We start from the raw sequence: 144,179 nt of genomic DNA, 5'->3' as shown, positions 1-144,179 counted from the left end.
ATTAGAGTACATATCAGCTTCACCAGCGCAGCACCCAAATAGTGGCCACTCAGCAACAACTTTCCTTCAAAACAGGGCCAGATGTTCAGATTCATTCTTTTTTATCAAATTACTTCTGTTTCTGTTAGTTTTAAGTAATAATAGAATGTCGTGTCACTCAGGAATTTATTGTAATATTTTGTAATTTTGTTTAAATACTTCAGCCTGTCGAAGTATTGAGGGTTGCACCCTTGAACCAGTTATCACACAAATTTGTACTAAGTTGGAGCATTTTTTATTAAATAAAAGATTATGGATTTACTTCTTATGGCTTGTCTCTCAGCAAGTTGTTTTCACCATGCTTTTTGTTATGTATTCTTCATATAATTCAATTCTTTTACAATTATCCAATTAAAAATTTAATTGAATCTTAGTTTCATTTTGAATCCACTGTGAAGTTGCATTTAAATCAGAGATTAATTTGCAAGACTATCTGTTATTGTAAATTCCTCTTTGAAATTAAATTTCGTTAGATTTCTGTAATAGTTTGATTATATTTTGTTGATCTAGGAAACATTGTTTTCTTGATTTCTACCTATAAATGGTTAAATATTCAGTCTGAATATTAAATCAATTATACTTCTCTATATTCTACTTATCCATCCCATTTAAATCAAAATAACCATATGTATTAAAGAACAACCTTCTTTTTTATTAAGGATCTTTCTAAGTTTAAAGCACCTATTTTTAAACAGTTCACTGGTCATCCAAACCATTAAAATCAACAAAACATTTTAGATGCTTTGGCATAGCCAATTGAATTTAGGTTATCTCAAAGGACAACAAGTAAATAGGAAAAAAAAATTCAAAGATTTAAGAACACTCATAATATGTAAAAACATAGATCATGATTGTTTAACTGTGAACTATTTTTCGGATTTCCGATTTGTTAAAGGAATTTCTTTAACTTGGCCTAGATGTAATCTTTCATAGGAGTGACTATAATTTCCTATTTGACATGTTGATTGAATATCTCCATCTAAATTTTCCTAGGTTCTTCGTGCAACTGTGAAACTAATGCAGATTAACATTAACAAAAGTAATTAGCCATTTGCTAATTTCCTCTGTATTAAATTTAATTACATTGTCGAATTATGTTGCCTTTCACTATTTCATCTTATCCAATATAGCCATCAACATGTCTCTCAGTATTAATCCATAGTCACATGTGATGTATGGACCATCTAGATCCTACACAATCTGTACGACCTTGACATAGGCATAAACTCTTTGATTCCTTATGTTTTCACATTTTGAAATAATGTTCTCCAGTCTTCTGATTCTTTAAGAGAATGCAACTTTGATTTGCTTCATCTGATTAGCAATTGACAATTCCTTCTTCTTCTTTTTCTGTAGATCGAAAAGTAAATCAAGCCTCCGGATAAAAGCACGTAAGTCATTGTTTATGAAATATGTGTCTCCTTTGAGATTACGTTCAATGCACTTGAAAAATGACTTAGTCATTTGTACTAAATGTTGCAAATCGAAATATGCTTGTGATGCATCTTCAATAATTTGTAATATTTTTCATATATTACTGATAATATATGTTTTCACTGCATTAAGGAGATTGATAGGTTTATAAAATCTATGTGACAAGGGTAAAAATTGCCAACAATGGTGTTCGTATTGAAAATCGAGTCATCAACAAAGGACCCCGAACTTAGAGCATCTTCTAGCTCTTTTATTCTTGTTTTCAGTATCAGGTTTTCTACTTTCCATCAACTAACAAACTATGCACGTATGTCACTGGTAGCTTGATGCAATTTCATGAGCCATGTGGTTCCAACTAAAGAGAGTAAACATGCATTTATTATTGATAAATAGCCTTTTTGTTATGAACCTTTACTTTTTCAATCCTCAATTTTTTACTGCCCCTGTCATACTTTTCATTTTACAATGTGACAAGACGGTCATCAAAAGTAGTAATTTTTTTAGTGATTTGCTACATTGTTTTCTGTTTTTTTGCTAAACAAACACTAACCCAGTTAGGTGGCACAACACTATCAACTTCCACATTTATAGCTTCTACAACACTTTGTGTTTTGACAAGACTTCTATATTTCGCTAATTCCGCTATATACGCTCTTCCTGGAGTGAGTCTCTGATGAAGTTCTTTGTCATTTCCACAACTTGATAACCCATTGTGAACCATTTTTGTACTTGCAACATATTTTCTCTTTTTTTGACTTAAGGATGAACTTGCATCAATATCGGTCGTTGAAGGTACAAATTTCTCTACAAATGTATCAATGCTTAGTGACCCTTTAGCAATTTCTTCAGCATCTATGACTAGCCCTTGTTGTTTTGTTGATGCATTTTGACTTTCCTCACTTTGCTCTCTAACTCATGGAAACAAGTTCCTACACCAAATTTTTTCCAGGTGTGGGCTAAATAACCCCTCCTTATCAAAGGCTTTAATGGATTCAGCTTCACTTAAGTTAAAAGAATGTAAAGTCTCTGCAAGCTCTGCAACATGAGCCACATTCTTCACTATGATTTCTCCAACAGTAAATGACAAAGAAATAAATTGTATTTTCTTTTTTCTTTCAAATATAACCAGCTAGTCACAATATTTCCTATAGACTTCAACAACAAAATACCTATCTATAACAAATTTTTGTAGCAACAACGACTTACCTTCAAATCCATAAATTTGAATTAGTGTATTAATTTCTCTTTCTTCATGCATACCTTTGCCCCATAAGAAAACTTGCACTTGTGCAAATATTCGATGAGGATCTTGTCCAATTATCATGCAATTGACTTGCTTTACAAAGACATTTTGATTTAGGAAAAACTTTAAAGAAGCATTATGCTTCCACAATATATGATATCATAACTGCATTAGTTCTTGATTCACATTGAATTTAGGATTATACGACAATTCATGAAAGACATGGTTGGAAACAAAAGCTATTACTGATACGCCATCATCAAGAACCTATTAATCTTAGATAAATTGAATAACTAAAAATAGAATTAATTATAAATGTTATCAGCCCAGTGGAATATACAATATTTTTTGTATGTGTGATAAAGCATATAGAGGATGCATTTTAGAACATTTGTTGTAGTTTCTCGACCCATCATGCAAGAACATAGCCAATAAAAGTCCCTAAACAACTATTTAAATAAATAAATATTTAGAATAGAAAGATCAGAAGGAACTTGACAATTTGGCGAAATGAATTCTCCAACAATGTTAGCCTTTCCTACCTTTGAATTCAAGAAACTATTTTCTTCTGACAATTTTAAGTGCATATTAGGTTTTAGTATCTTGAATATTCATTTCAATGCCTTGAGATTCATAAGAATATTTTTGTTGGTAGCATAATTATTCATATTCTTCAATCAAAATTGTTTGCACACAAATAAATAATTTCCCTAAAATGAAAAACTTCTGGAACACATGCAACATTCGCCAATCCACTAGTCCAAAGCTTGTTGTTATTCTTCTCTTCCATTGACAGATTCAAATACTTGTCATACACAGTTGACCAGTGAAATTTCTCATCGATACGAGAAAATGAGTTAATCATATAAGTTGTTAGTGCCTAGATTTACCTCAGGCTGAAAAGGTAGGATCTAGGGCCAACATCAAACCACGCTCAACCTTGTAGCTAGCCCTACGAGGACAGGAGAGGGCTCTCTCCAGGTCAACCTCAGCAAATTATGATCGATGAGGGCTTGAGATGACTGAAATATATTCTGATCTTAGGCTAGGTATATGTGGAAGAGAGTTTGATTTGATAAAATGATGATTTGTTGGCTCAGAGGGAAAGGCACATTTTGGGGTGCGGGGATTGAGGATCAGTTCTGTAGAGATCTCAATGGGGCAAGGTAGGCAATTGTTTTGGCACTTAAATTTGAGTGAGATGGAAGGAGTAGATAGGTGAGGTGTTGAAGAGGGCAAGAGCAATCATGAATCCTCCCCAAACAGTTGAAAACATCAAATAATTAAAGCAAACTTCAAGTAGAGCATTGCACTTTCAATGGATTCTACTTACAGTCTTGTTTGTTTAGTTCAGAAGAAATAAGATAGATAATGGCATGCAATCAAATAAACAAATTCACAATTACAAAGAGAAGCACTGTACCAAGACACATTTCCACATGAATCCCAAAGAGTGTTGCAAATCCTGGTCTCAATTCCTTAGCCAAAATGAAAATATGAATGTACAATGAAGATCAATGTCTTCTCAAGAGTCCAAAATTCTACCAAAATCCAACCCCTACACTATGAAATTCATAAAATATATACATTTTCTCATCCTTGTACTAAGGGATTGAGCTCAACCATTTTCTTCAAAATAGAATTAGTTACATTAAACTTGGGCCAAATTTCTGAAAATAGGTGTTGAAGATGAACTCGTATCTCTTAAACCATAGCACCTGTTACAAAAATGAAAGAGGGTTTTGTAGGTAAGTTCATTTTGGAGAAAAATGTCTCTCAAATTTTGGAAATTTGTTTCCAGTAGCTCGCAATCTGTTCCACAAAATCATCTCTAAAACAGAAAATCATTAAAAATTTAAATCTGTGAAAATGAGCTGTAAAGATCTAGTCACATATCCCAATCCATGACACCTGTGAATAAACTGAAAGATTTTTTTGTTATATGGCTCGTGCTTAACAAAAACCTCTTTTTTCTACAAAATTACTTTCCATCTATTGTAAAATGGCCCCGCACTAAAATGACTAAAACAGTAAAAAATATGAAAAATTTGCTTTGTTTTAATGTAGGCTCCAAATATCACCATATATCTCCCACATAGTAGCACCTGTGCATAAACTGAAGGAGGTTTTTGTTATTTAGTATGTGATGAACAAAAACCTCTTTCACTTTTGAAAAATTCCTTACCATTATTTCAGAAACTGATTTTGTACTAAACTTGTCATTGTGTGCAGCAACTGACCTCAAAACATGCATAACCAAGAATCACTCATTCATTTCTTCTAATCCAGGAACCGGTTACGGGAGTGTGATATACCATTGGAAATATTTTTTCGAGCTTCTTCTGATGGACACACTTGTGACATGTTTTGTGCTGAACATCATGTGCAAAACATCTAACAAAACCAGACATAGTAAGAGCTCATGTTGATCCCTGGTGACAGGCTACGAAGACTGGAACTAACATAAGTGTAAATAGCTTCTCTGTTTCCTGTATTAGTCATTTCCATTTTGTACCTAAAAACACTCTCTTAATCAATAATGTTTTCAATGTTGATTAACTGCACAATTTTTCGGTTCGCTATATAATCACCAACTATTACTACTGCAAGTGTGAAATAAACTATTATTATTGCAAGTATGAAATATGTTATACATGACATTTTCAAAAATTAGAAATTAAATATACCAAATCTAATGTCTAAAAAAACTATTGCAAATAAATCTCGAAATTCCAAAACCATCTATTCCATTTATTATGTACCCTGTTTCTGCCTTAGTATGAATTCTTTGTGGTGATGATAATTAGCTTAGAATTTGTCGATAATAACTCTCAGTCCAAAAGACGTCTCCAATTATATCTACTATGAAGTGATTTGATCACTTGGTTGGTCCCCACTACTATGTTGTTATTGACTTTGATTTACAAATAACCTAACTTGCGATTTGAAAATGTTCAAAGATGCATGCAACTTTGGTCAATCATTGCAAATTTCTTCGCTCTCTTATTTGTTAACCATATCTCGTCTTTGTTCGCAAATACATAATCTATTATCGATTTGTTCAAGGCAAGTTATCCCTAAATAAAGTTTAGTTCAAAAATTAATCACATTTAAAAATAATTCATGAATGTATAGAAAAAGTGTCATGTCAGATGGAAGTATGCAAAGAAAATGTTTGAAAACAATGAATATGTATGAAGGAAGGAAGATGCAAAAAAGACAGTAGCTCTTTTGCATATTCCGCACAACACTTGTGCACATTTTTCATCTTCTGCACTTGTGCAACCATAAATTATCTTAAGTTATGATAATACAATTAACAAATTTAAGTTATCAAATATTGAAAAAAAGAAGAAAGAAAAACAAATGCCTAAAGATTTAAGAATACTTATCCCTCAAAAGTATATACGATTCCTACAATCTACAATCCTTATTGCCTTGTAACAGTTAAATTAATTACTTTTCCATTTTGGACTCTACAAGAGAAAGAACAAACAAATGTACCATTTCAGCCTATAGAAAATAGGTAAGATATACAAAAACCTATTGTATTACATTTATAATTGCCAACAAAGTTTATTGCTTCAAAACATATTGCATAGCTTATGCAGGGTTAGAATCACATAAAGTGTAGCCAAACATGAAATACATCATCACCACTCCAATCTAAATATGAAATATGAAGATTACACTATTGAACAAGAAAATTTGTCCAAATGTGATCAATAATTGTCTTATTCTTGGAAATAAAATTTCTCGTTACTTCTTGTAATTGTTAGAAGCACATGTACTCTAATAATTGTTTAATTTGTTTGCTATTTAAATTGATTTCAATATTGAACTTTCTAGTAAGTATAAAAATGTAATCACTACACATGAAGTGTTCCTTTGCTATTGCTATTGCTATTGCTTCAATGATTATTGAAACAGATACAAGTGGCATAACATATACATTTATTATGCATATTTGGTATTGGAAGTATACTTCTGACAAAACAAGTTTGATTATGTTATTGCAAATGTTTTTTGTTGATATGATTTATATGTTTTCTTGTATGCAAGTAAGTACTCCATGAAGACAATTTGATATGTTGAAATTGAATTTGCAAAATTCATTATTTGATGGTGGAAAGTTTAGATGTGTTTCCTAGATACAAAGAATCATAACATTCATTAGATCTTCATTGCACACAATGTCATTGACATGAGCATGTAGACTTCGTGTATTCAAAGTTGCAATCATTAAAGTATTTGCATTTTCTATTGGCTTGTGTATGTATTCTGATTTCCATGACGCTTCAGTTCTTAAGTGTTTTGTTTCTTCTAATATTTTCTTATTCACACAAAAGTTCTTTTGTGTTAGTTTTTGAAGAAGATACAATGATTCCATGGTTCTAACATGTGACAATGTTGTGTAAACTAGTCCATGTGTCGATATACCACTCAGATCAAATGCAAGTCCATTCAACGTTAAACCCTATGATTGATGAATTGTTTTAACACAAGCTAATTGTATTAGAATTGTTTTTGCACTATAGTTTTAAAGCTTTTTTTATGACATGTCAATGGTTTCGCAACACATAATATTGAAGTCTAATTTGATAAAATGTTTTCATCATATAGTTCATGGTACTTATTTCTTTGTAGTTTACCAATCTCTAGATTTACAAAATTCATCTGTAATACATCAACACTTTTCATAATTTTTTCCTATCTTTTGCATATTCCATCTGCGCCATTAACAAGGCCATTATTTGTATTATAGTTTATTGGATATAGCTCAATGAGAATATTGCATTTGATAAGGATTCTTGATGGTAATATCATTGTTTTTGCATATGCTACATAGCATATTTTCTTACTGTCATATTTGTCAATCACATCAAGAAGTATTAGCTCTTCCTTTACATGTAACACCATTTTCTGGTTATGCTTATTTACATCCTTGTTCTTATAAAACAAATATGGAAATAATGGATCTAGTGGAGCAACTATCTAACACTTATCATTTATATATTATATGTCTTCATTAAATTGTTGATTCACTCACATTTAGTTAAGGATTTCAACGAATTTGTTGTCCTTTTGACTCATTGTGGTATGTAATTCATTACATTTTACTTTTTCCTTCCATAAATTGTATGTTGTTTTTTCCTTTGCTAAAATTAGTTGCTCAAAAATTAGAGAATTGTTTATCGGTTACACTTGGAACGGGTCACCTAAAAATATTACGTCAATATTTCCAAAATAATTCAATGCAATATGCTTTATTTCTCGTAAACATTTGTCAACTTAGTATAATAATTTTTCACCTATCAAGGATGCCTTATCAATAAGCATAACACGAAGTTGTTCACAATGTTTTGTCAACATGTATAACATTTCACCTTTAAGCGAAAGATATTTTGATTTGTTAAATGGTAAATGAAATGCAAAATGCAACGTTATACCGCATTGAATGTTGCCTTCCCTGTATATGCTATTATGATTCCTTTCAGCTGAGTTGGTTCACATTCCAATATGTTGTTGTACATGCAAATTAGATATTGGAATAATGTTGTAAAAACAAATGTTTTTTCAACGCTCATACCACTTGTTACAAGTACATACAAGGGCCAACTTGGGTTCTTTTTTTTCTCTGTCGGTATTTATTTCACTATTTTTGCTTGTTCTGGATTGAGAATTCTCATGATTTTATATAATTATGTTTCTTCTAGTATATGTGGTTGTTTTACAACTTGATAAGGTCTCTCAACTATTGATTTTTCATTTCTAGCCTTTTGCAAATATTGAAAATATGATTCAATATCATATTCTTGATAACGTTTTTCGTTATCTATTTCTTCATATGTAGGTATATTTCTTTCAAACAATTCACTCTCTTTGTTTTCAAGCTTAGTTGTTATGTTGTCAATATTAGTCCATGCTGTCATTATTTTATTCATGGACTTTCGTTCATTGCATTTTATTATTTCTTTAATAATAATTATGCATTTTTCCAAGTCGAATATTGTTCTTTAAAATTGTTCTCATCAATACGATATGGGACATATAACATTAATCATTCTCTGTAATAGTATCAAAATCAATATGTTTATTATAATTTACATATCTTATAATGTATGATCTCTCAACACCTCCTCTTTTCTTTCCTTGTAGTCTATAACACCATGCAAATTCCATTGAGCATACATGTTCAATGTTTTCTGGTCGTTGTACATAATGGCCGATAATTGAAAAACATTTTATGTTTTCTGAATCATTTGGTTCATGCTCCTTCTCTTTTGATCTTTTTAGTAAAAACGTTTAATCATCTATTGTTGAACTATTAATAAATATACATTTTCTTGAACTAGTATTCAGTGGCAATGATGACACTATATACAACTTCTTGTGTTGATATTTGTTGGAAGTTCAATAAAGCTCTTGTAAGTCTTGCAATTGTTTCTATGATATCACCATCAGTTTTTTTGACATTCATTTCATATACATTTAAACATCGATGTCACTACTTTATCTAGATTTTTCATATTTGAGCTATAATAAGTAGTTGTAGTGTATGAGTCAAGTACAAATTGAGCATCAATACTTCCATCTTAGATTAATGGAATATGTTGAGCAAATATATTAGTCCATGTTTATTGGATCTCTTTTCAATAGAATTGTTCTTCATTTAAGAGAACATTGAATTGCATGGATATAATCAGATTCGCTTATACCTAAATTTTTAAGAAAGCTATCAAATGTATATCTCTCATCATGTTCCATATTTTTAATGCATCAAATATCGTTCTTTCATTAGCTTTTTTTTTTGCATTGTAAAATTCCATAGGCTCAGGTATTTGCATCTTTCGCATTGGTGGAGTTGGAAAATTTAACCTACAATGAATTTTTTTTCCTTTAATACAAGTTTTGCTATGACGATGATGTTGAATAGTTTCCAGATTTGTTGGTAGTTTACTTGAATCACAACACAAATGCTTGTTAACAAACTTTCAATTTCAATGTTTGTACTTGTTCCATAGCTAGGAGTATTTTTTATCCATAGAAATCCATGTTCATGTTGGCTTCCTCAATTTTGGAATTATGTTACAAAGAAATAGTTAACAACATCACCAAAGTACTTGGACTCGTAAAATTAATTGGCGTAGAACACTCATTCTGCTTCTATAACATTGTACATCGATAACAGGGTCATTTCTAATCAAGGTATGAATATCATCTTCCTCTACTTCATTTTCAGTTGACAGTTCTTCTCTCGATGTATTTGTTGCAAAGCATTTAGTAAAGGCTCCTAGATTTGTTCATCGCTACTAAACGAGACAAAAAAAGTCTGTCAATCCAACTGTCGGATCATTGCATATAAGTCCTTACGTGTTAGGCCCCTATACTACTAGTGTAACCCATTATTGTTATTAGTACAACCGACTTATTATATTGATGTACCCATGTATTGCCCATATTGTTACTATTATGCCCCATATAAGCCCACTATTGTTATTATTGTGCCCTTACATTATTATTGGTATGTCAGCTCTGATTATGTTATGACCCCTTAGACTCCTATATATAAAAAGGAGGTATTTTCATTTGTATCATCAAAGAATTGTTCATTTATGTAATGTAAAGGAGGTTTCCCCCTCGAAGAGGCTGAATTCTAAGGCGTTGATCTATATTTTCTATCTTTTCTTGAGCTAGTTTCATAACATTTGGAATCAGAGCTTGGATTCTAGGGTTTCGCTGCTCCAAATAGGTCATCGTGGCATTTTCACTATAACTTTTTTGTGCGACGTTTCAGAAGCTAAAAAAAAAAACCCATATGAGAAGATATCACGCTGAACCTCAGGTCCGAATTTTCAAGATTTTCGTGCTATATTTGCGGAGCTATGGTTTGAGGAAGTTGGTCTTTTGCAAACTCCTGAATTACATTCCAAATAGGTGACCTGGGGAAAATCGTCATAACTTTCTCTCTTAGCATCGGATTTAAATTTCGTAAGAAGTTATAGAAATAGGACAGACTGTAGTTTCTTGTAGATATGTTTCGGAGCCAAAGGTTGAAACAGTGACTCGTGGCATGTCGTACAAGTTCGCTCTACTAAATTAGTCTATAATCAAGTCCCTGTGGGAGATTTCGCATAACTCTTCCTTGGAGAATCCAATTTGGGTCAGACTAGTGGCATTGGAAAGAGGACACAAAGGGATACTACAGGTCGTAATTTCAGAAGTTTGCAGAAGTTTGAATTCTAAGGCGTTGATCTATGCAGTTTAATGCAAATGAATCATTATTTATGATTGCATTGCAGACATTTTGTGCAATTATGCATCGTAAACAAGATACATCATATTTATTCTCCGTCAATTGAACTATTGCTTCAAAACAAATTTCACCAAAATACTCATGATTTCCTCTATTTTCATCTCTCAAACATATGTCCCCTCATGATTTCCTCTAATTGCATCCAACTATGTTCTATTTTTCTGTATCTTGTTATACTTGTTTTTTAGGGTGGTTCACGAACACTGAGTAGTCGCTACATCCATGTGAAAATCCAGGTAGATCAACCCGATGGGATCTACCTGTCAGTCAAACTAGCCAGACCTAACACCAAGGGCATCGAGGAGATTTGACCCTGTGACCTCCCGATAGGTGAGGTACTTAGCAACAGGAACTCAACCAACTAAGCTATCCCTTGGGGATTCTGTATCTTGTTATATTCATTATATGATCACCATCAGTTCTTATTAAATATTTTTTCTTGCAAATAAGTGGTTTAAATGTTCGACAATTGGATTTTCTGAATTCAAGGACTTGTGATCCATATCTTATGTGTTCAACTCTAATGTGATTATCTCCAAAATATTTTTGAACACAATTGGATTTTCATCATGAAACAACATGTCATGACTTTCTTTTGCATATTTATTTGAATTAAAATGCAAATAGATTTTCATTGTTATCTTTTACCAAAGTCTTATCAGGATTTTTAGCTAATTTGATAACCAATGTATACAAAATATTCCCTCCCATAGTCCTTGTTTTTCACAATCATAGAAGTTGAAGTTGATTTTGTCATCCTTTTGAAGTAAACATTTGGGCTATTTATACCATGCATCTATATCAATGTATCTATGTGTTGAATAAAGTGTAACTAGGTTCGGTCTTCATAAATGTACTTTTTATATTTGTATTTATTCAAGAAAAGAAATATAATTTTTGTTATATTTATCAATGAGTTTCTTTCTCATTGAAATAGGTATAGCGCATGTCAAAGCGTTATAAGTGAGTCAAAGAGTCAAAAGAAAATGTTGAAGACCCTTAAGGGCATGTTACACCATGTATATATTTGTATAAGAGTCAAAGAATATCCCTCTAAGAAAAAACTAGTCCTCTCCATGCAACGACATCACGAAAAGGAGAAAAAATGATGAAGAAAAATCAAGTCGTCCTACTATCCTTAAGTCAGTCTAAGGGAGGGGAAATCCTCTATATATAGAGGTTGTCCACTCGTCCAACAACAAGGGAACTCACCTCTGAAATCAGCGAGCAAGAGAACTCAAGAAAAGAGTGAAAGAAGCCAAGTATAAGGAGCCTCTAGTGCAATGAAGAAGCAGAAGAAAAGACCAAAGTTTAAGGGGTTGTTCTAAGGGTCAAACGCAACCACACTTGTGAGAAAAAGAGGCCTCTCTATGTTCATAACAACAACAACATATCAATCCCATATCTCTCATTGTTTGGCCTAGTAACATAGGCCTATAAGGGCTCCCACTAGAGTGAAGAAGAGGCTCTCCCATGCGAAGATAGAAGGAGTCAAATATTCAAGGAAACCACCCACACGTGCAAGAAAATAGGGTTGTTGTGCTATCACATAAGCCAACAACTACACATCAAGAAGAAACTCGGTTGGTCAAGAGAAGGAAGGTGTATCCATAGGTGAAGGATCTCACTAAGTATAAAACATAAGTATCTCTTCTAGATCTCACATAAACAAGCCCTTTCTCCAGTCGAAGAAGGAAGAAGGAGTATGAAGTGCAAGGGAATGAAGTGCCGGAAGAAGGGAGACGAAGTGCCGGGAAACAAAGTGTATGAAGAAGGAAGGACTTGATATGTGCTTGGAGGATATTCTTGTCAAGGTTCTAGGCTTTGGCATTAATCAATAAGAAGCTTCATGTAGTGCCCCGTTCTAGTTGACTGATAGTGATATGACATTAACATTTATTTAGCCCTAAGGCCCACACATTATTCTTTGAGGACCTCAGGTTGAGGATCCAGGCGCATGGCTCTATTATTAGTGGTTGTGATGTTTATGTACGTTCTCCATTGATATTATGATGAAGATAGCATTAATGGTTATGTATGTTATCTATTGGTATTATGGTGACTGTAGCATTAATGGTTATGTATGTTCTCTATTGATATTATGATGATTTTATTGGAGATTACAATGATATCTATAAAATAATAACTCACAGGGCTTTGGATGACACTAAATGGGTGCACTATTAAGGCACTCCTTGCGATAGGTCACTGGTTCAAATCCCTCGTGGGTGCTTACCTACCAAAAAAAAATTATCTATAAAATAATATTATATCTTTGTTTTTATCCTTTTAAAGTCATTGCAATTATGTGAACAATTGAGTCTTGTAAAGAAGATAAATAATTTCATTGTATTGAGGAATGATATCCATATTAGATGAAAAGGTAAATGATCACAAATTAACACAATAAAAATTATGATGTGTGAGATATACATAAAATTTTAAAATATTTTCAATTTCTATATAAAAATAATAATTTATTTAATTTGTGAATATTAAAAAGCCAAAATGTAATTAATCATTTAATTTGAAATGTGAACTTTCCCTTCAAATTTAATGCCTATAAAATTCCTCAACTTTAAAAACCCAATCTAGCAAGTGTTAAGGGATTGAGGCAATGGTGGCCTTTGCATCGAATATTTGCTTGACTATTGTAACTCTGATTATTTTCATTGTCTCACAACATATTTTTGTTGGGTTATACATTATAGAGGAGAGAGACTCTTCACAAGCTGAAGAAGTTTGAGGATAACCAAGAACCCATAACATAAAGGGGATTGGTAACATTTATCTTTTCTCTTCACTGGTGTTATTATTAAATTATTCTTTACATATCTGGTTTCCATTGGATAATTGGAGTTATTACTCTTTCTTTTGTTTAACTATGATCATAGCATAGATCAAAATTTTGGCAGGTTTTGTTTCTATCAATAGCTGCAGATCTACAATGTTTAGCAGCCATTTCTATTCTTGAGATTGTTTGCCATTCACAATCTTAAGTGGGTTCTTTTCGTACATCATTGAGAAGAAAACATTACAACAAACCTTGCACTAGTTTCTACAACAATTAGAACTAGTTTAACTGAATATAACTTAATTAGATTGCTACAAATTAACAGTCAATCATGCTTAACTGAACTCAAGATCATCCAACTCGAATTAACATAAATTTGTTAATACAACTACATGAAGTTGGCTTCTCTCTCTTTTTCACTAGTTCTCTAAATACAAAAACATATTCGATCAAGTGTAATGTTTAAGTGTGTTTACTTTGGAATATCTTTTCTAGAATATTGATTTACTTATTAATAATTATCAGGTTAATGGTATGGATTTATCATGGAATATTTTCAATAATTGTTAAGAGATATGGTTGAGATTTATGTCAAAAGAAGTTATGCCTTTTTGGCCTTTTTAATTAAATTAAAAAGAATATAATGTCTACAATTGTAATTGAACTCTCATTTCTTATTATTATAGCTACCATAGACATGGAGTTAGGCATTCCATTTTTCTTTTGACCTGTATTACTTTGGTTTTGACAAAAAAAAAATGGAGCTTCTCCGTAGTTTAACATACTATGGATTGAATTTTATTAGTATTTAAAATTATTGGTTTACATCTTACTCTGTAATGATTGTTAATGTAGTTTTTGGACAACACAATGCCACAATGTCATGCTGCCATAATTTTTGGATGCAATTGCAATATTTATGCCATGATTTTTAGATACTTTTATTATTTCACATTGTTAAGCTTTATAGGAAACCACCAAAAATTAAAATCTTTGAAAATAGCTCATATAAATAACATATTTACCATTAATAGCTCATATAAATAAAGTTGTTACTGCTACTATTATTTATGTTTTCTTCAATGCTTTAGACATAAAAATGTAAATGTGCAAACTTAATTAGATAATTTTCCTTAATATCAATAAAAACCATTAAATTTTTATTAATAATAAATTAAAATGGTTATCAATTCAAATAACTAATATCTAACTAAAAAAAAAAACTCTATTTTTGTAATTTATATTTTTTTTAAAGTAATATATTCAGCCTATCTTTACAATATATCTCCCATGAACAACTTTTTGAACAAAAATATTATCACTACAATAAGACATTATTATTGTTGTTCACCATTATTTATGTTTTCTTCAACACTTTAGACACAAAAATATAAATGTGCAAATTTAATTATATAATTTTACTTAATATCAATAAAACCATTAAAAAATTATTAATAATAAATTAAAATGGTTATCCATTCAAATAACAAATATCTAACTAAATAAAGCAACTCTATTTTTGTAATTTATATTTTTTTAAAGTAATATATTCAGCCTATCTTTACTATATATTTGGCAAGAACAACTTTCTTAACAAAAATATTATCACTACAATAAGACATTATTATTGTTGTTCACCATTATTTATGTTTTCTTCAACCCTTTAGACATAAAAATGTAAATGTGCAAACTTAATTATATAAATTTACTTAATATTAATAAAAACCATTAAAAATTTATCAATAATAAATTAAAATGGTTATCAATTCAAATAACAAATATCTAACTAAATAAAACAACCCTATTTTTGTAATTTATATTTTTTAAAGCAATATATTCAGCTTATCTTTACAATATATCTCACAAGAACAACTTTCTTAACAAAAATATTATCACTTTACATTATTATTGATGTTCACTATCCTTACTATATATTTGGCAAGAACAACTTTCTTAACAAAAATATTATCACTACAATAAGACATTATAATTGTTGTTCACCATTATTTATGTTTTCTTCAACCCTTTAGACATAAAAATGTAAATATGCAAACTTAATTATATAAATTTACTTAATATTAATAAAAACCATTAAAAATTTATCAATAATAAATTAAAATGGTTATCAATTCAAATAACAAATATCTAACTAAATAAAACAACCCTATTTTTGTAATTTATATTTTTTAAAGCAATATATTCAGCTTATCTTTACAATATATCTCACAAGAACAACTTTCTTAACAAAAATATTATCACTTTACATTATTATTGATGTTCACTGTTATTTGTGTTTTCTTCAAAGCTTTAAACATAAAAAAGTAAATGTGCAAACTTAATTATATAATTTTACTCAATATCAATAAAAATCATTAAAAAATTATTATTAATAAATTAAAATGGTTATCAATTCAAATAACAAATATCTAACTAAATAAAGCAACTCTGTTTTTGTAATTTATATTCTTTTAAAGTAATATATTGAACATATTTTTACAATATATATGGCAAGAACAACTTTCTTAACAAAAATATTATCACTACAATATGACATTATTATTGTCGTTAGGTAGGATTATATTCTCCACCTAAATTAACTAAATTCTAAACCTTAACATTAACTTGAATTCAATATTTTTACTTTAATTTAATTCTATTTAGATTCAGTTATAAGTAACACATTTTATTATTATGTTGTTATTGTTTCATATTCTCTTATTATATATATATATATATATATATATATATATATATATATATATATGCACGCTTAACTTATATATTATTTTTTATTTTTATTTATAATAATAATAATAATAGTTTTATATATATATATATATATAATTGGGCAATGATGTATTATGAGATAAGTTTTGATACTTATTATGAATTGATTTGATATGTATTAATATTTATTGATTATTTAATTAATATAACTATATTAATTTGTATGTATGCATGCAATATCAACAAGTCTAATATGTAATATTGCTATAATGAAAGTATAGTGGTATGTATATATAAATATTTGCATAGTTTTTATATAGTTTATAGTTGATTAAATTCATATTAAGTCCAAGTTGATATGCAATGAATGAATTTTGTTAAAATTATAGAAATATAAAAAGTTTATAGTTATTAATATTTTATTAAGTGAGGGTTTTAACATATTTTGAAAACTCTCAGATATTTTGAAATTGCCTTGCAACATGAAAATAAATGTAATTAAGAATCCTTTTAAAATTAGAAAATTTGAAATGAGAAGGCAATAAACTGATATAAAAAGAAAGCAAAAAACTTATGAATAATGAAAAATCCAAACAAAATTCTTTTTTTAGCTGAAATTTCTAATTTTATCAATATTTTTTTCTAATCTTATAAATAATTTTTTTGCATAAAAAATAGTAAGAACTATCCACATGATGTTTTGTTATAAACAATTATTTTGAAGAAAATTTTTATATCTCATGTTCAATTTAAAACCACAAAAATAATTTTCAACCAAAAAAATAAAAAAATTATATTATATTTAAAAAAATTAAAAATTAATTTTTAATTTTCAAAATATTTTTAAAACTTTTTAAATTTCATTAAATTTATTTAAAAATTTCAAAACTAATTAAAAATCAAAATTTTTGACCTAACGATAAAAGTAAAGGTTATGCAAGTCACTCATATTTGCCATACATATATATATATATATATGAGATCAGCGTCATAAAAGTTTCTTCCAATATTAAAATTTCACGAGAATAAACCGTCAACCATTATGATGATGCAGGAACGCTTGTGACCATGCAACGAATTGCGACTCTTTCCCGCGAATGGTCAATCAACAACGGACGTTGCGCTTATGCAAGGCAAGGAATACCAAACTTATCCGCGACAATGAATACTAAATCAACCAGTGACGTTGTGCTCAGCCAAGAAATTTTCACATTTTTTTCAGAGAGAAAAATCTGTATAGTATTATATTGAGACAATATAAAAAGTACATATGAGATAAAGCAAGAGCTAAATACACTAGCATTTTTGTGAATATATGGAAAACAAGATCTTATAGATATAGGGCTATCATCATGAAGATCAGAAACATGGATATAGCAAATAGTCTGACAAAATGCAAGGAACTATTTCAGATGTAGAAAAAACTAAAAGCCAAAAAGAGAAAAACTGTGTAACGTATCTGGAGCAAAAAAGATCAGATCATAATCCCGGGATGAAGAAATCATGAATTAAGCATGTTATCAACAAGGACCAATCACCAGGCTCAAGAGATAGAGCATCCTTAGACAGACCGCCTGATCATTAAGGGAGCAGGGTATGTGCTTGATAGATGGCTGAACTAAATTGTTCCACAAATGCATAATCCGATTTATCCATCCAGAAAGATGAGGATAATTGATATGGCATGCACCCCTGACATGGTCAATCATGACTTTCGAGTCCCCAAAAATAGAAATGTTGTGAATCTCCATAAACATGCAGAAAGCAAGCAGTCCAGCTAAAGCCCTTGCTTCAGCCAGGCTGATTGTACCTCTCCCCCGTTCCAAGATAAAAAATATTGCAACTTTTCATCCATGATTATATGAACCCCACATCCACATATATTGAGCTGTACCACCCCATCAAAGAAAGCCGCACGCAGAGTGTTGAGAGGGACACTCTGGTCAATATTTCTTTGCACATCCTTCTTGGGTTCCTTGACAGGTAGCATACTGTGAGTGGCTAAAATATGTTGCAAAGAAGACATCAGAGGCTCTTTAGACCCCTGGAAGATCTTGGCATTCCGCCATTTCCATAAACACCATATGACGATGATAAATAGAAAACGCCATGATACTTTTTGAGCATTCCACCATTGGAAAGCATCCTATACTGTAACAAAAACATTGTGAAAAAAACCAAATAACAGAGACAATTCGTACCAAATCTGTAAGAAAAAGCCTCATTGAAAAAACAAATGAAAATTGGTTTCCTCTGCAGCCTCACAATGGGAACATCTACTCAGACCATGCCAACACCTCTCCACAAGTTATCCCATGTCAACTTATTCACAAAAACAATCCATCAACCACACACGTTGTGCTCGGGCAAGAAATTTTCACAATTATTCACGAGAATAATCAATCAACCACGGAAGTCGTTCTCGGCCAAAAAAATTTCACACTTATTCACGAGAATAATAAATGAACCAAAGACGTTGTGTTCAGGGCAAGAAATTCCACACTCATCCGCAAGAACTGTCATTCAACCACAGACGTTGTGGTTATGCAAGGAATTTCCACACTTATTCACGAGAATAATCAATCAACCACAGACATTGTGCTCGAGCAAGAGATTTCCACACTCATTCACGAGAATAATCAATCAACCACAGACTTTGTGTTCAGGGCCCAGGCAAAAAATTCCACACTCATCCACAAGAACTGTCAATCAACCACAGACATTGTGGTCATGCAAAGAATTTCCACACTTATCCACGATTGAATATTCAATCAACCAGAGACGTTGTGGTCAGGCAAGCGATTTCCACACTTATTCACGAGAATAATCAATCAACCACACACGTTGTGTTGCAACCCTTATCCCGATTGCAGGTTATCAGAACCTGCTTACATGGCAGCTCTGGCCCACTCTGCATTAATTACTAAAAAACTATGCGACCCCCCATTTTCTGATGACCATCAACATAAATATCTTTAAAACATCTGACAATAACCATCACATGGTCATCCATGGACCATTCGTGGTTAATTTTCTGTTTAAGACTCAGTCCCCCGCCGGGTAATGTGAAATTTAAATTCTGAATTTTGAACTCTACCTAGCCACCCTCGCGAATACCCAAAGCCCTTGAGAGACCGTTCTTTTTGCATATCGGTTTTTTCAATTTTATTTTAAAATTTGGTGGGATTTTTTCCGATGGTAATTGTGAGTTTTGTAAATTACATAATCTTAATCTTTTAGGGATTCTTGAGGGCCATAATTTATTTATGTATTTTAAAATATATTTTAAATAGTGAAAACTAATTATTTTGGAAAACAATTTATTACTAAATTTTATATATATATATATATAATATGGTGAACAGTTTTTTTATTATTTCCATATATTTTTAAATAAATTTTATTTAAAATTTGGTATAATTTAACTATTTGAAATAATATTGATATGATTAATGATGTGTATTCAAAAATATCTAAATTAGTTCTACGAGTTATCTTTATGTACATATTCTCATATTCGGAAACCCCTAAAGCCATTATGGGAAAAAATAAGACACACACAAATATCTTTATTTTAGGGGGAGCTAAATAACAATAAAAATGTGTCCTTATCACTTTAGAAAAATTATGCTATCCTAACCACCTCGGTGGTTTGGGACTGAGAGACCCTAAAATCCTCAATTAATCACTAGGAGCCAAAACTCGCTGGTGGTGGTTTAAAAACCCATCAGCGTTATGAAGTAATGTATGGAAGAAAAAATACATGGCAAGAACAAATGATAGTTTGATAATTTGGATAGGGGGGTGGAATTAAGGGATTTCATCTATAGAATTCATCGTGGAAATCAAAACATAAACTTATTCCTCTTTTGGGAGGATTCTTAGTAGCAATGGGCCCAAATTGGAAAAAGGAGAGGTAAATGAGTTAAAAACTTGTTTGATATTGTAAGGTATAGTACTAGTCTACTAGTATTGGGCACAACCTCAATCTCAACAACAATGGAGGCAGTGGCAGAAGTGCATGCATTGGCCAGTGCACATAAGATGAGAAACACAAATAGTCATCACACATGAAACATAAAGTAGAATAATTAAAATGGGAAAGATATCCTTCGATAGGGAAAATGTCCTAAATGATATTTTAGCTTAAAGGAGCCTTGTAGATTAATAGCTAGCATAGAAGGAAACCCTAGTAAAAGTAAATGGAAAAGGCTATGGGACTCCAAATTCTAGCCAAAGGTGACCCTCTTCCTCTAACTTTCATGCAAAACAAAATCTTAACTTGGGAAAATCTTCAAAAATGGGTTTTCAAAGTCTATCTAGATGTAGCCTCTGCTGGGAAAACATAGAAACCACTGAGCATCTACTTAACAATTATAGATTTGCATTAGAAATATGGGATCACTTGGCCATAATTTTTAGACAATCAGAATTGGAACGAAACCAATATTCATTCAACACTTGATGTAATGGAATTTCCGACCTTTTAAAAGTACTATAGTGAACTGAACATGGAAATTTTCCTGAGATTTATAACATGGGAATTATGTAAGGAAAGGAATAGAAGAATCTTCAAATATTAGTCATTAAATGTGGACACTATTAGAGCTCCATAATGGGAAGGTAAGCGAAACAATCCTCATAATCTCAAGTGGTCTACACAAGATTGGGAATGTAATTCCAAGGAATCACGCATTCTCAAACTTTTGGTGCTCAACCAATATTTTACAAATTTTCAAGCAACACAACCCTAGCCCATTCCCTGAAATCCTAACAAATAGCTACCACCTTCTCCTAGTTTCTTAAAGTTAAAATTTGATAGAGCCTCTAGGGGTAATCCCGGCCTTGCTAGTTTCAGAGGGGTATTTAGAAATTATCATGGGTAAATTACTCACATTTATATGGGAATTCTAGGAATGAAACTAATAATGTGGCTAAACTTTCATCCTTGGAGCAAGTCCTAATAATATCCAAGCATCTTAATTATCAAAAATTGATAACATAAGGGGATTATAAAACTATTGTCCTAATGATAAATAAACTACAAAATGGATCTAGCCCCCCAAGTTCTCTAATAGATGGAGACTAATGGTAGGCTTAACAAGAATCAAAGTATTAAAAGTAATAGTATCCCTTGTACTATCACATATATGAAGACTAGGAAATAAGTTGGCCAATAAACTAGCTAACAAAGGTCTACAATACAAGTAGATATGTTGGGAAAAAAATATCCATCCTCTTCTTGATGTGCTAAGAACCATGTGCAAAGAAATTGTAGAAATGGACAAAGCTCCCTAGGGTGGGTGCACATCTGGTGAGACGACCTCCTCGCATTGAGATGAAACCCATCTATTTAATATGGGTGGTAGGCTTCCCATAAAATGTGATATGGATGGCTTAGCATAAAAATATGCTTGTTTGGTATTTTGTTTAGTTTGTGGGAGGGCGTTGTGATGATAGCCTTCATTGCATGGGAGTCTAGTGAAGGGAAATTTGTTTTGAATTCTAAATGCAAGAGCAATCGAGTATTAATTATTGTGATTAACAAGAAGGAAATAAAATATCATAACACAGGATGGAGTAATGGAAATTGAGGAGGGAGGGTTGAAGCTCTCGGTATAGTTTATTGAGTTCCATGCTACTATTTCTCATGGGCACTCCTAGCCTTTTATAGTCCTACTATTGTCAAATATTATAGGTTTGGAAAAGAGGAAATTAGAAGTCAATCCTATAATAGAATTGTCATTTCATGCAAGATTGATGATAGTTTGCAATTGGAAAATAATCAATCTAGAGTGCACTACCTCTTGTTCGTTGCAAAAATTAGATAAGGATTCTCAGGTTTGTTGCAATTGTAATTTATGTTCTGCACAACCATTTAGTTGTAGACATTTTTCTATCAAAGTTTTGCAGGGATTGTGGATTAATCATCTTTTGGATATTTATCCTCTCTCAGGAACTTCTAATTCAAGGAGGTGTTTTTTTATGACTTAATTTGAGCTTTTTCAGCCTCCATTTCACCCCCTACCTCTAATGTTTCTCTTTGTTGGGAGTGCCTTGGTCATTGTTAAGCTGGGTTGAGATAGTGTGGTTTGGATCTACTAGAAGGCATGGATTATAGGAACATTTATTATTATTGTCCCTATAACACTTATCAGACTATGTAAGGGTGGAAACACCTATTTCATTATTATCTTAGCACATGTAACTTTTATTCCCCGCAACAAATATTGATCTTATTTATGCACACCACTTTGGCCATGGTCCTCATTTTTCATGGCAGTCTCAAAATACACAATTATTTCACAATCCAAGAGGCAATTTTTTTCATTATCCAAGGTGAGAAATAGGCCTATTACACTCTTCGTGGAATTACAAATTAACTCCAAGTTAGAGCATCCAAAATTCCCTACTCAAAATTCATTTTCTAATTGATTTTAATCCCTTGGGAGGGGTTCATGGGGGCTTCACTAGAGGAGCAATACCATACCATGTGCATTCATATTGGGGGGTATATATTGAGGAATGAATGAAATAATATATTGAGCATATATTAGGGGGTAAAGTGTTTTTATATTGGGAGGTATAAAAAATTGGGATCAAAGTTAGTGCAAAAGTATAAAAGGGTATAGAAAATGTTAATGAAAAAATGAAGATCTACAATATCTAGTGAAAGTAGAGGTTTTTTAAATTGGGAAGGCGCATTGGGTTTGTATTGGTAGGGAGTTAAATAATGTGATTTTTAGAGGTATTTTCTAATACATATCCAAATTAGGAGTATTTTTTAGTATGCCATGAATGCATGTGATATGACAGAAGTTCATAGAGTGAAGCCCCCGTGGAGGGGTTAACTTCTCCTTGGGGAAGTAATGGGGTTAAATGTGGAAATTTTGTACCTTCTACAAGTGAAAAAATGGTCAAATCAGTTCAATAAAGCATCTATGGAACATTCTCAATCCAAGAAGAAGGGAAAGAAAACCCTAATAAATTAAATGAAGTAAATTCAAATGAAAGCCAAGCAAATTAAAGGAGTTTTCTACTTAATATTTGAATGTTGAGCCTCCTCTACAAAACATCGAGCAAGATAAGGAGAACATTGGATCTTTATTAACCTTGGAAGAAGGAGGATATATATATATATATATATATATATATATATATATATATATATATATATATATATATATATATCTTGTGGTGTGCTTCAATTAGCAATACCGAAACATTAGGCTCTTACTGGTCTATCAATCAGTTTGTATAGGGTAGGGGAAAAAATGTAATGATGAATTTTAATGTAATGACTTAGTCTTCAAGTATGTTGTGGATAACAAGTTAATACTTCTTAATGCTTCTTAGCATAAACTAAGTATTTAAAGGAAGATAGTTGTCAAAAGCCTCATCTATGAATATAAGAGCTTCCTCTCCTCCCAAATTGTTGTAATTGTTGGGATCATTGTGCCATAATGAAATATTTCCACGAATCTTTGGTGGAAAATTTTAAGTATCTTTTTCTTGGTTATTCTTCATAATATTAAGATAATATTGTGATAATTCAATATTTCTAGAAGACTATTAATATCAATCCATTTTAAGGGAAACATTGTCACTTGGAGGGAGACATCTAGGATAAATGTCTCACCTCTCCTTTGTTGGTGTGAGGTAAGCATTAAATTACCTTATTTAGTCATAACCTCGAGGTTCCTCAACAAGGGTTTTGATTTTATTCCATTCCATAATTAATCATGTGGTTGAATGCTTCTCCTCGGAGGGATCCATTCTAGTAGGTCTTGGTTTCACAAATTGTCTTGATTAGATAACATATTAATTTAACCTCTTAGGGTACCATCCTCTTGTCCTAATCCACAAGCACTAGATAACCAACTTAAGAGGGGCATTCATATTGACCCCATTAAGCCTCAATGGAGATGAGCCATTAACCCTAAAGCCAAAAACCAACCACTTTTAAAAAAAAAAATCAATTTCTTGTCTTTTTATTTATTTATGTTATTAAAAAATCCATAAAAATAGAAAACTAAAAAAATAGAAATCCCTTTGTGGATAAAGATCCTATTGGGTTCTTTATCCACAAGTCACTTTTGTGTGCCAATTCTTCCAAAACCCACTATCTTAGGGTTTGGAGTACCTCTCAAGGTACAAATATCTACACTTCCTCTTAGCGAGGGAGGTACCTCCAACACTAGGAAGTCTCCATCAACTTCATCACTGACACCACTAGCCCATATGGCATCCATCATTGCAATATACTCTGTAGAATTAACCTTGTAATATCGATATTTCCTTTGCATCATCTCATCTTAACCTGAAAACCTCAACACTTCCATAGGGTTACTCCCTTTAAAGCTAGACTCCCTCTAAGTCTACACGGTCTCCAATGACTTAATCTACTACTGACCTCATGTACTAGAAGGCCAGTCTAAGTTGTGGTAGAACATGTTCCATCATCAACCCAACTCAGTCCTAGTAACACTTGTCCACCTGGATCAAACACCACCTGTGCACACACTCCACTCTCAAATATGAAACATCACGATCTAATGAAGAAACTAGCCTACCAATCTCCATTCCATCACATGAAGCAATCTCGATTAAACAAATATAATCCATGTCAAATAAATCCTCAAGCTTTCCCAAAAATCCATGGAAAGTCAGAGGAAGTTCATGATCAACCACCTACACTACAAAAAACTGTTTTTCACCAGGTTTTCCACTAATCCACCAAAACTCCCAGTTAATCTCATTTCCAAGCTATTCGAGACCATATCTCCATGACTTCATTTGAACCCTTTGCTCCATGCTTCAGATAATCTAGCTCCCTTTGAGCTGCTTCACTATGCACACTCTAATTCACTAGCCCTTCAAAGTCGCTATGATACTATGTTGTTTTTACGTGATACTAGAGTCTAGTACATAATCTTAAGTCACTAATGTTGCCTATCCAAGTATCACAAAAAAGCTACTTTGCGTAGTAGAATAATATACTTTTAAATTTGGCAAACACTTTAGATTTCTTCCTCACAAAATAAATTTACGTATTTCTTGAGAAGTCATCTATAAATGAGACATAACACATATAGTTTCCTAGTGATTGAACCAACACATTTTTGAACACATCATTATGAACCCACTACAATATTTATTTTTTTGCCATACTGCTAGAGGATAATATTACCTAATTATGTTTCTTGTATAGGAAATGCTCATATAAATCAAAATATAGAAAGTAATTATACATACATTTTACCATACCTTTACCATGTAGTGCTTGAAGGCCCTTCTTTCTGTTATGTCCCAGTTTTTTATTCCATAGCATAGTCTTATTTCTAAATATTATAGGGTTTTTTCCTTCTTTAGTTCCATTATGAGGAACAAAGGGATTGTTGCACCCATCACTAATAGTCCTTCTCAATATCTTACATAGAGTTCAAAGCTTAACTCCTTTTGGTAATACCATTGCTCCTTGAACTATTATATACATTTCCTTTTAAAACATTGTTTTTACCCCTGCATCACTCATCTTGATTATTAAAATCAAATATATGGTCAATACTGTGATGCGTAGAACACCAGAGAGTGTTTTAATCCTTCCATCCATGAGATTCAATGTGAATTTTCCTCGTCTTATTGTTTTGGTTGTCGATAAATATCATAGGAAAATGTCATTTCCATCGTACCTTTCATACACACAAACCACTCATTGTGACGAGTCATATGAGAAGATTCAATTGAGTTAACCAACCATGCCTCAAGATCTACATGTGTGCATGAAAAAAGGCAAGTACACATCCCCTACATCATCTAAAGGTTTTTTCTACATCTCCAACATACCTTTACAAATTTTCTTGGAGATTATATCTTCCTCTAGATTTAGATCTCTTACTTGAGGAATTCTTTTTGTTTCTATACTAACAAATCCCTACTGAATACTTAAGAAAAATTGATTAGAAAATATACCAAAAAAATAAAAATTAAAATAATGATTATTAATTTTTTTGTTGTTAGCTTAATCCAACGAGACTTTGAGCCTTTAATCTAATAATTTATATAATGCTTTTGAATAGAATGATCACTAATTAAGCTACACCATGTGAGCTATACTATAAAATAGTTAAATTACGGCAATATTTTATATTTAAATATAATTATATATATTATTCATAAATATTAAATGATCACATCTATATGATAATTAGGTTGTTTAATATATATCATTCATTATAATAAATTGATTTTAAAAAAAAATATATTTTAACATAGTTTTAATAAAGTTAAGAATATTTTTAACTAAAAATTATTAATAATTAGATTTTTTTATTAATTATATTTTATGATAATTTAAGAAATATTTAATAAAATTTAGTAAAAATTAAAAATTAATTTAAAAGTAAACAAAAAAAATGTCCACGGGTTTTGGATAAATGGTGATGATTGTGTTGTTAGGTTACTCCTACATTTTGAAGACAATGATTCAATTCCTTGCTCTATTCGAATGTTATTCTTGGATATGACCATGATATAGCCTCACCACTACCAAACTTTCAAAAAAAAATTAAACAATATAATACAATTTATTTTTTTGTAATAATACAAGCCTTCAAGAAGAAATTTCCGATGTTGAATGTGACATTTCACATGAGAAAAAATGCATTACTAACTCCAAGGTGCTTGCTAAAGTAGCAGGACAAGTTCCAAACATAGGCCACTCTTGGGGCCAGCTCAATCATTATCGTTGTTCTTTACTAACACCTCATGTTGTTCGGCTATGTGTTGGTGGATAAGAACACTTCGAGATAAGAGATGCTTCTTTAATTGAATGAATTATAGGTGTTAGTGCATCGATGGACCAAAGACTAGAGAAAAATGAAGGTTTCCTTGACTTGCCCCCTGCTCTAGATTGTTCTCCAAGAGACAATAAGGATCCTATCCATCTGGAAGCCTCAGGGTCTAGAAAGTATTGAATTTTAACTATGTTTTGTGGTTATTTACTATCAAGTCCTAGTTACTTTGCTTTTTGGCTTGAGTATAACCTAGAGGCTACTTATTTCAGACAAAGTTGTTGGGTTTTTGGTACACTATTACTAAAAAATTTGTGTGGCTCTTAAAGAAAAAGAAATTTTATGCCTCTCCTAGTTTCCCTAGTGGAAGTTCAAGACAAATTTCTATTTATTATAGTTATTAGAAATAATGAAAAAACTTGTAATTAGAAAAAAAATAATTACAAATAAGAAATAAATTACAATAAATTTTATTATGACCTACATGTTTAATTCTTTGGGTGTTCAACCTTTAGTTGACATCTATCCATTTTATTTCACGGAGACACGCATTCAATAGGTTAGTATGAGAAAGATGTATAATTTCTTTTGTGCTCAACCTTGAGATACATCAGTACCTCAACCATAAATATTTCTAGATTATGAACTCCTCACCACAATTTTTTTTCCTTTGGAGTATTTCTAGTTTATTTCACTAAAATTGGATTTTAGTTAAACTCGAGTTTGTGTGTGTATAGGGTTCAAATTTGAATTCATCATTACCCTCTAAGAACCCTTTAGCCTCTGATAGAGGGGCATACAATTTTTCCCATATAAATGAAATTAAAATATAATGTTGCTTATCAAATTTGCAAATAAAACCATTTAATTTACTTTATAATATGTTTTACCCGTTATATATATATATGAGAACAAACACTTGAAACAAAGTAACCTATCAAATTCTTTAAACACTTTCGAATGATAACAAAGTGCCCACTATCAAAATAAATAGGCATAAATAAAACACGCTGGTGATATTCATAAATGCAAGAAAGCTAAGAACGTAGTAAATAATGCAAGAAAACTAAGAAAGTAGTAAATGCAATGGAAGAGTGGGACGTAAGACAATTTGCATTTTTGAATCCAAACACTAACAACTTAGGGTGTTGATTGGAATTGAAATTGCTTTTATCTACGAATAACAAAATATTTCACCACAACCAAAGTTTTGATCTTCAATTCCCATTACTAAGACACAACCATAATAAATTATCAAGACATGGAGAAAATTTGCTAGAATTCATTTTTCTAATTGTTTATATATATATATATATATATATAACGGGTAAAACATATTATAAAGTAAATTAAATTTGCAAATTTAATAAGCAACATTATATTTTAATTTCATTTATATGGGAAAAATTGTATACCACAGAGGATAAAGGATTCTTAGAGAGTAATGATGAATTCAAATTTGAACCCTATACACACACAAACTCGAGTTAACTCAAATCTAATTTTAGTGAAATAAACTAGAAATACTCCAAAGGAAAAAAAAATTGTTGCCCGACACTGTGGCCCACACGGCTCGAATCGAGAAATACTTTGAGCTCGCCTCCTTTCGCCACAGCGAGCTGAGCTCCTGATGCATTGCTATACTCCATGAGATGAAACTGATTAACCATTCCCGAATTTGAAATTAAAATATCTAAAATTTGGGCGGGCGTTTTCAAAATTCAAATGACTATCGCATTAATGCAGGGCCTGCAGCTAGCGAGTCGCGTCAATATTTTCCGGTGGAAGCTGGAGTCCTTTCCCGGCCAGAGGGCTATCCCGTTACATACCCATGCATGCATGGTGAATTTGCTAAGCGATTGCTGGCCGACTTGAGGTCCCATCATAGTACTCTTAAACAGCGTTGAATACCCAATAGCATAGAAAATATTGCTCGCCAGAAATTAAGGGTTATTTTCCAATTAATATGGATGTAATAAGTACAATATGTCCTTTAGATGAGTTGTACACGCAATAGAAAGTAGAATGATAGGTTGGGAATTGACGCGATAGCTTTAACGTGAGCAGTTGAGATGCAGCAATGAGATTAGAATAGCAAAGTTTGAGAGTTAGGCCGTAGGCTCTTGAATGATTGAGACAGCCTGAGCCGTTGGATGAATGAGACGCGGATAGTCTCAAGTCGTCGTCGCAACGCGTAGATAAACGTGGCCGGACGTCGCGTTATTGACCGATCCTCGGGGTCATGGTCGTGGACATGGAGTATATAATCTAAGAATATGATTAAATTGTTTTTAATGAATTATTGACTTTTTAATTGCATTTATGAGACTTCGCACTTTCACCAACTTAATTTTATTCTTATTATTTTTTTACATTGTTTTTTTATAATTTTTTTAATTTTTTGAACCATTTAATGTGGTGGAAAAATTAGTTAGTCAGAATGTTTAAATGGCAAAGATGCATCTATTATAGAGTTAGCCATTACTAAATAGCTGTTATGAATTGGCTTTTAAAAAATAATTGAATAAATTTATTATTATTTTGCTATGTTTTATTTTAATTTATTAATATTTTTAATTAAAATAATATTGAATTCAAAATTAGTTAGATTAATTTAATAATATAATAAGAATTGAATATTTGTAAATATATAATTAAAAATAAGTTTAATATGGTTAGATGGTCAAAGACCAGGTAAACCCTAAAGACGTGAAAGGGGTGTACTCCATCCCATGTTCTGGTGGGATTCCCTACATTGGGGAATCCCATATTGGGGAAACTGGTCGCTTCATTAACCAAAGAATCCAAGAACATGCAGCACACATTAAACACAACTGCTCTCGTTACTCGGCTTTAGGTGAACATGCAGTGAAATCCAATCACCATGGTCATTGCCAAGATTAATCACTTCCATCATAGGAAGCTTCGAGAAGTCATTGAAATTGAAAAATGTAAGCCTCAAGAAGCCATTGAAATTGAAAAATGTTTTATTAATATTAACAGGAATGATGGTTGGAAGTTAAGTAGAAAATTGAAAAATGTAAGCTTTGAGAAGCCATTGAAATTGAAAAATGTTCTATTAATCTTAATAGGGACAATGCTTGGAAGTTAAGTAGAAGTTGGATCCAACCCTCTTCTCATAATTTTTTTTTTTTAAATTAATAATTGATTATTTTCATTTTTATATTGCAATTTATATCCTCTTTGACCTACCTATTAAAATATTATTCAATCTTTTTATATAATAATATTTAAATATAATTGTTGAATATTATTCATTTTTAATAATAACCATATTAAACTTATTTTAATTATATATTCCATTCTTATTATATTGTTGAATTAATCTAACTAATTTTGAATTCATTATTATTTTAATTAAAAATATTAATGATTTAAAATAAAACATAACAAAATAATAATAATTTTATTCAACTATTTTTAACGGGCTGCTAACTCTGGAACAGATGCATCCTTGAGATTTAAACATTATGATTTGCTGATTTTTTCACCTTTGTGCTCATCATGAACCACAAACTCATGATGTGATTAATCCAAAATAATTTATCAAAATTAGTAGGGATCACAAAAGTCTAAAATCAAGCATTGTTTCTCTTGTTATTTCCATATTGCTTTTCTTGTTATGAATTTTGAATAAGAAACTTGTTGTTTGGTGAAGTCTTGTTTTTTTAAAGTTTGTTGAGATTGTTAACTTTTAAGTTGTTATTAAATTAAGGATGAATATTTTTACTGCACATTTTTTGATAAAATGTTATTATGTTTCTACCATCCTTTTGCTGCAAAAAATATCCAAGTTTTTTTTTTTTCAATTTTCTTTAGAGACCATTTATTTGCTAGTTTCACATCTTAGATAATGGGAACTAGTTGTGCAATTAAAATATTAGTTTTTCCTTTGGTTGAAGATGTCAAATACTCTTTAGCATCATGCTTCCATATGAGGTGAAATTCCTTAATATCATATGTTTTTCTACTTACTTGCTTTATCCACATTCTAAATTTTTTAAAGTCACATAGATCTATATTGATCCATATTTTCAATCTTCTTTAAATAACTTAATCATTAAAATCTCAATTAAAAACATACCAATCTCAATTAAAAATTTATCATATAAAACCATTAATTTAACCTCAACTTAAAAAAAATATCATAATCATGTGGGAACATTGATTTGACCTCAACTAAAAAAGAATATCATATAAGACATTAAGATGGATGCTTTTAGTACCTTTTGTGATTATATGGATGATTATAGGACTTTAACACTACTAGTGATTAGATGGTTGTTTTTGAATTCTAACCATTTGTGGCTTGCAAAGTCATTTTAGGACTCTTATTAAAACATGTGGACTTGGTGACTTGGGCTACATGGATTGTTATTGTCATGTATTGACTAACAAATATAGTTGATATTTAAAATAGATCTATATTAATTTATATTTTGAATATTCTTTAAATAACTTAATCATTGAAATCTCAATTAAAAACATACCAACCTGGATTAAAAAATCTCATATAAAACCATTAATTTAACCTCAACTTAAAAAATATAAAAATATATCGTAACCATATGGGAACATTGATTTGACATAAACTCAAAAAGAATATCATATAAGACATTAAGATATATCATATAAGACATTAAGATCTACATTTTGTGATTGTATGGATAATTTTAGAACTTTAAAACTTCTAGATGGATCTCTTTTGAATTTTCACCATTTGTGAATTGCAAAGTCATTTGAAGACTCTAAAATTACTTGTCATTAGATAGATGGCTTCTTGAATTTTTGCCATTTCTGATTTGAAAAGTCTTTTTTAATTATTAAAATATGTGGGCTCGGTGACTCTAGGCTATAAGTTTAGTGCATGGGTTGTCATTTCCAAAGTTGACTAGCAAATAAGGTTGAATTTTGGATTCACTCTTTAATGACCTTGGGTTGAGGAGGAGCTCAACTTAGCAGAATACAAATTTTTCTCTTTTCTGAATGCAGATGGAAAAAGAAAAGAACGTTCATGCAGTCGGGGCAATGGCCGCGAGGATGAGCCTGTTACTTGTTCTCTGTGTGGCTGTCCATATGCCTCTCTCAGTGGCTGAGCCGTACACTAATATGGTTTCGTATAGTTGTGGAAATCACAGCGAATATAGAAATGGTAGCGCCTTCCAACATAATCTAAACAAGGTTATGAAAAGACTTGTGAAGAGTGCTTATTACAGCGCATACAACACTTCCAGGTTTGGTGACGAGGGTTCCAATAGTGCTGTTTATGGTCTTGTCCAGTGCTTAGCAATTCTAGAGCACCATGAGTGTCATCGGTGCGCATCTACGGCGAAGACCAGGCTTGTTCAGATATGCAACGGCACTTCCGGAGACATTCGACTAAACGGCTGCCGCTTAGGTTACGACGAAAATCCGGTGGATTTTGCCTCTGTGGTTTGGTCTCAATGTCAAAATAACAAATATAGAAATGGTACGTAATCAAATTTGTTAAATACTTCCTTTAGAAAAAGATTCGGATGCCGAGTTTTACTTGGTAATCTTAAAAAACACTTCAAAAACCCCAACAAATTTAATTTTTAACTCTGTGTATTACAATTTTTAAAACCCTTATTTTTACGATTTTTTCATGTTATTTTTAATATGTCAGAATTGATTGGGATACAGATCTCGTATCTATCTATTTAGAAATGTCCTATCTATCTTATTCTATTTACAGATTTCCTATCTATCTATCTATTTACATATGTCCTATCTGTTGATCTAGAGCTCCTGCTCGTACAATTATGATTTTGAAAAGCGTGACCGGAGCTAATCGTGAATCTAATCGTTCATAAAATGAAATGAACTGACTGGAGCTAATCGTGGATAATTGATAAAATGAAATGGAGTCATCTATGGAGTTCAAGGAATTGAATTGTCTGATTGTTAAAAGTGACCGGAATCAAGGTAAAAAAATTTAAAAAAATCTTGTAAATGAAATGTTTGAATCGTGTTTTTTATGGTGGAATGGATTCAGCACCATCAAAAACATCTAGAGCACTTAAAATTATGAATTTTGGATTCAGCACCATGAAAAAAACATGTACAGCACTTAAAATTATGAAAATGGATTCACCACCATCAAAAACATACTTAAAATTATGAATTTTAGATTCAGAACCATGAAAAACATTTATAACACCTAAAATTATGAATTTTGATAGCTTTACTTAGATTTACAAAAATGGCTAGCAATTATTTTTCAAAATATAACTTAAATTTCCATAACTTTCAAAGCAAAAAACAATTTTTAGACTAATTCAAATTAAATAAATATACATGTTTTTAGGGATGGGTCTCCAATGGAAGTTCTTACTTAAGAAGGTGAGGGATTGTCGATCGACCGCACACAGAGGGACTGAGTCACTCGACCCTGGCAATGTGCCCTACATGCAACCGCTAAGCATGCATTATTTTATTATATTTTAAATAAATTTACATTTAGTTTTATTTATATATTTATTTAAATAAAATAATATATGTATAAAAATATAAATAATTGAAATAAAATTAAAAAATGTAAAAAAATATAGGATGGATGGGTGTTTCTTTATCATTTGTTATGAGTGGTGAGCATTACGAAATGTTTCAATAACAAATACTTTCTGCAGATAGTCGTTTGTTAGTCATGTCTTTTCATATTCTTTGGCTTTTCTAGGTTGGGGTTGTTGGTCAACTCATGTCATATCCTTTTCTCATCTTATTAGTGGTTTCAAGTGCAACTTAGTTTGCGAGGTTGTTGTAAAAATTAACTTGGATTGGTGTTGTAACATAAGGTGTTGCAACACAGGAACTGTACTGGATCCACTCGAAAAATGTTGCAGCATGGTTTCCGAGTCGGTGTTGTGACATGGTTGCCTGCAGGAATTACAACACTGTACAATTTCATCCATGGGAGGTTTTGCAACAACACATTGGTTCTATCCATAGTAGGCATTGTAACAACAAAGTTGTTCCCTTTTATCCCACGACAATCCGAAGGAGTGTTTCATTAGAAGTAACAAAAATAAATATTAAGAACCTGCAAATCACACAGACAAGTTTCAACATATGTTATCTCATTTTCTTTTCTTCTAACACATTACGTGCGCACTAGATTTCACATGATATGCATCTAATTGTGCCCTAAATATTTTCATAAATCTCATTTTCTTTTCTTCTAACACATTACGTGCGCACTAGATTTCACATGATATGCATCTAATTGTGCCCTAAATATTTTCATAAATGGGCTTTTATTATATATCTTTTTCTTAAAAGAGAATTTTTAAGAATGAAACATCCGACGTAAATATTTTCATAAATGGGCTTTTATTATATCTCTTTTTCTTAAAAGAGAATTTTTAAGAATGAAACATCCGACGGGGATTTTCCCCTTATGGGAAATTTTTGAGTCATTATCAGACCATCCTTTATTCAGCCATCTTAAAAACGCTTCCTTGGATAATGGCTTGTGATACAGTTGAAGCTCGTGCCCATTTTCCATCAATGGAGTTCTTTTTTCATCAATGGTACAAAGCTTGATGGCGTATTGTTATATGTAGTAATGATCTCATATGGCCCTAGCCAACATGGATGAAAGTTTCCTTTAAAGACTTTGGATCTTAAATCAAATAATAAGGCCCAATATTCGACTTTGGATCTCATCTTCTTTATGAGCTTGTCATGCCACCGATTCCTTTGTTGCTGAATAATAGTTGTCTAATGTTGAGTAGACTCTACAAAGTTTATCTAGCTCATTGATTTGGAGAAGTATTTGTTTTCTTTAAAGACTTTGGATCTTAAATCAAATAATAAGGCCCAATATTCGACTTTGGATCTCATCTTCTTTATGAGCTTGTCATGCCACCGATTCCTTTGTTGCTGAATAATAGTTGTCTAATGTTGAGTAGACTCTACAAAGTTTATCTAGCTCATTGATTTGGAGAAGTATTTGTTTTCTTTAAAGACTTTGGATCTTAAATCAAATAATAAGGCCCAATATTCGACTTTGGATCTCATCTTCTTTATGAGCTTGTCATGCCACCGATTCCTTTGTTGCTGAATAATAGTTGTCTAATGTTGAGTAGACTCTACAAAGTTTATCTAGCTCATTGATTTGGAGAAGTATTTGTTGTTGCACCTTAGATAGATTCATGCCCAGTTCCATTATTGTCCTCAAGGTTTGTACTTTTGTCTCTATTGGTAAAAGAACTCTTTCTCCATATAGTACCTCCTATAGAGTGTAGGTAGCGGTTTTTCACTGTGTAGTTTGGTAGGTCCAAAATGCGCTAGTTAGTCTATTTGCCCAATCTTTGAGGTGGAGTTATATAGTTTTTGAAATGATGGTCTAAGTTATCTTATTTTCCCCTCCTACTTGCCCATTAACCTAGGGATGATATGGTGTGGTTAACATGTGTTTAATATTATATTCCTCTATGATGTCCTTAATTAGTGTTGAAGCGAATTGTGTCCCTCCATTAGTGACAATCTCTCATGATACACCAAATATGACCAAGATTTCTCCATGCATGAAGTTTTCTACTACTTGTTCTGTTGTGGTTGAGAGTGCCTTTGCTTCCATCTACTTTCTAACATAATTAGTGTAGCGAAAGGGATAGGATATTTTCCGGGATGGAGGGTTGATAGGTTTGAAAATCAAAAACCCACTTTTCAAAGGGTTCTAGCTGCATTTCATTTGACTCAATTGGCTTTCTCGTGTGTTGGCAATTGTCACATATTTTTATTCGCTGGGTGGCATCTCAAAAAATGGAGGGCCAGTTGTACGCTTGATGGAGTACCTTATAGTCAATGCTCTCATCTACAAAATGGCATTCACAAGGCCCATTATGACAAGCCTTTAATATGCCATGGATCTCATTCTCTCTTACACATCACTAGATAACTAGATAGGGCCCATGTAAAAGATACATCAATAGCCAACTTTAATTAATGATATTTTTCATTCCTTTAGAGATAGATGAGGCAGAAGCTTCCTTGTGACCAAATAGTTAGCAATATCTGCAAACCATGGTGAGTTAATAGATACTACAAAAACATGTTCATTAAGAAAAAGTCTTCAACAAGTGGCTCATTTTTATTTATGGTAAGCCTTGAAAGAAAGTTCGCCACCACATTATATTTTCTCGGATTCTTGCAATAGTAATAACCATCTGGTTACCGTACCATTATTAATTGATTTGTTCATTAGATATTTAGTGTTAACATGGTCAATATGTAAAATCACGTGACTGGATATTGATTTGTTCATTAGATATTTAGTGTTAACATGGTCAATATGTAAAATCACGTGATATCCAGTCATATAATACCATTAGTTGACGATATCTTTTCTAGTTAACACCAATTGAAGTTTGTCAATTGAACCAATTAAAAGTATAAGGTTTATCTTTTTTGCTACCCTAGTGGCTTGATGGTCCCAAAACTTTCTCCCTACTGTTCCGTGAATGAATTTGTTAGTTCACGGAGGTTATTCCCATTTTTGTTAGTTACAGACTGTAAACCGAACTGGATTAAATTAAGGCAGGTGTATCATGTAGCCTAATGGTCGGTAGTCCGTTAATGAGAATGTATATTAACGGAATCCTAATCACAGGAGCCCATTTGTTGACAGATCTAGAAGTAAAGATGTCCAAAAATTCTTTAAGCTATGTTTTTATGAAAAGCAAAAATTCAAATGTTAGCAAGGTCGAACACGTGGACCCATTTAAAATGGAGTATGATGTGGCATGAAAGACAAATTAAGATGATGTGATAAATTAAATCATCCAGAGGCATGCTAATGTGGCAACTCTTATTTCCACCTCTATAGCAAAGTTAATGCTGTCTGACATGCAGGCTGAATAGGAGTTGCCTTGCATTTATATTTCCCTCAAAATTGACTTTGGCATCTTATTTCCACCTCTATAGCAAAGTTAATGCTGTCTGACATGCAGGCTGAATAGGAGTTGCCTTGCATTTATATTTCCCGCTGAATAGGAGTTGCCTTGCATTTATATTTCCCTCAAAATTGACTTTGGCATGTTAATGCAAGGCAACTCCTATTCCCCTTGCATGTCAGAAAGCATTAACTTTGTTATAGAGGTGGAAATAGGAGTTGCCTGCTAATGTGGCAAGAAGATGATGTGGTGACTATGGCGCAGGGATAATGTGGTATTGATTCTAAATAGTACACAACTATTAATTCATGGTCATCTAGCTCGGGAGATTGGAATCCTATCTTCTCTTTTAAAGGAGAAAGAAAATTCTGACCGTTAATTTTTGGGTTCTTTGACAGGTAGCGCCTTCCAGCAAAATCTAAACAAGCTACTGGAATCACTGGTGGGGGACGCTCATGTCAGGGAATTCAGTGGCAGCGGTGTTGAGGGGAAAGACAACAATATCGTTCATGGGGTTGTCCAGTGCCAAGGTGATTTAGAACCCACCGCTTGCAAACGGTGCGCATTGACGGCGAAAGCAAAACTTGTTGAAGGATGCCACAGAACTTCTGGATTCATTCAGCTAGGCGGCTGCAACTTAAGCTACAACTACAACGATATATCAAGTAAATTGGTAAAAGGTCCTGTCCAGGATTCCACTCCCCCTCCCTCGCGAGGAGAAAGTCCTACTCCCGGTCCCTCGCCAGGAGAAAGTCCTGGATTGCCAGGTACCTTCTTTCATATAGTTTACGATGATAAGGAGTATATAACGATTTCATTTTCGTGAACCAAAACAGAGCCAATTTATAGAGATTTCTTGTGCAAATTCGCAGGAGGAAAAAATAGGAGCGGTCAGTCGCCGTCGTTGCGGCCGCAGCTGAAAAAGGGCCCTGCAGTATCCAGTGTTTTCATTCACATATTTTGCAATGATTAGGAATATATTTGTTTTGTAAAGATTTTATTTTGGTGAAATAAAACACTATTTACTGAGATGTCATACGTTTGCAGAAGGCAAGGTTCTTGAGATAACTCTGGGCGCAATAGCTGCTGTGATTGTATTAATTGCAATCATAGGCACTTGGATGTGGCATTTCTCCTCTGGCCAGATTTCTGGAAAGAAAGGTCAAGAAATTGTTATTAAATATTTCAGTATTAAGAATTTAAGATGCGGCTGAATCGTGTGTCTTGTGAATTGTTCACCTGTTTCTTTACGAATGAATAAATAGATGCCTCGTGATATTATTTTTTCACAGAAGGTATCTTAGCCGGAACTGAAATCAATCCGGAGCTCATTTTCAAGTACGATATTTTGAGAGAAGCTACTTCCAATTTTAGATTAGAGAATCGACTTGGGGAAGGAACTTTTGGATGTGTCTATAAGGTGAGTCTTTTTTAAATTTATTCTGATAATTTATCATTTTATTCCCTTAAAGTACCTAATTTATTTTTTTATTCTATTAATTATCCGATTATAAAGGGAGAAATCATAGATAATAAAATTGATTTTGAGTACATTATTGAACAGGGGGTTCTACCAGACCGCCGAAAGGTCGCAGTTAAACGACTCAAACAAATTTCAAGTCAGCAAAATTCAAGTAAATGGGACGCTGAGTTTCTCAATGAAGCAAGTCTAATCAGTCATGCCCAGCACAAGAATGTAGTGAAATTGCTTGGTTGCTCCGTTAAAAGCTCAGAGAGACTACTTGTTTACGAATACTTTCAAATCGGCAGTCTTCAGAATCTCTTATTTGGTTTCTTCTCGTCCTTGAGAGACTTAATGTTGATAACGTTTGGTTTATTCTGAGGCATTCGTTACAATTACCAGAAAACGCCATTTACTTGAGTGGAAAGAGAATCATAAAATCATTATGTAGCGTCTTAATGTTTTTACTGTATCTGAAGCATTGATTACATTGATTGCAGGTACAAGAAAAAGTCATTTGCTTGACTGGAAAGAGAGGTGTCAAATCATTGTTGGAATCGCGCAAGGGTTGCAATATCTTCACGAGTTATGTTCGCAAGGGATCATTCACAGAGACATCAAAGCAAGCAACATTTTACTAGATGATGAATACAGACCTAAGATAGCAGACTTTGGTTTAGCAAAACTCTTTGCGGAAGGTCAGAGCCGCTTAAACACTGGAGCTAAAGGGACTCCGTAAGTATTCTATCTGACATTGTCCCTTGAGGTCCCCAACATCATTTAATAAATTACAGTATAACATGAACTAATTACAATTAATTCATCTGAATTTCGCTCATATCATTCTGTGACGGTTAAAATTATATGGAGGTTTGCTTACATATAGCATTGGGCAGTGGCTACATAGCCCCGGAGTACGCTTCACTCGGACAGCTGACAAACAAAGCGGATGTATATAGCTTTGGAGTGCTTCTACTTGAGATTATCAGCGGAAGGAAGAATTCTTACGACATAGAGCCTCTCATTCAAACAGTATGGTTTCTTTGAATCTCATCTTTGGAGTGTAAATTTTCTAAGATTTCCGTACTATTATGATCCCTTAATGCTAACTAAAGTTTTATGTTTTGTTGATGTTGGCCAATCACCAGACATGGAAATTGTATGAAGCACAGAGAGCTTTAGAAGTTATGGATCCTACATTGGAAGGCCGTTATTCGTGCGAGGAAGGGATTCGAGTGATTAAAATTGGTCTTTTGTGTACACAGGACGCTGCATCGATGCGACCTTTAATGTCCGATGTCGTCATGTGGATGCTAACAAAAGATGGGGACCTTTGTTGAAAATATAATTTCAACGCAGCCGTACTGCGCTCTCCAAAACCGCCAGACTGAAAACCACAAAACCGCCCAGAGCTCATCGCACCGCCATCCATGAAAAGTGGTTTCCGTATTGTTGAGCTCCGATGCGTTTTGGTGCAGGCACGTGGCTCTCGCCTGACGTAGGCAACTTTGACCCATCGGGAGGTAAAGCTCAGCAGTTAAGTGCCTTCCGATATCCTCTCCATCGTCCGATCCGGTTGTGTGTTCTCCACCGTCGATCTCCGAAGTTGCAGCCCGTCCGCGTCAAGTCAATTTAATTTTGCGTGGAGTGGAAGACTATGGTTTGACCGCCGTGTAAGAAAAATCATGGCTTTTAATGCTGTTCGTATTGTTTGGTGGAGGCCTGTTTTAAATGGTTATGGGCATACGTCCCATTTATATTTTTTATATATGCATTTACGTAAGTTTAGGTGTAGGCCATTTAATATGGTTATGGGCCACGTTAGTTTTTTTTATTATGTTTTCATATATGGCTATGTGTGTAGTAGTTTTTAGTGTAGAGTGGCTACGGGAGCATATAGTGTTGTGCGTGTTTCTTTTGGGAGAGGTGTATTGTGGCTGCGCACAATTTTTATGTAATTGTATTATGTTGTGGCTGCGCTCGGTGGAGAAAATTTTTGTTAACGCACAGCAGTGCGAGATATGAATGAGGTGTGTATTCACAGCAGTGAAAAATGATGATGGTGCGGTAAAAGAAAAAGAAGAACCAGAGGATGTATGGACAGCAGTGCGAGAAAATATAGGAAGAACAGAGTTGTAATGTTTTTGTGATGTATTGCAAAACAGAGAAATAGCAAAAACCATGTGTGGTTTTGTACGGAAGTGTATAAGGAAAATGGTGGAGCGCATTTGTATGCATATGTAAATTTTATTTTACAGCAGTAAAGTGTTTTTCACTGCAGTGAATGTAAAAGGGGATTTACAGCAGTAAACCCAGCTCAGTAATTTCTCAGGGTGAAAACAGAGTTTTTGTTTAATATTGTTTTTGGTGAATTCCTCTCAGCAAAGAGGATGAATGTTTGTATGAGGCTTCATATTTTAAGCAATAGAAATGTTTTTATGCTGTGTAATGGACTGTTGTGAGTCATTTGGTTTTATTAGCTTCGCTGTGCAAAGGTCCTGGAAGAAATGAAACAGGGCATTGGCTCTGTGGTATTTGCTTGAATGGTTTTTGGTATTTTCCCACTGAAAAATTACCAACAGTGGTATCAGAGCTAGTCCAGGCTCTTTGAAGACTCAAAGAAGCTGAAGGAAGGTGTGGTTGCAGCAGTCAAACCTCTCCAGCAGTGTGAAGACTCAGCCAAAGTGATTCAGGTATTTTTCAAGTTTTTGAGTTATTGTTGAAGGAACAGTCAGTGATTTAAGAGAGAACACAGTCAAGTATTTAAAAGCCTAGATAAGAATGGCAAGGTCAAAGAAGAAAGCCTCCAAGCCTGCTAAAAATGTGTCTCCCTTCTCTACTAAACTAGAAGGCAATCTGTTTGAAAGCATTGTATTTGAGGTTCCAAAGTTTGATGGAAACTTTGATGTATGGGAAATAATGATGAGGGCTTTCCTAATGTCTGAGGGGATTGAAGTCTGGGAGTCAGTGATTGATGACAACAAGATGGATAAAGAATCCATGGAGTATGATGCACAAGCAACAAAACTAATCTTGGATGGACTCCCTGATTCAGTGAAGAGGAATCTAGGAAAATACACATCAGCAAAGGATATTTGGGACAGACTGCATGACCTTCATGCAAAGGGAGCACTGACCATGACAATGAGTCAAGAAGAACCCATCATAGAAGCTGAGAATGAAAAGCTTGACCTCATCAAGCTTCAAGTAAAGGAAAGGGATGAAGAGCTTGCCAAGCTCAAGAAGGAGCTTGATCAATGCAAGAGGAAACATCATGAAGAAGTCATATCCATGACAAATCAGCTGAACAAAGCAAAGAAGCAAGCAGATGTCTTGACAAGTGAACTTGAACAAAGACACAAGAGAGTGAATAAGCTTGTGGAAGAGATTGGACAGTACAAGGTAGAGGTCTCCTCCCTTAAGTCCGAACTACAAGAAGCCAAGAAGCAGGCACAAGGAGCTGAAAAGAAAATGGAGAGCAGTCAAGCAGAAATCTCCAAAATGAAGACTGATATTATCTCCTTCAAAGTAGTAGCAGCTGAAGCTACTCGTAGCAAAGAAGAAACTGAGGAACAACTTGCAAAGAAGAACAATGTATGTGAACAGTTGGAAGAAGAGATTGTCCTCCTCAGGAAGAAGGTTGAAGGGATGAACAAGATCATGAAGAGCTCTCAAGCTCTGGATGACATGCTCAGCTATCACAGATCTCCATTTGATAAATCAGGACTTGGGTATGTAGGTGAATCCTCAAACAAGGATGAGGATGCTTTAAGCAAAGGAGATGTGAAGAAGCCAGAAAGAGATGGTGATGCTCCTAGTTCCAGCAAAGGCAAGGAGAAAAATGAAGGCTGCAATAGAAGAAATCCAGCTCCAAGAAGAAATGTAGCTGATGTCAAAGAGGCAAGAGGCAATGGTGATCATCAAAGGATCTCAAGGCAGCAAGGCTTCAGAAGTACATCAAGGAAACCTCCATCTCCCAGGTGCCAAAGTTCATTTTTTGGTTATTGTTATGCTTGCTCAAACTTTGGTCATATGGCAAAAGACTGTAGAGTATTTCATGGAGATAAATGTTGTGGTCTTCGACAACCTCCAAGAAACAATTTTAGAAGAAACCATGAAATGTCATTCATGAAAAATGTAGAATGTTTCAAGTGTCATAACATTGGGCATATGGCACGAGATTGTAACTTGACATGGGCTCTTACACAAGCTAGACCCATTCAAAAGAAGAAAGTTACACAAGTATGGAGAAGGAAGGTAATACAATTTGAAAACCCCTTGAACTCCCCAGTGGATCTAAATTTGTTTTGAGAAGAGTCTGCCAAAAGAAGACAAGCATACACTAAAGGGGAGCTTGAATTTTTTTTTGTTTGCTGAACTGTATTAACAGTCATTTGTTGATGGAGGATGTATTGCAGCGCAACAGTTGCAAATGAAATCTTTGTTAATCCCTCCAAAAGGTAATATGCAGCAGTGATGAAATCAGCAATGTTTTTGCTTTGTGTTTATGCAATATGCACAGAAATGCATAAAGAAGAAAAGATGGCAGCGCTGAAATGTAAAGAGCAGCAGCGAGATAAGAGAAAAATGCAAAGCATGGAAACCCTCACAGCAGTGGGAAGACAGAACATAAAACAGCAGTTTGGAATTTTTTTTTGGAGCACATGGATTAGAATGAACAGCAGTTTAATTTTTTTTATGCAATGCAGCATGCAAAGAAATGCATAAAGAAAAACAGAGACAGCAGATTGTTAATGCACATGGGTGAATGAGAATGTATGTGGCAGCAGAAAATCGAAAGGAACTGCACAACAGTGCATTGTGTAATTAAAAAAATGAAACTGAAGATTGTGTGAAGCAAGGATGTAAAAAGTAACAGCCCGTGTTATTTTTTTGAGGAGAATGAAGTGCCAAGAGTATGGGCACACAGCAGTATGATGAAATAAAAGGCAGCGACAGTGCAAATTGCAGAGGAAATGCAGCAGCAAGAGGTTATGGACAGCAGCATGATGGCAAGAAGGAGAAGCACACAGCAATGCAAATGTGAAAAATGCAGCAGCAAGAAGTTTTGAACAGCAGCACATGCAAAAGAAATTTTCCTTACAGCAGTAAAGGTAAATGTAATGAATTTGTCGTTCATTTGAATTGAAATGCAATATATGCAACAGCAGTGAGTGTGTTGGTTGCATCTGAAATGCAAGTGAGACACAGCAGAAGTATGATTGTAATGAGTAAAGGGGAGCACGCAGCAGCGTGAAGAAAAGTTTTCTCATTGTGAAGAAGGGAAGCACGCATAAGTGCGCAAGTAAAGAATTCTCACACAACAGTGTGAATGTGAGAAAGGGAAGGCACAACAATGCAGAGTTTGCAAAGAAATGTAAGTGAAGTGCAGCAACACAACAGCAAGTGTAGACACAGCAGTGTGGAGTAGACACAGTAAAGAAGATGGCACAACAGTGCAGCAGAGAATATGCATCAGCATAAGAGAACATTGTAATGAGTTTGCACACACAGCAGTGCAATGATTGTTTGTTTTGGAACTGCATTTGAAGCAGTCATTTGGTCAATCCCTCTATCAAGAGGATGATGCTTTTCAGCATAGTCATTGGTGAATCCCTCCGTGAGAGGAAGATGCTCTTTAGCATAGTTTGGTAAATCCCTCTGTCATGAGGAAGGTGCTCTTCAGCACATTGTTATGGTGAATCCCTCTGTCATGAGGAAGGTGCTCTTAAGCACAGTTTCAGGTTAATCCCTCTATTAAGAGGAAGACAACTTTGTTGTTTGTGGAACTGCATCAGAAGCAGTTGGTGAATCCCTCGATGTGAGGAAGTGCTTGGGTAAGATTGAAAGCACAGCAGTTGAAATTAAAGGGGAGTGTTGAAAATATAATTTCAACGCAGCCGTACTGCGCTCTCCAAAACCGCCAGACTGAAAACCACAAAACCGCCCAGAGCTCATCGCACCGCCATCCATGAAAAGTGGTTTCCGTATTGTTGAGCTCCGATGCGTTTTGGTGCAGGCACGTGGCTCTCGCCTGACGTAGGCAACTTTGACCCATCGGGAGGTAAAGCTCAGCAGTTAAGTGCCTTCCGATATCCTCTCCATCGTCCGATCCGGTTGTGTGTTCTCCACCGTCGATCTCCGAAGTTGCAGCCCGTCCGCGTCAAGTCAATTTAATTTTGCGTGGAGTGGAAGACTATGGTTTGACCGCCGTGTAAGAAAAATCATGGCTTTTAATGCTGTTCGTATTGTTTGGTGGAGGCCTGTTTTAAATGGTTATGGGCATACGTCCCATTTATATTTTTTATATATGCATTTACGTAAGTTTAGGTGTAGGCCATTTAATATGGTTATGGGCCACGTTAGTTTTTTTTATTATGTTTTCATATATGGCTATGTGTGTAGTAGTTTTTAGTGTAGAGTGGCTACGGGAGCATATAGTGTTGTGCGTGTTTCTTTTGGGAGAGGTGTATTGTGGCTGCGCACAATTTTTATGTAATTGTATTATGTTGTGGCTGCGCTCGGTGGAGCAAATTTTTGTTAACGCACAGCAGTGCGAGATATGAATGAGGTGTGTATTCACAGCAGTGAAAAATGATGATGGTGCGGTAAAAGAAAAAGAAGAACCAGAGGATGTATGGACAGCAGTGCGAGAAAATATAGGAAGAACAGAGTTGTAATGTTTTTGTGATGTATTGCAAAACAGAGAAATAGCAAAAACCATGTGTGGTTTTGTACAGAAGTGTATAAGGAAAATGGTGGAGCGCATTTGTATGCATATGTAAATTTTATTTTACAGCAGTAAAGTGTTTTTCACTGCAGTGAATGTAAAAGGGGATTTACAGCAGTAAACCCAGCTCAGTAATTTCTCAGGGTGAAAACAGAGTTTTTGTTTAATATTGTTTTTGGTGAATTCCTCTCAGCAAAGAGGATGAATGTTTGTATGAGGCTTCATATTTTAAGCAATAGAAATGTTTTTATGCTGTGTAATGGACTGTTGTGAGTCATTTGGTTTTATTAGCTTCACTGTGCAAAGGTCCTGGAAGAAATGAAACAGGGCATTGGCTCTGTGGTATTTGCTTGAATGGTTTTTGGTATTTTCCCACTGAAAAATTACCAACAACCTTCCGTCGCCCAAAAGGCCTCGTTTCATAGATGGGGAGAGTGAAGGCGAACCTGATCTGCCACGTCCCGATGTCCATTCTGCAGCTGCTGACCCTTCATCTAGTATTCTGGAGGGCAGGTGAATATCAGCCACTACTCCTGGGGCTTTCTCGTCCTCGTATCTGTTTGTCCAGCGGTGTCTTCTAGAACAGTCTTGACTGAGGCAACTGGGGGTTATGCATGTCTATTGATTGGAAGAAACTGAGGTGCCGGAAGCATCTCACGTTATCTGGAACGTTTTTTAATTTTCCAAACTTATTTGACGTTGAATAAATACTCTGCGACGTCAAAAGCGACGGGTAATTTTTTAAATGATGGGCAGACATTAAGTTACCCGACATACGTTTTTGATTGGTTAAATTATAAGGTCATAGACAGAGTAGGTGAATGGACACTATCTCAAATTTGCAGAATCGTTTGCAAAAATGATTTCATAATTATGATTGGTATTTTTTTCTTGGTTGGGGATATTTTTTCCACTTTTAGAAGATGAATGTAACAGACTTGGTAGGAAAGATAAATGCAAAAGAATCAATTCGACTACTTATATAAATTCTACCATTTTAAACTAGAGAAATAATGATACTAATATATTTTAGTAAATTATTATGTGGAAATATTAAGAAACATATAATTATTATGCGGAAATATTAAGAAACATATTTATACAGACTTCTTTTTTTTTAATTGAAATTGACTATTTTAATATTTTTGCTGATTAATTTTTTTGAGTAGATAGTTTAAATTGAAAGATGAGTGTATTTTTATTTTTTTTATTGAAATTGATTATTTTAATTTTTTTGCTAATTAATTTTGTTGATCAGAAAGTCTAAATTGAAAGATACCAATATATTCTTTTTCTTACTACTCCATCAATAAATGAAATTAAAAATGATAACTTTCTTACCCATCTAAATCATTTGTTTAAACCATATTTAAATTATTTTTTTGCAAATCAAGAATAAAAAAACACACACTTACTTGACTAATCACGACATTTTCCCATATTAACAATGCTATCTATCTTCAAACTTAAAAGGTTGATCTCATTCAACCTTTATTTATGATTTTCGGGGCTCCGGATTCGTTAATTTTAGGGTTTTTGGTTTTGGTTTCATTGATATTATTTTTATTTTGGCGTGGTTTCATATGGCAAGAGATTTCTAGAAGATATTCATGCCTACGCCCATGAAAGCAAAGACTGATCCTGGCAATGAAGAGCTGGAGAGATCGGAGAAAGAGAAAGTAAAAATTTATCAGAAAGCCGAAAGTCATGCCATGATTAAATTACGTTTGGGATTGGAATTTTTTTGGTCTTCAGACCACGGGTTTAATTCATGCCTACGCCCTTGGAAACAAAGAGTAATCCTTACAGGAAAGAGCCGGAGAGACTGGAGAAAGAGAAAGCATAAATTGATCAGAAAGTGGAGATTCATGCCATGATTTAATTACGTTTGGGGTTGGGGTTTTTTGGCCTTCAAACAACGGGTTTAATGAAGCTAACATTATGGGAACTATCATGGGATGTGATGGAGCCCATATGCTTCCTTCTTACCTCAATTTACTTCATGTCTGTATATATGTTTTTCGTGAACACATTCAGAAATCTTTCATTCGAGAAGCTCGTCAACATTTTCTTCGGTGCTAGGTAGAGAAGACGGATGACGAAGAGGAATTTCAACATAGAACGCTTTAGAGAACTTCGGAGGTTATCCAAGCTTGGGTTGAAGTCCTGTTATTGTCGCAGGCGTGTATGTAGCTATGATGATCTCTAAGACCTGTGTAATTTTCTCAGCATTTTGATGCTAACACAAGAACAAGATCTTAAATGCATCAAGATCCATGACATGTGTGCCAAAATGGTGTATTTATAAATATATTCATTATACTTTATATAACGACAAGTTCGTTGTTTGCTGAATCATGATTCAAATACTTGTATTCCTTAATTATAGTTTTAAATATATTCCTTAAAAAAACTTTATTCTAGGATAAGTTAATATCATTCCTTTTGACTCCATAATTATGTTTTTCCCGAACGCATTTTGTCTTTCATATCTGTTTTAAAACACCCCTGTCTAGTTGGTCTTCCAGAATATATCTTAAAACTAATAACGATGGCTAATAAATCTCTTTGATGTTTCAATATCTCATCACTAACTACTTAACTTTGTTTTTAACTTGTAAATAGTTTTTAGATATCTAAAAAACAATAACGATCGCTAACAAAACTTTCTGATGTTCCAATGTCTCATCACTAACCACTTAACTATGGTTTTAATGTGCCTATAGTTTTTAAGTATGAAGAAAGGAATGTTAATTGATTTAAGATGGATTCGAAAATAAATTGATGTTTTTATTGGGATCGGGGAATTTAAATATGTGATTTTTTATTTTTTTCTTAAAAAGTAGTTTTTATTTTGAATTTTCAAATCTTTTTGCTAGAAATACTGAGAGGGGGTGAATCAATATTCTTTTCATTGTTATTTTTACTAGTTAGATCACTTATAATTAGAACACAAAATGAACAATAATAATAAATACTTTTATTAATCTTTTCTTTAAAATAAATTCAATACAATAATGTGTAGGGCTCAAATCCTAGATGAAGACACCAATCGTGAATCTCCTAGGCTCTAACCTGTAGTTTTCCAAACACTGACTTCGACTTCCTGAGGCTCCAACCTTGTCACATTGAGGCACCAACCTATAGGGATCTAACCCTATATTTGGTACAGGATCCAACCTAGTTTCTTGAGGATTCTTATCCTCTAGGGCTCCAACCCTATCTTCGAAGGCAACAACCTTGCCTCTATGAGGCTCCAACCTCTATGGCTCCAACCCTCAGCTTCAATTCGTCAAGATGTGTTTGATTATTCTTCACATATCCCAATATCTTATTCAAAGATCCCTATCAATCTCTTCAGCAATGCCCCCTCCAAATCACTTCATTAATGACAACCTTGTCTTCTTATTGGTGTTAGCACTGCTATTCATGTCACCCAAATAATTTCTCCAAGTCTACCTCATGATGGCTTCAATGCACCATGGTCTCCAATAATGTCTCCAAGATCAGATTCAAGATGTCTTCAATAATGCCTCAAGGAGTCTTTAATAAATTTCCCAAAAACAATCGAAGATAATGAAGGCTTCTCCAAGGAATGCTCAAGAATGCTTCACAAGTCAATAATTCTTCACTAGTCTTCAAAAATGAACAAGTCTTCACAAGGTTTCCAAACTAGACTTCAACAAGTCTGCTAGATGCCCAAGATAGTTTCCAAAGAAATCTCTAAATTCAAAACTCCAAGTACGAGGACTACTGCAAACTCTTTGTCAAGGTTTCATCAAGATGTCCCACATTTTCTTCAAATGCTAGTCCAGAATGTGCTTCGGCAAGTATGCTCTAAAGTATCAATCTTTAATAGTTGTGCTTCAATGTTGTCTTCGGGATATTTAATTCTTCAATGGTCCTCCAATAATATATCTTCCACACAACTGCTTTATAAGATTGCACCAAACTTTCATCATGTCCATTATCCAAAATATTTGATTTCTTCATTGCCCAAGGCTTCAAATAATCCACTGTTCAAAGCTCTAAGTATTTCACTTCAAAGTCTACTTCAAATAATGACTATAATCTACTTCAAAGAAGACAAATGAACTTCTTCAAAAATGTCATCAAGTTGCTTTAAATGTGATTATAAGATTGCATTAAAAATTGAGTCACAAACTAATTTCTAACATTACTGGATTACCCTAGAACAAATTACAGAGAATATGACAGGTTTGAGCCCTCCACAGGTGACTCTTCACTGAAGGTCGAAATTTTGACTGTTCATACACAGATCCGAGCTGTAATGGACCTCTTCTAGAGGTTTTTGCGCTATATTCTGAGCTCCACGGTCACCATATATGCTTGTTTACAGTTCCAAGCTCCTACAATCAACGATCTGAGCTGTAATGATGACTTAATCACTGAAATATCCCAAACATAATTCTTCTTTATCTCCTTGGCCTACTTTTTGTTTCTATGCTCTTTCTTTGAAATGATCATCGAATTGATGGCTATAATGATGAGTTCAGACATATATTTATAGTAATTCTTCTTTACGAAAAGACTTGTCTATTGGGTGGAGGGCCGACATGAAGGAAATAAGCATAGGTCGGCTAGGTAAGAGAACATGATACATTATCTTAAAAAATCATTTTATTTTAGACTAATGGGAGTTAGAGGCTGAGTGAGGGCTCATTAGAAAGGTAAAATTGACCTCTACATTCTGGAGAATGAGCCATTGTAAAATGATGTTTTCAAGATGTAAAAAAATAATTTTGTTTATGACTATTTGAATTTTTAGTGCAGATCTTGGGGATTTTTAGGATACTCCATGTATAAGGATAGTGGGACAGAATGAGGGTTAGCATATCTTCATCAGGGCTTTAAGTGAGATCTCCAACCATCATAGAAGTGTTTCATATAATGGTCTCCAACTGTCATGTAACCATCATGTTTCCATTGTAATGTCTCCAACCATCATCCATGTCATCATTTTCTCTCCAAGTGTGGTCATCAATCCATGTCATCAAGTGTAATGAGCTCATATTTTTATCAATGAATTTATCCATGGTAGCCTTTAGAAATTTCTTATTTGGACAATGTTAGGGAACCTTCCATATAGACATAGGCCTTAGGATTAGGACATATAGCAATCATTATTATCATGAGGCTTTGGGGTTTCTTCATCAAGAACAAGGATGTCATATAGCTGGGGTTTCATTAGGGAAAGGATTTAAGGGAATCATAAGCATATTCAACAATGATAGAATATCATATTGTTATTATTATGCATGCATGTTCCTATGAGGATTTCTGGGGCTTCAATGTTCATTATTAAATCATGCATCATGTTGATGTTTAGGTTAGGGAAACATCTTTAGGACATGTATGACAAGAATGTTTTCCATTAAAAACAATGTCGTATTGACATCAATCATAATCTTGAACAACAATCTCCCCCTTTGTCATTGATGGCAATATTCTTTCCCTTTCAACATTTTCTCCCCCTTTGACATCAATGGAAAATGGGGTGCCCAAGTACCCCCCCCCATCAAGATGCTTCATTTCCTCATTAATGATATTTCTCTAGGATAGATATGTTTCTCCCACTGTCATGGTGCTCTTGCTTCAATGAAATCCCTCCCCCTAAGCCTTTGCATGCCTTCATGGAAATGGATGAGGTAGATGATCAACCAACTCCCCCTGCCTGCATAAACTCCTCTATCTTATGAAAGATCTATTCCAAAGAGATGATCTATCAAGATTGTCCATATATGACTCATCAAGGATTTCATAGGGATATTCACAGATAGATTCTGAAATAATAGTCAAGAATGATAAGATCCCCATAACAGTATGCATGATCTTCTTCTTGGTAGAATTTCATCATTAAAACTTGGAAAATCATATCTGCCAAAGATGTACTCATCAGATAAACAACATGAGTGGATGTCTTGAGTGTTCAAGAGACTTTTGGATTCAATTTTCTTCCTTCTCCATTCTTGTGTAACTTTCTTTTCTTGCTTGGTAGACATGTTTTTAGCTTGTTTGGGGACCCGAGTCAAGTTACAATCATCAGCCATATGTCCAATGTTATGACAATTGAAGAATTCCATATTTTCATGAATGAGGAATCATGGATTATTCTTGCATAGTTGCTTCTAGGGCGCTAATGTAGACCATTATATTTGTCCTTGTGGTATACCCTATAATCCTTTGCCATATGCCCAAAATTTGTACAAGAATAGCAATAACCAAAAAATATACTTTGATACCTAGAGAATGGAGATTGCCTTGATGTACTTCTGAAGTCATTCTATCTTGGCATGCTTTCATGATATCCATTGCCTCTTGCATTCTTGATATTATCTTCTTGTAGTAGGGTTTCTTCCAATGCCATCTTGACCCTTCTCTTTTCCTTTACTATAACTTAGGGCATCAATATTTATGCCAGGCTTCTCCACATCCTTATTGTTTGAAGCATTAGGGTTTGCATCATTCTTGTTTGAGGTTTCACCTACATAGCTAAGACCTAATTTATCAGTAGGAGATATTTAATGACTTAGGATGTTGTCTAGGGTTTGAGAGCTCTTTAGGCTCTTGTTCAGATGATCAAATTACTTTTTAAGGATATCAATTTCTTATTTCATTTTGTTTCACTCTTCATCCTTCTTTGATAGATTGATCTCCATTTATTCCTTCATCTTGGTTGCTTCACATGATTGGGCCTTAAGTGAGGGGATTTCTGATCTTAATTTGGTGATGTCATCATCCTTTTTTTCTAGTTGGAATGTCATGGTGTTTCTTTCCTTTTCTCCTTCATCATCTTGTCCTTCTGTGAGAGGCAAGGCTTCCATCACCTTCTAAACTCCTTGTGCTTGTTTCTTTGCTTCTTCTAGTTGAAGTCTAAGGGAGAAGACCTCTTCCTTGTATTGACCAATTTCCATTTCAAGTTTTTTCAAGTCCTTGTGTATTTTTTCAAGGTATCTTAACAAGTGTATTCCTTTTTCTTTGCTTTATCCAATTGATTTTTCATGGATATGACTTCTTCATGATGTCTTTTCTTGTTTTGATGACAATCCTCCATTAGCTTGGTGAGTTCCTTATATTTTTCTTGTACCTGAAGCTTAAATAGGTCAACTTGCTTCCTTGTCTTCTCAAGGATATGGTCACCATCTTGTAATTGCTTCTTAAGCTCTTCATTTTCCTTTTTCAAACTGCTAATCTCTTCTAGAGAAGCTAGAAGCTTCACCATGATATCTCTTTATTTTCTTCATCTTCTAGGTCTTCCTTGGACTTGATGTCTTCATTCTTATTTTCAGCTTCCTTAATGGGTTATGGATTTCCTTCTTGTTTTCCATCATCTTCTTGACTATCAGTCATGTTCAATGCTCATTTTGAGTGAAGATCGTGAATCTTGTCCCACATACCTTTTGTTGATGAACATTTCTTCACTTTGGTATTTATAGCATCCGGTAGCCCATTCAAGATTTCCTTCATCACTTTTGTATTAGATAACATGGATTTTACTTCCATCATGCTTTTTAGTAATCACTGATTCCCTGACTTCAATGCCTTGAGACATTAAGAAATTCCTCATTCTGATCTTCCATATATCAAAGTTTCCATTGAACAATGGAACTTTCCCAATTTGATTATGATCCAGGTGGATATTGGTGGTCACCCACCTATTCCACATGGACCCTCACCATTTTTTTCTTTCAGTTATTTAGTTTCCTTAATTGTAGCAAATTTACTATTTTTGGCAGTTTTTCGGGTCCTAAACTTCTAGAGCCGTTTTCAGGCCCTAAATGATGTTTTTTTGGCAATATTACTCTAAGATATTTCCTTGAAATCATGTCTTCAATTGTATTCCTCGTAAAGATATTTTCATCGAGGTATCATGCACATCAAACAGAGATAATATAACCAAGTTATGACCCTGGGAAGTTGGCTGCCCAACTAACCCCAATGGGTCCCATAAACTCTTGGTGTTACATCTCCTCAAGTTAGGGTTTTGGTTGTTTAGGGTTTTCTCTTATTATTAAATAATAACAAGGCTCTTGAGCCTCATTGTAACTCAATTCCGAGGCATGTAGGTGCCACATCTCTTCTCAAAGATAAGCTACCGTCGCCCGAGTTAGTCTCATTTCCATTCTCTATGTAAGCATATTTCATTCTTTGATATTAATGAAAGATAGTGTTATTTCTACTTCATCTCTATATTTATGGTTACATATGTAATTTGTTGCGTTCTTGTCTAAATTTAGATTAGTGGTATGAAAGCAGTATGCTCTTTCTCTATTTTTCTTTCCATGTCCCCAATTAGGTTGGGATATAAAGAGATAAGGATCGAACTGGTCGAACCTTTATAAGACCAGCGTCAGAAATCACGACGGCCTCCCATGGGGTAAGAAAAGAAAGATGAGGGAGTAGGATATCCTATTAAAATATTGCTCGAGGAGGCCCCTAAGAAGCAAAGGAATGAAATGATGGATAACTTTTCCCAGATCCTTCAACAGTTGCCCACTGACAGCGCACCCACATCAAACAGCCACTCTGGAGGTTCCACACCTTTTAAGGTACAAGTAAACTTTGACATTTCCATATTTGAGGGCCAAATAGATGTAGACGTAGTAGATAAATGGTTGAATCTACTAGAAGGATTTTTTTGTTCATGATTTTTCGAGCCGAGAAAAGATTACTTTTGTTCTTCTCAAAGTTTCCCCCCATGTCAAGGACTAGTGGGAAACCTATTGTGAGGAGAAGGATGAAAGTATGACCTCACTATTTTCAGCCACTCCCACTTGGAATTCATTTGGGACGTGATTAAGGAGCAGTACTACCCCGTTGGGAGCTACGAGGACGAATACAGAAATTGGACCATGCTACGACAGGGAAGGGACCATGATGTGCCAAAGTTTACCAATGTTTTTCATACCCCTTTCATGACATTGGATATCAAGAATTTTGAGAAACATTTGGTACTCAAGTAACGCGAGTGCCTACATAGATACATCAAGGACGAGATAGAGTTCCTGGACATCTCCTCGCTTGACACGACGTACCAATACACTGTCAAAATCGAGCAAAAGTTTAAAAGGAAAAAGCCTTGGATCTGAGAATCTGAAGCAAGGGAAAGGTGCCCCAAACAGCAGAACAAAGTAAAAAGCCAAGGCAGGATGGCCTAGGACAACTTGCGAAGGCCACAAGCAAAGGACAACACTGCGAAGCCGAAGAAGTACACGAGGAAGTGGTGTGAGTTCCATAAGAGCTCCAGTGTGAGTGAAAGGGTGAGACTACTATCAGTTGTGACTATAGTTGTGCATGAGATTTTCACATGCATTGATGGAGATTTCCAATGAGGCTTGTGTAGTATAACACAAGGGAAATACGAGTTTGGAACAACCATTCTCATCTATTCTCATGCAGGATTGCACAGTGGAGGCAGGAAAACAGCGGAGGAGATTTGAACCTGTGATTGGAGCAGATCTGAGCTAGTTTATGTGTAATAGGTGGAGATAGTACTGAGTACTTGTGAGGAGTATTGTACTATGTATTGTTACATGTTCTCAATCAATATAATATACAGATAGCAGGGGGTTTCCAACTATATGCTTTTCCCATGATATACTGTGTTGATATGTGTGATTGATGCTTCATTGTGCGCATGCGAATGTTTCTAATTCCACAAAATTGATGATCAATAGTAGATGAGGTTATGTATTATGAATGCATTCCGCAAATAGTGTATAATCAGGATAATCTCTGTGAATAAGTGTCATATTATTCAAAATTTCTACATGGTATCAGAGCTGTGTTGATCATCAGATCTATTATTCAGAAAGTGTTTACATTTTATTTCTTCAGGCAGAGTCTGTAATCGGGCCAGGTAGCCTCTGGATTCATCCTTCTTTTGGAAGGTGAGATATCCAGTGAATGCCCATACAGTCAATCTCTGTACGAGAAATAGCTTGTTCTCACGAATTTTAGATCAGAAGCGGTTGAGTTTTGAGCTGGTGGAATTCGAATTTGCAGCAGTGTTTCCTTGGTGTCGAAGTTGAAATGTCTTTCAACAAATTGCGATTGGAGTATGCCCTTGAAGGCAGCTTGAATTATATTGCATGGAAAGATAGGATGGAGGCGGTGTTAGATGACAATGGGTTGAAGGAGTTCGTAGATGCGGATGTCCCAAAGCCTACTGATGTTGCTCAAGTTGAGGCTTGGAAAAAGAAGACAGGAAAGTGTCGAAGGATTCTGTTGGAAGGTGTGAAGGATCACATTGTGTCCAGCCTGCATGGAAAGGCTTCCCCATACTTGATGTGGAAAGCGTTCACAGATTTATTCCAAAGAAAGAGCGACCAGAGGAAGTTGGTGCTCAAGGATAAACTTAGAAACATTAAGTGTGAGAATGGAGACAGTATGCCCAAGTATCTCACGAAGTTCACCCAATGTCGGGATGAGCTGGGAAGTGTGGGGGTGACTTTCGATGATGAGGACTTGGTGAGCTTGGCTCTCCTTGGTCTTTCGAAGAGTTGGCATTCCTATCAGGACTCTGTCAATCGTCAGGAGAAATTGCCAGGATGGGAGAGACTTTGGTCGGATATTGTGCAAGAGGAGATCAGGCGGAATACCAGGGACGGATCTTCATCAAAGGCATCTGATGAAGAAAATTGTGCTTTGGCTGTCAAAGAAAAGAAGGGGAAGGAGAAGGTTTCTCTTTTTGAATCCAATTCTTCCAATGATGGGAATAAGGTTGACAAATCGAAAGTGCGATGCTTTCGTTGTCATGAGGTGGGCCATTATGCTGCAAATTTTCCACGGAGGAAATCCAAGAAGGGATCCGGGGAAGGATTTAAAGGTGAGGCACTTGCTTCATAGTTTGAGTTGGACTTCACACTCTTTGCATGCATGGTTTCATCCATGGTGGGAAGTGGCTGGTTTCTTGACAGTGGAGCTTCTTTCCACATGACCGGTGACAAGAGTTTCTTCAGTACTTTGGAGGAGAAAGATCTCCAGATACTCATAGCGATGGGTAATGATGAGAAGTATAGTGTCTCAGGTGTAGGCACGTTATTTTTCAGAGGGAGCATGGAGCTCGCATTACCTTGACTGATGTCAAGTATGTACCAGGACTGAAGAGAAACTTGGTGTCGATCGCGATGCTGGAAGACAGAGGCTATGATGTAGTCTTCAGTAAGGGAAAGGTTTTCCTTAGACACATCATCACTAGACATGTTAAGTAGATTGGTTCACGGGTCAAGAACCTGTATGCTCTTGAGGTTCAAGATGCATGTGAAGCCTTGAGCAGCGAGGCAACTGATGGATACTTGGTGGTTGAGAGGGAGAGTATATTACCTCTCAACATGCAGAGCCAAATAAGTCTCAAACGATTGTGGAGGAGCCACGATTGGTGCAGCAGCTTCAGGAGGTTGTGGAGCAGCCACAACAAGGGAAGCTAAGAGGAGATTGAGTAGAGAAATCTACTAATGCAGAGACCTCCAGTAGGGGGAAAATTCGAGCCAGGTGGGCTGAGGGATCACATGCAGCCATACCTCTAGGTAGGAGGTGGGGCGATATAGAGTGATCGTCCCAAGGAGGAGGGGTAGGATCCTTGAGGTACCCAACCTCTTGGATGAGACCTTGCTATGAGAGCCCCAATGTGTAGTAGCAGGAACTGACTGATTGGGTAGAGACAGATGCGGATGGAGCGGCAGAGAGAGCGACAATGTAGGGAATCCCAGGACAGCGCATAGCTAGCAGGCTGCAGCAATGCGAGAGGCACAAGTGTTTTGCACAGTGCTAGGTGGCACAGAGAGGTGTGCAATGGTGCGAGATGCATGGAGATGTTGCAGTAGCGTAGATGTCAGAGAGGGAGCACTTGTCATCTGCAGGTAGAGCTTCAGCATCAAAGTATGTTCCTAGCCCAACAAAGTGGTCAGTTGAGAGTGTTTTTGTTCCAAGTGTTCTTGGAGCAAGTGGACCGGGCAAATGTGTTGCATGCAAAAATTCCAGAGTTGTAGGATAAGGGTTGTAGATAATCCATATCTTGTTGAGAGGGAGTGTTGAAAATGCAACAAGATGATGAAGCTTAGTGAAAAGAAGTCGCCTTCACTAAGTGGTCCCACTAGGTATTTTTGGTGCAAAGTCTATTTTTAGACTATGTCTATTTTTAGACATATGGATCATGGTCTATGAGTTGCAGGATGATATTTATGGATGATTGGTCATGTTGGTAAAAATATATGGACTTCTATTTTTAGACAACATCGGAGGTATTTCTAGACTAAATATGGAACAGTCGAATATTATTAGCCCTTAATAATATTTGGACTATAAACATTATCTTATCCTCTTGGAGCGCTTCAGTTTGAGCTACAAATGTGGCACATGCAGCTGACAGAAGGAAATACGCATTCATTATGGGTTACTTGAGCTATTGCATGTAGGACTTCAATTAGAACTCAGGTGATTGAGTTTGGTGGAGTTGGATGTGGAGTTGATGGAGTTGTGTTCAGTTTGACTTGGTTGAACTAGTTGTATTTAGTCTAACTAACAAATAAACTAATGATGAGTTGTGTGAATTAATTATTAATTAATTCACTAATTATTAACTCATAAAGCAACTAAAGAATACATGAGTTAACTCAGTGCATGGACAGTTCAGTGGAGACAAGTGTTAGAGGTGAGTGAAAGGGTGAGACTACCATTAGTTGTGACTATAGTTGTGCATGAGATTTTCACATGCATTGATGGAGATTACCAATGAGGCTTGCGTAGTATAACACAAGGGAAATACGAGTTTGGAACAACCAGTCTCATCTATTCTCATGCATGATTGTGCAGTGGAGGCAGGCAAACAGCGGAGGAGATTTGAACCTATGATTGGAGCATATCTAAGCTAGTTTGTGTGTAATAGGTGGAGATAGTACTGAGTACTTGAGAGGAGTATTGTACTATGTATTGTTACATGTTCTCAATCAATATAATATACAGATAGCAGGGGGTTTTTCGCTGTATGCTTTCCCCGTGATATACTGTGTTGATATGTGTGATTGATGCTTCATTGTACGCATGTGAGTGTTTCTAATTCTGCAAAATTGATGATCAATAGTAGAGGAGGTTATGTATTATGCATGCATTCTGCAAATAGTGTATAATCAGGATAATCTCTGTGAATAAGTGTCATATTATTCAAAATTTCTACAAGAACCCAACAAGGGGAATGAAAAAGGGAAGCATATTATTGATGCAAAGCCCAATGTTATTGTTGCCACCACAAAGATCTAGAAGGAGGAACCTGAAGATCCAGAGGAGGAGTGTCTCTTCCACTCCCAGATGTGGGTAAAGGGTTCCCGGTTACAATTCATTGTCGACAGAGGGAGCCAAAAGAACCTCATTGTAGCAGAGGTCATGAAGCAGTTGAGCTTATCGGCCACAACACACCCACAACTGTACACCATCAGGTGGCTTTACCAAGGACGGGATCTGCATGTGAGCCAACAATGTCACCTTCCATACAACATCAAGCCCTTCAAGGATGAGGTATTATGTGACGTTGCTCCCCTTGATGTTTGTGATGTATTATTAGGCCAACTATACTTATGGAAGTGACATGTTGTGTATGAGTCAAGGCCTCGCGCTGTTATTGTTACATTGGGAAATAAGGTCTACAGGATAATGTAGGTAGCACCGCCTACTGCCATCTCTCTGGTTATTGCAAAGCAATGCAGTAAGATCATTTCAAAAACCGGGAAATTTGTTTTCCTGATGATACACCCTCAACGAAAGAAGAAGACAGTGGCCAAGACCTCCAGACAGGGCTCCTTCACACAACAACAACAATGGACAAGGTCATGGAGGAGTACGAGGACATATTCACCTCCCTTGCAGGGGTGCCTCTACACTATCAGGTCAAGAACTCCATAAATCTAATCCTAGGTGTGTTGTTACCCAATGGACCAATCTATCGGCACTCCATTCTGGAGAACGATGAAATCAAGAGACAAATTCAGGAGCTGCTGCAAAAAGGTCACATTCGTCCGAGTTCATCACCATGTGGGAGCCTGATCATGTTGGTACAGAAGAAGGATGGGACTTGGAGAATGTGTATTGACTATCGGGCGCTAAACAAGATCATTTTCCGGAATAGGTACCCGATCCCACGGATTGATAAACTTTTGGACCAACTTAAGGGGGGGGGATATTTCAGCAAGATCGACTTGAAGTCTCGATATCATCAGGTACTAATTGAATCCTCTGATGTGTAGAAGACTGCCTTGAAAGCCAAGGAGGGCCTTTTCGAATGGTTGGTTATGCCTTTCAAGTTGACGAATGCTCCTCCAACCTTCATGAAGCTTATGGATGCCATATTGCTTCCCAACATTTCAAATACTCCACTGTTCAAAGCTCTAAGTACTTCACTTCAAAACCTACTTCAAATAATGACTATAATATGCTCCAAAGGATGTGACTCAATGGACTACTTCAAAAAATGTCATCAAGCTGCTTTAAATGTGATTATAAGACTACCTAAAAAATTGAGTCACAAGTTTGTTTCTAACATTAATGGATTACCCTAGACCGAATCACATAAAATAGGATAGATTTGAGCCCTCCATAGGTATCTATTCACATTATCTTAAAAAATCAATTTCTCTTAGAATAATGGGAGCTAGAGGTTGAGTGAGGGCTCAGTAGAAAGGTAAAAATGTCTTCTACATTCTGGAGAGGGAGTCAATGTGAAAGGATGTCTTCAAGATGTCAAAAACTAATTTTCTTTATGAGTATTTGAAATTTTAGTACAAACCTTGGGGATTATTAGGATTCTCCATGTATAAGGATATTGGGACAGAATGAGGGTTAGGGTATTTTCATTAGGGCTTTAAATGATGTCTCCAACCATCATACAATAGAATAGACGAAGATACAAAGAGTTACTTGTGCTATTGCTATGCAATTCATACACCTGTAAAAGTTAGGATCAAAATTTTAAATGTGTCGTAAGAAATTATCCCTTCGACGACGATTGATAGTAAGTCGGACCTATTCTTACACGACTTTAAAATAGATCGTGTATATCCTATTATTAATTTGTTAGGTTGGGGCATCTAAGAAAAACAGGTCAAGACAGAGTGCCTTACAATCATTAAACAAGAGTTAGAAACGGAGCCCTTACCATCATCATAACACAATGCAAATTTTTTTATTTTTTTTAGGTTAAGAACTTTGAGGAATGTGAATATTTACTATTACAATTATATTTAATCGACCATACGTAATGTTTCATTATTATTTAAACAATATCATGAATACTTAATAAATGGTAGGGTTAAATTCTAACATAACGTTAGGTTTCATCATTTGGGTGTAAGATTAAATTACAATGCTGATAAATCATAATCGTCTCACCATATATCACTTCGCTAAATTGTTGATGACAGGTTAACATGTATACAAAATAAACATAATTGTTATCAACACTGCGCAGTGTATGCAGTACTTAGGGTTAACACTTTCATTATACCGGTGTATTGAACGTCTCGTTTAACAATAGAGTCTCATTATTATATCTATATAATATTAAAACGGTAGAATTTCATTATTATATATCTAGGTTTATAATGAATAAAGAGTAGGTAAAATTATGATTAATTTATTTTAATGCAATCATTATTTTATTAAATTATTCAACTTTCATTATTATATAAAATAATTTTAAATATATTAAGATTATTTTTTATATTATATTACTTTATATGGTTGTATTAATGTATTTTATTAATTAAAATGTTAATTTAAAAAACTAAAATCAATATGTTAATATTAATTTTTAATTAATTTATTAATATTAATACATTAATTAAAAAATTAATATATGATTAAAAAAATTTAATACATAATTATTATAGTCAACCACATTAATCAAGGATAGAGAGATATGGCGATATCCAGACTCGAACGATTCTATGTTTACCATATTTAACAACAATCAACTTTATGATTTTATTTGCTCAAATTCTTACTGAGTCAATAAATCGTTAGTCAATTAATTAATGACATTAATAATATTAATTAAAATGTTTAATGCCTTTAATTAAAACATTTGACAATATAATAATTAAAGCATTTATTTAAAAATGTTTAAATAAATATATTAATAATAATATTCATTTATTAACATTAATGCATTCATATATTAAGTGAAGCATTAACACATAATTAAAAAAATTACCTAATGTAGAATTATTATAGTCAACCACATTAGTCAAACATAGCCAAATATGACCACATTATTTAGTCAAGCCTATATTTACCGTATTTGATAATAATCAACCTTATTTGCTCCAAGCAGTCCACACTTAATGTAACATTAATTAATTAAAACATTAATTAACATTAACATTAATTAATTAATTAAAATATTCATTTTAATAAATATATTAATATTAATTAATCATCATATTTTTTTTGTAAGCTTGGCAAGACTACATCTTCATCATGTCCAACATATCACCCTCATTGGGGCGGAGAATCGAACCAATGACTTCACATCATGGAGTGTCTTAACAGAGCACCTTATCACCATCTATCAAGGACCCCATGGACAGTATTAATTAATCATCATATTAAATTATTAACTTATTAATATTAATACATCGATATATTAATTACAACATTAATAAATAATTATGAAAATTAATTTATGCATAATTATTGTAGCCAACACAATATTCAAACATTAGGAAATATGAACACCTTGAAACTTGATCAACCCTATGTTTGCAGTATTTGACAATAGTCATCCTTGTCCATTGAAAGCCGTCATAACTTAATGTAACATTAATTAATTAATTTATTAAAACATTAGAACTTTAATTAATTAAAACATTTGACAATATATTAATTAAAAATGATATTAATTAATTAATTAAGTGTCATTAATACATTAGTATATTAATTAAAGTATTAATAAACAATTTTAAAAAATTACTTAATGCATAATTATTATTATCTACCACATTAGTCAAACATAGCTAAATATGACCGCATTCACACTTGGTCAACCCTATGTTTACCATATTTGATAATAGTCATATTCAATTATAGTCAACCATGGTTGACAATGAATGACACCAAAGCCATTCATTTTCAACCTTAATAAATAATGGTCAACAATGGTCATCCTTGGTCAATAATAATAATAATATTGTGATGTTGGAATTGTACAAAAATGTTTCTAACGTCATAGTGCAACACTACAAAATGTGTTCAACCACTCTTCATAATATGAGTTAACTCAGTGCATGGACAGTTCAGTGGAGACAAGTGTCAGAGGTGAGTGAAAGGGTGAGACTACTATCAATTGTGACTATAGTTGTGCATGAGATTTGCACATGCATTGATGGAGATTACCAATGAGGCTTGCGTAGTATAACACAAGGGAAATACGAGTTTGGAACAACGAGTCTCATCTATTCTCATGCAGGATTGCGCAGTGGAGGCAGGCAAACAGCGGAGGAGATTTGAACCTATGATTGGAGCAGATCTAAGCTAGTTTGTGTGTAATAGGTGGAGATAATACTGAGTACTTGAGAGGAGTATTGTACTATGTATTGTTACATGTTCTCAATCAATATAATATACAAATAGCAGGGGGTTTTTAGCTGTATGCTTTCCCCGTGATATACTGTGTTGATATGTGTGATTGATACTTCATTGTACGCATGTGAACGTTTCTAATTCCGCAAAATTGATGATCAATAGTAGAGGAGGTTATGTATTATGCATGCATTCTGCAAATAGTGTATAATCAGGATAATCTCTGTGAATAAGTGTCATATTATTCAAAATTTCTACAAGAACCCAACAAGGGGAATGAAAAAGGGAAGCATATTATTGATGAAAAGCCCAATGTAATTGTTGCCACCACAAAGATCTAGAAGGAGGAACCTGAAGATCCAGAGGAGGAGTGTCTCTTCCACTCCCAGATGTGGGTAAAGGGTTCCCGGTTACAATTCATTGTCGACAGAGGGAGCCAAAAGAACCTCATTGTAGCAGAGGTCATGAAGCAGTTGAGCTTATCGGCCACAACACACCCACAACTGTACTCCATCAGGTGGCTTTACCAAGGACGGGACCTGCATGTGAGCCAATAATGTCACCTTCCATACAACATCAAGCCCTTCAAGGATGAGGTATTATGTGACGTTGCTCCCCTTGATGTTTGTGATGTATTATTAGGCCAACTATACTTATGGAAGTGACATGTTGTGTATGAGTCAAGGCCTCGCGCTGTTATTGTTACATTGGGAAATAAGGTCTACAGGATAATGTAGGTAGCACCGCCTACTGCCATCTCTCTGGTTATTGCAAAACAATGCAGTAAGATCATTTCAAAAACCGGGAAATTTGTTTTCCTGATGATACACCCTCAATGAAAGAAGAAGACAGTGGCCAAGACCTCCAGACAGGGCTCCTTCACACAACAACAGATGGACAAGGTCATGGAGGAGTACGAGGACATATTCACCTCCCTTGCAGGGGTGCCTCTACACTATCAGGTCAAGCACTCCATCGATCTAATCCTAGGTGTGTCGTTACCCAATGGACCAATCTATCGGCACTCCATTATGGAGGACGATGAAATCAAGAGACAAATTCAGGAGCTGCTGCAGAAAGGTCACATTTTTCCGAGTTCATCACCATGTGGGAGCCTGATCGTGTTGGTACAGAAGAAGGATGGGACTTGGAGAATGTGTATTGACTATCGGGTGCTAAACAAGATCATTTTCCGGAATAGGTACCCGATCCCACGGATTGATGAACTTTTGGACCAACTTAAGGGGGGGGGATATTTCAGCAAGATCGACTTGAAGTCTCGATATCATCAGGTACTAATTGAATCCTCTGATGTGTAGAAGACTGCCTTGAAAGCCAAGGAGGGCCTTTTCGAATGGTTGGTTATGCCTTTCAAGTTGACGAATGCTCCTCCAACCTTCATGAAGCTTATGTATGCCATCTTGCAGCCATTCACCAACTCATTTGTAGTGGTATACTTAGATGACATATTGATCTTTAGCCAGAGTTGGGAAGAGCACCTCCACCACATCCGATAGGTTCTCCAAACACTTCGGTAACACAAGATATGTGCCAATTTGGAGAAATGAACTTTTGGAATGACCTAGGTGTAGAATTTTCTGTGAATTCTCTACAAATAGACCTCTGAGATCTATGTAGAAAATCTGACTGTAGATTAACTTGATAATGCAATATACCAAAGCAAAATACTATAATCTTCTTCTACTATCAAACTTGCGGAAGTTTAAAGATCGAGCCGAATCAAAGTTGAACACATATAACCATAAGAAGAGGAATCAATGCACATGAAACACAGAAAATGCTCAGGGGAAAGCCTCAGCTAAAAACCCTACTATCTGTATTATCATAGAAGGTGGAAATACATCAGAATTACACAAAGCCTTAGCTCTCATAGCTAGCCAGCTCTAAGTACAATCCTCCTAAATGCTCATAGGCAATCAAGACTTCTCCTAAGCCTTCTCCTATACCCTCCAAGCCTCCTATTTCCTTGCGCAGTTTCTTTTGGTGATCCTCCTGTTACCAAGTGTAACACTGATCACTCACACTGATCTCACACCTTGTAAAACTGCGCAATCCTCAAGGAACCTTACCTTGACTACATGCTTTGGTTTCCTTTATAGGCAAACACATGCAACTGATAGTAAACTGTCCTTGACATTTAACTTAACTGGGTCTTTCTCATAATAGGCATGCATGAGTTTTTGATGAGAGAATCTTCAGTTAACTAAATAGCACTAGTTTCATTCATGCGTGCATCAACTGACTGATAACTCTCTATTAGTTACTCAAATAGTTTGGAACTAATTTAACTGGACTTAACTCAGTGAACTGAGTTAACTAATTACAACTCAAATATAACTCAACCATATCTCCTTGATTTAAGGAATAACTCAATATTATCTCCTTAATCAAAGGAATAAATCTTGCATGACTTCAAAAAGACTTATAACTTGAATTTCTCCAACTAATTAATCTAAACTGAATTAATTAATTTTTTCCAAGTTGTTGTTAAGACTAAATTCGAAATTCACAATTTAATTCGAGGACAAACTAAATTGGAATATTCTGGATTCTATTTTTATCCTTTCTTGTTTCTATTTTCAACACTCCCTCTCAACAAGAAAGGAATTCAACTCGATCCCGACCCTGAACCTTTGGAATGTTCTACATGCAAAACTTCTCTCTAGTGTTGTTGCTCCAGCAACTCCAGAACAAAAAAACATCCAACCTGAATCAGAATGATGCCTCTGTCATCAAAGTCTTTGACTACTATTGCCTCTGTCGACTGAAAACTTTGTGCTTCGATTGACTCTACCTTTCTACACTATTGCCAATCCTTCTCTACGCTCTTCAGTATCTGACTTCTCTAGCCTCTGTCACTTTGATCTTTGACTGCATCAATCCCACTGATTCCTCCCACTACTATGTACTTTGGGCTCCCATACCAAGGTAAAATCCATGAGATAAAACCTCTCAATGGACCCTGCCCAATTTCATCCTTCTTGGGACTATCATTCCACATCGTCCCACCTCACACCTGGAGGTATGGCTACATGTGATCCCTCTACCCACCTGGCTCGAAATTTCCCCCTACTGGATGTCTCTGGATGACTGGATGCCTCCACTCAGTCTCCTCTCGACTTCTCTAGTTGTGGCTGCTCCATAACTTCCTGAAGCTACTTCACCAATTGTGGTTCCACCACAATTGTCTAAGACTTCTTCTAGGACTACATGTTGAGAGGTGATCTATTCTCCCTCTCAACCAACAAGTCTCTAACATTTTCCTTGCTCCTCAAGGCTTTGCATGCATCTTGAACCTCAAGAGCATACAAGTTCTTAACCCATGAACCGATCTGTTTCACCTATCTCGTGGTGATGTGTCTAAGGAAAACCTTTCCCTTACTAAAAAACACATCATAGCCACGGTCTTCCAATACCGCAACTGATATCAAGTTCTTCTTCAGTTTAGGCACATGCTTCACATCTGCCAAGGTGATAAGAGCTCCATGCTCTCTCTGAAAAGAAACTGTGCCCACTCCTAAATACCTTTCGTCGTCACCCATCTCTATGCGCATCTTCAGGTCTTTCTCCTCCAAGGCACTGAATAAACTTTTATCACTGGTCATGTGGAATGAGGCTCCACTGTCATGATACCAACCACAACCCATCATCGATGACACCATGCATGCGATGAGGGTAAAGTCCATTTCGAACTGAGAGGCTAATACCTCACCTTCCGATCCTTCTAAGGATCCCTTCTTGGAATTCTTCGATGGGAAATTAGTCGCATAATGTCCCATCCCATGACAATTAAAGCATCCCACTTTAGACTTGTCACCCTTCTTCCCTCCCTGAGAAGAACTTGATTCAGAATGGGACACCTTCCCCTTCCCTTTCCTTGCCTTACCTACTAAGGCCAAATTTTCTTCATCATCATCCTTGGATAAAGAACTATCTCGTGTGCTCCTCCTAATCTCCTCCTGCATGAGATCTGACCACAGACATTCCTAATCCGATCGCTTCTCCCTTCCATTCATAGAGTCCTGGTCGCTATTCCAACTCTTTGGAAGGCCAAGGAGATTGAGGCTCACCATATCATCATCGGCAACTATAGTTATTCCCACACTTCCAAGCTCATCTCTGTAGGTGGTGAGCTTGTTCAGATATGTCGAAATAGTATCACCCTTGTCCATCTCGATTCTTCAAAGCTTATCCTTGAGCGCCAATTTCCTCTGGTCGCTACTATTCTGGTAGAGGTCCTTGAATGTCTTCCACATTGAAAATGGAGTATGATTCCCATGGAGACTCAAGACAATATGGTCTCAAACTCCCTCAAGGATGATCTGTCTTGCCCTTTCCACCCACTTCTTCCACTTGGGTGGCAGACCTTTAGGTTCTTGAAATAGAATATCATACTCCAAAACAAATTTAACTAAATCAAATTTCTGTTTAGGATTACAACCTTCAAATGCATCAGATTTATCAGGATCCTTTGCCTTTACAACCATTAGTAAAAATTTCTTACTTCAATTCACAATTCTTTTCATCTGCCCTTAGTTTATGAGAGAGTAGTTACCTTTGAGTTTATGAGCCCTTACAGTATATTCTATTCCATCTTTAGTGAGTTGATACTTATTCTCAGCTCTATAGAAAATAGCCTTTCTATCATAAATGTATGGACTTCCTAAAACAATACCACATATATCCAATGGAACTATATCTAACTCAACCTCATCTACAAATGTTGATCCAATAGCAAACCTATGTTTACATTGTCTCGTTACTTGTAGCTTTGTTTTATCACACACCCAACCTAATGGATATGGCTTCTTATGAGGTTTTTCTTCTAATCCCAACTTCTTTACAATTGTTTCAGAAATCAAATAAAGTATCAATTTTATTGTGCTTGGAAATTACTCTAATATGAAATAACTCATTCCTTTTCTTCTCATTACTTTCATTATCAACAAATTGTAAAGAATTACTTGTGGATATGCTTAAGAATATTTACCTTTAATACCCGTGGCTGTAACTGTTGTTTCATCACCTGAGTCTAACCCCGATTCGTTCTGAATAGCAACAACATTCTTTTTCTCCTTTCCCCCAAGCTTCTTAGGTTTCAGTTCTAGATGCAAAGACCAACAGTGTGCCTCATCGTGTCCTTTTTCTTACAATGAGTGCATGAAGGTTTATCCTTCTTTACGGTGTTTTCTTTCCTCTCCTTCCATTTTAGTTTCTTCTTTTCTTTGTTCTTGTTTACAAAATATTTGGATGATTTCCCAACCTTTGGGTTTACATTCTTACCTCCAGCCTCTAGATGTGTTGCTTGAACTAATACATCATCTAAGCTAGTAGGATTAAGCATTAGTATAGTATGCTTTAAATAACTATGAAGGCCACCTATATATTTCAATGAAGTCTCAGGTGAGTCCAATGATATACCTAGAGTTAAAGCTCTTTTTCTAAATTCTTGAGTATAACTCTGTACACTCTGACCCTTCAATTGGCGAAGAGTTTGCCAAATCATCATTGCCTGCTGCATGTAATCCAAAGAATATAATTGTTTTTTGATGGTAAAAACAAATTCATTCCAAGTAGAAATGATTTTACCATATTTTTGAAGATCAGCTTGTGTCTTGCCTTCCCATCATACCAGTGTAGTTCCTCCAAGTCGAAGGCTTGCCAGCTAGATCTTCTTCCTTTCTGAATCAATGTTTGGTACCCTGCAATATACATCAATTTGCCTTATCCAATTATCTAGCTTCTCTGCATTAAGTTCTCCCTCATAAATTGGAAAATCAAACTTTACATCTAATTTGATTAAAGAGGTTTTCTTCTTCTTCTTCTTAGAAGAGCTAGTTTCATGCGAAGAGGATGATGATGATGATGATGATGATGGAGGAGATGGTGGAGGAGGCATCTCTTCTTTTCCTTTATCTTCTGGAGGAGAAAATAGAAAAGGTTCCCCTACTCCTTTGTCTAGTGTAGGCGTTGAAGTGCCTTCACCTCGACCCTTCTTGAACTCTAGATACATCTCTTCCACCATGGCTCGTATTGTCATAAACCTGTCTACAAAGTGAGATTCTGATCCCAGTGTAGCTTCTTCTGCCATTCTCCTCTGGGAAAAGACTCTTCCAATCTCTGGATTGGCCTCAACAAGTTCTCCTTCTCCTAGTTTGAGCCTTAATCTAGTTAGCATTCAAATTCCTTCACAAGCTTGTCTAACCTTAACAAAAACCAAAAGCTTTGATACCACTTGATCTGATAAATGATCTTAAACCAATGACAAAGGTATTACAGACTCATGTGTATGAATGCCTATATTACTTAGTGCAATGGATTGAAAAGATTGCAAATAATATAGACAATTAACAATTAGAAAACATAACAAAATCACATCAACACAGCCAAAATGATAAAGGAGTTCACCAGACTTCCTGGCTACGTCTCCTGGTCCAAGATTTCAGTGATGACCTCTATATTATGTCTTAAAATACAAGTTGTTACAAGTGTGAGCTCAACACTGAGTCTCAAAACAATAACGGTATTTAACACAGAGTTTACACTCGAAACTCTCGAGTCGAACTGAGTGACACGACCTCTAGACCCCCTAGATGGTTCCAAAACCTCTCTGGCTCTGCTTCATTCTCTCCTCACTCTGCCTATCAACTCTCCCTCTTTGGCTTTGTTAATCGTGTTTTATAACATGTTTTAGTTACCCCCCTTTTAAAGCGTGGAAACTGATTGTTTATAATAGAAACAATTTACCAACGAAAGGACTGGCGAGTGCGGGTGGACCCGACCGTCGGCGTTTCTCTGGCACCAATCCCGAAATGGATGAATCGGACGGTTGTCATGCCTCATCTGCCAGCAACCCTTTGAAATTCCACACCATTTGATCTTCCTTCAATCCGACGATTCGAATCCAACCTAATCATCCAACCAGCTCGTGCATTCTCCACCGTGATTTTTTAATCTAATGATTGACAAACATTTTGGGTGGCCTACTTGCACAGGGATTACCCACCCGAAAAGTGGTTTTCTCTCTCCTACACCATGCTATGTGCCAACCAGTGTATGGAATCGGGTGAAGCCTTCCAATACCACTTACCGCCTGAAGCCTGCCCGATATACTGTTTACCACGGAACTCAAATCCTTCATTGTTTTATTCATAAATCCGTCGGGTCCACTGCCTAATAAAGTTTTGTTGTAAAAAGAGTTTAACCTCATTAATTACATGTTTTCTTCCTTTAACCATGTTCCACATCTTTAATTACTTGATCCAATCTCCAACTGCCACCTCATCTGCTGCACTGACATCACCAGAAACTTGCGACTCTTTCTTGGGTTGCCACCTGTCCTACTGATGTACCCTCTGACTTTTGCCGAAGTTTGACTTGGCTCTTATTTTCTCTATTATAACATTTTTCCTTTGTTAACCATATTTGAAGACTTTTGACTTAGAGGTTTACACAAGATCCATTTTGGATCAAAACGATGTCAATGGATTGCTTCAAAATATGTCATTAAGATGTTTTAAATGTGATTATAAGACTACCACCAAAATTGAGTCACAATCTCCTTTCTAACATTATTGGATTACCCTAGACCGAATCACAAAAAATATGACAGGTTTGATCCCTCCACAGGTGACTGTTCACTCAAGGTCCGAGTTGTGGCTATTCATACAAATATTTGAGATGTAATGGACCTATTCTAGAGGTTTTTGAGCTATAGTCTAAGCTTTACAGTCACCATAGATTCTTGTTTACAGTTTCAAGCTCCTATAGTCAACGATCTGAGTTGTAATGATGACTTAATCACTGAAATTTCCCAAACATAATTCTTCTTGATCTCCTCAGCCTCCTTTCTATCTCTATTCTCCTTCTTTAAAATGATCACTGAATTGATGTCTGGAATGATGAGTTCAAACATATATTTGTAGTAATTTGTCTTTATAAAAATACCACTCCGTTGGGATGGAGGGCCGACATGAAGGAACTGACCATAGGTCGGCTAGGTAAGAGAATAGGATACATTGTCTTAAAAAATCAATTTCTCTTAGACTACTGAGATTTAGAGGCTGAGTAAGAGCTCATTAAAATGGTAAAAATGTCCTCTAGATTTTGGAGAAGGAGCCATTGTAAAATGATGTCTTCAAGATGTCAAAAAATAATTTTCTTTATGACTGTTTGAATTTTTAGTGCAAACTTTGGGGATTTTTAGGGTTGTCCATGTATCAGGATATTGGGACAAAATGAGGGTTAGGCTATATTCATTAGGGATTTAAGTGAGGTCTCCAACCATCATACAAGTGTTTCATATATGGTCTCCAACTGTCATGTAACGCTCATATCTCCAACTGTCATGTTTCCATTGTAATGTTTCCAACCTTCATCCATGTCATCATATGGTCTCCAAGTGTGGTCATCAATCCATGTCATCAAGTGTAATGAGCTCATATTTTATGAATGAATTTATCCATGGCAAACTTTAGGAATTTATTATTTGGACAATGTTAAGGCACCTTCTATATGGACATAGACCTTAGGATTAGGACATATAGCAATCATTATTATCATGAGTCTTTGGGGTTTATTCATCAAGAAAAAGGATGTCATATAGTTGGGGTTTCATTAGGGAAAGGATTTAAGGGCATTATAATCATCTTCAACAAGGCTAGAATATCATATTGTCATTATTATGCATGCATGTGCCTAGGAGGGTTTATAGGGCTTCAATGTTCATTATTAAATCATGCATCATGTTCATTCTTATGGAAAAAGTGATAATCATAGATGGATGAGGCTAGTATGGGGTTGATGGTCATGAAATCTCTCTGTACTATTGAAACTCCTGCACTGCATCAATCACTAACATTTATCCATAAATCATGTCAAACAAGAAAGGTTCAATTAACTAAAGAAAAAAAGAATTTTATTATCTAGTTGCCTATTTCATGCATGGGAAAACTTGAAAAACAATGTGAAACCTTTAGGAGATCTAGTGAAAGGATGAAGATATCAGAAATGGAAATTAAACCCTATTCTAAAAAATACTAAAATGTTGGCCTAAGTAACAGAAGACCCTAAATTCCATAAGAAATCAGAACTCTGTCTTTTTGGGGTTGCATAGGAGTTCTTTCCTCAAACCATGGTCCCTGAAGGGAGGAGTGAGGACAAAGCTACCTATTATCATCTTTTTGATACTCCTTTATCTTCCTGAGATAATGTTGAAGGAATTCACAAATGGAAGAAAACTAATTAAATCCACAACTAATTAAATCCAAAACTAATTAAATCCACAACTAATTAAATGCACAAATAATTAAATCCAAAACTAATTAAGTATTTCTCTCTTTTGTCCTCTCAAGTTTTAAACATGGTGAATTTACTCTTCAAAACCTGGAATTGATAGTTGAGAAACTCTTCACATGGTGTTCATATAATGTTCAAAATGGTTGTAAGTATTGAACCTTCTAAATTAGAAACAACACAATTACACTTAGAATTCTTGTGAATTACTCAAGATGTCAGATGGTTACACTTCTTTACTAAATTTCATAGATATAACATATAAGTGACAAGGGATTTTTCCCATAAATCTTATGGATAGATTTCAAGGATTGGTACCCTTACTATCCATAGCTTGGAGCATATAATTTCACGGGTCATTGGGTTTTAACAATGCAGTGAAATAGATTTTTTAAATGGGTAAATAAAGGAGAAGGATTGGACACCCTTCTTGAACAAATATAAACTAAAACCTAACTAGACTAATGAGGTATCAAGAAGCTAGTTAAAAAAATCCAAGGAAGGAGTTGCTTTTTCTAATTTAAAAATACATCACTTGTGAAGGTAGATACAATGAATATTTTTATATCCCGTTTGGTTGCTACAACATCTCAAAAAGAAAAGATTGTGAATATGTTATATTACTTGTTAAAAACCTCACAAGAATGGCTAAAATCATTCAGAGAAAACCAAAGAATGAGGGAAAAGCCTCTATCATCATGGTATTGTTAAGATGATAGTCTAATATGAATTGCAAAATCATGATGAGACTTGGGAACAATTTCTTCTAAAAAATGAGTTTGTAGAAGGGACTATTAGTTATTATAAGGCATTAATTGAAGAGGAAATTTATGAAATTTATCTGATAGCCCAAATAGGCACCACAAAAAGAAAATAAATAAATTGTCATATATCAAAGGAGAATAACCAAGGTCATGATTAAATAAATCACCAAATAGGTAAAAGAAAGAAGTTAGCAAGAGGAACAACCATTTTTTAAAATTGCTAAAAGGCATAGGACAAAATTTTCTACACCTATGACATTACCATTAGAAATGGGACAAGATCAACAGATCTTGTATGACTACGTTGAATCATTAGAGGCTAAGGAAGGGGAACCATCCACAACAAGGGAAAAAATTAAGAGCCATACAATAGAATAGAAACCTTTCACCACCAAAGAGAAAGAATCATCACTTGAAGAAGATTTGTTGTACATATCTTAAAGAGAACTTATCAAGAGGCCAAAGTAAAAACTCCCATGAAGATTTAGAGGCAAATATGAGGAAAAAGAAGAGGAAAATTAGAAGATTAAAGTGAGAGGTGGAGGGGTTTAAGGTTTTAGAAAGATACATTAAAACATAGAATGAATTTCTCTCCAATAAAAACATGAATATTATTAAGGAAATTGCTAGGCTTAAGGAATAGAATACGAGTTGCAAGAGAAAAATATTGTAACTTCAAAGCAAGCCTATCAATTGCATCAACAAAATAAAACATTAAAGGAAAAGAGTTAAAGTTTAAAGGTAAGGGTACTTACGAAAAGACAAAGGAAGTCAATCGAAAGAGAATCTATATCCAATGTCTATGTTCTCCAGAAGGCAGCAAGGGAAATTCAAAGATCCAAATAGTACAATTTGTATGCGTGAAGACATGTAACACCTGCTCCTTGGGGGAGATGTTGATCCTTATTTTTGTTGAAAAATGACCATCTATATAGGTGTCATTTCAGTCATAATAAATCCATTACCCATAAATTTTGTCATGCTTTGTCTTCATCTTGACCAATAAAACCACTAAAAATTTATTTTTATCATTTCATTTTTATTTTATATTTTTCATACATTTGAAAATTATTTTTACCACATTTTACGAGAAATAATGTGTTATGGAAATTCCTAATTCGTTGAGATATATCTGGGTGTTTTGGCTGAAATTGAAGACATGGATTTTGCTGCTAGGTTTCCTAAGATAGATGTTGCACTTCTAGATCTATGAAAAACCAACCACAAGGGTTCAATCAACGCATAATCAATGTGACCACTTAGTAGGGAGCAAATGCAAGTTTTGGGATATGTATTCATACAACTGCACACAATTGCGATTTGGCATGATCTCAGGACATCATTGAAGTTGAATTTGATCTAGAAGACTACTAATTTAAGAGATCAGTTGGGTGAATGAAGATTATCAAGAAGTTTGTTTTATTTTGTTTTGTAAAAATAGTTGTAGAGGTGAAGGCATGGGAGTGGTGTGAATATTTCCATTTATAGTTGAATTTTTTAGTTAAAGGCACTATACTTGCCTTCTTTTAATTAATATATGCAACAAATTTGAGTTTTTATAATATATATGTGTGTGTGTGTGTGTGCAATTTCATACATGGAGGACCCCTAGTTCTTTGAAATGCGCACCATTTCTTTCATTTACATATGGTGGTTTGTTATGATTTTCATTTATTAGTAAATGATTTTTTAATTTATTTTCTTTTCATGGTTATGTATGTACAAATTTTTCACTATTCCTATACCGCTTTATTTTCCTTTAAATAGAGTTGATATTTGATTTTGAAACCAAGTCTAAGCTTGCTTGATTGAGTAAATATTGAGGAATCAAATGAATATTTTTTCAAGTATTTAATCCACTTGATGGAGTAGGATAAAGAAACTACAACCAAAGTTGCTACTAGTAGAGACCCTAATGTATGGTTGATCAACCAATTAGACTTGAGTTAGTTGTACTCTTCAATTTTTAAAATAATTTTCATTTGAACAATGTCTTGTTAAAATTTCTTCTTTAGTCAATAATCTAGATAAGTGAAAAGAGAACTATTGTGTGGGTATTTCTCAAGGCATAACATTCCACAGCCTATTTTTTTTTCCTATGTAAATTTTTGCATCCTAGATTGAAGAGTATTAGTTCCATTCTGCCACTAAAGAATTTAGTTGATAAATTAGAATCTTTTGTTTGCTTTGCAAGCTAGAATTTTTGTTACTCCCACTCCATTAACTTAGTCAGTTTTAACATTTTCATGTTATGTTAGTTTGAATTTCATTTTCAAAATTGTTCTTTTTTTAAGTAATGATATCCCTAACATTAGATTTTATTTAGAATTTCCTACAAACAATTTTATTCTTTAACATTAAGTGACCACAAGGAAAATCTAAAGCTAATTCTTCACATATAGTGGTGTGCTTGTAAGTTTATGGACTCTCACGTTGATAAAATTATGTCCTAATTTATGCAAATAAATTAGGCCAACAATAACCCTTAAGAAATGTTGGAATGTGAGATAACCCTCAATAGATGTCACATTTCAAAATAACAATTGAGGAAGCTAACAATTCAACATAAGTCAACCATGATGAACATTGCAATGTGGAATTACCATACAAACCATCGTTAAACATAATCAATAATGATCAACCATGGCTAACCCTATCTAGCTATGGCAAACCAAAGTGAATCATAATCAACCTAGTCAGCCATGGTTAAACATGGTTGAATGTAGTCAACCATAATAATCATAATCAATAATGATCAACCATGGTTAACCTTATCTAGCTATGGCAAACCAAAGTGAATCATAATCAACCTAATCAACCATGGTTAAACATGGTCGAATGTAGTCAACCATAATAATCAAAAGTAAACAACAATGAACCCATAGTAAACTATAATCAACCATATTATACCAAACATAAACTAAATTCAACCATAAGCTTACCATTGTAACTGAAACATCATAACAAAATCAACCATATATTGGCCATAACAAACCAAACTTAACTTTAGCGAATTTTGGACAAGCATGTTCAACCATAGACAACCATGGTCAATCAAAGATAAACATACAAAAACATGGTTAACCATGTCATAGTCAACGACCGTTAATATGGTCACTCATGGTCAACCATGGTCAACCATAGTCAAACATGGAGAGCCAAAGTTAATCATAGGCAATGATAGTTTATATAGTTAACTAAAACTAAATTGAACCATGATCAACCATAGTCAAACATGATAAACCATAATGAAACATGGTCACCTATGGTCAATAATAGTAAAACATGGTCAAGCATAGTAAAATATAGAGAAACATAGTAATTGTAAATATAGTCAACCAAAGTAACGCTAAATTCAATTATAGTAAAAAATGGTTAACCATAGTAAACTATAATCAACCACATTAAAAAATAGTATACCATGGTTGACTTAAGTCAATCATAGTCAAACATTGTTCCACATGATATACCATGTGTAACAAAATTTAACTAACGGTAAAAATAATGAAACATGGTTAACCATAATCAACCATGAAAAATGGAAAGCAATAATCTATTGTTCTCAACCATACTAAAATATCTTAAGTCCTTCATTATTAATTATATTGATATAGTTTATTCACAAATCTACAAATCTTTCTTGTGCATATTATAACTGCATAATTGAAAATGATTGGTTAAGACGTGAGATTGAATCACAACAACTGCTTTTATTCACATCAATATCAAGATATCCCATTTGGGCTTAGAGGAATTACTCATCGAGATTTTTAACTTGTTCAAATTTTTGCCACAGAGGTTAACATGTCTTAAGAGAGTAGAATCAGGTTGGAGGGTGAATCAAACCCGCTAGTTTCCACAGAAGTTATTTTCCTTTCACTTTAATTATGTGATTGTTAATAATAGATATTACATTAATCGTCAAGTAAGGGTAGACCAAGTGTTTAAGATGGGTTGTTAACTCCTTCTCCACATTCGATTCCCCGAAATGACATGTTAAGCATGTTGTGAGTATGTTAGAAAAATAGGTGGCTAAAGGAATAAGTGGCCCTAGTGAGTTATTATGTTCGTAGTCAATATAGGATGTCCATGCTAAGTTAAATATTCCTAGTATATTTGTCTTATAGGCAAATCGGATATACTCTTGGTGGTATAGTGGCAACTCAAAGGTTTGATCCTAGGCCTAGCCTAAATTACTCTAACAACTACCAATCCACCATGATTTAGAAAATAAATAATAGATATTACATTGATTATTGAATCAATGAAAAGACAATGTCAACCCATAAAGCACTTCAATAAAGCACTTATTTCTTGTCAATTGAAATAATGTGGAGATAGTATTTTTTCTCACTTTGACATATTGATTGATTCACTTTTCTTAACTTTGATTAGGGGATGGATTTGAATCTTATAAGATTATGAAAAAAAATGATATTTTATAAAGTTACTTTAAAACATAAGAGTGTTTTTCTTTATCTATTTTAAGTTATGATTTTTCTAATAAAAATACAATGATATAATTTTTAATTAAATTTTGATTTTTAGATATTTAAAATATTTTTTTAATGTATAAATAAATTTAATATCTTACATAATTTTTTAACATTTAAATTATATAGATTTCATATTTAAATTTATAATTTTAATAATTATCTACAAATTTAAAAAAATATACTTCAAAAGTTAAAATTAGAAAAATTAATTATATCCATAAGCATCCCTATTTTAACCCTATTTCAACTTCTGGATGGAAGTTAGTTGATTTTAAATTTTTTTAATGGATAAATAGGCTTGAGTGTTGGCAGAATATAGTGCAATAACCCCATGGAGTGCCCAGATTAATCCAAGAACTGTATTATTTTCTTGCTCTCAATAGATAATTTTAGTTGAAACGCCAACATGGCTAACTTGATGGCCAAATACCTATCCCTGACACTGCTTTGACTGTTAAAAAATACCAAATACGTGTCCCCGCCACTGCTTCGACTATTAAAAAAAGATAATAAAACGACAACGGTGGGAAAATTCGTGGGTCGAGTGGTGCGCATGAAACGACTTTGGTTAATACAATTGAAACAACTTGATATCTGCGCATGCAATTGATGTGGCTTAATAATCTGGTTTTAGGTATGTGCCATTGTACAAGGATATGGATCGGATTCAATTTTTATTTCATATTTTCTTAATGACTCAATAAGCATAGTTATCAGTTATCACTGCACATTTATTGCTATAAATTTGGAGGATTATCACTGCACATTTATTGCTATAAATTTGGTGGATTCAAATACGTAATCTGATGTACAAAAAAAATTCTTATAATTTTTTTCAACTTAATTTTTTTTTTCTTGCGATATTTTGTTTTCAGGAGAGTATGATTTGGATTTCTGCCTATATAATAAGGGTTTTGTTCAACATTTGTCATTTCCTTTAGCTTGATTTTGAATGTTTTGTTTGGTTCGTTAATGTTATTATTTCTCTACTTAATTTTTCGTAAAATTGAAGATTCTTCAATATCATTTTTATGGATTAAGAAATTAAATTATTGAAAAAAAAGGGTTAATAATTTATTAATGAAATTAAATTTAAAATCTAATCTCTAAACTAAACATGCAATTCAATCATTATACAAAATATATTACCTCATAAATAATCAATTAAATGAATTACCAATAAAAAAAATCATGATAAATTTATTTAAACCAAAAAGATTAAGCCAACAATTCTATAATTTTATACCTATCATATTCTACAACCTAAATTTGTATCTACATGTCAAACCTATTCTCAAATGAAAAAGGCGGTTGTTCATATGCCAAATATCGAATCTAGATGAAATATTTTATAGGGATCAAAACCAATTACCTCCACATCCTCTTGTTATATTATTTATTTGTACGTATCTAAGGATCACATTGTTAAATAACTTAACCTATTCTCAAATGAAAAAATTGGTTCTGCATATGTCAAATACCAAATCTAGATGAAATATTTTATAGGGATCAAAACCAATTATCTCCACATCCTCTTGTTATATTATTTATTTGTATGTATTTAAGGGTCACATTGTTAAATAACTTAACCTATTCTCAAATGAAAAAGATGGTTATGCCTATGTCAAATACCAAATCTAGATCAAATATTTTATGGGAATCAAAACCAATTACCTCCACATCCTCTTGTTATATTATTTATTTATGTGTATCTAAGGGTTACATTGTTAAATAACTAACATATTCTCAAATGAAAAAGGCAGTTTTGCATAAGTCAAATACCAAATCTAGATGAAATATTTTATAGGGATCAAAATCAATTACTTCCACATCCTCTTTTATATTATTTATTTGTATGTATCTAAGGACCACATTGTTAAACAAGAGAGCCACTGCCGTGGCCGTAGTCCCTGCCGAGGTCTGCCACAACAACAATATAAATGCTCGAGAATAAGCAAGACAAGTAGAAAAGAAGCCTAGAAGCAGTAGTTTCAGAACAAGCCATCCGTTGTTTCACCTTTCTTAACTGTTTCTCAAAAGTAAGGATGCATTAGGACTACAACATTAGAAAAAACAACTTGAGAACCATCAATAATGACATAACCTAGAACTTAGTATGCTATCATTCCCCATTAGTTCCTGCCAAAAAAAGACTAATGAAAACAGAAAACAAGTTTCTTTCAGCGTAAATTCAGTTTTGTATTATTTCTAAATACAATAACTTAGATGTAGACTTCATGGAAACAATACAGACGCTCGACAAACACCCTGCATGTTTGTCGTTGGTGTCCTTTGGTGATTTCATCCATCACTGGGCTGACATTTGTCGATTGTATAAGCAGAAGAAAAATGGTAGTTTAAGGCTTAAGCTTGTCGTGACATTATTATTATACAATAAATATTATGTTCATCAGGCGCATTGCCAAACTTATGGTTTAAACATTATATGATTTATGCTTACTCGCTTTCTCTTATAGGATTTAAATATTTTACCTACGAAATAGAGATGGAACCAAATGTTTTTTTAAAAAGCGTAACCATCCGCAGGTCTGTTGTTCCTTGTGTTTTAGCTCTAATAGGGTTGGAAATGCGGAGGTAGAATCAATTAGTTATAGATACGTGACTGGATATTGATTGGTTCATTAGATATTTATTGTTAACATGGTCAATATGTAAAATCACGTGATATCCAGTCATATAATACCATTAGTTGACGATATCTTTTCTAGTTAACACCAATTGAAGTTTGTCAATTGAACCAATTAAAAGTATAAGGTTTATCTTTTTTGCTACCCTAGTGGCTTGATGGTCCCAAAACTTTCTCCCTACTGGTCCGTGAATGAATTTGTTAGTTCACGGAGGTTATTCCCATTTTTGTTAGTTACAGACTGTAAACCGAACTGGATTTTTGTTAGTTACGGACTTTAAACCGAACTGGATTAAATTAAGGCAGGTGTATCATGTAGCCTAATGGTCGGTGGTCCGTTAATGAGAATGTATATTAACGGAATCCTAATAACAGGAGCCCATTTGTTGACAGATCTAGAAGTAAAGATGTCCAAAAATTCTTTAAGCTATGTTTTTATGAAAAGCAAAAATTCAAATGTTAGCAAGGTAGAACACGTGGACCCATACAAAATGGAGTATGATGTGGCATGAAAGACAAATTAAGATGATGTGATAGATTAAATCATCAGAGAGGCATGCTAATGTGGCAAGAAGATGATGTGGTGACTATGGGGCAGGGATAATGTGGTATTGATTCTAAATAGTACACAACTATTAATTCATTGTCATCTAGCTCGGGAGATTGGAATCCTATCTTCTCTTTTAAAAGAGAAAGAAAATTCTGACCGTTAATTTTTGGGTTCTTTGACAGGTGGCGCCTTCCAGCAAAATCTAAACAAGTTACTGGAATCACTGGTGGGGGACGCTCATGTCAGGAAATTCAGTGGCAGCGGTGATGAGGGGAAAGACAGCAATACCGTTCATGGGGTTGTCCAGTGCCAAGGTGATTTAGAACCCGCCGCTTGCAAACGGTGCGCATTGACGGCGAAAGCAAAACTTGTTGAAGGATGCCACAGAACTTCTGGATTCATTCAGCTAGGCGGCTGCAACTTAAGCTACAACTACAACGATATATCAAGTAAATTGGTTAAAGGTCCTGTCCAGGATTCCACTCCCCCTCCCTCGCGAGGAGAAAGTCCTACTCCCGGTCCCTCGCCAGGAGAAAGTCCTGGATTGCCAGGTACCTTCTTTCATATAGTTTACGATGATGAGGAGTATATAACGATTTCATTTTCGTGAACTAAAACAGAGCCAATTTATAGAGATTTCTTGTGCAAATTCGCAGGAGGAAAAAATAGGAGCGGTCAGTCGCCGTCGTTGCGGCCGCAGCTGAAAAAGGGCCCTCCAGCATCCAGTATTTTCTTTCACATATCTTGCAATGATTAGGGTTATATTTGTTTTGTAAAGATTTCATTTTAGTGAATTAAAACACTATTTACTGAGATGTCATGAGAGCGTTTGCAGAAGGCAAGGTTCTTGGGATAACACTGGGCGTAATAGCTGCTGTGATTGTATTAATTGCAATCATAGGCACTTGGATGTGGCATTTCTCCTCTGGCCAGATTTCTGGAAAGAAAGGTCAAGAAATTGTTATTAAATATTTCAGTATTAAGAATTTAAGATGCGGCTGAATCGTGTGTCTTGTGAATTGTTCACCTGTTTCTTTACGAATGAATAAATAGATGCCTCGTGATATTATTTTTTCACAGAAGGTATCTTAGCCGGAACTGAAATCAATCCGGAGCTTCAGCTCACAGAAGCCGGAACTGAAATCAATCCGGAGCTTATTTTCAACCACCATATTTTCAACTACGATATTTTGAGAGAAGCTACTTCCGATTTTAATTCAGAGAATCTACTTGGGGAAGGAACTTTTGGATGTGTCTATAAGGTGAGTCTTTCTAATATTTTACTCTGATAATTTATCATTTTATTCCGTTAAAGTACCTAAATTATTTTTTTATTCTATTAATTATCCAAATATAAAGGGAGAAATCATAGATAATAAAATTGATTTTTGTTGAAATCTAATTTCAACTCCGTGCGTACCTCACCCAAAACCGCCAAAGCGAAACCAGAAACCTACTTAACTTTCTCGGACCGCCTACCAGCGAAAAGCAGTTTCCGTATACTTGGCTCCGATGGGATTTGGTGCAGACGCGTGTCATTGCCCTGACGTAACGCAACGTCATTTTCTCGGGGGTTAAAGTCCTGCTGCAAACTGCCCTCCGATATTCACCACCGCCGTCCGATCAGCCTGATCGTCCTCCGCCGTTGATCTCTGAAGCTACATACGGCCTGCGGCAAATCACTGGTTTGCGTGGCGTGTGAGGATTTCCGTTGACCGCCGTGGAGGAAACGCTGAGCCATTTAATGCATTTATGAAGGTTGGTGGAGGCCCGCCTTAAATAGTTATGGGCATTTACGAAGTTTTGGTGAGGCACTTTTTTAATATGGGTATGGGCACAAAATATATTGCTTTTATATTAGGTGTGTGCGTTGACCATTATGTATTACAATGAAAAGGTGTATAGTAGTGCGTAGAAATAAAACATGAAAATGTATTGTGATATGTTTTTTTGCGCACGATGTATGTGCGTGTTTTTATATGAGTTGGTCATTGTGAAATGAGAGCGCGCGAGAGCTGAAGTGTATGCTGTAGTTTTTATTGAGTGGTGCCTGCGAGCAAGTTATTTTTGGGCATGGTGGCTGTGCACAATGTGAGTGCATTTTTTTATATATGTAATGCCCATTAAAAACCAGAGGTGAGCGTGGTTTATATGTTTTATACATATATGTTGGCCATCGTGAAAGAGATGAGCGTGGATTGTTTTAAGTGTTGGCCATTGTAAAAATGATGGAGGCAGCGTAGTGCACAGCAGTGCGTAGTAAAGCAAAGAGGAGATGAATGCACAGCAGTGCTATCCGCAAAGATGAAAGGTGCAGCAGCGAAAGAGCAGGGAGAGCTCAGAATGAAGACTAGCATGTGAAGCAGGGGAAGATATTGCACAGCAGTGCATAGATCTTTTTATGTATTGGATTTGCATGGAAATGCAAAAGAAAAGAGTGCTCAAGCATTCTTGAAATTGTGAATGTAATTTACTACATATGTGTAAAATATTTTTACAGCAGTATGTGTAAAAATAGTTTTACAGCAGTAATGTAAAAATGGGTTTTACAGCAGTAAACCCAGCACAGTGAACTCTCAGGTGGAGAGAAAAGACAGAGTTTTTGTTTTTGCTGAATGCAAGTTTTTGGAAGATCCCTCTGAGTGAAAGAGGATGAATGTGTATCAGTGTTTTTGTTTTAATGAATTGAAATGATTTTATGACTGTGTAATACTCTGTTCTGAGTTATTTTTTTTGAAAGAGGTTCTCTCCAAATGATCCTGGAACAGTAAAAACAGAGCATTGCCTCTGTGGTATTTGCTTGAATGGTTTTTGGTATTTTCCCCATTGAAAAATACCCAATAGTGGTATCGGAGCTAGTCCAGGCTCTTTGATGGTGACAGAGCTGGTTCAGGCTCTTTAAAAGTGTCAAGGAAGCTGAAGGAAAGACTCTTGTTGCAGCAGTCAAACCTCTCCAGCAGTGTGAAGTTTCAGCCAAAGGGATTCAGGTATTTCTCAAGTTTTTGAGCTGCTGTTGAAGAAACTGAGTCATTTTAAAGAAACAGTCAGTGATTAAAAAAAACACAGTCAAATATTTAAAGCCTAGATAAGAATGGCAAGGTCAAAGAAGAAAGCCTCCAGGGCTGCTAAAAATGTGTCTCCCTCCTCTACTAAACTAGAAGCCAATCCATTAGAATACATTCTATTTCAAACCCCAAGGTTTGATGGAAAATTTGATGTATGGGAAATAATGATGAGGGCTTTCCTAATGTCTGAGGGGATTGAAGTCTGGGAGTCAGTGATTGATGACAGCAAGATGGATAAAGAATCCATGGAGTATGATGAACAAGCAGCAAAACTAATCTTGGATGGACTCCCTGATTCTGTGAAGAGGAATCTAGGAAAATATACATCAGCAAAGGATATATGGGACAGACTGCATGACCTTCATGCAAAGGGAGCACTGACCATGACAATGGGTCAAGATGAACCCATAATAGAAGCTGAGAATGAGAAGCTTGACCTTATCAAGGTTCAAGTAAAAGAAAGGGATGAAGAGCTTGCCAAGCTCAAGAAGGAGCTTGATCAATGCAAGAAGAAACATCATGAAGAAGTCATATCCATGACAAATCAGCTGAATAGTGCAAAGAAGCAGGCAGATGCCTTGACAAGTGAACTTGAACAAAGACATAAGAGAGTGAATAAACTTGTAGAAGAGATTGGACAGTACAAGGTAGAGGTCTCCTCCCTTAAGTCCGAACTACAAGAAGCCAGGAAGCAGGCACAAGGAGCTGAAAAGAAAATGAAGAGCAGTCAAGCAAAAGATAAAGAAATCTCCAAAATGAAGACAGATATTATCTCCTTCAAAATAGTAGCAGCTGAAGCTACTCGTAGCAAGGAAGAAACTGAGGGACAACTAGCAAAGAAAAATAATGTATGTGAAAAGTTATAAGAAGAGATTGTCCTCCTCAGGAAGAAGGTTGAAGGGATGAACAAGATCATGAAGAGCTCTCAAGCTCTGGATGACATGCTCAGCTATCACAGATCTCCATTTGATAAATCAGGACTTGGGTATGTAGGCGAACCCTCAAACAAGGATGAGGATGCTTTAAGCAAAGGAGATGTGAAGAAGCCAGAAAGAAGGTATGATGCTCCTAGTTCCAGCAAAGGCAAGGAGAAAAATGAAGGCAGCAATAGAAGAAATCCTGCTCCAAGAAGAGAACCAGCTTCAAGAAGAAATGTAGCTGATGGCAAAAAGGCAAGAGGCAATGGTGATCATCAAAAGATCTCAAGGCAGCAAGGCTTCAGAAGTACATCAAGGAAACCTCCATCTCCCAGGTACCAAAGTTCATTTTATGGTTATTGTTATGCTTGCTCAAACTTTGGTCACATGGCAAAAGACTGTAGAGCATTTCATAAAGATAGATGTTGTGGTCCCCGAAAATCTCCAAGAAACAATTTTAGAAGAAGTCATGAAAGGTTATTCATGAACAATGTTGAATGTTTCAAGTGTTATAACATTGGGCATATGGCACGAGACTGTAACTTGACATGGGCACCTATGCAAGCTAGACCCATGCAAAAGAAGAAAGTTACACAAGTATGGAGAAGAAAAGAAATACAGCCTGAAAGCCCCTTGAGCAACGCAACTGATCTAAGTCTCTTTTGAGAAGACTTCGCTGAAAGAAGACAAGCATACACTAAAGGGGAGCTTGTAATTTTTGTTGCTGAACTGTCTTAACAGTCATTCTTTAATGAAATTTTTTATAAAGGAAAGACATGAAATCAAATCTGCCATAAGAGCAGAGAAGAAAAAGGGGCAGCGCTCAAATATAAAGAACAGCAGCGCAATAAGAAAAGTATGCAAAGCATGGAGACCCTCACAGCAGTGGGAAGATAGAACATAAAACAGTAGTTTGGAAATTTTTTTTGGAGCACATGGATTAGAATGAACAGCAGTTTGAAATTTTTTTGTGGTGCACATGCATTGAAATGCATAGCAATGGAAGGTAGTTTCCTTTTATGTAGTATGAGAGAATATACTCACAGCAGAGTGAGTATAATACACAGCAGATTGAAATGTTTTGTATTGGGAATGAAAATGCAAAGCAGTGAGAAGAAAATGAGAAGAAGGCAAAACGCAGCAGAGCGTAAATGCCCAGTGGCTGAGAATGCAATGAAATTTTTCACACAATAGTGAAAAATGTAATGTTTTTTTTGTATGCAATGCAACATGCAAAGAAATGCATAAGGAAAAACAGGGACAGCAGATTTTTAATGCACATGGATGAATGAGAATGTGTGTGGCAGCAGAAAGCCAAAGGAATTGCACAATAGTGCATTGTGTAAAAAAAATGAAGACTAAGATTGTGTGAAGCAAGGGTGCATAAGCAAAGGCAGCAGCCTGTATTTTTTTGTGGAGAATGAAGTGCAAAGAGTATGGGCACACAGCAGTATGATAAAACAAAAGGCAGCCACAGTGCAAATTGCAGAGGCAACGCAGCAGCAAATAAAACCCAGGGATGACAGTCTATGGTTATGGGTATGGACAACAGTGAATATAAAAAAATGCAGCAGCAAGAAGTTTTGAATAGCAGCAATTGCAAAAGAAATTTTCCTTACAGCAGTAAAGGTAAATGTAATGAATTTGTTGTTCATTGAATTGAAATGCAACATATGCAACAGCAGTGAGTGTAAGAAATGTTTACACACAGCAGTGTAAATTTATAAGTTGGGACAGTGTAATTGTTCCAGAAAAGACAGAGTATTTTGTCTTTGAAAAGTGCACAAGCAGTGCAAGTGTAGACACAACAGTGTGGGATAGACACAGAAAGAAGATGGCACAACAGTGCAGCAGAGAATATGCAGCAGCATAAAAGAACATTGTAATGAGTTTGCACACACAACAGTGCAATGATTGTTTGTTTTGGAACTGCATTTGAGGCAGTCATTTGGTGAATCCCTCAGTCAAGAGGAAGGTGCTTTTCAGCACAGTGACATGGTAAATCCCTCTATCAAGAGGATGATGCTTTTCAGCATAGTCACAGGTGAATCCCTCTGTCATGAGGAAGGTGCTCTTAAGCACAGTTTCAGGTTAATCCCTCTATTAAGAGGAAGACAACTTTGTTGTGTGTGGAACTGCATCAGAAGCAGTTGGTGAATCCCTCTATGTGAGGAAGTGTTTGGGTAAGATTGAATGCCCAGCAGTTGAAATTAAAGGGGAGTGTTGAAATCTAATTTCAACTCCGTGCGTACCTCACCCAAAACCGCCAAAGCGAAACCAGAAACCTGCTTAACTTTCTCGGACCGCCTACCAGCGAAAAGCAGTTTCCGTATACTTGGCTCCGATGGGATTTGGTGCAGACGCGTGTCATTGCCCTGACGTAACGCAACGTCATTTTCTCGGGGGTTAAAGTCCTGCTGCAAACTGCCCTCCGATATTCACCACCGCCGTCCGATCAGCCTGATCGTCCTCCGCCGTTGATCTCTGAAGCTACATACGGCCTGCGGCAAATCACTGGTTTGCGTGGCGTGTGAGGATTTCCGTTGACCGCCGTGGAGGAAACGCTGAGCCATTTAATGCATTTATGAAGGTTGGTGGAGGCCCGCCTTAAATAGTTATGGGCATTTACGAAGTTTTGGTGAGGCACTTTTTTAATATGGGTATGGGCACAAAATATATTGCTTTTATATTAGGTGTGTGCGTTGACCATTATGTATTACAATGAAAAGGTGTATAGTAGTGCGTAGAAATAAAACATGAAAATGTATTGTGATATGTTTTTTTGCGCACGATGTATGTGCGTGTTTTTATATGAGTTGGTCATTGTGAAATGAGAGCGCGCGAGAGCTGAAGTGTATGCTGTAGTTTTTATTGAGTGGTGCCTGCGAGCAAGTTATTTTTGGGCATGGTGGCTGTGCACAATGTGAGTGCATTTTTTTATATATGTAATGCCCATTAAAAACCAGAGGTGAGCGTGGTTTATATGTTTTATACATATATGTTGGCCATCGTGAAAGAGATGAGCGTGGATTGTTTTAAGTGTTGGCCATTGTAAAAATGATGGAGGCAGCGTAGTGCACAGCAGTGCGTAGTAAAGCAAAGAGGAGATGAATGCACAGCAGTGCTATCCGCAAAGATGAAAGGTGCAGCAGCGAAAGAGCAGGGAGAGCTCAGAATGAAGACCAGCATGTGAAGCAGGGGAAGATATTGCACAGCAGTGCATAGATCTTTTTATGTATTGGATTTGCATGGAAATGCAAAAGAAAAGAGTGCTCAAGCATTCTTGAAATTGTGAATGTAATTTACTGCATATGTGTAAAATATTTTTACAGCAGTATGTGTAAAAATAGTTTTACAGCAGTAATGTAAAAATGGGTTTTACAGCAGTAAACCCAGCACAGTGAACTCTCAGGTGGAGAGAAAAGACAGAGTTTTTGTTTTTGCTGAATGCAAGTTTTTGGAAGATCCCTCTGAGTGAAAGAGGATGAATGTGTATCAGTGTTTTTGTTTTAATGAATTGAAATGATTTTATGACTGTGTAATACTCTGTTCTGAGTTATTTTTTTTGAAAGAGGTTCTCTGCAAATGATCCTGGAACAGTAAAAACAGAGCATTGCCTCTGTGGTATTTGCTTGAATGGTTTTTGGTATTTTCCCCATTGAAAAATACCCAATAATTTTGAGTACATTATTGAACAGGGGGTTCTACCAGACCGCCGAGAAGTTGCAGTTAAACGACTCAAACAAAATTCAAGTCAGCAAAATGCAAGTAAATTGGACGCTGAGTTTCTGAATGAAACAAATCTCATCAGTCGTGTTCAGCACAGGAATCTAGTGAAATTGCTTGGTTGCTCCGTTGAAAGCTCAGAAAGACTACTTGTTTACGAATACCTCCCAATCGGCAGTCTTGACAAGCTCTTATTTGGTCTCTTCTCGTCCTTGAGCGACTTTATGTTGATAGCGTTTGGTTTATTCTGAAGCATTCGTTACAATTACAACAAAAAGAGAGTCATAAAATCATTGTGTAGCGTGTTAATGTTTTTACTGTATCTGAAGCATTGATTACATTGATTGCAGGTACAGGAAAACGTCATTTAGAGAGGCGTAAAATCATTGTTGGAATCGCGCAAGGGTTGCAATATCTTCACGAGGAATGTTCGCAAGGGATCGTTCACAGAGACGTCAAAGCAAGCAATATTTTACTGGATGATAAACACACACCTAAGATAGCAGACTTTGGTTTAGCCAAACTCTTTGCTGAAGATCAGAGCCGCTTAATCACTAAAGCTGCAGGGACTTTGTAAGAATGCTCTCTATTGTTCTGTCTCTTGAAGTCCCCAACATCATTTAATAAATTACAGTATAACATGAAATAATTACAATTAATTCATCTGAATTTCGCTCATATCATTTTGTGACGGTTAAAATTATATGGAGGTTTGCTTACATATAGCATTGGGCAGTGGCTACATGGCCCCGGAGTACGCTTTATGCGGATAGCTGACAAACAAAGCGGATGTATATAGCTTTGGAGTGCTTCTACTTGAGATTATCAGCGGAAGGAAGAATCTTGACGACGGAGACGGAGAGTGTCTCCTTCAAAGAGTATGGTTTCTTTGAATCTCATCTTTGGAGTGTAAATTTTCTAAAATTTCTGTACTATTATGATCCCTTAATGCTAACTAAAGTTTTATGTTTTGTTGATGTTGGCCAATCACCAGACATGGAGATTGTATCAAGCACAGAAAGCTTTAGAAGTTATGGATCCTACATTGGAAGGCAGTTATTCGTGGGAGGAAGGGATTCGAGTGATTAAAATTGGTCTTTTGTGTACACAAGCAAAAGCAGCGTTGCGACCTTCAATGTCCGAGGTGGTGTGGATGCTAACAAATGATGGGGACCTTCCGTCGCCCAAAAGGCCTGGTTTCATAGATTGGGGCGAACCTAACCTGCCACGTCCGGATGTCCATTCTGCAGCTGCTGACCCTTCATCTAGCATTCTGGAGGGCAGGTGAATATCAGCCACTGCTCCTGGGGCTTTCTCGTCCTCGTATCTGTTTGTCCAGCGGTGTCTTCTACAACAATCTTGACGTTATGTGGAACGTTTTTTAATTTTTCAAACTTATTTGACGTTGAATAAATACTCTGCAACCTCAAAAGCGACGGGTAATTTTTTAAATGATGGGCAAACGTTAAGTTACCCAACATACGTTCTTGATTGGTGAAATTATAAGGTTATAGACAGAGTTGGTGAAGGTACACTATCTCAAATTTGCAGAATCATTTGCAAAAATTATTTCATAATTATGATTTGTATTTTTTTCCTCGTTGGGGATATTTTTTCCACCTTCAGAAGATGAATGTAACAGACTTGGTATGAAGGATAAATGCAGAAGAATCAATTTGACTAATTATATAAATTCTACCATTTTAAACTAGAGAAATAATGATATTAATATATTTTCGTAAATTATTATGTGGAAATATTAATAAACATATTTATACACACTTTTTTTATTATTGAAAATGACTATTTTAATATTTTTGCTGATTAATTTCTCTTGAGTAGATAGTTTAAATTGAAAGATTTGTAAACTATTTGTTTAAACCATATTTAAATTATTTTTTTACGACTCAGGATTAAAAAAGACACACACTCCTTGTTGCTGGTGTGTTTAACACTTACATGGGAGGCATACTATTTTATTAAATTATTCACATTGTCATGAGTTGAATTGTTATTACTTAAAAGAAAAATACACACACTTCTTGCTGCTGGTTTATTTAACACTTACATGCGCATTCCGACTTCTTTAGTAAAGTATCCACCTGGGCCAGCAAATTGATTGTAAATGTGAATGTATTTTGATGCAACACAACTATTGTGGATAATAAACACACTCATATTACCATTCATTAGCATCATGTTTTATATATAAAACATTAGGTATATCATACTATTTATTAATTAATATTTGAATTTTTATGTATTAGTTTATAATGTAGTTGATATAACAAAAATAGTTTACATTTTTAATTATAAAATACTCATTTAAAAAAATAGTAATTTTCAAGAAAAAAAATCAATTCATCAAGGTAGACATTACGTTTTTAAGTAAAAAGATAAAACATTTTGTTATTAATATTTATTAGGTCAATAGGCTTTCTTTGCTAATCAGTTCAACTCCAAATTTTGTCAACTCTTTTCATCTCAGCCTCGCATCTGTGCACAATATGCCCTCACATTTTTACGCTCACAATCACTATCTACAAATTCTGTAGACGCCTTTCGACAAAAACGTATAAAGGTTATTAGCCCCTTAGGTAAGAGATTGAGGGACTAAGAGATTCTTGAGTTCATCTGGTTGGAGGCTACCAAAGAAACAGTACATCATATTCACGACGACTACAATTCGTATGAGGAGCTGTCGCGATTTTGCATGGAGTTGATGGAGGGGTCTTCGGAGGAAGAAGTAAAAGGCATAGCGAACACTATCTATCTTCGAACTTAAAAGGTTGATCTAATTCAACCTTTATTTACGATTTTCGGGGCTCCGGATTCGTTAATTTTAGGGTTTTTGGATTCGTTAATTTTAGGGTTTTTGGTTTTGGTTTCACTGATATTATTTTTATTTTGGCATGGTTTCATATGGAAAGAGATTTCTAGAAGATATTCATGCCTAGGCCCATGAAAGCAAAGACTGATCCTCGCAATGAAGAGCTGGAGAGATCGGAGAAAGAGAAAGTAAAAATTGATCGGAAACCCGAAAGTCATGTCATAATTAAATTACGTTTGGGATTGGAATTTTTTGGTCTTCAGACAACGGGTTTAATTCATGCCTGCGCCCTTGGCAACAAAGAGTAATCCTTACAAGAAAGAGCCGAAGAGACTGGAGAAAGTGAAAGCATAAATTGATTGGAAAGTGGAGATTCATGCCATGATTTAATTACGTTTGGGGTTGGGGATTTTTGGCCTTCAAATAGTAGGTTTAATGACGCTGACATTATGGGAACTATTATGCGATGTGATGGATCCCGTATGCTTCTTTCTTACCTCAATTTACTTGATGCCTGGATATATGTTTTTCATGAACACATTCAGAAATCCTTCCTTCGAGATGTTCGTCAACATGTTCTTCGGTGCTAGGTAGAGAAGACTGATGAAGAAGAGGAATTTCGACATAGAACACTTTAGATAACTTTAGAGTTTATCGAGGCCTCGGTTGAAGTCCTCTTATTATCGCAGGCGTGTCTAGCTACGATGATCTCTAAGACCTGTGTAATTTTCTTAGCATTTTGATGCTGACACAAGAACAAGATCTTAAATGCATCAAGATCCATGACATGTGTGCCAAAAAGGCGTAGTTATAAATATATTCTTTCCAAGTTCGTTGTTTGCTGAATCATGATTCAAATACTTGTATTCCTTAACAATAGTTTTAAACATATTCCTTAAAAAATCTTTATTCTACTTAAGTCAATCTTGATTCTTTTGACTCCATAATTATGTTCTTCTGGATCACATTTTGTCTTTCATATCTATTTTAACACTCCCATGTCGAGTTGGTCTTCCATAAAATATCTAAAACTAATAACGGTGGCTAATAAATATCTTCGATGTTCCAATGTCTCATCACTAACTACTTAACTTTGGTTTTAAGTTGTGTATAGTTTTTAGATATCTGAAAAGCAATAACAATCACTAACAAATCTTTCTGACATTCCAATGTCTCATCACTAACCACTTAACTTTGGTTTTAATGTGCCTATAGTTTTTAACTATGAAGAAATGAATGTTTATTGATTTAGGATGGTTTACAAATAAATTGTTGTTTTTATTGGCATTGGGGAATTTATATATGTGATTTTTTTTTTTTTCCTAAATTGTAGTTTTTATTTTTTAACATTTTCAAATATTTTGTTGGAAATAATGAGAGGGGTGAATCAATATTCCTTTTCAATTTTTATTTTTACCAGTTAGATCACTTATAATTAGAACACAAAATGAACAATAAGAATAAATACTTTTATTAATCTCTTCTTTACAATAAATTCAATACAATAATTTATAGGGTTGCAGCCCTAGATGAAGACACCAATATCCAATCTCCCAGGCTCCAACTTGTAGTTTTCCAAGCACCAACTTGGACTTCCCAAGGCTCCAACCTTGTCATTTTGAGGCACCAACCTCTAGCACTCCAACCCTATCTTTGGTACAGACTCCAACCTGGTTTCTTGAGGATTCTTATCCTCTAAGGCTCCAACCCTATCTTCTAAGGCATCAACTTTGTCTCTATGAGGCTCCAACCTCTAGGGATCCAACCGTCAAGATGTGTTTGATTATTCTTCACTTCTCCCAATATCTTCTTCAAAGGTCCCTATTAATCTCTTCAGTAATGCCTCCTCCAAATCACTTCATTAATGACAACCTTGTCTTCTCAATAGGTGTCACCACTACTTTTCATGTCACCCAAGCAATTTCTCCAAAGTTACCTCATGATGGCTTCAATGCACCATGGTCTCCATTAACGTCTCCAAGATCAGCTTCAATATGTCTTCAATAATGCCTCAAGATGTCTTCAATAAATTTCCCAAGAACTATCCAAGATAATGAAGGCGTCTCCAAGGAATGCTCAAGAATGCTTTGCAAGTCAATAATTATTCACTAGTCTTCACAAATGAAAAAGTTTGTCAACAAGACTGCTAGAAGCTCAAGATAGTTTCCAAAGAAACCTTTAAATTCAAAGCTCCAAGTACAAGGACTACTGCAAATTCTATTTCAAGGCTTCATCAAGATGTCCCACAGTTTTCTTCAAATCCTAGTCCAGAGTGCGCTTCAACAAGTGTGCTCTAAAGTATTTGTCATGGATAGGTGTTATTCAATGTTTTCTTCAAGATCTTTAATTATTCAATGGTCCTCCAATAAGATATCTTCCGCACAAATACTTTATAAGATTGCACTAGGCTTTGACCTTGTCCACTGTCCAAAAACTTTGATTTCTTTGCTACCTAAGGATTCAAATACTCCACTGATCAAAGATCTAAATACTTCACTTCAGATTCAGCTTCGAATATTGACTACAATCTACTCCAAAGGATGTCAATGGGATGCTTCAAAAATGTCATCAAACTGCTTTAAATGTGATTATAAGACTGCCTCAAAAATTGAGTCACAATCTATTTTCTAACATTACTAGATTACCCTAGACCGAATCACAGAAAGTAGGATAGGTTTGAGCCCTCCACGGGTGATTGTTGACTCAATAGGGGAATTTTGAGGTCTAAAATGGGCCTCCTAAGAAAAATGTACAACCAAAATAAAATTTATAAGAACCAATATGATTCAACATGATGATGTCAACCATAGGGGATGATTCACCATTTTTGGAGTAAAAAAGTAAAAACACTATAAAATAATAAAATAATAAAAAAACTTTTTCAACTCGTATTTTCAACTTATCTCCCTAAGGTTTTACTCAAATTTTGAGCAAGAGTACACATTAGATGAAAAATTTAATTCGTCATCCAAGCAGTATCCATGTTGCATCCTTTTGAGGGACTCTACTATATGAAAAATGAGAAATGCATTAAAATATGTGATTGCAATCACCTTTTTTATATATTTCTCATTTTTCAAGTAGTAGGGTCCATAAAAAGTATGCAAAATGGGTACTCCTTGAACAAGGAATAAAATTTTGCATCCAACAAGTGTTTCTACTCGAAATTTGAGTAAACCCATAGGGAGAGAAGTTGAAAATGCGAATTAAAAAAAACAATTTTTTTCATTTCTCCCTCTAAAATTTGATGATGTAATCTAATATTATTTTATTATTTCCAATATTATTTTATAATATCCTTAGGAGGCCCATTTTAGACCTCAAACATCCCCTAATTCAAGGTCTGAGATGTGACTATTCATACACGGATCTGAGGTGTAATGGACCTCTTCTAAAGGTTTTTGAGTGGAAGTCTGAGCTCCACAGTCACCATAGATGATTGTTTATAGTTACAAGCTCCTAAAATCAATGACCTAATCTGTAATGATGAATTAGTAACTAAAATTTCCCAAACATAATTCTTCTTGATCTCCTCGGCCTCCTTTCTATCTCTGTGCTCTTTCTATGAAATGATCACTGAATTGATGGCTAGAATGATGAGTTCAAACGTATATTTATAGTAATTTGTCTTTACGAAAAGTCTTGTATGTTGGGCTGGAGGGCCGACATGAAGGAACTGAGCATAGGTCGGCTGGGTAAGAGAATAAGATACATTATCTTAAAAAATCAATTTCTCTTAGACTACTGGGAGTTAGAGGTTGAGTGAGGGCTCACTAGAAAGGTAATTGTGTCATCTACATTCTGGAGATGAGCCATTGTAAAATGATGTCTTCAAGATGTCAAAAAATAATTTTATTTATTACTGTTTGAATTTTTAGTGCAGACCTTGGGTATTTTTAGGATTATCCATGTATAAGGATATCGGGACAGAATGACGGTTAGGGTATTTTCATTAGGGCTTTAAGTGAGGTCTCCAACCCTCATACAAGTGTTTCATATATGGTATCCAACTGTCATGTAACCATCATATCTCCAACTGTCATGTTTCCATTGTAATGTCTCTAACCACATCCAAGCTTTAATTAAAACATTAATAATATTAATTAAAGTGTTTAATGACTTTAATTAAAATATTTGACAATATAATAGTTAAAACATTTAAGACTTAAGGGTTAGCTTCGTTGGTTGAGTCCCCGTTGCTAAGTACCTTGCCAGTTGGGAGGTCACGGGGTCAAATCTCCTTAACTCTTTTAGGGTTTGGCACGACTTATTTGGCCAATGGGTAGATCCCTTTAGGTTGATTTGCCTAGATTTTCTCATGGATGTAGTGGCCACTAGGTGTCCGTGAACCACCCTTAAAAAAAAATTAAAACATTTATTTGAAAATGTATAATGACCCTAAACATTTATTTAAAAAGGTTTAAATAAATATTTTAATATTATTTAATAATAATATTAGTTTATTAACATTAATGCATTCATATATTAACTAAAGGCTTAACACATAATTACAAAAATTACCTAATACATAATTATTATAGTCAAACATAGCCAAATATGACCACATTATTTAGTCAAGCCTATATTTACCCTATTTGACAATAATCAACTTTGTTTGCTCAAAGCCGTCCACATTTAATGTAACATTAATTAATTAAAACATTAAAACGTTAATTAATATTAACAATAAATAAATAAATAAATTTATTTATTTAAATAAATATATTGATATTAATTAATCATCATATTAAATTAATACATCGATATATGAATTACAACATTAATAAATAATTATAAAAATTAATTGATACATAATTATTGTAGCTAACACATTAGTCAAACATAGGGAGATATGACCACATTCAAACTTGGTCAACCCTATGTTTGCGGTATTTGACAATAGTCAACCTTGTTCACTAAAGTCATCCTCAATTAATGTAACATTAATTAATTAATTAACTAAAACATTTGACAATATATTAATTAAAAATGATATTAATTAATTAATTAATTAACATGAATACATTGGCATATTAATTAAAGTATTAATACATAATTTTAAAAAATTACTTAACACAGAATTATTATAATCAACCACATTAGTCAAAAAGAGCCAAACATGACCACATTCACAGTAGGTCAAACCTATGTTTACCATATGTGACAATAGTCAACCTTTTTGAGTCAGAGTTATCCTTAATCAATGTAACTGAACCATATTCAATTATAGACAACCATGGTTGAAAATGAATGACACCAAAGCCATTCATTGTCAACCTTAATAAAAAATGACCATCCTTGGTCTGTCACAATCATAATATTAATACTAGTAATCATAATTAATTAATAATAATTAAATTTAATAATAATAATATTGCTATGTTGGAATTGTACAAAAATGTTTCTAATGTCGCAGTGCAACATTACAAAATGTGGTCAACCATGCTCATAATATGAATGACTCTATGACTATGTTTAACAATCAACAATCAACAATCTTCAATTTCGTTCAAGCATATTTGCCTATTAAAATTATTGATTAATATTAAAAATTAAACATGTTATGATACCATAATGGTAAATAAATATATTAGATATCACAATGTGACAAACATAGTAAGAATGTTACATTACATTGTGATTTATCTAGCATCACAATGCATCATTGCAACATTAGTCAGCCACATTTACTAATGTAGTTGACTATGTTGGGGTATGTTTGGTAGTCAACACTCTTCAAGTTTGGTCAAATACAATTCTGTATTAATGGTCAATAAATGTTTCTAAAGTCAACCATGATTAACCATTAGTCAACCACATTTACTAATGTAGTTGACTATGTTGGGGTATGTTTGGTAGTCAACACTCTTCAAGTTTGGTCAAATACAATTCTGTATTAATGGTCAATCAATGTTTCTAAAGTCAACCATGATTAACCATGGTTAATCATGGTTGAATATGGTCTATCAATAATAATTAACAAACGTCAACCATAGTCAACCATGGTCAACTATGGTCAACCATGATTAATCATGGTTGAAATTCTTTAACCATGATCAAGGTTTCTCTGGTTGACTTTGGTCAACCATTGTGAATGATGGTCATTTAATGGAAACCATTGTCAACGGTGATCAACAATGTTCAACCACCATCAACTATGGTCAAACATCATCAATCATGGTCATAATGGTCAATCAATATTTCTATGGCCAACCATGATCAACCATGATAAAAATGGTCAGTTGTGGTCAACCATGGTCAATTATGGTTGATTTTGCTCAACCATGATCATCCATGGTTGAATATCATCAAGCATGATCCACCGTGGTCAACTTTTATCAAGGTCTCTATTCGCTTGATGGGGCCTGACCCAAGTTCAGAGTTAATTAGCGAAACAAATCCCTGTACTATTGTCCCTTTCTAGAGTAGCTCGCAGAGTGCAGACTGAGGTCTCACCCGAAGCAGTTTGGGGGGGGGGGGGGGGGGGTGTTGGAACCAAGTTTCTGCACCCTTGAGATGCCTGAGGTGTTGCTTGAGTCCAACTGTGAATCAACATCGTGCAGGTCACTTAGCACACTCTTCTAACCTATGATACCTTTGCGGTCTGTGGAAATCACCCTTGCGCATCCCTAACCAGGGGCTGATGTGCTTTTGTGCTGCTAGGGCAATAATCTGTGCTAACTCTCAAGTTATACTGCAGATCTTACTTATCTTCCTTATAAGAGTTAGTTAACTTCGCATAAATAGATACTTATTCTTATGTTCACTTATTCAACACATTCATATAAGTTTGAGCAACATATAAATAGTAAACTTGCAATTCATACCCAACATACTCAATGCATAAAAAAGGAAAAAGATACACATAATGATAAGAAACTTCTCTTTATTACTTCTTCAATCGGTTATAGACTCGACTCACCCTGCGCACTCAGCTGCAGGGGTCTGCACACTCAACTACGGACTACTACGCCTCTGCGCACTCAGCTGGAGAGCCTTCTCCTACCCTATGAACCAAAGAGTCGACTTTCCACTTAGACTCTATTTCATCAAGATCTTTTGTGCATTCTATTCTTTGTATTATGATCTGATGTATTTTACAACTTAGAGTCTCACCCTATTTATATAATTGAACTCTCAAGCCAACATTACAGTACAAAAATGAGGGCGAACAACCCTCTGACTCATTTACAATCTTTGCACTCCGCACCCACAAATCGCAGAGTCTTTACATTGGACTTAGTAAAAACTTGGGCTTTAAGCCCCAAAACTTCCCTTGGGGCATCCCGCGCCCAACAGGACCCCAACACAAACATCATGACTTGTCCTCGAGTCACTCGGTCGGTGCAGAGATCTTCGCATGGAGATCTCCCAATTCTTCTCAAACCACTGCGAGGTCAGCAACACACTGAGCCACTTCCTGCAAGACTTTTGGTGGCTAGTCAGATGTCCAGGCCACCTATGTAAGGCTTCAATTGACTACCATTTACTTTGCTTGGGAAGATTTCACCATTGAGTTTCACCAACTACATCGCGCCACCATCTGTGACTTCCTTAATAACATATGGTCCCATCCAATGCATTTGGAGTTTTTCCGCAAATTTATCAAACTTGTTGTCATATAACAACACCAAATCATTCACCTTAAATTTGCGCAACTTGATATGTCGATCATGCCATGCCTTTTCACACTGTTTTGTACCTGTTGATGAAATCCTGCCAAAAACCATTCTTCTTTGAGTTCTTCTAGTTACACGAGCCTCTCTTCCAGGGCTCCATGGTCCATCATACTGGTGAGTGTTGCTATGCACAGACTAGGCACGATATATTCCATCGGCATTACGGCTTCCAATCCATAAACCAGCTGGAAAGGAATTTGTCCTGTCAGTTTCTTGCATGTTGTTGTGTAAGCCCATAGTAATGCGGGGACGCGCAGGTCCCAATCACTTCGCTACACATTGCATACTTTTGTGAGTTCGGTCTCCAATACTTTTGTTAAACGCCTCTACGGTCCCGTTAGCCTGTGGGTGATACGATGTGATTTTATGATGATACACCTGAAACTCCTCCGTCAGTGCGCTAATCATTTCGTTCAGAAAATGTGTACCGTGATTGCTCATTAAGATCTTCAGGCAGCCGAATCATGTCAGTACATGCTCAAACAGAAACTTTGCGACCGTCGCAGCTATGCAATCTTTCACTAGCTACACTTCTTCCCAACGTGTCAGGTATTCAGTTGTAGTAATAATATATCTCACACCTATCTTTCCTTGCATTTTGATGGGTCCTACAAAGTCGATTGCCCACTTTTCAAAGGGCTGCAATGTCATTTGCGGATTCAAAGGCATCTCGTCCCTCCACGATGGCTTGCCTGTTCTTTGACATACATCACATGCCTTGCAATGTGCTTTTGAATCCTGATGAAGGGTCGGCCACCATAACCCTGCGCGAAGAATCTTCTGTGCGGTTTCTCTTCCTGCGTAATGACCTCCCGCGGGGCCCCCATGAGTGTCCATGAGGATACTGCTTCGTTCAAACTCTGGTACATACCTTCACAGTATCTCATCATTCCCCATCTTATATAGATGACCTGCCATGATAGAAAAGTCTGCCACGTGCACCACTAGTTCCTTTTTCTGTAGGACAGAGTAACCTTCCAGTGCAGTTCCTGTTGTTAGAAAGTGGATTATATCTTCAAAGTGTCCATCTACTATGCACATAGCAAAAAGTTGCGTGTTAGGTAGTCCTTCCTCCAAATTGGTAGGTTCCTCCCCTATCTCAATGCACACAAGTGATCTAGGCTCGCGTTCAACTGCCAAGGCTTCACAACAACATCAAAATCATATTCTTGGAAAAATAAGAACCACTTGCATATGCGTCCCCCCAACACAGGCTTATTCACCAAGTATTTCAATGCAGAATGATCTGTGTACATCTTTAAGTGTCCCCCTAGGAAATAGTGCCGATATTTCTGAAGCGCGTACACCATAGCCAGTCTGTCACGTTCAGTGGTGGAGTAGTTCTTTTCTTCTTTAGATAATTTGCGGCTCATGAATGCGATAGGGTGATCCAATCCTTCTTCACCCTCTTGTGTAAGTATGGCCGCCAGCACTATACATGACGCATCAACATGAACATGAAATTATTTCTTCTAGTTCGGGATGACAAGAATTGGTGCAGTGACCATCTTTTGCTTCAATATATCCAAGCTTTTCTTACAGTGATCTTCCTAGCAAAATGTGACATCCTTCTTTATTAGTTTTTCCATTAGCACGGTGATCTGCTCATAACTCTTGGTAGACTTTCTAGTACCCATTGTGTCCCAAAGTAGCACGCATCTATTTCACACTGCGCGGTGCTTCAAAATTTAGAATTACCACAATTTTCGTGGGGTATACCATCAACCCCTCTTTACAAACCACATGCCCCAGCAGGTTCCCAAAAGGAACAAGAAATGTACATTTCTTGAGGTTGAGCATGATTTGGTATCTTCAACATGTATCCAACATCAAGTGTAGGCTCACTACATGTTTCCTAACCAACCCGAATACAGTCCAATCATCAAAATAGACCTCCAATAATTTATGAGTATATTCCTTGAATGCTGTAACAACGACGCATGAGAAGATAGCTGGCGCGTTCTTCAATCCAAAAGTCATGACCATATATTGAAAGCAACCCAACTTCATTGTGAAGGTCGTTTTGCTCCTATCTTCCAACGCGATCATGATCTGGTGGTATCCCGAGAACCCATCAGTGAAAGAATATGCCTCCTGACCGCGTACATTGTCCAATACCTCATCTATGAATGGGGTTGGGAATGGATCATGGACGCACGCAAATTTTCGGAGATCTACGCATATTCTTATTTCGTCCTTCTGTTTCTTTTCCTATACCACCATTGAACTTACCCAATCGGACTCTTTGACATGCTCAATAATGCCTACCGTGAGCATCTTATCTAATGCTATGTGGACCTTCTCCTTGTACTTTGGGTTTAAGTGATACGGTCTCTGCTTCACTGGCTTCGCGTCAGGTTTTAACGTGATCCTCATTACTCCTAAGTCTTCTATTATTCTGTTTAAGTCCGTGAACTTGGTCGGAAATAAGTCCTGATACTCACGAAGTAATTCAACGACTTTATCTACCTTAGAAACTTCCTAGTAGTCCTCAATATTCGCAAATTTTGGTTCCGCCTCTATACCAATGTTTACCTGTTGAGTCTTTACTTGCACGGTTATGTTAGGGTTCTCGATTTGTGGTCCTTGAACCTTACACTGGCCTTCGGTCTCTGGAATATCAATGTTCCTCAGATCTTCATCCTCTTCCTCAGCCGTTACATTGTAACATTCTAGTGCCCAAGTTGACTGGGCGGCCTAGTCAAGCTGAGTCAATACTGCCTGCTTCGGTGGCATTCTAAATATGGCTGCTTTTACTTCTTGTAACGCTTCATTAATACTCTCCCATCCGTCATCAAAGTTAAAGGTCATAATGTACCCTTCATGCAGAACATCCCATTCATTTGTCCCGTAGCGAAGCTCTGTTTCTATATACCAGTTCATCGGTATAACATCCAGAGTGTGATAGAATAGGTGCACTCAGTTTGGTTGTGGCTTTTATCCATAGGCTTGCATCCATTTAGCCAAATGTGTGCGCAGACCATCCCGCCCATTGTATTTATCTCTGAATCATCCTCGAGGCTTCCCAAACTGTGTGTGCATCATCCTTCTACATGCGCGCTAGTCATCAAAGTTTCCTTTTTGCGTACCCCACCATCTCGCGGGTGTAGCACAAAGTACCCAATTCAAGACTTCAAAATGTTATTTCTCCAGCACCTCTTTCTCAAATCTGTCTAAGAAAGCATCCACCTCACCTAATCCATCATACCTAGGCAGATCTCTCATTTCTGTTGATACGCATCGTAGTGATCTTGTCATCATATTACAGTTAAATGTGCTTACCTCATGTAACCTATTCTACCATCTCTCTATCTCCTCATCTAAATCTGAAAGTACAGGAGATTCTGTGCTCCCATGAAATTCATCTGTCTGCAGTGGGATTTACCCAGTTTTTATCTTGCGCAGTTATCTTGTAAATGCAGTCTAATTCGTCATCGCTTTCATATTCGCACACTGAATCAGTGTAGTGCGATCCCTTTGCAGGGTCCAAAGGCATCACTATGCATAGAGACTTCTTCTTAAAAATCATCTTACGCTTCTTTAGGTTAATCACCCCATTCATGTCAGTGGCCCAATCAATTCCTAAGAGCATGGGGTAGGGATTGTTGTCATCGACAATCTCTATCACCTCAAAGTCGGCTAGCTCCTTCAATATCCATTGTGATTCCCTGCAATCTCCCCAGGGGAATTATCTTCTGTTGGTTTGCCATGCGCAACTGGATAGGAGACAACTGCAACATTAGGTTCCCCATGTGTTCCAATGTCTACTTTGGCAGAACATTTTCATCTGATCATAAATCGAGAATTACTTGGTGCATCTCGTATTCCCCAATCTACGTGGTTAACCTCATTTCTCTTCCTGTTCTTGTCTTACGCTTTCTGGTCTTCCGGACTACACACGGTTCTCCTGTCACGGTCCCAATGCATCTATTAATGAGTTCTTGTAATCCATTGACCACCTTACTATCATGCAGTAGCTTCATACATGTTTCCAGGAACACCATGAGCATCGATGGGTCCATTTCTGGCTCCAGTCTATTTTTTCTTCCTGAAGTGGAGGCATTAACGAAGTTCTTCTTAGCTTCCATAAAAGTTTCTAGAGTGCACTCCAAATCAAACTATGCTTCCTTTGCTTGAGCCTTGTGAACCCAAGTAATTTCTTTGGGCTATTTGCCTTTATCATATCCTGTCATAATTCCACTTCAGAGCACAATATTTACATTAGGTTCTTCCTTGCGTGGCTCAGACCTCATCATTTGCAGGTTCTGAGTCAGGGGAGGTTGTAGCGCTCCCTTGTCTCTACGATTGAATATAGTCTACCATGATCAACCATGATCAACATGGTCATCCTTGGTCCACCATAGTCAACCAAAAACATTTCATTTTCTACATATTCCTAATGACTAGCCATAGTCAACGATTGTTAGAATGGTCAAACTTGGTCTACCAAGGTCTCTACAGTTGATTATGGTCAATCAAAATATTTATGGTTGAATATGGTCAATGAGGGGCAATGTCTCTATTGTTAACCATGATCAACCATAATTAACAAAGGTCAACCATAATAAACCATGGTCAACGATTATCAACCATGATTAATCGTGGTTGAATTTTGTCAACCATGATCAACCATGATTAAGGTCCCTTTAGTTGAATTTGGTAAACCATGGTTGAGTGTCGTAAACCATGGTTAACCATTATCAACCATTATCAACGATGGTCATTTAATGTGAACCATTTCCCACCATGGTCAAGACAAAGCACCTTACAATCATTAAATCAGTTAAAAATGAAATCCCTTGCCATCATCATAACTCACTTCAGAATTTTTTTAGGTTTAGCACTTTGAGGAATGTGAATATTTACTATTACAATCATATTTAATCAACAATACGTAATGTTTCATTATTATTTAAAAACAATATAATGAATACGTAATAAATGGTGGGGTTAAATTATAACATACCGTTAGGTTTCATAATTTGGGTGTAAGATTAAATTACAATGTTGATAAATCATAATCTTCTCACCATATATCACTTCACTAAATTGCTAGATGACAAGTTAACATGTATGCAAAAATACACAGAATTGTTATCAACACTTGGCAGTGTATGCAGTACTTAGGGTTAACACTTTCATTATACTGGTGTATTGAACGTTTCGTTTAACAATAGAGTTTCATTATTAGATTTATATAATAATAAAATGGTAGAATTTCATCTTTATATAACTGGGGTTATAATGATTAAACAGTAGGTAAAATTACAATTAATTTGTTTTAATGTAATCACTATATTATTAAATTATTGAACTTTTATTATTATATAAAATAATTTTACATATATTAAAATAATTTTTTATATTGTATTATTTTACTATATTGTTGTATTAATGTATTTTAGTAATTAAAACTTAAATTTTAAAAATTTAAATTAATATGTTAATATTAATTATTAATTAATTAATTAATATTAATATATTAATTAAAGAATTAATATATTATTTAAGAAAATAAATTAATTCATAATTATTATAGTGAACCACATTAATCAAGCATAGAGAAACATGACCACTTTCACACTTCGTCGACTCTATGTTTACCATATTTGACAACAAGCAACTTTATTACTTTATTCACTCAAATTCATACCGAGTGAATAGATCGTTGGTCAATTAATTAATGACATTAATAAAAAAAAAACCAATACTTAAAACTTTAATTAAAGCATTAATAATATTAATTAAAATGTTTAATGCCTTTAATTAAAACCTTTGACAATATAATAATTAAAACATTTATTTAAAATTGTTTAATGACACTAAACATTAATTTAAAAAGGTTTAAATAAATGTATTAATATTAATTAATAATAATATTTGTTTATTAACATTAATGCATTCATATATTAAGTAAAGCATTAACACATAATTAAAAAAAATTTACCTAAGATAAAATTATTATAGTCAACCACATTTGTCAAACATAGCCAAATATGAACGCATTATTTATGCAAACCTATATTTACGGTATTTGAAAATAATCAACCTTGTTAGCTCCAAGTAGTCCACAATTAATGTAACATTAATTAATTAAAACATTAAAACATTAATTAGCATTAATTAATTAATTAAAATATTTATTTTAATAAATATATTAATATTAATTAATCATCATATTTTTTTTGTAAGCTTGGCAAGTCCACATCTTCATCATGTCCAACATATCACCCTGACACATTAAAGAATGTCTGAGTAGAGCACCCGATCACCATCTATCAAGGACCCCGTGGACAATATTAATTAATCATCATATTAAATTATTAATTTATTAATATTAATACACCGATATATTAATTACAACATTAATAAATAATTATAAAATTAATTGATGCATAATTATTGTAGGCAATACATTAGTCAAACATTGGGAAATATGACCACATTCAAACTTAATCAAGCCTATGTTCGTAGTATTTCACAATAGTCAGCCTTGTCCATTGAAAGTCGTTATCAGTTAATGTAACATTAAGTATTTAATTTATTAAAACATTAAAACTTTAATTAATTAAAACATTTGATAGTATATTAATTAGAAATGATATTAATATATTAATTAAGTGTCATTAATACATTGGTATATTAATTAAAGTATTAATACACAATTTAAAAAAAATACTTAACACATAATTATTATTATCTACCACATTAGTCAAACATAGCTAAACATGACCACATTCAGAGTTGGTCAACCCTATGTTTACCATATTTGACAATAGTCATATTCAATTATAGTCAACCATGGTTGACAATGAATGACACCAAAGCCATTCATTGTCAACCTTAATAAAAAATGGTCATCCTTGGTCAATCACAGTCATAATAATAATGATAATAATAATAATAATATTGTGATGTTGGAATTGTACGAAAATGTTTCTATCATCACAGTGCAACACTACAAAATGTGTTCAACCATGTTTCATAATATGAGTGACTCTACAACTATGTTTGACTATGTTTAACAATCAACAATCTTCAACTTCGTCAAAACATAATTACATATTAACATTATTTATTAATATTAAAAATTAAACATGCTATGTTACCATAATGGTAAAAAAATATATTAGATGTCGCATTGTGACAAACATAGTAAGAATGTTACATTACATTGTGATTTATCTAGCATCACAATGAAACGTTACATAATTAGTCAACCACATTTACTAATGTAGTTGACTATATCGGGGTATATTTGGTAGTCTACACTCTTCAAGTTTCGTCAATCACAATTCTGTATTAATGGTCAATCAATGTCTCTACAGTCAACCATGATTAACCATGGTTAATCGTGGTTGAATATGGTCAATCAACCATGCTTAACAAAGGTCAACCATTGTGAACCATAGTCAACCATGGTCAATGACGGTAGAGCATGATTAATCATGCTTGAAATTCTTTGAAAATGATCAAGGTCTCTCTGATTAAGTTTGGTCAACCATGGTTGACCATGATCAACCATTATCAGTCATGGCCATTTAATGTGAACCATTGTCAATGGTGAACAACAATGTTCAACCACTGTCAACTATGGTCAAACATCACCAATCATAGTCATAATGGTCAATAGATATTTCTATGGTCAACCATGATCAACCATGATGGTTGACCATGATCAACCATTATTAGTCATGGCCATTTAATGTGAACCATTGTCAACGGTGAACAACAATGTTCAACCGTTGTCAACTATGGTCAAACATCACCAATCATAGTCATAATGGTCAATAAATATTTCTATGGTCAACCATGGGAAATGTCTCTATTTTCAATGATGATCAACCAAAATTAACAAGGTTCAAACCATATTAAATGATGGTCAATGATTATCAACAATGATTAATCGTGTTTGAATTTCAATAACCATGATCAACCATGACTAATGTCTCTTTGGTTGAATTTGGTAAACCATGGTTGGGTGTCGTAAACCACGATTAACCATTATCAACCAATGTTAATGATGGTCATTTAATGTGAACCATTTCCAACCATGATCAATCATAGTTAACCATAGTCAAGCATCATCAAACATGGTCATAATGGCAAATCAATGTTTCTATGATCAACCATGCATAACCGTGGTTGAATATGGTTAACCATGCTCATTGTCTCTATGGTCGACCATGATCATCCATGGTTGAATATTTTCAACCATGATGAGCCATGGTTAATCATGATCAATGTCTTTATGGTCAACCATGGTCAACCAAACACGTTGTGAGGCAAGAATGGTACATAAATCTATCCAACCTCACAATAATGTTTAGTTTATAATATTTGGTTTAATATTATGACGTTGGAATGGTACAAAAATCTATCCAATGTCGCAGTGTGAAAATGATTGTCACAATGTTATCTTACATTTCACTTTATTCAACATCACATTTTGACATTGAATAAATTAGGGTTTAATATTATGGTTTACGATATTGGGTTTAGGTTTTAGGGTTTATTTTGGTTTATCATATTCAATTTATGGTTTAAAATCATAAGGTTTATAATTCTAGGGTTCAAAGTATAAACCCCTTGGGCTAATAATATTAATCCCTTGGGTTAATAATATTAATTCTTGGCTTTATAATCCGTGAGTTTTATAATATAAATCTTAGGCTTTAATATTATTCCCCTAGGTTTATAATATCAATCCATAATATGTATAATAGTATTGTACACTTTATAATAATCCTAGGGTTTATAATTCTTCGAACTTATAATATTAATCCCAAGGTTAAATATTAACCTGTTAGGTTTATAATCCCTTGTGTTTATTAATACCCTTAGGTTTATAATATCAATCCCTTGGGATTTTTAATCCCAAGGGTTTATAATATTAACCCCTTAGGTTTATTAATCTCTTGGGTTTATAATATTAATCCCAAGAGTTTCTAATATTAATGCCTTGGGTTTATAATATTAAACTATTGAGTTTATTAACCACATGGGTTTGTTAATCCCTTTGGTTTACAATATTAATCCCATGGGTTTATAATATTAATAATCCCTTCGGGTTTTTAATCTATTGAGTTTATAATATTAATCCCAATAGTTTATGATATTAATGCCTTAGGTTTATAATATTAAACCCTTGGGTTCATAATATTCATGCCTAAGGTTTATTAATCCCTTGGGCTTATAATATTCATCCCTTGGGTGTATAGTATTAATCTCAAGGGTTTAACATTAGTCAGCAACATTTAATAATGTATTTGACTATGTTGGGTTATGTTTGGTAGTTAACACTCTTCAAGTTTGGTCAAATAAAATTCCCTTTTAATGGTCAACCAATGTGTCTACGGTCAACCGTTACCATCCATGGTTAATCATGGTTGAATATGGTCAACCATGTATGATGTCTCTATTGTCAACTACGATTAACCAAGGTCAACCATGGTTGAGTTTGGTAAACCATGGTTAACCATGATTAACCATTTTGAGTCATGGAATCATGGTTTAAATTTGTTAACCATGATCAAGGTCTCTGTAGGTGAATTTGGTCAACCATGGTTGATTGTGGTCAACCATGCTTAACCATGTTCAACCATTGTTAGTCATGGTTGAGGAGGTTAAAATCATAAGGTTTATAATTGCAGGGTTCAAAATATTAATCCCTTGCGTTTATAGCATTAATCCTAGGGTTTATAATCCATCGAGTTTATAATATAAATCGTAGGGTTCAATATTATTCCCTTGGGTTTATAATATTGATCCCTAGTATGTATAATATTATTTTAGGGTTTATTGTATTAATCTTAGGGTTTATAATCCTTTGGGCTTATAATATTAATCCTAGCATTAAATAATAATATTTTAGGTTTATAATCACTTGGGTTTATTAATATCCTTAGTTTTAGAGGGAGGTTCTTCCCCTTTGACAGTGGGTGAATCTTCAATTGTAATGGGCACTGTTGAGGATGGCCGGGGTTTTCCTTTTTTTATCCTTGTGCTTTTCCTGGCCTTGAAATACATGGAGGTCTGCCTTTTTCTCTTTTCTTTTGGTTTAATTGGAGTGCTCAGGGCAGTGAGGGCAGCTACTGCCTCTCTTTCCAGAGTCTTAGGGGACCCTTCTCTTTGTTTTTGCCTCTGCTGCCTCTTTTTCTCCTCCTTCTATCTCTTTTTTTTAATCTTTGTTTGCTCTGTTTCTTCCTTTTCTATCTCTTCATCCTCCTCCTCTTCTATCTTAGTTTCTTCCTCCTCCTTTTCTTGTCCTGTTGAGTCATCAGTTGCTTCACCTTCTCCCCCTTTTTGCTCTTCTTCCTTACTGTCAGAAGGACTGATATCATAGGTGAGGGATCCTTCCTCATGAATCCTCCTATCATTGTGCTTATACCCCTTTTGAACACCAAATGTAGAGATGGGGACAAGAATTTTAAAGAAAATAGGAAAACAGAGGAAAACTGTGTTTTTTTTTATAAAAAACAGGCAGAATTTTTTTATGTAATTCCTCTTCTTCTATGGATTCAATTCCTTTTTAAAATGATTTCATTCCTTTCCCATATTGATAATCAAGGTGGTTATGCATGAAACCTACCTCCTCAAGCCAGAAATCTAGCAAAAAACCCATGTTTTCTCCTTAAAAATAGCTTACTGCCCCTCCTATAGAACTGCCTGTAGGTGCTCCTGCAGAATGTAGATAGTAGGAGGATGGATGAAAACAATGGAGAATGATGGTTTCGAGACTGTGGTGGTGACAAAGAGATTTTTTTAGCTAAGTGGATGAGGATAGAATGAAAGAAAAGGTCGTGAAAGAGTTTCAAGGAGGAGTACTTATTTCTTCTTTTAGATATTTTCAGTGATGGGGTGAGCTGGCAAAAATGTACGTTGCCATTATTTGGACCGTTGGTCCCCTCCTACCTTTTCATCATGGTTTCTTCCTGCAATCACCTCTCATCATTGCATTGGAGTTTGCATACCCTCTACCACCTATCCTTGGTATCCTTCTCTGAGTTGACTATCTGCATGTGTGGTGACATCTTCGGATGAGTCAGTCAACTAGATGAAGGTGGCCCAGTTAACTAGCCACCTTTTCTTGTTCAACCCTAACCATCTCATTCACTTATGCATATCTTTCAATTACTTTGATGAAACAGAGGAGAGGGTTAGTAACTTACCTGTGAGTCGAATGTATGTGCTGTGATGTATTTTGGTTCCTTTTGTTGTTGCATGCTTGTATTTCCTTTGCTGCATGCCTATGTTTCCTTTGCTACATGCTCTTTGCTATCTGATGTGTGGCTGTTTGTCTTGTGCATGTATCCTCTTGCTGTATTTAATCTTCAGGAGTCTGCTTCAACCTTCAGATTTGCACCCTCATGCTACTGATGCTAGATTTTAATAGGACAGTGACTTGTTTTGTCCATATCTCCCAAACGGTAGACTGGATTGACCTGAAATTTTTTGAGCATGTTTCCATCATCATTATGAACCTCCCATAGAAAATTCTTGGTCAATGGATGCACGGATTTACAGAAAAACGGAAAATGGCTGAAGGTGATGGAGGCTGATTTCTTGGAAACCGTGCACTGGAATTGGCTGAAATTTATTGGGCATGTTACCATCATCCATATGCATCTCCCCATGAAATAATTTTTTAAATGGATGCATGGATATTGAGAAAATGAAAAAATGGTTGAAGGTGATAGAGGCCAATTTCTTGGTAACCATGCACTGGAAGTTGCTGAAATTGCTTGAGCATGTTACCATAATCTCTATGCAACTCCCCATGAAACAAATTTTTAACTGGATGCACGGTTTTCAAGTTAGGGAAAAAACAAATTTCTGCTCTATGTATTTTTGTATCAGAGCAACCTGCAATTTTTTGGACAGTAAGAAAAATGAGCTTGGGGGGTGATGCGGGCTTGGAGATGATGGAAGAGAGGTTTGAAGACTGCAGGAGGATTTATAAACCCTTTATGAAGCTTCCTTGTTCCTCAAACCTCTTTTAAAATCCATTTTTGGCTCTCTGTAATTTCTACAGGAGCCTCCTGTAGAAAACACAGTTTTCAAAAAATAAGCACAGTGAGATGAAAAGAATGTCAAGAATGATGGAGAAAGGTGAGGGAAGGTAGGATAGGTGCTGTTATTGGTTTCAGAGCTCCCTTGGCACCTGTTGCTGCTTCCTCAAGTCCTCCTGCACCTGTAATACAATTGGAAATTCATTTTTCTTTTTCTTTTTCTCTTTTTTTTTTTTTGAAAAACAACTAGGCTGCCTCAGAGAGGTTTCCACCCTAATTTCCTACTCTGGGTGCCTCCAAGGGAGGTTTTCACCCAGGGATATGATTCTTTTAAAATTTTTTTCTTCTTTCCAACCCATTGACTGCCTCATGGAGGTTTTTAATCAATGAGCCAATCTAAGTCGCCTCCAAGGAGGTTTTCACCTTAGCTTTTTATTTTTTCTCTTATTTTTCATTTTTTTTTTTTTTTTCTTTATTCTCTACCCTACCCTACTTGAAAAACAAAATCATTTTCAAGTATAAGAATACTTCCAATAGAGCCATGTGCACATCGAGATGATAGAGAAAATGATGTGGAGGCTGGGAATGTATGCTTGACATATATCTGGATTTCAGAGACGAAATGATTTGACTTTGAAGGGATCAAGCATAGTTGAGGAAGAGAGTGATGCTGCAACTTAGTGACTGTCTGGAAGCATATCTCAATATAGTTGTGATGTCCTTGTCCCTTCTACTGATCTGGATCATTCTTCATGTCTTCTTCTACCATGACCTTCATATCTTCCTCTTTTTGTTAATTTTTCCTTTGAATACATGGAGGATTTGATGCTAACCATGAGGGAGCTCTCTCGATCTCTGATTTTGATGTATTCTCTTTATCAAGTGCAGCCCATGGTTCTTTGATCTTCTCTTTTGCATCTTCTTCTACTAGATGTGGTCCTTCAATGATATCAATACAATCTCTTTTCTGCAATCCTCTTCCTGAGCTATGGTGAATACCATTGAACTCAAGAGGAGTTGTTTGGAAGTGCTGTACCTCAGCATTGTAAATGGGTTGAGCTACTTCAATGTGTGGGTTTGGAAATGGTGGTATAGGTAGTCGAGTGGGAGTGTATATTTGAGATGGATGTGGATGGGGTTTTGGTTAGGCAGGTGGTGGAGGCAGAAGAGCGGGAAGAGAGATGTATTGGGGCCTCCACCCTTGATGAGATGCATTCCACTAAGGTTGCGGCTGAGCGTAGGGTTAAAATGAATGGGTGGCTTGTTGGGCATGATATGGAGATGTGAAAGACCAAGGAGGAGGTGTGGACCAGGAAGGATGAGTAGGGGGGCCCAAGAAGGTATGGAAGTGACTTGGTTGGGGTTGTAGTATGCTTGAGATGTCCCTTGCATCCCTTGCTGATATAGTGTAGGTCCATGCAGCCTCCTTCGGTTTATGTAATAGATCTTTTCAGTGGCTCCTTCAGCCCCTTGGAATACAACTTTAAGTCCGGGCAAGGATGGGAACTTGTCTGTAGAATTATTTTCTTCACAGATTGAACAAACCCTTACAGAGTTCAATGGGAATTCATTCCTAGGATGCCTCCTGGTGCATCTAAGGAAAAAAATGGCCAAAGCCCTCTTTGCTTCCTCTTGTTTCCTTTTGATATGTAAGACATCCATTTTTATGGCAAGAATCTGCAACATCTCACTCTTGAGGTCTTCCAACATGCTTCCAATTTCATCTTTAATGGATGAATTGGAAGAAAAGGCACTGCTCCCAACATTTCTGTTTTCAACCATTCGCTCAAGAGGAATGTTTTCTTCTTCTTCTTCCCCTATAGGTTATTCAAATATGTTTGGCTATTAACTAAGTTTTTTTCTTGATTGCAGCCACCGAAGAAGAGAGAAGGTTGGCTATGTGAAGCAATTAGGGCGTTGGGAAAACATTTTCCTGAATTATCTCTATTCCTATGAGGTATGAAAGGAAATATTTTTCTTGGTTTTTTCTTTTTCACTAATTGTACCTGTAAAACTGAAATTGATTGAACAAACAAATTGCAACTACTGAAATGAACTTGCTGAAATGAAATTGCGGAACTGAAAAGGAAAGAAAATGAAATGCAGAACTGAAAGCAAGGAAATGACTAATCTACTTTTGCTAAAATGAAGTTGCTAAAATGAAATTTGTGAAATTGAAAATGAAAGCAAATGAAATGCATAACTGAAAGCAAGGAAATGACTAATCTACTTTTGCTGAAATGGAAATTGCAGAATTGAAAGGAAAGTAAGGAAATGCAGAAACTAAAAGAAACAACTACTCTACTTTTGCTGAAATAAACTACTTAGCAAAATGTTGCAGTAGAAAATAGAAGAAAGCAGTAATCACAAAATACTCTGATGCTTCCCTGGAAACGACACCAAAGAGTGGTGAGCATCAGTATTGCAGCAATAATGTTGCAACTCCTGGGCTTCCTACTTTACTTTTACCAACCCAGTAGTTCATAACAAACTTGGAAGTGACGATGTTGTATGCAAAAGTGCTAGTTCTTAGTGCAAGTTGTCACTTGGTCAGCTGGCGCAAGATCACTAGGAGCTCAAGCCAACTTCTATGAATTCAAGAAGAAGCTTTATGTGTGGTGAAAGAAAGGAAAGCTCACTCTACAAAGGCTACTCTATTTGCAGAAAGGAAAAGAAGACTGAAGTGTAAAGTAAACCTAGCAAACTCTAATTAACCAACTAACCCTACTTTTGCAGAAAGAGAGATGAAAACCCATGGAATGGATGCCACTACCTACTTAGGAAGTAAACAACATCTATTCAATCTATTTCTAGAAGGAAATGAGAAAAAAACATCTTTTTGGTTTTTTATGTATTTTATGTGAAATTGTCATGCATGTATTTTATTTGTTCATGGATGTGGCAGTGATTAGGTGGCGATAGAGAGTGACTTTGGGTTTTGCAGAGGTGTAGGAAGGTGTGGATGGGTCCTAGGAGGCCTCTGGTGGCCTTCTGGAGGCTTTCCTTGTAATCTAACTTCAAAAAGTCACCTACAGGAAAATCTATAGGAGGCTGCATGGGATATACATGAGGTCAACAGGAGGATTTACAAGAGGATGCCGAGAGCAGTTTTGAAATTTTTGAAGGTGGGAAAGTGGGTGGAAAGGTTAGCTGAAGGCTAGGATGATGTGTTAAGGTGTATATGGTTCATCAAGGATGATTAGGAGAGAGAAAGGTGGTTGGACTTGTTCAAGGAAAGAGAGGAAAGTTCATGAAAAAAGTGCAGAAAATTATGGCAGATTTATGAGGGACTGTGGATGACCTGAGGAACATGGAGCAAAGAGGTATGGTGATGGTTGATTTATTGTGAGGAGAACATTGTTGCAAGAGAGCTGTAACTCATCATGAGATTAAGCAAGCAAAGAAACTAGCTACACCAAAAATAGAATTGTGCATCAAGCTAATCTAAATTCTGATCTAGAAAGTAACTGCTAAACTATGCTATATGGAAAGAAATCATGGAAGGAAATGTATTGCAAAAACATAAATGAGCATGGAAAAATAGATTTGAAGCAAAGCATTAACCTCTTAATCAAACTACAACAATAGAAATCTTATGGAGAAGGAAAATCTGTGTTTTTGTGGCAGCAAGAGGGACTTGGCCTCAGTTCATGGTCCCAAAGGGATGAAAGGAGGCCAAGGCTCCGTTGATGGCCTTTTTGTATCTTTTTCCTATCACTATTTAATCTACTACAACAAACTGAAATGGAAACAACCTTCTAAGTCACCAAAAACAACTTATTCTTAACCAAGGAAGAAATCTATCTAGCAACAACTAATTCATAAACTGAAACAAAACATATAAATACAAAACAAGAGGTGTTGGGTTGCTTGGATTGTGCCCTAACCCAAGAGCTTTAGCCTTCTGAGGTAACTCAGTGCTGGCTCAGAAAAGATCTCATCTTCATTACCAAAATAATAATAACATTACATGAAACTCTCCACAAAAGTAAGCTCGAAGTTGAGCAAAGAAAAGCTACAACAAAAGTTCGAAAATTTGACTAACATCCCACAACCTACTGAGGCCCTATGTCTCTCTACTTATACAACTGGAGCTCCCAACAGCTTCCTTAAAATCAAGGAGGCTTGGCTCCCAAAACTTTAGATAGACAGCAGTTAACCTCCACTTGCTCGGCTGCCTCTTTGGTGCATTGATGTGGCTGCTTGTGCTCCGAGCTTTCTGAAGGAGAATTCGAAGTAGGGAGTCATAAATGAGGGGGACACCCTCCTATAAATCCTCTCCCTTGTCTTCTTCGAATACTTGTTGCCAAATGTTCATTAAATATTTGACTTTGACTCCAAAATTGACCAAAAATCTGCATTAAGCACACATTAGACTCCATGGCATAATGACCAGCCCAACTCATTCTAGAAGCATAAATATAATAAAAAAACATGCAATAAACTAAGAGAATGGTCAATTAAGCTAAGTTAGGAGGCAAAATGAGCCCATATAATTACCCATTTACGGGGCTCATCAGTTTACAATATTAATCCCACGGGTTTATAATATTAATAATCCCTTCGGTTTTTTAATCTATTGAGTTTATAATATTAATACCAACAGTTTATGATATTAATGCCTTAGGTTTATAATATTAATTCCTTGGGTTAATAATATTCATGCCTAAGGTTTATTAATCCCTTGGGCTTATAATATTCATCCCTTGGGTGTATAGTATTAATCTCAAGGGTTTAACATTAGTTAGCAACATTTACTAATGTATTTGACTATGTTGGGTTATGTTTGGTAGTTAACACTCTTCAAGTTTGGTCAAATAAAATTCCCTTTTAATGGTCAACCAATGTGTCTACAGTCAATCGTTACCATCCATGGTTAATCATGGTTGAATATGGTCAACCATGTATGATGTCTCTATTGTCAACTACGGTCAACTATGATTAACCAAGGTCAACCATGGTTAACCATGATTAACCATTCTAAGTCATGGAATCATGGTTTAAATTTGTTAACCATGATCAAGGTCTCTCTGGATGAATTTGGTCAACCATGGTTGATTAAGGTCAACCATGCTTAACCATGTTCAACCATTATTAGTCATGGTTGAGGAGTTTAAAATCATAAGGTTTATAATTGCAGGGTTCAAAATATTAATCCCTTGCATTTATAACATTAATCCTAGGGTTTATAATCCATCGAGTTTATAATCTAAATCGTAGGGTTCAATATTATTCCCTTGGGTTTATAATTGATGAGCCCCAATTTTTGGTAACAATTTGGGCTCATTTGGCCTACTTACCTTGCTCAACCCTTCATCTTTTATCACTTATGCATCTTTTCTTAGTATATTTGTGTTATTTGTAGGAAGAAGGGCAGGCATTATTCCTATGTGACTAATACATGATGATTTCAGGTTTTTTGACATTAAATGGAGCAAAGAACACACAGAAGGAGACAAGAAGACAACAAAGGTGGCATTGCAAGTTTATAGGGAGGTTGTCTACAGTCTTGATGACCTTCCTCGTGATTTCCACCCTAACTACGAGCTCCAACAACTCTCCCCACCGAGCTAAAAGGCAGCAAACGGATTCTACAGGAACAACAGTTTAACTTTTAGTTGGACAGCCAAGCTCCACTAATTGAGGAAGCCAGCGTGGTCCTCATCATGTATAAATATTAAGGCCGTAGCCTTTGATAGGAGCTTTTTGAACCTTTGAACTACTGTTGCAATTTCTGAGTACGAGCTACAGCTCGGTGTTTTTGCTTTTTGTAAGCCAGTTTTGGCATGTTGTTAGACTCATGATTATTTAATAAAGGCAGGCAGATTTGGATCTAATCCTGAGTTCTTAAGAGGAGCTATAGCTCTCAGGTTAGGGCCCAACCTGAGAGCAATAGACCTCCTTTTCCTTGTATTGTTACTTGTCTTTTTCCTTTCAGCACTTCGTTTCTCTGTTTTGTCATGCATTTGGAAAACACAGTCTGCTGATTTAATTTCTTTTATGTGATTGAGTAGGATTGGTTTATGGTTAAAGTGCTTTTAGTTGCTTAGATTAGAGTAGGAGGATTAGCATTCATTAGAGCTCCAAGAAAAGGTTGACAGTGCACTCACTGCCATCTCTGTTTAGAGATTGGGGGTGTAGACCGTACCAACCACCAAAAAACACAGTCTTATACGTTCATGCAAGCTGCAACATAGTCATTTCAGTCATAGAACCATCCATGCATTCTGATCTTGAGCAATACTTCTTCGTTCCAACACCATGCATGCTTTCTCTCCAAAGTTTACATTGTTGTTCATTGATTTAATCACACAGTTAGAATAAGTTGATGGAATTCTCGGTTTTGTGCAGGACATAGAGGATTTGTTCCATTTACACTGCGCAACATTGCTCTATTATCTTCTTCTTCTTCTCAACAGTGCCTAAGCCACCTACTCATCCTCTATTTAGCTCGTTTGCCTTCCAACTCTTCTACTGTTCACGTAGCTCCATCTTTTTGGACTTTCCATTGCTTCCACCCTTCTATCCACCAACCAACTGTATGCACTCTCTCCCCATCTCATCTCTCCGTCCCTGAGCCATCACCAGCTCCCTTTCCATCCTACCTATCCACCCATACAACTCCTCCACTCCTCCATCACCCAAACCTCCAACCGCAGAACATCCTGTAGAAGTTAGCAGACTTCCTGTAGAAATCCCGAGCTTCCTGTAGGATCCCCTGCAGACATCCTGTAGAAGCCTGCAAACTCGGTTTCCAAGCACTTGAACGTTGTGGACTTCTGTGGAATGATGTTAGGGACCCCCTGGAACCTCTCCTAGCCCTCCTGACCTTTACCAAGCTTTCTTTCCCTTTGCACTACCCCTGCACAGTCAAAACCTAATAAGAAACAAAATCATAATAACTCCAACCACTTAAGCAAAAATATAAAAAAAATGTTCTTTTCAATGGAGGTAGTTTAAATTCATGCATCTCATATCACTAGAAGTAATGGCATCATTTTTAGGAGTTACATTCCCATCGTTGCATTGTAAGGATTAAGCTAGTGAGATTAGGGTTTACTAGGGTTTCCATGTTTGGTTGGCTTTCAGTTCATTCTTGCAAAGTAGGTTAATTTCCTTTGAGATAGTCTTTGTTCATCACTTAGAAAGCTTCTTCTGAGAACATATAGAAGTTGGCTTTAGCCCTAGCGGACTTGTGCCAGCTGACCAAGTGACAGCTGCGACAAGAGCTAGTACTTGTGCATACAACACCGTCGCTTCCAAGTTTGTTACGAACTACCGGGTTGATAAAATTAGAGAAGGAAGCTCCAGGAGTTGTAGCATTATTGCTACAATACTGGAGCCCACCATCTTTTGGCGTCGTTGCCGGGGAAGCGTCAGAGTATTAGTAATTGTTGCTTTTCTTCTACTTTCCTACTCTTGCTTTCTGCTAAGTAGTTTATTTCATTTCCATTCTGCAAAAGTAGCATAGACATTTCCTGCTTTCATAGATTAGCCTTTCAATTCAGAAATTTCAATTTTGCAAGCGTAGATTAGTATTTCAATTCTGCAAGCGTAGACTAGCCTTTCCATTCCTGCAATTTCATTTGAGCAAAGTAGATTAGTTCTTTCCTGCTTTCAATTCAATTCCGCATCTTTATTTCAATAAGATAGTTAGTTGTAGATCAATTTGTTTCAGTTTTGCAGGTGCCAAAGAAAAAAACCAAAAGCAATCAAAAAAGTCTTTCCATTTCATGCCTCGTAGGAATCAAGATAAAACAGGCAAATTCTTACCCAACACCCCCACCACATCACTGAGTCACCCTTTTCTCTTCTTCGGTGACAGTGATCCAGAAGAACCTATAGGTGAACCTCCTGAGATATATGAAGATCCTATAGCAGAAGAAGAATTAAAGACCATCCCATCCGAAGCTATGGCTGACAATAGAGGAGAAGATGAGAGAATAGAAGGTGCCTTCCCCATCCGAGAGACCAATGGGGACATGAAAATGAAAAACATTAGTCCCTCCGCTCTACCTCACTTCCATGGACTGACTACTGAAGATCCTGATACCTTCCTGTTTGATTTTTCTGTCCTTTGTAGAACCTATGACTATACTGAAGATGAGCAGAAGCTGAAACTCTTCCCTTCAACTCTTAAGGATGCAACATTACGCTGGTTCATGGGCTTACCTGGGAATAGTATCACTACTTGGGCTCAGATGCAGCAAGCTTTCAATACCAAGTACCGGGATTACTGTAGGTCCAAGGAAACCAAGGGAGAGATCTTTCGGATGACCATGGGAAATGATGAGTCCTTAGAGGATTATGAGGAGAGGTTCCAACTTAGCTATAAGCGGGCCAGGTGCACACTTGACCCTGAATCCCTCAAGTTGGTCCTGCTCCGAGGAGTCCCTGAAGACCTCTTAGATACCCTTCACATGTTAGCTGGGGGGGATATTTACCAACTGCCTTATGAGGACATCAAGACTGTGTTTAGAAACCACTCCAGGGTAGCTCGAAAACGAGGTAGAGGAAACCTCCTCTCAGCTGGTGTCCCTTTCTCCAAACATGAGTTTGCAAATCAATTAGAAGATCTTAAGAGTGAGGTGAGACAGACCATTGCCATGCAGCTGGACACATTCAGGATCTAGTAGAAGAAGGAAGAAGCTGAGAGAGCCTTGGCTATCTTCTGCCCTAGATGTACAAGGAGGCACCCTAAGAACGAATGTCCATTGCATTCGGTTGAAGTGTGTTTCGTTTGTGAGGAGGACCATCCCACAAACCAATGTCCAACCTTACCTGGATTTAAAGCCATGTACCAAGGGACAGAAGCTCCCACTGAACCTCTCTATTTCCTCAACCAAAGAAGGCCACAAGGACCTAGACCTTGCCAGCAGGGGATGCAAGGGGCACCCCAAGCTTATTACAGCCCCAACCAATCGACTCCTATGCCTTCCTGGGGTCCCCCTGCTCATCCTTCCTAGTCTATGCCTCCTCCATGGTCTTACCCACCTCAGTACCCTACTCAACCCACTACTCATTCATATCACTCACATGCCTAGCCACAGCCTCAGTGGAATGCACCTCAGTCGGGGTGGAGGCCCCAATACAACACTCCTCCTGCCATTTTTCCTCCACCACTAGTTCAACCTCAACCATTACCTCCTGCTCCTCCAAGGCAACCTCAAATACCTGCTCAACCGAACCCGAACCCCAATAATAGACAGGCCCAACAGGTATACACTGGGGAAACATCATGCCCTACTTATGCTGTGGAGATCCAGGAGATCAATCTTCGATCTGGAAAGACTCTTCCGGATCGCCAACCTCCTCCCCCAGAGGATGAGGAAGATAAACAGGAAAGTGAACCAAAGGCTATTCCACCCTTTCCTGAGAGACTAACAGCCACCACACAACCCAACCCAGAGGAGGATGAGCTTCTGGGTGAGCTCAAGCAGTTGTGTGTGAAAATACCACTTCTCCAAGCCATCAAGGATGTGCCAATATACAACAAACTGGTTAAGGAAAAGTGTTTCAAACACCCAGGCAGGTGAAAGAGAGATGCTTCAACCATCAATGTCTTAGGACAACTGTTTGACCTTATGTTAGGACAAGTCATCTGCCCAAAGTATCTAGATCCTGGGAGTCCTGTAGTAGATGTCCACATCAATGGCACCATCATACCTCACACCTTGATTGATTTGGGGGCTGCCATTAATGTGATGACCAGGGATACCATGCTTAAACTCAATCTTCAGGGTTCCTTGAGGAAGACCTCGACAGTTCTGCAACTTGCAGATCACTCCACTGTGACTCCCGAAGGGATTGTGGAGGATGTCTTGGTCTCTGTCGACTCTTGGGAATACCCTGCAGATTTCTTGGTTCTGCAACCCAAGGCAAAGCTTACTGGATATCCTCTTATTTTGGGAAGGCCTTGGTTAGCCACTGCAGATGCTTACATAAGTTGTCGTGCAGGAAACATGACCATCAAAAATGGTCCTATGTCCAAGCAGCTAGTCTTATACCCTCCTGCCCAACCTTCCTTAGAGCATGACTTACCACTTTGGTTGGAGGAAGGAGAAGAGGATGAGGTGTACTCAGCACCTTTGTGCACTATCCCCAGAGAAATTGGTGGAGGATGCCCAAGCCAGCACCTTAGTGGATCTTTGTACAACCAACCCTGTCACTCCCAGAGTCAAAAATGTGGAGTTCGGCCCTGAGAGAACATTAAAGATCAGCTCCTCCCTATCTCCTTCCCAGGAAAAGGAGCTGTGTAGCTTGTTGGCCAGCCATCTAGATGCTTTTGCTTGGAGCTATAAGGAGATGAAAGGAGTCCATCCTTCAGTCTGTACCCATCACATATACATCAAAGAGGATTGTAAACCGGTTAGACAGCCTCAGAGGAGAATGAATCCAGCCCTTAAGGACATTGTCAAGGAAGAATTGCAAAAACTGTTGGATGCCGGATTCATTTACCCCATCTCAGATAGTGAATGGGTGTCCCCTCTGGTGCTGGTTCCCAAGAAAAATGGGAAATGGAGAATCTATGTGGACTACCGAGAACTGAACAAAGCTACCAAGAAAGACCATTTCCCTCTACCTTTCATAGATCAAGTGTTGGATGGACTGGCAGGAAAGAAGTTCTTCTCTTTCCTGGATGGGTTTAGCGGGTACAACCAGATTCAAATCAGCCCGGAAGACCAAGATAAGACCACCTTCACTTGTCCTTGGGGTACCTTTGCCTACCGAGTTCTTCCCTTTGGGCTATGCAATGCTCCTGCTACCTTCCAGAGAGCTGTCTTGAGCATCTTCTCGGAGCTGGTCCATGATGCAGTGGAAATCTATATGGATGACTTCACTCCTTATGGGGCCAACTTCCAGGAAGCATTGTCCAATCTGAGAAAAGTCCTAACCAAATGCATTGAGATGAACCTGTCCCTTAGTCCTGAAAAATGTGAATTCCTGATGACTGAAGGGACCGTGCTAGGCCATACCATTTCTTGCCAAGGATTACAGGTGGATCCTAACAAAATTGCTCTCATCAAGAAGGTTCCACCTCCTCAAAAGGTAAGGGATGTTCGGAGTTTCTTAGGATTAGCAGGGTATTACAGGAGATTCATTAAAGACTTCAGCAAGCTAGCCTCGCCATTGTTTGGCCTCTTGGCAAAAGATGTGGAGTTTAAATGGACTGACGATTGTCAGAGGGCTTTGAATGAATTAAAGGACAAGTTGGTGTCAGCCCCAATCTTGAGAGGTCCAAACTGGGCCCTACCTTTCCACATCCACACTGATGCCTCGAACAAAGCCATAGGTGCAGCTTTAGGACAAGTTGAACAAAAACTTCCATATGCCATTTACTTTGTTAGTAAAAACTTGTCCAAAGCTGAACTGAATTACACTGTAACCGAGAAAGAGTTTTTGGCTGTGGTCCATGCACTGAACAAGTTCCGACATTATATCACTGGCTATCAAACATTTGTACATACAAACCATGCTGCAATTAGATATTTAATGAATAAACCAGATGTGAATGCTTGTATTATTAGATGGTTACTTTTGTTGCAGCAGTTTGATTTGACCATTGTTGACAAACCAAGTAAAGAAAATGTTGTTGCTGACTTTTTATCTAGATTGGATTTGTCTGCAGATGAGGATGGAACAGTGGATGACCAGATGCCTGATGAACATCTGTTCGCTATCTCAGCACTCTCTCCATGGTTTGCTGATATAGCAAACTACCTTGTTTCAGCACAGTTCCCTCCGCACCTATCTTCAAGAGAGAAGAGCAGAATCATCAGAAAAAGTGCCTCATTTACTTGGATCGGGGGCAATCTGTTCAAGCTTGGCCCCGATCAGATCTTAAGGCGTTGTGTAAGGGAGGAGGAAGTCTTTGATATCCTCCTCACCTGTCATGATGGGCCTTGTGGAGGACATTTTGCAGCAAAGAGAACTGCCTTCAAAATCCTGCAGGCAGGCTACTATTGGCCCACACTTCATCAAGAAGTAAGAAGATATATCAGCCAGTGTGAGCAATGCCAAATAATGGGGAAACCGACTCAAAGGGATGAGATGCCTCTCCAACCTCAAGTGACTCTTGAGCCATTTGAGAAGTGGGGTATGGACTTTGTGGGTCCAATCAACCCTCCTTCGAGGCAAAGGTCTTACATCATTGTGTGTACTGACTACCTGACAAAGTGGGCAGAGACTAAAGCAATCAAAGCAGCAACAGAAGAAAAGGTGGCCGAGTTCTTAAGAGAAAACATCTTCTACAAGTTTGGCTACCCAAGAGAGCTAGTCACCGATAAAGGAAGCCAGTTCACATCCAACCTGGGTGAAGACTTACTAGCTCATCACAAGATCAAGCATAGGACTTCCACCCCCTATCACCCTCAAGCAAATGGGCAGGTGGAAGTCACCAATAGAGCATTAGAATGGATCTTGACTAAGGTGGTGAGCAGCAGCAGAAAGGACTGGGCAGATCGCCTGGTTGAGGCCACATGGGCTTACAACACCACCTGGAAGACCACCACCGGCTTCACACCTTATGAGTTGGTCTATGGGAAGAAAGATTTGCTATCCATTGAATTTGAATACAACACTTTGAGGATGGCAGCTCAGCTGGACCTAGATCTCAGCCATGCACAACAAGAAAGGTTATTGCAGCTGAATGGACTGGACGAGCACTGAATGCAGGCCCTCCTTCACTCGGAAGTGGTTCAACTTCAGAGAAAGGTGTGGCATGACCAACACCTCAATGACAAGCAATTCCAGCCAGGAGATTGGGCATTGTTGTATGACTCCAGATACAAAGATTTCAAGGGAAAGCTGAGAACCAGATGGTTGGGACCATATGCAGTGGAGAAATGTCATGACAATGGATCTGTTCTTATTCGGACCATTGATGAGGAAGCCATCCCCATGCTTGTCAATGGGCATCGATTGAAGATCTATAGGAAACCTCTCTCCAGACAAGAGTTCATCAAAACTATGGAGAAATCAGTGTTGGTCATAGAGAAGGGTTTTGCCTCTACTTTGGGCATACCCTGAAAGATCTAAAAAAATAAAAAAAAAAAAAAAAAAAAAATAATAAATAATAAAGATCCTTGGGTGAAAACCTTTCTGAGGCGCCCAAGGCAAGTGGTAGGGGTGAAAACCTCATTGAGGCGCCCCTATTGTCTTTCAAAAAAAAAAAAAAAAAGATATTTGAAAAAGATCCTTGAGTGAAAACCTCTCTGAGGCGCTTAAGGCAGATGACAAGGGTGAAAACCTCATTGAGGCACCCGTGTTATCTTTCAAAAAAAAAAGAAAAAAGAAAAAGAAAAAAGAAAAAAAAAACAATAAGCAAAAAAGACAAGGACAACTAGTTCATCATGTGAAATTGCATGCAGGTTGCAGGTGTTCTATGGAGGAGAGGAAGCCTCTCAACTCAAAGCTAAGGATCCTTATCATGCTGTCAGGAGACCTCACCAGCACCTCCTCCAAGAACACTCCTTTTCTCCAAGGTATGCGCACCATTTTATCACGGCTTGAGTTTTCTACAGGAAGATGCAGATTTTCTACAGGAAGGTGCAGACTTTCTACAGGAAACACAAACTTTCTACAGGAAGCTCTGTATTTCTACAGGAAACTTCCTGTAGAAGTTCAGGACAGCCCAGAATTCATTTTATGAGGAGATCTAATGACTAAGGATCGGTTTCGACGCATGCAAGCTACTGTAGTCACCCTTGCACATTGTTGTCACCTCGTCCTACCATCCTTGTCGACATGCAACGAAGTTACCTGCACCAGCAAAGCAGATCGTTGAGCTATCAAAGAAAAAGCAATTTTTAAGGTAAAAAAAAATGCTGAGACGTCATACCATATCCATCCCAGCCATCCATCAGCTCTGGGAGCGTGATCGTAAGGCCAAATCCTTCGTCGTGCAGCATGCACCCAAGGAGGAAGAACTGTTACAAGACATCTCGCGGGAGTCCTGTAACAGTTAAGCCCGCTAGAGTGTACACTATTCATAGCGCTGGCCATATACAATGAAAACGCGGCCGCATGCAGCCAAAGCATCCAATCCATCGTCGGCAGCCTGTAAACATGAACCTCCGGGCCTGTGCAAATTCATCAGCGGCAGATAGATCCACTCATCATCGTCCAAAAACCGAAAAATCGTGTTGCAGCCGCGCAAGTAAGTTTCTCGACCCTTTCTTCCGTCAGATTGCATGAATTTTACTTTGAATTGTTTGCAAAGTGTGAAGTAAATGGGTTGAGCGGCTGTATGGCCAGTTGACTGGCCACGTCGACCGGTTAATGGTCTAGTCGGATGTTTGGGTGGCGGCCGTGGCAAAAGCAATGGGCAGCACACACGTGAGAGCAATCCCGTCGGGAAAAACGTATTTAGCAGAAGAGACGGCGACGGATCTGCGGAGGGATGATGCGGCAGTAAGTGAACTCGCAGAAAAATGATGGAACGACGTCATCCAACGGTCCGGCGGGGACAGCTCACCCCCGCGCCACGGATTCCGCCGATTCAAATCTAATCGGCTAGATTGCCCGCATGCATTTATCATTCACCGTTTGAAACTCGAGTGATCATCCGGATCCCTCTGCAGTTCGAAACTCCGAGCCTTTGGCCATCGGAACGCCTGTGAAGCAACACCGAAAGCACAGACCAACTGCTGTCTTCCCCAGGAATCGCGCGTTGCTCCTACAGGAAAGCTGTTTCTACAGGAAGGCGGGTTCCTCACGTAAAAAGGTGGCAGATAAAAAGGTAAACCTAAACTCTCCATGCAATTGGCTTTTGAAGGTGGCAGAATCGTCGTCTATAGTCTGGTCGTAGGAAATTGTTGCAATTGTTGTCTGTTGTGCATAAACTGTCGTTCTACAGGATGTCAGTGTAATTAAACGGTGTTAAGGTCCTCAGAGATAAGTTTCATGGATTATTTGCACGACGGAAGCGTAATTCTACGCTCTGTTCCAATAAGCTAAACTTCTTCCGCATTCGCCACCTCTAGCAACAGTTTTTATCATGACGGGTGGGTTTATTAGACGGGAACCCACTGATTCAACAAAGTTAAGAGAAAACCAGGAGGTGGTGGATCTCTTCACACGGGTGCAATGGATATCCTTCTGTGACAAATTGCAGGGTTATGACGACGAAGTGGCAGAAGAATTTTTACAAGCTTTGAGGCCGAAATCCAAAACATTGGCCACCGTGAACTTCAGGGGCCTAAGCCTCAAGCTCACCCCGCAATATATCAGTCGAATTACTGAACTTCCAATGGGTTTGCCATGGGATAAGGAAGAAAGGAAGTTGAGCCAGCAGGCCAAGAAAGAATTCTTTCCACCTGAGGAGGAATTCTCGGAGGACAAAAATGGGGTGCGTAGAACCAGTTTTCTGCCACCATGGAATGAAGTTAGCCTGCAGATCATGAAGTATATAACCTGTGAACACCGTTTTAGCATTGTGTATGGGTATCACTTCAGGTTGCTCACTGAATTGAGGCACCAGATTGATCTTCCTGTAGAAATAAACTGAGCATCCCTTATTTCCTGCTACAGTCTCTAATTGAGTGTGCCACAAAGTTAAAAGAAGGCATACCCGACCAGGTAGCCCACCATGGATTGATCAAACTTCTTGTGGAGGATGCACTTCATTTATACAAGGTTCCCCTCTCATGGGAAGCATTCAGAAATTTGACAAGAGATGGAGACATAAGGATGTTAACTGAAGAAAGTGGTTCCTCCAGCAGTGAGGAAAAAGAATCAGTGGCCGCGGGAAAGAAAGAAACAGGCCAAAAGACCCCGACCACAGTGCAGAAGAAAGAACAAAGGAAGAAGCACGAGAAAAAGGATGCCAAGGAGAAAGATGACACACCCATCTTGTCAGCAAGAGAGAAAAGGTTGCAGAGCAGAACGGACAAAGCTGAGAAGGTCCACATCAGCAAAAGTACCTCATCAGCACCCGCAGCCAAGCCAAAAAGCAAAACCCATGCAGCAAAGCAAGCCAAGGTGGTGACACCTGTGTCTACAGGAAAGCAGAAACAGGCTTCTACAGGAAGCCCGAAAACAGAAAAATGGTCTTCTACAGGAAGCCCTGAAAAAGTGAAACCCAAGGAGAAGAAGGCGGACATTCTAGCAATGGAGGCAGCAGTTGTGCTGGCCGCCCTCAGCAGGCCACCTAAGCCAAAGGAGAAGAAAAAGAGGGAGACCCCTCTATACTTTAAAGCTTGAAGAAGTGACAGAATAAAGACGGGCAAGCCACAGCCTCCATCCAGCAGCCAAATCACTACAGGGGATGCCCCTACTTCACCCAGTGAGAAGTCCCCCTCGAAGATATCGGTCACCTATGAGAGGGGGAGCCCAAAAACAACTACTTGGAAAGGAAGGTTAGACCAATCGGCTTCAAAAGACCAGCCCAAGGGCAAGAAAACAGAAAAGAGGGAAGGAACGACACCCTCATCGCCACCAAGGGCAGAACAGGCAGAGCCACCAAAAGTAGGAAAGAAAGAGCATATTCCGGAGCCTAGTTCTCGGCCAAGGACTAGGAGCTGGAGCAAAATTTCTCAAGGATGAGCAAATATTTTAGCTGGGGGATGATGATGAGCCCCAATTTTTGGTAACAATTTGGGCTCATTTGGCCTACTTACCTTGCTCAAGCCTTCATCTTTTATCACTTATGCATCTTTTCTTAGTATATTCGTGTTATTTGTAGGAAGAAGGGCATGCATTATTCCTATGTGACTAATACATGATGATTTCAGGTTTTTTGACATTAAATGGAGCAAAGAACACGCAGAAGGAGACAAGGAGACAGCAAAGGTGGCATTGCAAGTTTATAGGGAGGTTGTCTACAGTCTTGATGACCTTTCTCATGATTTCCACCCTAACTCCGAGCTCCAACAACTCTCCCCACTGAGCTAAAAGGCAGCCAACGGATTCTACAGGAACAACAGTTTAACTTTTAGTTGGACAGCCAAGCTCCACTAATTGAGGAAGCCAGCGTGGTCCTCATCATGTATAAATATTAAGGCCGTAGCCTTTGATAGGAGCTTTTTGAACCTTTGAACTACTGTTGCAATTTCTGAGTACGAGCTACAGCTCGGTGTTTTTGCTTTTTGTAAGCCAGTTTTGGCATGTTGTTAGACTCATGATTATTTAATAAAGGCAGGCAGATTTGGATCTAATCCTGAGTTCTTAAGAGGAGCTATAGCTCTCAGGTTAGGGCCCAACCTGAGAGCAATAGACCTCCTTTTCCTTGTATTGTTACTTGTCTTTTTTCCTTTAAGCACTTCGTTTCTATGTTTTGTCATGCATTTGGAAACCACAGTCTGCTGATTTAATTTCTTTTATGTGATTGAGTAGGATTAGTTTATGGTTAAAGTGCTTTTAGTTGCTTAGATTAGAGTAGGAGGATTAGCATTCATTAGAGCTCCAAGAAAAGGTTGACAGTGCACTCACTGCCATCTTTGTTTAGAGATTGGGGGTGTAGACCGTACCAACCACCAAAAAATGCAGTCTTATACGTTCATGCAAACTGCAACACAGTCATTTCAGTCATAGAACCATCCATGCATTCTGATCTTGAGCAATACTTCTTCGTTCCAACACCATGCATGCTTTCTCTCCAAAGTTTACATTGTTGTTCGTTGATTTAATCACACAGTTAGAATAAGTTGATGGAATTCTCGGTTTTGTGCAGGACATAGAGGATTTGTTCCATTTACACTGCGCATCATTGCTTTGTTATCTTCTTCTTCTTCTCAACAGCGCCTAAGCCACCTACTCATCCTCTGTTCAGCTCGTTTGCCTTCCAACTCTTCTACTGTTCACGTAGGTCCATCTTTTTGGACTTTCCATTGCTTCCACCCTTCTATCCACCAACCAACTGTATGCACTCTCTCCCCATCTCATCTCTCTGTCCCTGAGCCATCACCAGCTCCCTTTCCATCCTACCTATCCACCCATACAACTCCTCCACTCCTCCATCACCCAAACCTCCAACCGCAGAACATCCTGTAGAAGTTAGCAGACTTCCTGTAGAAATCCTGAACTTCCTGTAGGATCCCCTGCAGACATCCTGTAGAAGCCTGCAAACTCGGTTGCCAAGCACTTGAACATTGTGGACTTCTGTGGAATGATGTTAGGGACCCCCTGGAACCTCTCCTCGCCCTCCTTACCTTTCCCAAGCTTTCTTTCCCTTCGCACTACCCCTGCACAGTCAAAACCTAATAAGAAACAAAATCATAATAACTCCAACCACTTAAGCAAAAATATAAAAACAATTTTCTTTTCAATGGAGGTAATTTAAATTCATGCATCTCATATCACTAGAAGTAATGGCATCATTTTTAGGAGTTACATTCCCATCGTTGCATTGTAAGGATTAAGCTAGTGAGATTAGGGTTTACTAGGGTTTCCATGTTTGGTTGGCTTTCAGTTCATTCTTGCAAAGTAGGTTAATTTCCTTTGAGATAGTCTTCGTTCATCACTTAGAAAGCTTCTTCTGAGAACATATAGAAGTTGGCTTGAGCCCTAGCGGACTTGTGCCAGCTGACCAAGTGACAGCTGCGACAAGAGCTAGTACTTGTGCATACAACACCATCGCTTCCAAGTTTGTTACGAACTACCGGGTTGATAAAATTAGAGAAGGAAGCTCCAGGAGTTGTAGCATTATTGCTACAATACTGGAGCACACCAATAATATTGATCCCTCATATGTATAATATTATTTTAGTGTTTATTGTATTAATCTTAGGGTTTATAATCCTTTGGGCTTATAATATTAATCCTAGGATTAAATAATAATATGTTAGGTTTATAATCCCTTGGGTTGATTAATATCCTTAGTTTTATAATATTATTCCATTGGCGTTTTTAATCTCAAGGGTTTACAATATTAATCCAAAGGGTTTTTAGTATTAATGCCTTAGGTTTATAATATTAAACCCTTATGTTTATTAACGACATGGGTTTATTAATCCATTTTGTTTATAATATTAATCCCTTGAGACTATAATATTAGTAATCCCTTTGGTGTTTTTAATCTGTTGGGTTTATAATATTAATCCCAATGGTTTATGATATTAATGCCTTAGGTTTATAATATTAAACCCTTAGGTTAATAATATTCACCCCTAGGGTTTCTTAATCCCTCGGGTTTATTGATCCCTTCAGTGTATAATATTAACCTCAAGGGTTTAACATTAGTAAATCACATTTACTAATGCATTTGACTAGGTTGGGGTATGTTTGGTAGTCAACACTCTTCAAGTTTTGTCAAACACATTTCCCTATTAATGGTCAACCAATGTGTCTACGATTAACCATGATCAACCATGGTTAACCATGGTTGAATATAGTCAACCATGGTCAATGTATCTATTATCAACTATGATAAACCATAATTAACGAAGGTCAACCATGGTCAACTATATTCAACCATGGTCAATGATGGTCAACCATAATTAATCATAGCTGAATTTTGTCAACCATGATCAAGGTCTCTCTCGGTGTGAAAAACAATAATTTCTATATGTAATATTTATAATATGAGTAATTATCCCTTGGGTTTTTAATATCAATAATCCCTTGGGTTTATAATATTTAACCCTAACATGTATAATACTATTTTAGGGTTTATAATATTAATCTTAGAGTTTATAATTCCTTGGGTTTATAATATTAATCCTAGGGTTAAATATTAATCTGTTAGATTTATAATCCCTTATACACTTGGGTATTTTAATCCCAATGTTTTATAATATTAATCCCTTAGGTTTATTAATCTCTTGGGTTTATAATATTAATCAAGTGTTTATAATATTAATGCCTTGGGTTTATAATATTAAATCCTTGAGTTTATTAACCCTATGTGTTTATTAATCCCTTTGGTTTATAATTTTAATCCATTGGGTGTATAATATTAATAATCCCTCGGGTTTTTTAATCTATTGGGTTTATAATATTAATCTCAATGGTTTATGATATTAATGCCTTGGGTTTATAATATTAAACCCTTGGGTTAATAATATTCATCCCTAGGGTTTATTAATCCCTTGTGTTTATAATATCCATCCCTAGGGTTTATTGATCCCTTGGGTGTATAACAACAATCTCAAGGGGCTAACATTAGTCAACCACATTTATTAATGTATTTACTAATGTATTTCAAATTTGGTCAAACACAATTCCCTTTTGATGGTCACCAATGTGTCTACGTTCAACCATGATCAACTATGGTTAATCATGGTTGAATATGGTCAACCATGGACAATGTCTTATTGTCAACTATGATCAACCATGATTAACTAATGTCAACCATGGTCAAGCATAATCAACTATAATCAACCATGATTAATCATGGATGAAATTAATTAACCATGATTAAGTTCTCTCTCATTAAATTTGGTCAACCATGGTTGAGTGTGGTAAACCATGATCAACCAAATTGAGTCATGGAATCATTGTTGAAATTCTTTAACCATGATCAAGGTCTCTCTGGTAGAATTTGGTCAACCATGGTCAACCATTTTTAGTCATGGTTGAAGTGTTTAAAATCATAATGTTTATAATTGTAGGGTTAAAAATATTAATCCCTTGGGGATATTAATCCTAGGGTTTCTAATCTTTCGAGTTCATAATATAAATAATAGGGTTTAATATTATTTCCTTGGGTTTATTATCACTTGGATTTATAATATCAATAATCCCTTGGATTTATAATATTATTTCCTTATTTTTTTTAATCCCTAGGATTTATAATATTAATCTCTTTAGTTTATCTCTATATAAATGCATAATTATTAAAATATAACTTATAATAATTATAAGTAATAATATAATATATATTTCTATTATATATATAATTAATTCACTATATGGTGGGAAATAAAAAATATTATTAATAATAACTAAATGCTATTATTATCCTATACGTCAATTATATTATTGTCTGAATTATAGCTCTTACTATAATATTATATAAGAACATAATTTTCTTTTTAATCTCCAATTTCAAAATGGATCGAAAACAACGGATTATCATTCAAATCAATGCAGAGATGAGTAACCGGCGATTGAATGATCAGTCATTTAGTATTGAGGTTTCTACAAGGTGTGCAGTAGATGAGTCTCTACAAAGGTTTCAAAAAACCTGTAATAAGGAGACTTAAATATATATTATCTAGCATGTGAATTTGAATTTTGACAAGTTGGTTATGGTGAGGTGTTTAAGAGAACACATTTTGTCAAACAAGGTTACATAGTGCAACAAAATATCTACCGTCACTAAGAATTTCAATACAGAACTCCCATCATTGGTTCATATTTCTAAGAAATTTTGGGAAGAATAGATTTTCACAGAATCAAGCAACCATTTGGACCTTGGAAATAATGTTGCAGTTCCAGTGCGAGCTACGTGACAAGTTATTAATTTCATAATTTCATCATTCCGACTTTGTTAAATTTATATTAACATGAAATCATATATAAATTAAAATTCATGTGCATATGTCCTTTATCTTTGTTCCAAATCCTCGTTTGGCCTTCGTTTTGTTTTCCCATATACGAAATCATATATAAATTATATTTCATGTGAATATGTCCTTTATCTTTGTTCCAAATCCTTGTATCCTTGTTTGGCCTTCGTTTTGTTTGCCCATCTATGACACTTTTCGGCTCAACTTAAAAGTGTGTATACACTGGTTGATACTCCTTTTTAATGTTTTTTTTTTTTTTTTATAAAAACATTATGTTATATTATTATGGAGAAAACAAGTACGTTAATATTTTAATAATTTTTCTTGCCTCATTTTGATCGGACTTGTTGGTGAGGAGAGCTAGAGTATAAAACAAAAAATTTAACAATTGACTCCTTATTAATGGAGGGCTACGAAACCATAAAAGCTAGAAAAATGACAAAATAAGCAGAGGTGTTAATGGAATATCAAGGTGGAGGACTCGGACGGTGCATGGTCGAAGCTACCACTTAACCCGGTTACTCACACATATGGTAGTCAATGTACTCCAGGTGGGCCTCTAACTCATGCAGACGATCATTTGTTCACCTCCAACTTCTGCGAATACTCTCCACTTTCTCTAGGATTTCCGACCTGGAGAAAATTTATATGTCATTCATGTATTCCACAATTTCATTTTGACTTCATATCTATGTTATTTAGGGATATCCATGTTGGCCTAGATCCCTCATAATTGATCGGCAATCGTTTCCATGGAAGAGGGTTGAACAACATGACTAGGAGAAAGAGTTGGATTTTGGGCTAGCTCATCCTCCCTATCTAAACTAGCTAAGTGATCGTTGTTGGAAGATGAGTCTCCCCCTTCATGAGTGGATCGATGTCCATTCTTTCCACCACCTCTGTGGGGTCTTCCTCATTGATGTGACATACCTGCAAATGAGAGGTGTTCTGAGAACTGAAAATAGCCCTAGACCAGATGTCCCACAAAGTCACCACCATACTGCATGCTCCCAATTTCCCACCATGGGGCAACAATTCGGTGGAGAGACGACTCACTTATATCAATGCAACATGGTCTATCCTCTCCATACCCACTGACACACCAGAAAGGTAGCAACCCCGAGAGAGGAGGCGACCACCAAGACTTTACACAGTATAAACCACAGAGTGGTGCCATGAACCAAATTTCCCACCTAATCTCTAAACCAAGACATACTGGGGCCGCAAATGAGCTTGGGAGCCCCAAATGACCACAACTCCACAAAGAAAAACCAAAATAACTCACCACAAAGACCCGGGGCACTAAGCTACAATTGATGAATGATTGACAACTCCAAAAACCCACTCGAACACTAAACGAGGTCCCAGCCTTGTAACTTCCAATCACGACCAAACTAAGACAGAGATGCCACCCTTTCACATGGGCGATAGCCACAGTAGGAGCAATAGAAATAGTGATGAAAACAACCAACAAACACCAGTGGAAGGTATAACACATTACCAAAATTCACCAACTATAGAAGTTCCACCAACACAAATAGAAGAACGTGACCGACAGACGGAGGAATAACAACCCAATGAGGATATGGCCACCCTGCAAAGTAGAATTTCTAGACACAGACACTCCCAGGTCCCAAACGAAATCTTAAGAGCAATACCACACACAGGAGTCAACTTCTGAGTTTAACTTGCCGTAGGCCTAAATAACAAACTTGACAATTACTTCCATCCACAACTTCTCTTTTCATCGCCCAACACAACCAACCTCTCGCATACCGTAGCAAGAGCATATAATGAAAAAAAGTTGTCTACTTGCCTACTTTAACACTTGTATGGGAGATAATTGGCTAAGGCTATGTATCCAAAAGCCCCTTCAACCTAGGGTTTCCCACCCCATCGGGGGTGGTTGATACTTTTTTAAATATCAAAATAATTTAAATTTCAGTGTCCCATTTATGAGTAGCTGATATCCTAGTAACGAAGACACAATATTCATGTTCTGCACAAGCTTGCCCTAGGAAACTATTGATAACCCTGTTTATCAAGTGACATTGTTTTCATTCTACGATATCCATAGATGGACAAGCATACATTTTCAATGGAATTTGACAAAAATTGAAGAGAACAAAACTATGGAGTAGAGGACTTGATCTTCTCAGTATTACAAATCACTTAAATAAGATTACATTGGAAACATCAGTAAGAAATGATTGGAGTTAAACTCGACTTAAACTCAACTAACTCAAACTAAACTGGGACACTTGGAGGGACGGTTTTGACACCTAATAGGTGGTTGGGATTAGATTCTCCAACACTCACCCTTAATTACAACCACATAAAAATTCAATTAAGATACATGTTGGTCTATGTCTCAGGTAGGTTTACAATTTAAAAATTGACTTCAACTTTTCTTCTTCTCTTTTTCTAGATCCTATAACCTCTAAATTGTTTCAACTTTTTCTCTTTGTTGTATCCTTCAAACCTCAGCTTCTTCATTTGCTGGTGCAGATCTTCCATTCTTCCAGGCTGTCTAAGAATATCCCAGATTTCTTCAAAAAACAACGTATGTGAGTTGCTGCCACATATTACCTTCTATAGTATTCTTTTCATCATCTATTTGTTGCAACATATAAAAACATATTTCTTTAGGACTCCAATACCTGAAATTTTCATTAATTTGTTCATCATCCAAGTGCTCTTCAAGGTTCATTTCTGCAGCTTCTCTACAGACTTTCTCAAGGCATGGCGTTGCAAGCTAGGCTTCAAGGAAATTCAATTGTTCTCCATAATCATTTTGTGTACATGCACATTGGAAATTGACATTAGAACTAAAAATATTTGCAGAACCACATTGGTTCTTTCTGCTCTGTAATGAGAGCTTCCTTCTGTTGCACTTCCAGCTGTGCTTCTGCCTTTGTCCTTGTTTTCTCTTCGTGGGCTTCCTTCTTTGCCTCTTCCTTTGTTACTGTCTCTGTCTCTTCGACTTATTTACTAACCTGTTTTGCTTCAAACATGTTGTCTTCCACTCTCTCAATTGGGCTTTTCTCACTGAATAACATCATGTCTATATGATGTTTTTGCTGCATCACCTGAAACCATTCATCATTAGCCAACAATTATTCATCAAATTTTACATTAGCATTGACTGCTCCAATGGCAATTTCACTGTCATCAACAAGCCCTATTGCTAGATTCACTAAACTTTCATCAACAAGCTTTGTTGCTCGATTTACCAAATCTTCATCAGCAAGCTCTGTTGTTGGAATCATCTTATTGTCATCAACAAGTTCTGTTACTGGAATCAACATATCTTCATCCACTTGTGATTGTGCACAGTGTGGTTCATGAGCATCTACGTGCTCTTTCTCTCTTGCTTCTACGACGTCTTCACAGACATCATTCACGTGTGGCTGAGCATAGTGGGATTCACAGACTTTTCATTTGGTTGTAGATCTGCTGCTATAGATCCACATTCATCTTCAAGTTCAATGCTCCTCCTTGCACCGAAATATCTCTCAAGGGTATTCAAGGCCTCCTTGGCTGTATTGGCTTCTGAAATCAAGGGAAGAATGCTGTCATTGACAAATTCTTTTATGCATTTCAATGCAAAGCATCATTTTTCCTCTTCACTTCTAGATTTAAAAAGATCTCAAACATCTCCAGCTGTCTTTTTGACTTTCTCAGCCTCTTGGCTTTCACATTTATTAAGTGTTGGCTCACTACGACTCAGTAAACATCACATCTAACTATAATAAAAAATGTCGTTGCAACTTGGCTTCCACAAACAAAAAAATTTACAAATTTTAAAAAAAGCAACATTTGCACCCAAAAAAAAAAAAGACAATATCCAAAATCAATTGGAACAATACGCACTTTTCCTTTTTAATCTCCTTCTCGAGACTTAAAAAAAAACTCTCCTTTAAATAAGTCTTAATTTTTTTTGTATGCATTTTAAAATAAACTACAAAAACATCACTTCTTAAAAGATTCCACGACCCCTTTAACAATACCACCACATTATATAAACCCCTTTACAGAAACCTTACATCTATCTCGTTTAAAAAAAATAAAAATTCCTTTTCGTAATTCTTTAAAATTCCTTTTCCTTAAAAATGGGCTTATTCCCTTTTAGAATATTACAAGGCAACCTTCCTTTTTTTTAAATCATACGTTTAAAAAGATTCAGAACATACAAACTCTGAAGTAACCTACAAACGACCACCTTTCGTGAAGTTTGACTTTTCAGATAGAATGGTGGCTGCGGACTTTTACGAAGGAACTTTGGCTGCCAAATTTTGGAATGAACATAGGCCGCGTGCTAACTCTTTTCTCGACCTTGAAGGGCAGCGTTAGTGCTCTAACGCACTGTCCATCACCACTACAGAGCGCTAAGCCGAAATTGGTGTAAGGAAAGCTGACTAATGCACTTGCCTGACTGCACAGCGTTAGGAAGCTCTCGTCTGGTTTGACTGCTCGACAACGTTAATCTCCAACCAAAAAAATTCTTCAAAGTAGGCTTCGCAGCAGCCTTCGTCTTATAACTGCTTCACTTTGCTACAATCTCTGTAGTGAATTTTTGTTTTTTTCTGTTTCTTGAATACACATATGAAAAGCTTCTCTGAACGATTTTTATGTTTTCTTCGATCAGGTTGCTGCTCTCTCAGTGAGTCTTATGCAAACAGTCTCTCTCTGTTGCGGTCAAAGAGTTGAGTTTTACAAAGGCTAAGCTCAGATACCATGACAAAAATTAAAGAGAACAAAACTATGGAGTAGAAGACTTGTTCTTCTGAGTATTACAAATCACACAGGCTAAGCTCTCCCATATCGTGACAAAAATTTGAAGAGAACAAAATTATCGAGCAAAGAACTTGCTCTTCTCAGTATTACAAATCACTTAAATAAGATTATATTGGAAACATTAGTAATAAATCACTGGAATTAATCTCAACATAAACTCAACTAACTCACGCTGAACTGGTATACTTGGAGGGATGGTTTTGACACTTAACAGGTGGTTGGGATTAGATTCTCCAACACAATTTTGTTTATAAAAAAAAATTAAGAATGTGAAACAAAATTTTGTTTATCAAAATGAAATTAAAAATTTGAAATTGTATCTTTATGGGCAGAATTGCCAAAAGGCGTTTCCATCTTCTAAATCTAATTTAGTGATGGTAAGACAAATGCAGTTTATGGGAGTGTCAGGGTTGAGTAAGCATTGTTGTCGGTTACCACTGGCTAGCGTTGTTGTCTTGTGATGAGTGTGAGGGTTGAGTAAAAATTTTGCTATTGCTAAGAATTGTTGTTGGTGACCAACGTTGTTGTTTTGGTATGAGAACAATTTCAAACGGTATTCCTTGCCTCCGGTTGCTATTTTCTTTGTAACTACATAATATAATCTTCAGAGTTATGTTCGTTTCTTGCTGATACCGTGGTTGACATTGCAGCGCAGTGCGTTCTCCTCAATCAATTTTATATCCAGCCATTCACCTTTGGACAAGTAAAATGTATAATACTTTTCCAGCTCCAGTAATCATGGCATATATCTCTCTATTGTGCATGGGAGCGTACGGTCTCTATGTGATCGAAGTAAAATGTATAATACTTTTCCAGCTCCAGTAATCATGGCATATATCTCTCTATTGTGCATGGGAGCGTACGGTCTCTATGTGATCGAAAGACCCAGTCCATAGTGGACTGTAAAACTGTCGAGGGTGATTCTTTAAAAGATTAAAGTTCTGCTGTACTAAAACTTTTAAAGAATGTTAGCAAAGCGTTTGATCGAATCTCTGAACCAAAAATATTCTTTTGAGCAAAAACGTTGGGGTAATTTCTTCATCTGGCAGTAGGCTGACTTACCACTTAGTGATATCAAGCATGTTTCCAACTCTTTGCATTCCCTGTCGCAAAAATCGGAGATCTGAAATCAATGTTAAGACACAGAAGCAGGGCAAGATCGGGATTTGAAGCGTCGAAGGCGCATGGCAAGTTTTGTCATTTGTTTGCAAAAAAAATTATTCCAATACCAATAATTGAAAAACCATTCAATGAAATTAATGTGTATATGAAACAATATGGTTTGAAATTATTATGCTGTATTAAATTATTTTGGTATTATTATTAAATTAATAATATGAAAAACATACTCTATATTAATTTATCATTCAATTCAATAATATTTATATTCATATTAGATTAATATAAATTAATATTCATATTTAAGTTAAATTAATTTAAATTTAATTCATATAAAAAATTAATTTAACTTAAATATTAATATTAATTCATATTAACTTAAATCTATATATTCATGGTATAAATAATAATTTTAAATTTAAATTAATTAGGTGATACTAATATTTAAATCAATATATGTGAATTTAATTTATTAATTTAAATTAATTGGATTATTTATTATTATAAAAATAACATAGTATATGAAATAATTTATGTCAATTATTGATAGGAAAGTTTGAAATTATGATTTTTTTTCAATTTTTGGTTTAAATACCTATGATTTATGAGATTTGTTTTTTTTGGCAGTTTATTTAAAATCTCAATTCATACATACTTTTATATTAGTGGGGTCTTGAGGAGACAATTAAATAACTTTTAACTTTAGCTATACCACTAAAATTTTACCATATAATTTTAGTTATGCCACTAAAATTTTATGAAATTTAATTTATAACAAATCCAACCTTGCAACAATGGAGACAAAATAGTTATAATATCAACAAAGACAAGTCTCAAAGAAGACATATATATTGACATGAGCTCCCCTACATTTTATGAATCTTTCACAACTACTAATTTTTTTCTTTTACAGTCATCTAACATTCCAAAACTTGCATATTAGTTTATTATTTTTCTTACGAACCACATTTCAACATTTAATTAAGGAGACAAAATGGTTATAATATCAACAAGGACAACTCTCAAAGAAGACATATATATTGACATGGGCTCCCTTACATCCACATTTCAACATTTAATTAAGGAGACAAAATGGTTATAATATCAACAAGGACAACTCTCAAAGAAGACATATATATTGACATGGGCTCCCTTACATCCACATTTCAACATTTAATTAAGGAGACAAAATGGTTATAATATCAACAAGGACAACTCTCAAAGAAGACATATATATTGACATGGGCTCCCTTACATTTTATTAATCCTTCGCAACTACCACATTTTTTCTTTCATAATTTTTCTCATTGACATCCTTCAACTAAAAAGATTTACTTATCAATAACCCTACAACTTTACAAGGGGATTATTTTTCTTATGAACAACATTTCAACATCTAATTATTTATTATTAATGTCTCTAACTCTTTCCATCTAATTTAAGTGTATTTAAACTAAGCCACAAAAACTAGCTACTATGTAACACTTGTTTGCCCCCCCAAAAAAAAAAACCTAATAACCTAAAAACCTGTCAATAACCTCAATCATTAATCTTTCTCTTTTAAATCTAAATTTCCCGAGCATTTTGGTTTCATAATTTTATTTCTTTATAATTTTATATAACATCCTCAATTTTTGACAAATTTATTTTTTAATATTCTCCCCCTTCCTATTTACTGGTTTTTTAATAATTCCTAGTCTTTAATAATTGGTCCCACCTCGGTTTATATTCTCGTTTAGGTTAAATTGAATATATTCTTTAATCCAAATGTTCCTGTTGGCCTATGCGTGCGCACTAAAGTTTTATAATCTCCTGTCTTTTATTGGTCGATAATAAATGATTTATTTATTTTTTTATTCCTAATTTATTATTTTTAATTTTAATTTTAATATTTTTAATTTATTTATTCATTTTATTAATAATTAATTTATATTATTAAATTTGTATATTTATTATTAATTTTTAAATTCTCTAATTAATAAAAACATTCTAATATATCTTTAACACTCATTTAAAATCTTATACACTTTTTTCTGATCATTCTACTTCATTTAATTTCCAAAAATAAATGTGGTACACACCCATACGCACCATTATTATTATGGGTAGCCGTTCTATTACAACAAGATCTTTAATTTCTTTATGAAACATTTTAATTCTATTACAGCGAGATCTTTAATCACAAAATATGGTGTTAACATTGTGTTATTATTCCAGCAAAATATAGGGTTTTCCACAATGTCATTTTCGGATGTTATCTTGGTGAAAAAACGGGTTAGTTCCAAGAGGCATTATATGTGGCATCAAATTTATAGATAAAATTAATTATTTATGGGTTTATGATATTATAAATTTAAATAATTTTTATTTGGAAAAATAATTATATTTATAGGTATGTTGATTTTAGTATAATATTTTTAAAATTTTAATTTAATTATTAATAACTATTAGATAAATGGTAAAATTGTAAAATATTCATAATAATATATACAAATGTTTAGATTTATTTTCAAATTAGTTATGTCATTTTTGTTTTTTTTATTAAATTGAAAATTACAAAAATATCATATGAAAAAGTGTGATATAAAATAAATTATAGTTTGTTGGGCATGTGGTATTTATAAACCAATATCATGGTATTGTAGTAAAACCTATTAGAATCTTCTAGTACATTTTGGATAAATAGAATCTTGTTCCATAATTTTTAAAATGTATATATGTTTAACTTATTATTAATTCTTATTATAATATTAATAATTATACTAATAATACTAATAAAATTATAATTGAATTAATTTTTACGATTTTTTTAAAGTTTATTTTGTGTATATTATTTTCCCCAACTTTTTATCTTTATTATTACTAACCATTTAATTTAAGTGATTGTGCTTATAATTCATTTCTAATTTGGAAAAATGTAGTATTATAAATGCCAATGAAATTTTCACACTATCTTTTGGGACAAAAATTAAAGAAATGTTTAAACATTAAAATCTAATATCTTATTCATGAAGGAGAATCCTATATATTCAGACATTTGAGATGGGACAATATGATGTTTTTTTTTTTTTTTTTAATTATAATAGATCTTTAACTCTCGATGTACCAAGTAGAGAGGGATCAAATATGTCAAGATGAAAACATCCTTTTGAGTGCAAAATTTGAAGAAGGGTCTTCATATGAAGAGATTTGATTTTGTCTTGGTAGATAGAAAAGTAATAAGATGTTTTAATTAAAAATTTTAAATGTTACATGTCAATTCCATGTTAAATATTGAAGGATTTACAAATCTACCTCATACTTTGAATTAGAAAGAACCTATTAATGAAATAAAAACTCCACGATAATAAATTTTACTACTATATTTTAAATGTTACGCTGGACTGAATTAAGCATGTCCCTCGTAATGGTATATATATATATATATATATATATGTATGTATGTATGTATGTATGTATGTATGTATGTATGTATATATATGTATATGTATATGTATATGTATATATGTGTATGTGTATGTGTATGTGTATGTGTATGTGTATGTATATATATATATATATATATATATATATATATATATATATATCTTAACTCCAGATCTACTAAACCATCAAATGGATCAAACCTCTTTTCACTTTAAAAGAGGTTTGCATCTCAAGGAATTTGATCCTCTTGGCTATTGGTGGGTCCAAAGTGAGATGGATCTAGGTTGGTTTAATTATTAATTATAATTAATTTTCGAGAGGCACTCTACAACTTAGTATGGGAGAGATGTTGCCACATAACATTACATTTAAAAATGGTAAAATAATAATTTAAATTAACAAATAAAAAATTCGTAATAAAAAAAGAAATTAATGTTGGCAATAATTACAATATTTCAATTTACAACTTAATCTGATATAAATTTATATAGAGATATAAAGTAACCAAAAGTAAAACAAAATAATTCAACTTTTATTATCAAAAGAAATGTAATGAGTAAAAAAATATAATTTACTTTTTACTATAAAGAAGAAATGTATTTTTTCACATTACAAGAGACATTATTATTGATATTACATTCTATTAATAGTTTCTTTCTAATTTAATGTAGGAGAGGTATTTGTAAATTTTTCAACGTTTAATATAGATTTGATATGTAATATTTTAGTAGTTAACTCAACATAGATTGAGTTGCACATCATGCAATATCAATAATATTATTTTTACATGTTATTTGTCAATTCGATATTAAATAGTAAAATAACTACATATCTCCCTCCTACTAATAAATAAATAAATTATTATTATAATTTTTTACTTTCAATTACTTTATCTCTTTATATAAATTTGATGTAAAATTGAAGTGGAAGTTGAATTCTTTTATTTATGGATGATCTTGATTTTTTTGTTATTACCGCTTTTTAATTTGTTAACCTAAGTATTATTTTATTATTTTTAAATGTAACGTGAGGTCTCCCTCATAATGGGTTATAGAGTGCTTCTCTACAAAATGAGATCACCTGTAGGCACACCAACAACTTCTCACTCATATTAGGCATTGGGCCTTTCCTAGCAATGACATCTTCCTCATACTATGTTGTAGAGCACCTTTGGGTGCACCCTCATAATGGGTTGTAGAGTGCCTCCCTACATAGTGAGATCACCCTTAGGCGTAAGAGCAACATCTCCCTCATACTAGGCATTGCCCCTCTTGGTGCAATGACATCTCCCTCATACTACGTTGTAGAGCACCTTTGGGCGCAATAATATAAGTGAGATGTCATCACATAATATTATATAATATTATATTAAAAAATTATAATATTAAAATAGTCTTAAAAATAAGAGTGACTAAATTAGTAACACCATCACTCATTACACATAGTTATACACCAACATAGATCCATCTTAACCACTATTCTAAAGACAAAAATAGATAATATTTCTTGAGGTGGATCAAATATATTAAGGTGGAAACCTATGTTTGAATGCAAAATTTGAGAAAAAATTTCCACCTCAATATATTTGATCTGCCTAATTTCAATTCTTTTTAAATTTTTGTTTCAATTTATATTTTTGTTTGTTACATAATGTGTCATGAAATGACTTGCATGCCTAACCCTTGGCTTGAATAGTTGCTACCCAGGATCATCTTAGATGAAGATCCCACTCGACTTGGACCACGCTATCCCTTGGCACCGTTAGCCTTTTTCCCACAAAGTTTCACCTGCAAATGTTTTCATCTCATAGTGCTTTAACAAAACACCTATCACCATCCATTCTACACCTGGTGGGAAATTTATTTTCAATTTTAATTTATATCTCAATTTTTATTTTATTTCTATCTTAATTATGTTAATATGTTTTCTATTTTAGAATAGGGTTTGCATAATTTTAATTAAATTATCATTAATTAGGTGGATGATAAGGATTTAACCTCCATAAAATATTGTAGAATATTCTTAGTATATACAAGAATCAAAGGTTGAGATTTATTACGAGAGTAGTTATGTTTTTTCCCTTTTAATTAAACTCATTAATTGAAAAATTTGTCATATGAACAAGTGTCATATGAAATGAGTTATGGTTTGTTGGGCATGTGGAATTATAAGACATGATATTGACTCATAGAACTATAATAAAGATTATTTATAGATGAAAAATCTCCATAATAGATGTGTTATATGTTTTTGAGAGTTTTTTTGGCATGTTTTCCTATCTAAGTTTCCACAATCACATGCTTGAGTTGTGAAATCTCAACA

General features: G+C 35.5%; 1 protein-coding gene across 1 annotated transcript; it reads left to right on the top strand.

Moving 5' to 3' along the window:
• Positions 1–32,245: 32,245 nt before the first annotated feature.
• Positions 32,246–90,214, top strand: LOC149240410 (cysteine-rich receptor-like protein kinase 2). Its single transcript, XM_089370165.1, has 8 exons — positions 32,246–32,838; positions 37,684–38,052; positions 38,158–38,226; positions 38,333–38,446; positions 38,578–38,709; positions 39,248–39,445; positions 39,634–39,779; positions 89,541–90,214. Exons 1-8 carry the CDS (start codon positions 32,355–32,357, stop codon positions 89,832–89,834), a joined length of 1,806 nt encoding a protein of 601 aa, XP_089226291.1. The 5' UTR covers positions 32,246–32,354; the 3' UTR covers positions 89,835–90,214.
• The last annotated feature ends 53,965 nt before the right edge of the window (positions 90,215–144,179 follow it).

Source organism: Pinus tabuliformis, chromosome 8 (assembly GCF_031772625.1).
Source record: "Pinus tabuliformis cultivar Carrire ecotype Pingquan chromosome 8, CPIR1, whole genome shotgun sequence".
NCBI lineage: Eukaryota > Viridiplantae > Streptophyta > Pinopsida > Pinales > Pinaceae > Pinus > Pinus tabuliformis.
Note: the sequence above shows the minus strand (reverse complement) of the source record. Positions and strands in the feature narration are given on the sequence as shown.

Excerpts from the sequence above, each read along its gene's own strand:
- LOC149240410 (XM_089370165.1), top strand. The coding sequence starts at position 32,355 with ATGCAGATGGAAAAAGAAAAGAACGTTCATGCAGTCGGGGCAATGGCC. Across the intron at positions 39,446-39,633 it reads AGCAAAACTCTTTGCGGAAG|CATTGGGCAGTGGCTACATA; the intron begins GTCAGAGCCGCT and ends GCTTACATATAG. Across the intron at positions 39,780-89,540 it reads TAGAGCCTCTCATTCAAACA|ACATGGAGATTGTATCAAGC; the intron begins GTATGGTTTCTT and ends GCCAATCACCAG.